This window comes from Gallinula chloropus (genome assembly GCF_964237585.1).
Source record: "Gallinula chloropus genome assembly, chromosome: 2".
NCBI classification, from domain to species: Eukaryota; Metazoa; Chordata; class Aves; order Gruiformes; family Rallidae; genus Gallinula; species Gallinula chloropus.
In genome coordinates this window covers 113,569,376-113,713,554 of record NC_140086.1, presented here as the reverse complement: position 1 = coordinate 113,713,554, position 144,179 = coordinate 113,569,376, and the positions used below count along the sequence as shown (strand labels likewise).

The 144,179-nt window shown below is 40.8% G+C and overlaps 1 protein-coding gene across 2 annotated transcripts; it reads left to right on the top strand.

The window, feature by feature from the left end:
• Nucleotides 1-39,039: 39,039 nt before the first annotated feature.
• Nucleotides 39,040-110,727, top strand: STAC (SH3 and cysteine rich domain; the record flags this gene model as incomplete). Of its 2 annotated transcripts, none has more annotated exons than XM_084280205.1 (11): nucleotides 39,040-39,156; nucleotides 63,345-63,621; nucleotides 84,365-84,465; nucleotides 87,317-87,398; nucleotides 89,125-89,240; nucleotides 93,217-93,298; nucleotides 96,976-97,040; nucleotides 97,913-98,001; nucleotides 101,745-101,796; nucleotides 101,929-102,066; nucleotides 110,629-110,727. In XM_084280205.1, 11 exons carry the CDS (start codon nucleotides 39,040-39,042, stop codon nucleotides 110,725-110,727), a joined length of 1,218 nt encoding a protein of 405 aa, XP_084136331.1. The 2 variants fall into 2 exon arrangements, with proteins under 2 accessions (XP_084136331.1, XP_084136330.1); XM_084280204.1 differs by having other exon boundaries at nucleotides 97,907-98,001.
• Nucleotides 110,728-144,179: the final 33,452 nt, after the last annotated feature.

Genomic DNA, 144,179 nt, shown 5'->3' with positions numbered 1-144,179 from the left:
GTAGAAATGTGGATGATAGTCTCTTCAGCCAAGTGACAGGAGATAGGACAAGGGGAAATGGCACAAAACTGCACCAGGGCAGGTTCAGATTGGATGTTAGGAAAAAATTTTTTACTGAAAGAGTTGTCAGGGCCTGGAACAGGCTGCCCAGGGAGATGGTTGAGTCACCATCCCTGGATGTGTTTAAAAAAAAGGGTAGATGAGGTACTTTAGGGATATAGTTTAGCATATGATGGGAACAGTTGGACTTGATAATCTTAAAGGTCTTTTCTAACCTTGTGATTCTGTGATTCTGATTTGGTAACACCTATTGTAGCGCATGAGCTTGTTCACACTAGATACAGTGGCACAATATGTGATGGGCTGCAACCACTGGGAAGTAAGGATGAGAATAAGGCCAAGGGTTGAAAAAAATACATGTATTTTACATAGACTGTCCTGATCTAGAACATCTTTTATGTGATTTGTGGGAGATCTAGATGAGAATTCAACTGTTCACTGGGAGGCTTTAGAATTGCTTAAATTGAAAATATAGCCTTAAAATTAATGTTAGTGTATGTGTCTCATAGTATTGGATTTTTATAAACTTCTAATCCCGTTGTTGAAATACTCTTTAAAATTTGGTAAAGAGTACATGCATAAGACCGAATATAGTATGGTACTAACTAATGATTTGATTCTTTGAACCCACTCATTGAATAGTGGATAGTCAAGAGTGAAGATTTTCTGTACTGAGAAAGGATTTTTTTCTTTAGTGAGAGAAAGGATTAAGAGCATATAGATGGATAAAATGTCTTCATTTGTATACAATATCAAGAAAGTCTATGCTGTTTCCCACTTATTCTATCTGATCCAGCATGATTGTGCTCTGTTGATAAAAAATTTCAGCACGCAAATGCAAACAGTGCAATGCATCCTGGTAGAGATCTGTCAGCCTCTTTCTAGTGATGAGATGTGAAGTATTACATGAAATTTTCTCTGTGTGTGAGCGCTGGGGGGGAGGGAATCATCTATCTACCCATCTTCCATGAAGAAACTAGAGGTGGTTTCAGGCTTTTGTTTCAATTAATGCGAGAAGAAAAACAAAATCCTCATTAAATCAGTGTTTTTCTGTGGTTCTTGATCTGTTTCTTTTCATAAATCCAAGGAATTTTGCAGAAAGAGGCTGGAATATCCCCTGCAGAAGGCATTAATTAAGGATAACGAACATGAATAATACTTGACACACAAAATGCTTATGTCTTCTACCACTCATTCCCTGTCTGCCAATTCAAATCACATCCTGTCTTTAGATCACTTGATTTCCTGCTGGTACTCAATGTATACAAACAATTAGCACTTTTGCAATGCCTTTTAGGCCTTTTTGTTACATGCTGAGTTAATTGTAGTTTGTTTTGATGGCCAACACACTGCTATCTTTAGATGAAGAAACATGGTTTATTTTTAAGCCAGAAGTGGGACCCTTCAAGGAAACTTGTCCAATTTTTTTATTTTTTAACCATATGTATAGTTAGAACATGTTGCCACCATTGATTCTGAAGCTGTAGCAACATTTAGTCTCAAGTACCAATACAGTAGAATCACAGAACGCGTTAGGTTGGAAGGGACCTTTATAGGCTGTCTAGTCCAATCCCCCACCCCCCCCCACCCCCCCGCCGCCACGCAGTAAGCAGGAACACCTTTAACTAGATCGTATTGCTCAGACCTTCACTGACCCTGACCTTGAATGTCTCCAGGGATGGGGCCTCCACCACCTTCTTGGGCAACCTGTTCCAGTGTCTCACCACCCTCGTAGTGAAGAACTTCTTCCTAATGCCTAATCTAAAGCTATCTGCTCTATTTTAAAACCATTGACCCCTCATCCTATCTTTACCTGCCCTTGCAAACAGTCCCTCTCCATCTTTCCCAGCTTAACCATAGGTACTGTAAGGCAGCTATAAGGTCTCTTCTGAGCCTTCTCTTCTCTAGGCTGAGCAGCCCCAATTCCCTCAGCCTGGCTTCACAGGAGACGTGCTCCAGCCCTCTGGTCATCCTCATGGCCTTCCTCTGGACTCACTCCAAGAGTCCGTGTCCTTCTTGTGTTGAGGACTCCATAGATGGACACAGTAGAGGATCCATAACTGATAATCATGTTGGTCTTTGCATAGCACCTAAGGACATCAAGATGAGATTTCTGGAATCATTTAAAGGCACATATTACATTGGGTATTCCTCTGGCCTGAGCAGCTCTGAAATCTCTTTCCTTCAAATCTATTCCAGGTGCACAAGAGGTGGTTCTTTCTCTTTCATCTCATCTTCTCTGGCATTTCCGCATGTTTGGATCCTTCCCACAGGACAGTGATAGTCCAGAAACCTTTGTGAGAAAAATCTTCTTGTAGCTGTGGTGAAAACATTAAGTCTTTAATTGTTGTTAGACATAAGCTGTGAAGATGGAGGTGAGTAAATATCTGGCCCTTTAAGTGCTCCTATATCTCCTTTCACTTATGGGAGCAAAGCTTCCAAATTGGCTCTTCTTAAAAGCAGAATTTTTTTAAAGTTCCTATTCATTTCATCAGTTTTAAGGAGACTTTCTAGCTCATAGAAATAATTTTATCTTTTTAGAGTGACTTCGTTACCCCTTTTGTAGTTGCTGGAAATGTTTGTTTTAAAGAAAATGTATGTTTCTCTACTTCACTGTGTCTTGTGCCTGATTCTTTAGTGATGCTGCAATAACGTTGTAGCATCTTTGTGGATAGTAACAACCATTTAGAAAGAACATCCTTTATGTCTCATCTGTGTATTTAGTGTTTTTTAACTATTCTGCTAGTATCCTTATTCTATATCCAGAGGAGCATAAGTCTGGGTAACCTGAAGTAGCCCTGTGCTACAGTCTTAGCTTTTGAGAACTTGCCAATGGGCTCATCTTAAATGAAAATAGTTGTAAATTCTCCACAGCAAGCTTTCAAAAAGAATAAAGCTTTTATTTAGGTCTGTAAATAAGGGCCGTGTTTTTAAATTCATTCAGTATCTACCTTGAGCTGTTCTGAAAAGTGTACCATCTTTTCTAGCAAGTAAATGAATGCTATATGCTTCAAGAAATTCATCCCGAGTTATATCTGCTAAAATCTTTGAGATTCAGATGATCACTTCAGCAAAGGATGATAAATAGTTAACCAAATCTACATACTTTCCACTTCAATATTGAAGTGAAAACAGGAAAACACTAAATGAGAGAAGGTGCATGGCTGTCTTTTGTTCGCAAACAGCATCTCCAAGAGGTGTCAACAAATTAATGTGAGGGTTAGGTGGAAACTGCCACCAAGAATCACTTTATTAATATAAACTCACACTTCTCTATGACTTTCAAATGCTTCAAGCACTGTGTAAATGAGGGTGTCATAGTTGTTGTTGGTATTTTAAGTGTAGGGAGATATTTAATTATAAAAGGATATTATAATTTATGTGTCTAGGATCTCAAGGTATGGTTTTGCCTTGCTTTATTATATATACTCTATAAACAGTTTGAAATACCTATTCTGTAGAGTTTAGGATAAAAACGCAAGGGAGATGAAGACAGATTTGAAGTTGCAAAGAAAATCTTGGATGAGAATGAAAGGATTTAGCACATCTGCAGCCTGATGTTCATGTTTAGTTGTGTATATGTAAGAGGAGAGGAATGGGCATTAAGTTGTGTATTTTGTAACCATTGAACTGAGAGTTTCAAGGAATTCAGTGGAAGTGGGTAAGAATGTTATACTGCAGATATGAAGTTGCGTTTTCCAGGCTTCAGATGTAGAATATGGGAAAGCACACAGCAAGATTATTCAGTGAATGGCATCAGTGTGGGCTGAGATGTTACATCCCTCCTTGCTTTGGATGACACTGAAGATTAAGGGTTGAGCAGGCATGAATTGGGAAGGAGCTGACTGAAAACAAGAGGAATAAACTTTCCCGTTGTTACAAGAACCAGCCATAAAGTTTGGAGTATTACAAGGACAGGGAAGGCAACATGCTAAAATAAATAGTCTAGAAGACAAACTTCCTTATTATTTTTAATCTTCACACTAGTAAAACATTAAGACTGTGGTTCTCTGGGAAAGGGATATAGCTATTTGAATTTCAGACTTCACCCTGGCAGCAGGAGTTTCATTTCCTAACAGCCTGTTGCTCAATGTGAGAAATAAAGGTGTAGTTGTACCCTGTAATAAAATTTTGGTTTCCATTTAATTTATTAGTTTCTAAAACCAGACTGTTTTGCTTATACACTAAATCTTCAGTTCAGCCTACTTATAAAAATTTCATGAAAACCAGGTAGCTGCTAGGTCATCTTGATAAGTCTCATCTCTCAGTAGACTTAGATCTTCAGCAAATTTTCATTAGTATGCAAAATGTCATTCATATTCCAGATTTCCACAGAAAGTATAATGACTGCCAGTATACAAATACAAATTCTGAGCTCAATCCTTGTAGTTTCTCCAGTGTATACAATGTGTTTAAACTGCAGTTTTGAAGAGTGCCACATACCGTGAGCAAAAAGAGCTTGAAAGATTATTAAAGTAGTTAAAGCACTATGTGTGACCCTGGGGAACAGGAGTATCTCAGGACCAACTTTGGGGAATGTATCAATTACATTAGGACAATTACATTACAATTACATTACAAATATATTAAAAATTACTATTTAGAGTCTTCTTATTGACTGCTATGGCTTATTCTAGATTTATGGAATGAGCCTGAAATATTTTTGCTTTTCTGTTGTTGTATGCCATTATTTAAGTAACCTCTGCAGCCTGAATTGTATTTCAGTGTGACAGCTTAATTATCTGATGCATAATACATGTTTAAAACTATAGACATGTTTAAATATTAAAACCAGTCTCCAGATACAACTTTCACCTTTTTTCTTTAGTTTCTTACCACCTCCACCCCCCCAATTTTTATTTTTTAAATTATTTGAGTCCATTTCTTTGGGATGACTCAAATCTCCTTTGTCAACAAAAATGAAAGCAATAGGGGAATTGCTGAAAGTGCTGTGAATCTCTGCTTGGCTGGAGACTGTGCCACAGAAAACGCCAATGTGCTGACTTCAAGTATTCTCTAAAACTGTGCAAAATTCATATTAAAAACATTTGATGGGGATGGATCAGGTCTTCCCACCACACCCATTTGTTCATGCTCAACATGTTCCAAGTCCAGACATGCAATAAATCAATCCTAAAGAACGTATAGAGTCAAACCAGCAAACCTTGGGAATACCAGGATGACTATTCTGATAATGCCTTGTTTAGTCACTCTTTTTATGAATACTTTACTTTTTGTTTTGTTTTGTTTCACATTTCTGGCTACGTTGCGTTTTTTCAACTTAAACTCTAAGGTATATTTGCAGTGACTAACCACAACTGTTACATTTGGGTCATGTCTTGGTTTAGTCATTAAGAGAAATTACACTACTTAATAATTTATTCATTAAAATTATATATTTGTTAATTACATATTAAGGAATATATACATCTTCATAACTTAAAGTAGATCTTGCAAGTGCTAGAATCTACACCTTTAACCCTTTTCAATTAAATATATCTGTTTCTGCTTTTTAAGTCAGTTTTTCAGTGAAAGACAACAACTTTATGACAGGCATTGCATGCTGTTCCTTCCTGTATTGATGTCAATGGAAGGAATAGTCCCATAGCAGAAGCCATGGTCTAGAAATCAGACATAAGCTAAACTTCACAGAAACTTTCTTTGAGACTTTGGACAAGTTGCCTAATGTTTTCTCACCTCCAGGTTAAAAAAAAAAAAAAAAAAAAAAAAAAAGAAAAAAAAAAAAGAAGTGATTTAATTACCTGCATCTTTCACTTATCTGAAGTCCAATTTTGAGGCAAGGGTGTATGAAAAGCAAGACTTCTGATGACTTGGCTGCCTAGCTGGAGAACATTGAGGGGAGTTGGTTTTGGAAAAGATGAATGATCAAGCTTATTAGAAAGTATTGCAGATTAAGTGTGTAAAATGTCTAATTTCTTGCTTTTATTCCCCAAGTTATATTGAGGTAGTTCGTGGAGGCTGTTGAGCAATTGCAGTGTTGTTATTTACATGCTTGGGCTGGCTTTATGCAGACTATTAGTGTTATATCCATGCTCATGTCTGGCTTGTATTGCCTTTAATAAAAGGACACATGTCCTCGGAATGTAGAAATGGAAACCCATATATTATGCCTAATACACATATTTTAGAGTCATTATGTTATATAATGAAATAGCATAGCATGAAAGACTGCATGCAGGGAAGTGATTTCCCAAGAGTACTGTTGAAAACAGCATCGGTTTAATGTGGGGTACAGAGGAGATATGATACCATATACAAGAAACTTTCTGTTCAGTATTTTACTTACAGTCCCCTAGCAATTCTAGCTTTGGGATCCTGTCCCCTAAATGCCCTATCTTAATTAGATTGTACTTTTGGTAATTAGTTTTCCTAATGCAATATAGTCAGTCCTCTCTGAAATTTTCTTTTGATGCCTAGGGACACATTATGTCAAAACCTCGTGAGTGCTATAAGCTGATATATGTAAAAAATTATATGTAGACAAGCTTATTCCTCAACACCAACATAGCGAAGAAAGGAAGGACTAGAACTAATTTATTTTTTTTTAACATTCTCAGCAGGAAACCCAGCTTCTTGTTCATTTGCCCACAGCCACTGAGCATGGCAAGGGTTTTCCATTTCCAGCTTTCATTTATTTTGATCATAATCAACACTGGTGCTCAGGACTGGGTGTATCAGCCATTGGTGCTGATCACCAAATAGCAGCTGGAGTAAAAAACAGCAATATAGGTTTTTCACACACAGAAACTGTATCTTTGACTTGACCTAATTCATTTTTCAAATGTGTTTATTTTTCTGAACTGCTTAGAAAAGCAAAAGGGGATTAGAATATTTTGTTTGATGCTTCTTTCAGTGACATTTTCCAAACTGATAATACCTTCTGTGTCTAAGTATATTTTGCTGTGAATAGCATGTTGAAAACAATCAACTTACTTCCATAAAACCAGGGGTTTGGGTTATTATTTTTTTTTCATATCTTTGCACACTAGGGAATTTCCTGTACCCCATAAAAGGTTGGGAGAAGTCTAATTACCCAAAGCAGAACTGAAGTGCTAAGTCCATCCCTTGAATATGTTAAATTGCTTTATCAAATTATTTCAGTTGCAACTTTCTTTACTCCTTGAGTTTTTATTTAACTTGAAAGCACTACATATTTAGAAATGTTTTAGCAGTTCCAACTAAAATTCTCCAAGATCGATTCCTTTGACATTACGCAATACTCTGAGGTAGCTTATTACAGTACATTTTCTCATAAACATGAATTTAGAAAAAAAGCCCAAAAGTTTAGAAATTCAGGTCCTTCTGGATCTCCATCCAGATGGAACGTCCATCCCATGGGAGGCATCTCCCATAATACTCCCATCCCTTAGGTATAGTGAATCAATAATTAGATGGATGGCTGCAGGGGGCATTATATAGGGACAGTCTGAGGGTATGCTGTGCTTGGGGCTAAAGGCAGACAGAGATGCTCTAGTGTTCAGCTGCTTTTTCCACAATCCTCTGCTGATGCAGATTAAAAATAGGCTTTCGAGTACAGTTGTCATAGTCTGAATCAGCCCAGTGATCCATCCAAGTTAGAGCACGATCTCCTGGCAGATGGCACGGGAGGCAGAGGACAGGAAAAGGCAAGAGCTGGAACATCTTATAATTTTTGTTATAGAAGGAAGAATACTGTGTATCCTTACCCTGAAAGAATTGCACTTTTAGGGAATGCAGCACATCGGAGAAAAAAATCAGACCCAGAACTAATTTTTCTGAAGTCTGTGCTGTGGATATGAGGGACATTTCAGTATAACATTTTGTCAAATGGGTACACGATTAAAGTTTTTGGATGAAATGGATAAAATGAAATATTCTGGGTTAAACAGGCATAAACCACAATAGTTTCTATTCTTCGTGCAAAATCAGGTTATTCTTATTAGAAAAAAAAAGGAAAAAGTAAGCAAAGCCCCCCACCCCCCAAAATCTACACTGTGTCAAGAAGTTTCAATTGAAAATTCCCCACTGGTTCTAATTGAGTAACCTAATTATAAAAAATAATAACAGACACATTAAATAAAATGTTTAATATTTGTGGAACCTTTGCCATATCCACAAATCCTGCACCATTTCAAGTGCAGATAAAGAACTATAGCCCCTAATACCCCTAAAATGGGAAAGAACTAAAATGAACTCATTACAGCATTGTTTATGGAAGGCTGAAAAAAACAAACCACAAGTATATCAGTCAAATTTTTTTGTCTTGTTAATTTAAAGCACGCTAAAGGGATGGAAGACAGGAAATGGTCATTTTCTAACCCAGAGTCAAAATGCCACCAGGTCGAGCTCTCAGCTCTGGGAAGTGACTCCTCCAGTTTACCTGCAAATTTCTAATCCCACAGAATCCCACAGAATCACAGAACTGTAGGGGTCTGCTACACAAAATCAGAGCAAACGTTTCACGTGGATGTACATTGAGGATTTTAAGGCAATCTTCCTCATCTTCAGGGCATACAACGCCATTGCTTGGGCTGTAAATGCTGTTCATGTGGGCATTTGAAGTGAGCGTTTTTATCAGGAGTAATGTTCTTCCATGTATTTTTCATTCATTGTTTTAGGAACATTTTCTCCTACAGATTTCAAAGGCAAGGAAGCCTGGGGATGGGAAATTTAGTCTGTGAAGCTGATGAGGGGACTAGTCTAATTTACTGCACTTAAGTAATCAATGCAGTTATTGAGCACAATTTTACTGCATTTAATGAGTGTTACACAACATGCAAGAAACTCCCTCCTATACTTTTCAACTTCATTCTGTAGGGAAAAAAAAATGAAATATGGGTTTGGCACATCTCCATTGCAACACCAGCTGATGCTTTTTTTCCCTTTGTACTGTTAGCACAGGGGTGACCATTTGGCGTTGCAAGAATTCTCCTCCCTTGCACCAAGACCAAACTTCAGTTCAGAAGTTTTCTACCTAAGCACAAGCCTGGGGAAGTTTCCTTGGGCAACCTTTTGATCCCTTAAGCAACAAACTAGTTCCCAGATTTTGGATAGCGCTAAAAGTACCAAAATCTAGCTCCATACCAAAGATTAAGCTCACAAAAGGATGCAGACTAGTTTTACTTAAACCCTTGACTGGCAATATGGATGGTCAATAGAACTAAAATTGATCGTTAACAAAGCTAATCAGATCTTTGACATTTACACTGTTTTTGGCATGGGGAAAGAAGGAGCCTTTCTTTTCTTTCCTAGCTTTTTCAGATTTGCTTAGAAACTCAGAAAAAATTATTATCAGCTAAGCCTCTGAAATTAATACAGGCTCTGAGAGGAACGCTTTGATGTAAACCAATTCAGCCCTCTCTCTACCAACGCTGATCTCTTTAATTACAGCCGCAGTATGTTTTATAAATATTTGTTTACAGCTTCCTGCATGAAAGCACAGGGAAAATATGGAAAGAAATTTATATAATTACAGTTTAATGATCTGCATTTTAATTGAGATTTTTACCAAATAATTATGTAGGAAGTTAGGAATGCTCCAATAATGCAGATGTATGGTTAGGCATTTGGGGGTTGAATTCTTCTTTGTTATATTAGCAACTGTAAGGGCACAAAGGGGCATTAAGCTACTTTTTAAATGTTAGGATTGTTTTCTCTCACTCATATTTGCCACATTCTAGAAAAATGCCATCTTTTCTTAGGTCTGGCTGCTTCTGATCAGTCAAACTGCATTCCACAGTGCTCTGAAGAAGGGCTTTAATTAAAGTTGATAGCGAGGTCTTACACATACTTGCAAAACATTTAGCTGTGCTGCTGTTACTCTCTGAGATGCCCTCTTCCTAATTATTCTTCTGTGAAGACAAAGCTACACTTTTTTCATTTTGAATTTGCCTGTCCTCCAGTTTCTGCCCTTTTTTCCCATCTAACATTTACTTGACAGATATTGTCACTTACCAAATAGAGAGTTAAGAATGAGGATGCTGCCAGAACTGCTCCTAAGATATCTTTTTGCATAATTTATGATAGCATGACAGTTGCCGTGTTGGCTAAGCAAGCAGGAATTGAACCAAGATCTCTAATGGCCTGTGATACTACTATTTCATCCTTATTTGGAGCTGTAACAGACTCTTCTCCCCTGTCACTTTCATCCAGAGGACAAAACCCTCGGTAATGCTTTCCCCATTAAATAGTGTCAGAAACCAATTTCCCAGAGCATTTTGCTGCATTTTGTAGGAGAAGAAAGTGTGGATGATGGCAAAGTCTGGCTACCAAACTCCTCCCCTTCACTTACCCTCATAACTTTGATACCATTAACAAATCGTAACTAAACTTGCGAGAAGCATGTAACAACTTTTTGTGACAACAAGCCAAGTGGGAGGAGGAGACCCAAACTCATTGCTTTGGGAGACTTAGTAGTTTTACTCTGTGTTAACCCCATCAATGCAGGTTCCCACACTTGAGATGGAAGTTAGGTGAGGAACTGACAAAGTAATTGCCAGTCCATGTTTTTCTGCTTTTATTATAACTGCTTTTTCTTTCTGTGTTCATATTTCACATCAAACACTGAGAAAAATACCAAATGAACACAGGTCACTATTTTCAAAGTGATCCTCTGCAGTAATTCTTGTTTTTCTACTGCTGTGTTCATGGGGACATGATTATCAACTTAAACTTACTTCTTTTCTTTGTGATTTTTCTTTGCTGCTAAATGCTAAGGGCCACTTAATTGCTAAAATCACATTTTGTGTTTTCTCAACTACTACAGGTGCTGGGATTCTTTAGAGTTTTATTTTTATTTTTTAGTATAACAGTAAATCAGAATGTTTCTGGCAAGTGTGCCAAATAAAAATGCAGCTCTTCCCACCTTCAAGGATAAAACTGTTTAAATATATTCCTGTGGATATGGTCTTTTTCCAGATGTGCAGAGGGTTTGCTATGCTTTTGTTCTTAAACTATTGAAACTGGGCACAAGACCCACCACCCATGGATTAAAAATTGTGGTTTGGTTTGGTTCTTGGGGAGATATTGCAATGTAACTTTCTGTGCACCACTTCTGGTTTTCCCAGAAATAGTTTCCTCTCCAGTGTCGCACCTCCACTGTCCAGCCTTGCCTTTTCTATTGTGAGCTCTCATCCATTTAAAATAGTAATCTCAGTTTATGGAGCCATAAACAGGAAATTAACAGTATTGTCTCTTCTGGGCACTGAGAATTGTAGTGTGTGAATATTCACTGTGCTCTACCAAACCTCTTTGGCATCACAGAAGATGCTTTGAGTGCAGACTTGAATTGCTAGCATGTATCTGTGTCACACAAAGTACATGATGAGCAGAAAGCTTCTCTGCAGCTACTTTTCCAGCTGTGTGTGCATGCAAAAATAGGTTATGTACTTAAATTATGCATAGAAATCATCTGTAAATAACCACCTCATTTGGCTAAGAAAGATTCCTCATGCAATGCACAAAACTCTTTCTTTTAGCTTTTGTAATCCACGTCTTGGATATTATCCCATACCTGATTTTTACTGGGTTAAATACCTTTTTTTGCTTCATTATCTTTCTCCATGCCTTACCTTTTCTGTAAGATTACTTTTCTCTCCCAAACGCACTGTATAGCTGCTTGAGGTAAATTGTAGCTGTGAGTCTCTGGCTTTCACTTCTTGTGATTACCGTTTTTTTCCCTGTCTTCAGATAATGCATTCTGTGCTTTGTCATATGCTAAGCAGCCAGTGTGATGAAAAACACACAATCACTAAATAAAATGGTACTTAAAAAGAGGAAAATCAATGTTACACCTAATTGTCTGTACTCTCATTTAACCCTATCAGATATTCTATTAGGTTTTGATCTGAGCTTCCAGTAAGTGTATGCACTCCACAAAACAATTAGTAAAGAGTAATACTGCATTCTTTTCCACAATGAAAATATAATCTCATTGTTGCAAGATAGTATTCCTTCCTATTGGTATTCCATCTCGGTTGTTAAAAAGAACATTCAGTTGTGTTAGACAAAATTCAGTATGATATGAAGGGTCTAAAGTCCAGTACCATAGAAAGACTTCTTGCAAAGGACAGGCTAGTCTGTAATATATAATTTTTCTCTTTACATCAGCCTACTGGTAGAAAAAAGATGATGGAGTAGATGGAATATCACTGTGATATCCTAAAAATAATTCATATCATATCAAATTTAGATATATCAAGTTGAATTGTGGGTTTTTTTCCTCTACTGAAATCAGCAGCAAAGTTTCCAATGGGAAAGCTGAGTTGATTACTGCAAGCCATAATTCTTAGTTAAAAAGACTGCTCAGACTATGACATTGCCCCGTGACTAAATACAGGGGGAAACTAAGCCTTTCTGTCTTGTTTGTACTATAGCGGAGTTGTGAAATTCTCAGAGGATGAAAGGACAGATCTGAGTGTGAAAGCGCGTGATGTTTTCTGAGCGAAGGATGTTAGTTTTACAAATCTAAATATAGAGGGTGGACAGACTGCATAACAGTCACAAACTCCTAAGCTCAGTGTGAGAGAATTATAATTACTAGGAGTGTAAAATTGCTATTTATGTAATGTCAAAAGAGTCCTGACCCATGCGAGAAAGAAAAGAACCAGCATTTTCAGTCTTGTTATTCACTTGTGGGAGCTCCTAATGTAGGCAGAAGGATGTGTCCTGTCTTGTGAGAATGGATTTTCTACACAGAAAGGCAGATATGTATAGAAAATGAGATGATGAAAATATGTGATGTTTTGAGGACTTGGGATTTGAAGGATTAGCTGCAAAAACTGAATGTCAACAAACACAACTCCTCACCACAGTTGTGTTGAATACAGAAAGCCAGATTGTATTCCAGAGCCTTTTAGGCTTTTCCTCTGACTTTCATCCTTGGCACGCATTTGCTGATACTGGGAAACAGAGCAAATTCATCTTATTTTTCTCTTCCTCTTCTTCAGAGCAAGTACAAGTATTAATCTTCACAAAGCTTTGTTCTTCTGTGCTGTCTCCTCCATCCCCTCGGATGTTACTGGTTTCACACTGAAGGTTGGTTGCTTGAGAGAGTTCTGTGGAGGCACTGGCATTTTGGCTGCAAAGACTGCACAGTAGCCTGTAAAGAAGGTAGATGTATTGTAACATTGCACAACAACTTACCTAGGGAAAGCTATACTAGTGGCCGTAAAATCAGAACTTGATGAGTGTGAGAAACTCCCTTTCACTATATGGGGCGGACAGTTGGTTCACACACTAGTGATCTTCTCTTTCATGCTGCCAACTGCTATTTCTCTTCTATTGACATGAGAAAGAAACCAGGACTGCTCCTACAATTATTCCTGTCCCCATTCATTTATTCATGCTGTGGGGAATCTGATGAGAAGCTCTTGTTCCTTCCCTTAAATGCAGAATGTCTCTGCCTGGGGCTGAGTGGGGGTGATGTTGCATTGAACATACCCCACTGCACTGATCCATTGCACATTGACAAAGGTGATGAATCACACACCTTTGAAATAAAAGTTTCATTCCTTCTCTACTGCTAGGGTTTGGGGTTTTTTTCTGACTCCAATAGCATGGATTGCTAGTAGGTTTGGTGCAAGTTGCCAGTTAGGGAACACTTAGAATTATTTACCTAGAGGAACCTCATTTAAAAATCCTTCCAAACTGAAAAGCTATGTCTGCTCTCTAGCCCTTTGTTTGTTTTGCTTTGGTCATAAAATACAAAAATAATGATGAATAGTTAAAGGAGAAATGTTGAGATAGCGAGGAAAAAAAAATTGATGGCCCTAATGAGTCATAGCTTTTCCAGTTTCTTATTAGCAGCTAAATGGACATACACACAGGAACATTTCCTCAAACAGGCTTACAGCAGAGCTGTAGGTTCAGCTGCTTTTGATCCCTCAGCCAGTCATCTCATCTGCCTTTGTATAAGTGACTCCTCAGAATGCTATTGCAACTGTTGGATATTTTGGCCATTTCCAAAAATAATCCGTTGTAAATGTCCCTGAGTTTTTAAATTAATCATTTCAGATTCTGAATCACTGAGAAGTGCTACCAGGCGAAAACAATAGCCCCAATCAGTCGTAGTTAAATTTATGACTAAAAAGCTATAAACCCAAGGCTTGTAGAAAGAGGATTCTAATTTGGTGAAATATTCCAAACCCAAGATGGAGAGTGAGGACAAGAGCTGCCTCTGAGCAGCTTCTTGTCAAGCTGCATAAGCTGTTGTCTGTGGTTCGGGGTGTTGAACTGCAAAGCTGTCCTGTTGCTGCTCTTAGGTGATGCAAGACACTAACTTCCTCTTCCACTTGCTGTTTAGCAGAGCAAAGATGGGACACTCACATCTCCTGATCTTGTTTAATTCCCAGTAGATGCAACCGGTAACAACACTGATAACCATGGCTTGGATGTGTATTTCAGGCATGGGATAACATGGCATCACCTGCTAGCATCGCCTGGTGTGGCTGCAGCATCTAATTTGCCCTAATGAAGGCAAACAGAAAATTGCATCTCCAAAAGAAGATTCATTTGCACAACCTCCATGAGTTGGTAACATCAGCCACAACTTCGTAGTGTCAGTTTTAATGAAATTGTTGACATCTTCAAATGGACAAATGTAATAAGATGGCTCTCTTGGCTACAGAAATTACTATGATCTATGCCAAAGAAGCTTAATAGGCCCCACGCACAGATGATTTGAATTTCTGCTACACACTACTGTTCTTCAGCTTCATCAGTTGCAGGTACATTGCAGGTAACGGAGTAATTGCAGGTAAGTGCAAGTAAAGGCAGGGAGTTTTCATCATTATTAATTACAATCTTGTATGTGTGTGTGTTTTTCTCAAGAGGAATGCATTATGCTGTACTTGCCATAGAGCCAGAATATAAAGGGGTTTGTAATCCTTTATAAGAAGATCACAAAAAAAAATATGCTTGCACTTTAATCTTCCTAATGCTTTATTTTATCTCCTCCCAGCCATAGTGGGACTACCTACTTGATTCCCAACTCTTATGAAACAGCTACATTTTTTCAAGTTGTTACATACAGGTTGCCTTGAGGCCTTTTCCAGTACTGTAATTCTGTACAAGTGGATTTTTTTCTGTGCCAATATTCTGTGGACTTTCTTAAAAATGCATGTCAGATGTGCCCCTAAATGGCATTTCCACATTTTTTAAAGTGCAAAGAATGTTAAGTGTGGGCATTTGCCTGTAAACGTATTTTATAAATACATTACTGTGTATGGAGGAATGCTGCTTCTTCCATAATTGCACATTTTTCATATGTGGTATGATATTCCAATCTGAGGACCTGAGGGCCCAGTGTGTTAATGCCTGTTAATGGGTGCTAGTAAACTCTTGGGAATGTGCAATCAGAAAAAAACAAAGCTTTTAATATGCTTCATACAGATGTGTGGTTACTGAAACACATGTGATTTAGTTGAGTGTGCAATTACTACTTGATTGAATGTCATATCTGATGATAGTCTTTCAGTAAATGTTAAGAAAACCCATGAAATGAGGTTAAGCTAGCTGAACTGGTTTTGATGAAATGTAATGTCAGATGTAGGCAAAAGTTTTCAGCCACATTGTTTATGAGCTGAAAAATCAATTTCTGCATGACCTAAACAATCTCTCAGTAGGGAACTAAGTTCAGAAGAAAATTTCTTTTGGGAAAATTGAGGACCTTATCATAACATCCCCTATTTCATGCAGAATTTTCAAAGTGAAAAGATTATTTCTTTTCAAATCCAAATTAATAAAATTAAAATTTAGGAAAGAGATAACCTGTGCCAACAAAACGGTGCAGCTTTAAATTCTAAAAAACTTGTGTTTTTTTCTTTAATCTAGTGAGATGTTGGAGGAGGAAATGCTACAGTTTGAAGCACCTCATCCAAATTAGGTTTTGTTTGTTGCTGGCTGGTTTATGGTCTCAGTTACTAACCCCAAATAATCAATTATTTCTGCAGTGACATCTTTCTAAGTGCCATGCTGAAAAATAGCTAAAAAGTTTTGAGACTTTCATTAATTATTCCTACAGCTATGGACTTTTGCCTTCATATAGAACTTGTTAAAATAGCAGGATAGTCTTGCTTTTATATCTGGGACTAGAAGGATGAGTCTAAGAAATTCATGAGATGACCTATTTTACTAGTTAGAGAGAACTTGTCAAAGTTGGCAAAAAATAAAAAAAAAAAAAGCAGCTATAAGACCTTGAGAGAAGTGTTCAAATGGCCTCATCCTGCTTTAAACGATTCCCGAGCTTCCCACCTTTTGAGATTCTGCCACATTTTGATAAACTTATTTCATTTAAGCAAAAATAACCTACCCCTCTCCACCCCTCACAAAAGAAATCAACTGTAGGGAAGAATATAAATTGGGAGTATTTATTTTCTTGGCCAGGAGTTGAAATTAATTCTTCCATGTATTTTATCATATTCCTCATGAAAAGAAAAGCCGTTTTAAAGAAGCGTTCTGGATTCTGAAGTGATATAAAATTTGCTATAATGGCAAGTCTGTTTCTATACCAATCTTTCTCTGGTTTTGTCCTAGCAAACACACTGTTTTGGCTACCTTAATAAAAGTAGGAAAGCAATCAATAACAGAAATTCATCATGAAATTTCCTTGTCAATCTAGTTTGAAATTAGCTGCAGCTTGGGGGGTGGGGGTAAAAAACCCAACATGCATTCATGCTAGAATAAAACCACTAGAAGAGCTTATCTGAAACCTTGCTGTTTATCCTTCTGGATGTGAATCTGTGGAAATGAAAAGCAATTTGACATTTCATGGTAGTGGCTATGTCTACATAGTCTTGTAAAGACATCCCCAGCAGCAAGTTCAAGGCCAAAAGTCTCAACTGTCATCTTGCTGTGAAATTCTGGGATCTGTCACACAAGCACATCACTCTGGGAGTCCACAGAGGATCTTTAGAGTGTACCTTGCTCCTGTTGTGCTGACAGTAGGAGCCAGTATGAACAGCACAGCTGATGGTCGCTCAGAGAGGTCACTACTCTTCCCTCCTGGGGCTGTGTGGAGCACTGTGCTGACCATGCCCCTTGCAAAACCTTGGGCCTTACCACGCTTTGTCTTACTGGGCAACCCACAGGACTGTGGCAACACTGGGCTTTCTGCTAGAGCCATGTGTTTTGCAGTCACCTTTCCTACTGCCATCACCACAGGAGAAATATGTTCCATCCACATATCTCACCTGAGCTTCTTTGCAGCTGCTGCCCATGGGAGATAAACTACCCTAAAGAGCTCACCACCTGCAAAGGCAGCTGGTACACTTCTGAAGGCCTTTTCTTCTACATGGGTTGCCTTTACACAGAGGCCAGGTTTGCTCAGGGATCAAAATCTCAGTGTGTGATCCCAGGGTAGCATTGGCCATCGTTCTGTGCCTTTTTGTAAATGTGCTTATGCACTTTATGTTATCTTGGGCCTATTCAGCTTCTTTGCACAGCCACGATTGCAGCCATCTAGGTCTTGCCTCTCTTTTCATCCTCATCAGTAGGTACCAATCCAGATATTCTTACTAGTTTTCAAATAGGTACTGATTTTGCTTCTGACAAAAAGCTATGGACCAAAATGGTCTTCCCCAACACACACCAGTCCTCCTTTTTCTAAACTGTCCCATGCTCATCTACTTCACTCCTGTAAGCTGCTACCAGTTTCTGCTGATAATCTTACAGCTAGCTCTGTCACCTTCCTCATAAACAGTTTCAGGAAAATCTCCTTCCACCTAGTGAGAATTGAACTCAAGTGATGCAGTTGAAACATACCTATAGATGCCCTCAAGAAGCAGAGAAACAGACTTCTCTTAGAAGGCCAGTGTACTACCCTACCTTTTGGTTTTCCTTTCTGGTTTTGGTTTAATGAAATATTAGTTTTGAAAGTGCTTGTATCTTTTGCCTGTTTTAATCAGTTTTTAGATCATTTGTCTTTGAGAATCTAATCTGATCAAAAGTTAGGTGGTTCTTAAATTCTGGGTCAAATTTTATAAACTGATTTAACTCACAGTAAGCCTTTAAGCACCAGGCTAAGAGGTCAGACTTTCAAATAAACTCAAGAAGTTGGATTGTGGAAATGCTTAAAATCCCACCACAAATGCTACAGAAGGAAGATTATGGGAGTTCTCTAGTTTTCAAAACAAGCACAGACACAAAAATAATGCTCTCTGTCTTGGTAAGGGAAAATATAATTGGAAAAATCATCCTTTATTTGCAGACACTAATTCCCGAAAATGGTACTGCAAATTCTCTTGGACTGATTGTCCAATATACTTGGTGAAAACACAGTTTTTCCTGTCACTGATAGAGAATTGCAAGAATCCTGTGTATTCTGGTGGCAGTGAAAGTTTTATATGCCTCTGTTGCCAATTTTTCTATGCTTTATTTTTCAGAATTCAAATCAAACTTGGTTTGCAATCCAAAAAAACTGGTCGGGTCAGTGCATTTCCACTTCTACTTTAATTGGAGAGCAGTTTATCTGGCTCCCTTTGTTTGCTGGGCTTTTCAACTCCTTGAGGTTACAGTGGTTTGTGATGTCTTTCACTTGTAAGTACATAGAGACAAAGCAAGCAAGAGCATGCAAGCTTTTATTCAGGCCTTGGTTATCCTAGCATAAAGCTATCATGGTGATAAAGGAGTCAGGCCTATTATAACGACCAATGATCAATACTGCTGTGTAGCAAAATCACTCTCTTCCTCTTCCTGTCTTTTTATTTTGTCTTCAAACTAGTCTTCTCTCCAAATATTCTCCTTGGGCTGAACAGTTGCTGGTGCTTAGTGCACACAAAAATAGTGAGGTTGGCCTGCAAGGTAGGACGGATGTCTAATTTGTCACTGGGAGGAGGACAAGGCTTTAGCATATGGGATCCCCAAGGTACAGGATTAGGTTTGCACTTTGGATCATGGGCCAGAAGGGTGCTGGCAGAGGGCTACAAGGTTAAAGGAAAACCTATGCAAGTGTTGATACTGGCTGGAAATGATGACTCACTTCTTTCCAAGTATGATGCACAACAGTCTAGCTTTGCTGTGGAGAATTTTCTGAGAGTTGAAAGTCCCCTCGATCTCAGATTTCCTTTATAGACTCAACTTACCCACTGCACATGCATCATTACAGGGGTATGATGCCAACCCTAAAACAAAAATTAACAGAGTGGCTCTTCAACACCACTTTTAGAAGAGGAAGATTTCAATTCTGTATTGAGGAAATATATTTTTCCACAAAGTGGGCAGCATTAGGAAAATCTGTCCACCAGGCTAATAAAATGTGCTGTATGCAGCTGGGAAGGAATGAGGTCTGGGGAAAGAGGAAATGGGGAAGAAGTGTAGAAAAGTGACTTAGACAATTATAAGGCCATAACTGTGCACCATTTTTGTTCTTTCTTGACAATTTAGAGAGACTTTTGAAATCCCTCGCTCCTTCCCCTTTCTGCCTTTCCCTCTTTCCCCTTAACAAGAATCAGTTTTTCTCACATGCCCCGTTAGAGACTTTGTTCTGTTTCTTTGTAGTCTCAGGCAGTTTCAGGATCCTTGCCTTCAGTTCTTGTAGCTGGGATTAACAGCCCTTTTTTCCAGGAAGCTTTCTGTGGAGACATCCTCACAGAAGCGCTGTAAGAAGTCTGCTGTTCAGAAGAGAATTATCAAGCAGCAAGAACAGCACAGCAGGCAAGCATTTCAAAATGGAGTCAATGCTGTAGTGAAACATTTCCCTCAAAATAAGCCAGGTAGACTAGAACTAAAGCAATCAAGTGGTGCGGACACATGCTGAGTAGATGTATCACTGCTATTTTATCATAAAATCTTCCACAGTTCATTGTGTAACGTAAAAAGGCATCAGCTGCTCAACACTATCATTCTTTACTCTCGTGGCAGATTAGCACCATGTACTGGCCCAGGGCTCCCCAGGTATCATTCAGGTACACATACCTATAAAATCACCCAATGCATGCTGGATTTATCAGACATACTGTTCATCTGGAACCTGATTCTACAGCAACACATCGGTGTTTCTGCCTGGGACTGTAATTTAGTCTGATAGACTTTCAGATTATTAACAGTTGTCCTGGGGCAAGTCTGTGCCACCCAAAGCATCCAGGCTCTGTAGATGTGTGACATACACATGGCTGATTCCTGTAGATGGGCTGTCTAGACATCTGGATTTTGGGTAGTCCATTCAGACTTCATATTCCAAGGGGAAGTCTGCCTATGTTGAAATCTTCGGGGAGTAGCTAAATGCCTTTTCTTCCTGAACAAAATGTTTGCGGGACAGAAGATCATGCCAGAAAAAATTCAAACTCATGGTAACTTCATCCTGGGATAAATTGGTTCATCATTTAATACACCCACATCCTTTATATTCACTGTCTTTCTGATTTCAGAAGGATTTGTACAGGGTATTATTATTAAGTTCTGCTGCCTTCATTCTCTCCCCTGTCTGTTTTTAACTAAAACTATTGCTGTAGGAATTTTGGCCAGAATGCCCAGCGGAGCAGTACAGGTCAAACATGCTGAGCTTTGACTGAAATTAATGAGGGCTTTCTATAGCAGCAGTGATCCTATCATGCCTCTGTGGCTCCACCTGCGAGCTGGATGGTGGCTTTTAGGACAGAACCCCAGTGTTTATCTCCTTGTAGGCGGTGGGAGTGCAATCTTTTTCTCTCTATTAGAAATGTTCTCTGTGTCCTGTGTGTGGACCTCTTGCACAGGTAGTGGAAAGGGGGGAAAGCCCTGTCACTTCTTCAGAGTTCTTTAAGCATCCCGCTTCCCTCTCACTCTTGTGAAGGAATATTTTCTGAATGAACTAAAATACAGGGATTGCTCTTGTTGGCTGACCCCTTCAACTGGCTGCTTGCAGAGAGGAAAAGTCTGCAACTGAGAGATGTCAGATGGGTAGCTGAATTTTATTTAGTTGGCAGTGTAGAAGAATAATAGCACTTGAGCATATATCTTTCTGGGTGATCTTGAAAAACATCATCACCAGTTAGCCCTGGAGAGAGACTTGTACCATTGTACTGTACACATACATTATTTCTTTAATGGTGCAGGAAAGGAGGAAGAAGTATGTATAAATACTTACTCTTACCGCCTTTAACCTTCCTCATTATATATAAGGAGATGCTAGCATCTGAGAGCAACTGAACTTGTTCTGGTCATATTCTAAATAGATGAGAGTAGTAGCCGTTTCTGAGATTCCCATTCTTAAATGTTACAACAGTACTCGTAATGACTCAAAGTTCAGCATAAATGTTATGTGCTGGCTGCTCTATGTTGATATTACTGAGGCGTACTTTCCAGTAGCAAAGTAAATAATTAGTACTTGGGAAGAGGCTATTTTGTTAATAAACAGCATCCAGTGCCAGTTCGTCCAATATAAACCTATTGCATCTGTCTGTCTAGACAGCACATATACTCCATAGGGCCATGGCCTCGTAAATTCCAGTAATCTGGCCAGGGTAAGGTTGGTTACTAAGTGGCTGGAAACCCAGAATGAAACAGGAAGAGATGATTCAATAGTTATGCTATCTCTCAAATTCAACGGTGATCCAAAGTAGCTGTAGGGGATACTCTGCCTCTGGATGTGCTGCCAGATTAATAACATTTAAAACAAAAGCCCTGATGAACAACAGGCATAACATGGTCTCATATGCCTTGCCATGAGAGTGGAGTTTCCTGTCCATCCTAGTGAAGATAATTGTATTAATGCCCATCTCAAGTTCTCATTCCAGTCAAACGGAACATGATGTAGTATAACTGCCTGAGTCAATTGGAGCCAACCTACTCACGTCATGCAGGAAAGGGCAAATTAATTCAGCAGAAGATGCAGTGCAGCACCCTTAGAAAAAGTTTCCTAGCGATCCCTGTATGTAGTACATGTGGCTTGTGCTTAACAGTTGATCTCTAATCCTCCTCCAAACTCCTTGACAAGAGGTGCCGATCTGGCTTTTCATACAGGTGTCATTACGATGAGCTGGATACTGGAGCCCCCCTGCCTGTCAGGCCACCAGGTGAGTTCACTCTGTGAGTGCAAGGAGGCGGACCAGATCATCAAGAGTAGGGTGATTAGTGTTTTAAAGCCAATTCACAGGGATCCATGCAACATTAACAGAGCTGTTTCAGCCCCTGAACTTCTTGTTACTTAAATGTTGAAAGGAACAAAAGCACCAGCAAATTTGGAGCGCATCCAGAGACCAGACACACAGAGGTATTTTAGTTGGCATTTGCCCAAATGTGAGAGACGAGGAGGGAGGTTGTAATGGCATGGCAGTGAGGTTCAAAAGAAATACACATGGCTCCTTTCCTAATGGGACCAGTTTCATTTTTCTTTAAGACTCAGCTTTCCAAAATCTGTGATGCTCTCTTAAGGCTGTGGCTTCTTGGGGCTGTTTCTTTTTCCTTCCATCTGTCATGCAGTCATCGGATGAAAGCCTAGTTGCCGCGAGCTTGAAAGTGAAGCTTCCCTTACCTTAAAAGTACTATTTCTTGTTCCCCCTTTGTCATGTTTTGAATCACTGTGACAAGCAAAACTGCTAACCTTAGCTCTCCTCCTCCTAATTAGGCAACAGCATTAAAACTCTTTATTAATGCCACCCCTCCTGGGTGGTTGCAGATACATATACTTTCACAGAGTAATTGCTTTCTGGCCCTCATTTTAATTGGAGTCAGTGGGGGGCCTGTGGAATTCCACCGCCTTCATCCCCCGCCGGCTCATTGTGCCTGTGACACAAATTTAGAAACAGGGAACTACTTTCCGGATCTGCATCTGAACGAATGTAAGTAAAGGGGATAAAACCCACAACATTGCTGAGAACTAAGAGGAAGGTCTTTCATTTTGATTCTTTTTTTCACTGGGATGGAAAAAAAAAAAAAGAAAGGGGGGAAAGAAAGAAAGAAGGAAAAAAAAAAAGAACAAATTGATGAAAAAGCTTTCCTGTATTTCTGTTTTCTGTTAGCTTTTGTCTAATGTGGCGCAGCTTGTAACTAGGTTAACCAGAAGGAGGTTAAAGACTGAATCTAAAGTGAAAAGTTAGTTAAGGTTACGCCTATTTTACAGAAATGACCCTTAGTTTTCTGGGTCCCCAGAGTCTCAAGCAAAGCTGGTAAGGAGAGATAAAATCATGGCACAAAGGTAATGCAATACACAATGTTTCAAACCCAAATATTACAGGAACCGCTTCTCCGGAGTCTGATTTTGTCTTCAGCAAATGTTTTATTCAACATTCATATTTGATTGGAAATGGACCCTTTTTGAGGAGCAGAAAAAACACTTTTGCCAGAAGAAAAAGAATTTTGTCAAAGAAACTCCAACAAACCAACGGGTTTGAAGGAGAATATCTGTTCATGCTTGATTATACAAAATAGTTGGGGTTTTTATGCTTAGAGATAAGTTCTATGTGCTTTAGCTAGATATTTCAAATTAAATGTGTAGTAGTGAAATGGTAACTATTGTTATTATCAGTCTTCAGAGTTAATATATGCTAACGTGGATGAAGTAATTAATATCCATCCAAGCTATTGTTTCAGACAGTGACTACAGACACTTCTGCTCTGCATAGTGTTCCAATTAATGTTTTCTAAATTATAGTCATAATCATAAGGACTAGAAACTATAATTATTCAAAAAAAAGTGCGCAGATACAACAGTGTGAAAAGAAAGTCTGTCTCACTTCAACATCTCGAAGTAAGAAGTTTTATTCGTTTCTTTTTGTATTAAAGCAGAAATAACTTCATAAAACCGCAGGAATATAATTACCTTCTTGGGAGCTTTTTTTTTTTTCTTTCTCCTCCTCTCCCGGCACTTCACAATTTTGATAGTTTTCAATTAATTCTGCTAGGGCTTTACCTCCATCCTTCATTCTAGTGATTTTTTTTTTTTCCTCTCTCCTTTGTTGGTAAGCCTGGCTGCTGAAGCACAGTTTGACCACCTAGAAGTTCCCTAGTGCTACAGACACAGGGGGCTCAGCACCGGAGTCCCCCTCGGTGGTAATTGGCAGCGCTAATGTTTTGCTTCCTGTCTCTGATAAAAGGCTGATTACTGTTGCCAGCTCTACGCGCGGTTGGGTGTTTCTAGAGGAGGACAGTCGTTCCTCATCACCTCTGTCTAATTAGGCTGATTGGTTCGCAGCACCCAGCCAACCTGATTGAGAGGTGCGCTTGCTTCAGCGTCCTTGTTTCCTAACTGCTTTTGCCTTGGGTTAAATGAACCTTTGCCGAGGCTCTTTGTAAACTGATCTTTTGGCTAGAAGCAAAAATGTGTGACCAGCCTAATGCCGAAGAAGTAAAGGCTGTCCTGCTGGCGGGCTGTGGGTAACACAGACACTGTTGTTTTAAGTTGTAGCTGCACCGAGAGAAAAACGAGCTGGGGGTGTTGCAGATTAAGGATTTAGAAGGTCCTTCACATAAGTGATCTGTACATGGAGATAAGTGCAGGTTGATTAATCTGGTTTTCTATTTCGAGGTAGTTTGGCCATCCCAGATTGCTGTAAACCTGCATTGTAGAAAGTGTAAACGAAAGACTCTGCTTGTTTCAAGGCTGCGACGCTACAGCTGATGTAGTTTTTGGCCCCGTTTTTTTGCAGCCCTTTCATAATTTAGTGTTCCCCATTCTCCTTCAGGGACTGAGACATTTGCTTCCCAGCACCGTTGACCTCAGAAATGCACTTCCAGTGTTGCCTAAGAAATAGATTGTGTATTAGCTGCAGCATCATGAAAACTTATGAGGAAGGTATGCTTGGTAAGTCACACTGGGGCAAGAAGAAGGATGTGAGGGTTGTATCTGGAGCAAGCTGTCTACCTTCTGGCTGCAAAATCAAGAGGGAAGTAGAGGAGAGAAGGAAGGCTGCGTGGTGTGAAGCGGAATTCAGATGTTTGTTTGTCTTTTAAATCCCAAACTTTGAGATGTTTATCTTCATGAGAATTAGCCCAGGAGCTAATTACCTGCTGGCTGTAATTCTTGTAATCAAAATAATTCGTATAGCACATCATGCCTATAAAAGCATTTGCAGCATACATACATACACACATATATATGTGTGTATTTTAAAAAAATGGATTTTGAACTCTCTCCTAAATGTGACATTGCCCTACTCCCAAAGAAGTGGTAGCTTTTACATTACAGCCTTTATATTACCCACTGGCTTTGCCAAGCAGTCATGGGAATTCTGTGGTAACATTTAATTTAATATGGGCAAATGTACTTTTTTTGTTGACCCTTGTAAGGAAATCACCTGTAAGGCTCTGAAAACCAAAACTATCAGATGCTCTACTGGGTTTAAGTTCCATTACAGTTAAGTCTCAGCTAAAGTCAAGTGCATCAAAATTTGCAGAAATCTCGTTCCTCTAAAACAGAAGAAGCACCTGACAGATTTACATCAAAATCACAGAGACATTTTGCAGCTTCATTTGATTGCATGTGAGGGTGTTTTATAATCTGATGTTCTGCTGTGCAAATTTAGAGTGCTGCCATTAGCTTTGATAGCACTGCAGTGAATTCCACCATCCATGTATCTAACCCAGCAAAACTAAATTCAAATCCCACGTTCCTTGTCAAGATTGGAGTTCTTAATATTCTGCTTTTTTATTTATTCTGAAGTGACTAAAAAAAATATCAAATCCTTCCATTTTGTAAGACAAGGAAGCTGATGCAGCTGCAGCACTGTGCAACATTTGATCCATTTTCCATTTCAAATATGCATCAGTATGTACAGCTGACTTCCAAGAAGAATTTTGCATTCAGAATTAAAAGCTCGTTTGAACACAGTATACCCAGCACATTCCCTCCTTTTATAGAAAGACCATTGCTCATGAGCAGTTGCCTAGGAAAAGGCTTACTTCAGACGCACAACAGATAAGAAAGCAAAGTGTTTCCACAAGCACGCTCCTTCCTCATTTCATGAGCTCACATGGCTTGATCAAGCTCCAGTGAGTCACAGATTTGAAAGGCTTTGTCCACGTCATAAATGCTAAACACTGGAGAAATTTGTCTGAAGGGATGAGTTAAATTGTGCAGAATTATTTCAAAGGCCAAGGTAGAAGTGTAGGTGGGAGAGAGTAGTTTGCACTGGTCTAAGAGTGAGGGAATTAGGACATGGGTTTGGTGGTTCATTAAACAGATATAGGTATTAGCCTTCAAGAATGTTTACCTATGTCTTCATGCCAACATGACCAAGGCATTACAACTGAAAAAGCTGGACTTAGGAAAGACTCACCAGTCATTAATACGATACTTTACATTGTTGATTTAGAATTTCAAGGAGTAAAAACATCAGCTATTCCTCTTCAGTTTGAATGACAGACTATCAATCCAAAACCATCAACAAGTCTACGGTAGATAGGTGTTCATTTCTAATAAAAAGGAAGTAGTTATTCCTCTCACCTCTGTCTAAGGAGACAGTTAATCATGACCAAACCTCACTTTCTCTTAAATGTGTTCTGAAACCTGCCTGTAGTCCATTCTGGAGTCTATGTGGTGTGAACACAGACACAGAAGTTTTGTGTAGACAAGTTACTACGTGCTCTTTCCTTCACCACCTGGGGAAGAAGAGAAGAACCTCTGGCCATGGCTCAGAGGCACGCTCGCATAGAGTCAGAACCTGCCCCCAAGAAGTTTTACCGTTGATGGCTCTGTCAGGCCTTCCATGAATCTTTAATAAAGGTCAAGACACCAGCAGTGCTCTCACCGAGCAGCAATTTGCCTCCTCCACATAGCGAAAACCTACCCAGCTAGTTACAATACTACCCAAACTGACAAATGTGCTTCTCTATATCTGCCAGAAAAATCCCAATAGAGATTACAGTGTCATGGTATTCTTGAAGTAAAAAGTAGCAAGTTAAATTTGTTGGAGACTCCTGACAAACTCTTTGTAAGATAAGGCCCTCAATATCAAAGCTAGCCTTATGGGGAATATATTAAACATTTACGTGCCCAGGACTGATAGTGGAATAGGAGTTGATAACTAAGGTGACTAATTAAAGCAGAAAATTCTTGTTTCTTAAACTAACATGTAACACTTGAATTAATAGGAATCCCTGAGACTGCAATAAGGACATGGCTTTTAAACTGTGCTGAAATGCACTGTAATAGCTACACTTCTTTGTGAGATGGACTATACAGAAAAATATAGAAAATAGGAACACGTGTGCTAAAAACAGGGATTGTCCTTTCTGAGTAGGAATGTCTGACAGCTAAGGCGAATGGGTTTGGCTTTGTCTTTTAAAATAGTAACTGATACGAGTTGTTCCCTCATGGGTAGACTTTTACAAAATGAGAGCAACGATTCCATTACTTTGTGTCTCTTCTGTAGTCCCAGGTGATGTAGTTAATATAGTTTCTGCAATGTCAACTTACTCATCTTTTTGGTGCATTCTATGAATTTGCCCTCAACTCATATTATAGCCTCTGGTAATAGAGAAGTTGGAGGCCGAGAATGGAGGCTTTAAGCCTGATCTAAAATAAATTACAAGAGCTATCAAAATAAAATTTCCATGTGTGTCCTCAGGTGCAACTTAAGTTGGGGTTCACTTGATTTTTGATGTTATTTCATGCTTCTAAAGCCATTTGTGTAAATTAACACAGCTCCCTAAATTCAGTTGAGTTATGGCTAAATACTAAACAGTATCGGATCAACCCAATACCTGGACATTTCACAGATTTTTTTCCCTCTTCTTCCATTCACCTTTATTTCAATATCCCTTTCCCTTTCTCTTTTTCATTCCTTCCTTTTCTTTTTTTTTGAGTGCTAAATTTCTAAAGGAAAACAATATGAAAAAGCACAGTCTCATAGAATCTTGACTCATGAAAACAAGGAGGTGTCTCAGCAGGGAACAAAGTTTTTGCTTCCCAAGAGGCCTTGAGAAATAGCTGATCCTCCGTGCAGGACACCTCTAGGCCAAAGATGAAAAAGGGAAACCTAGTAATACTGGTCATCAGAAGATCTCCAAACTCATCCATCTCATTTCTTCAATTAGGTGAAACATGCTGAACACCTATGCAGAGAGAACATGTTTTCAGGGAGGAATTTCACCTAAACTGTAATTTCTGTTTTATATATCCATTACAATTGATGAGTTAACAGAGCAGTTATTGATATTCTTTCTAGCTCTAGGAATTGCTGAGTGATCTTCTCAGAGGTGAAATGAATGCTGGTGTAAAAATATTTCACGAAATAATGTTGTATGTTTCCAGGGATGCTTCTTGCACAGTGACTGAAACAAAAAAATAGCCAGGGGAAATTATTTAGCCAGATGGTGTAAGAACCACTGGAAAGAAGTAAGCATTTGGAAGTAATATATGCTGCATTATTTTTTTTTTCCTTTTTTTGTGTTGCTTGGGAAAAAATAATAAAAATCACAGTTAAAATGTAGTCTGAATAGATGTTGATCTCCCAGGCTATCATTGTCAACTTCAGTAAAAAACTTGAGGAAAGTTTGGCTGTGGTCCATTTTTTCAGTTCTGTGCTCTTCTAGAAATTTTAATTTTTTCTTGGATAATTAGATCTCTGACATTAGACGCATATAATTAACGGGGAAAATAGTTTGCATGCTGACTATAATAGCACTGTCTGAGCTGTTTGCCAGTTAACTGCTAGGGCCTGTCTTTTTCAGAGTCTTTTTATTCCTACAGATAACAGCAGACATGCCTCTCTGGAACCACCTGGATTTATTTGCGGGGCTGAAATCCTGGGACCTCTTACTGATTTCACTGGTCTCAGGATTTTGCATGCATCCTTAAAATTTCCCTTTAAAGATAATCCTCTTTCAAAATATTTACTCTTTTGATAGTTGAATGTGAATGACTCCCCCTTGTCAACAGCATAATAGGGCTGAAACTTCATGTGCAGAACTCGGTTGCTCAGGGAAGATGTTTTTTAGACTTGACACAGAAGATTTTACTGTAATTTTCAAAATGTGTCGCTCTGGGTGGGAGGGAAATGTGTTTTCTTTAAGAACTAGCTTTAGCTCTGTATTTTGTTAACCAAAGTTCAGTACTCTGGTGTCATTCATATCTTTTGAAAAACTGTGTGCAAGTATTTTTTAGTGGATTATTTACCGGCAGCTAAGCAAGCAACACCTAACAATAACGAACTTGAAAAAAAATCAGTTGTAGCTGCTTGTTATCATGCATTTTATGTTACTTAGAAATAACCTTTTGCATTTAGATCAGATCAAGTTTTGGTACAGAAGAATATAGCTTTCAATCCTGACTTTTTAAGGAGTAAAATATGGACGTGAACTTAGCAAAGCAAGCACCAGATTATTTTTATTTTTGTTTCTGAGCATGGGTTCAAGGAGTACTTCTCAGCTGCCTAAAAATAATTTAAAAAAAAGGAAAATAGACCTAAAGTGTTTTGAATCAAAGTGGCGTTAGGATTTTCAGCTAAATCCTCAGTTAGGTTCCAACTTTTCTGTCCAGGTCAAAAGAAGGCAGCTTTCACATGTAAGGAAGAAGAGAAAGGTCCATGAAGCATTTTTGAGAAATCCCATGCTGATTTGACCACAGTGTATTCCAGTTCATGGAAAAATTTCTTTTAACACATATTGAAAACATCCTTATAACTCCACTGGGTGTAATGCAATTTAAAAATTATCCCAACAAAGTCAAAATCTTTACCAACTATCTCCAGTTACAGCATTATCATTCACAGCTCTGCATATTCTTTGCTTTTCTGTGTGGAAGATAAAAATAGATTTCCTTCACAAAGCTCTCATTATAGATCACAAAAATAAACAGCAGCCCTTTTATTTTTCTAAATCAGATTATTCTTTACATTCTCTACATTACTTCTTTTGACCTATGGAGTCCTTACTGCAGTGAGCTTTTCCCTCTCTACCCTGAGCTTTACTACCCATTATTGTTGCCATTCAACATGGCTACAATATATGAAGCCACTACTCTGCTAAGCAAGCAAGTACTTATGTGTATATATATATTCTACCTTTTAACTTCAATGTCTTTGTTTAAACTTTTGGTCTTTAAAATGCCATCATGAGGAGGGCTTTTTTTTAATTTTAAAAAATGTTTTATACTTTTTCTTTCAGTTTCTAATAGTCACTGCAGAAAAGCAGAGCTTGATTTATCTCATAACAGAATGGGGAGGGAAGGAGCAAGGGGAAAGCAAAGAGAAAAATTTGCTGATAAAATCTTTGAACACAGCCAAATATTGCATGTTAGATCCAGAGTGCTGCTTTGATTGAGTAGACACATATCCACTTTTTAAAATTATTTGTTTTACTGTAATACCCAAGACCAGACAGAAAGCAAAACTAGCTTCGAATTCTGTACAAACTCAAAATAAAACTACAGTACCTAGCTTGCAGAGCCTGCAGTTTATACATAAACTTTCTGTGTTTGCTGAAGTTAGTGTCTGAGGGCTTGTCACATCCCCTTGGAAAGACAATCTTCTCTGTTGTATTCCAGCTTGATTGTAATTTCCCCCCCCCCCGTACTCATCACTGGTGAGGCACCTTGAGTACTGGGTTCAGTTTTGGGCTGTTCACTACAAGAAAGACACTGAGGTGCTGGAGCATGTCCAGAAAAGGGGAATGAAGCTGGTAAAGGTTTTAGAGAAAAATTCTTATGAGTAGCAACTGAAGGAACTGGGGTTGTTTAACCTGGAGAAGGAGGCTGAGGGGAGACCTTCTTGGTCTCTACAACTACCTGAAAGGAGGTGGTAGTGTGATTTGCATTAGTCTGTTCTCCTAAGTAAACACACAAGAGGATGAGAGGAAATGGTCTCAAGTTTCATAAGGGAAGGTTCAGATTGGATATTAGGAAAAATTTCTTTGCTGAAAACAGTGGGCAGGCATTAGAACAGGTGGCCCAGAGAGGTGTTCAAAAAACCTGTAGACATGGCACTCCAGGACATGGTTTAGTTGATATGGTGGTATTGGACTATAGTTTGGACTTGGTGATCTTAGAGGTCTTTTACAACCTTAAAGATTCCTATTCTACTCTATTCATATTTTCCATATTCTATTGTGAATCAAAGTTGGTTTTTTTCTGTCTGAATTTGTATCTTCCTGATGGCTGCATCTTTTGAATGCACTGATTATGTGGGCTACCAGGTCTGCTGGTTTTTCTTTTATCTGGGACCCCAGAAGAATGCCCCAGTTTGAAACAGTCCTTGGCATTATGAGATGCTGGCTATCTCTTCTGCCGTAAACAGCTGCCTTCTTCAGCTTTTGGTGAGCTGAATGTATGTAAGTCCAACCACCTTCACTCAGTTCATTTAGTTCTGCTTTTCACTAAATTAAAGCACCCCAAACATTAGCCATCCATAGAAATTTGAAATAACTTGCTTTTCCTCCAGATTTCACCCTTTCTGCTCAGTTGTCTTTTCTTTCCTTATGGTACAGTAAAAGAGACTAAGAAGACACAGAATATTATGGACTACAAAATGTGAAAATAGGATTTTAAAATCATACAGAGATATATTGGTTAAACCATCATTCATGTAACTTTAAATGTCTCAGTCATCTAATACAAACCCAATTTGACCAATTATATGGAAAAGTCAACATACTTCAGTACCCTGCTTACTCAAAGTCTGAAATCATAGATCTTGGTTACTAGGCATTTGAGTTTGAGATAATCCATTCCATGGAAACAGCAGGAGAGGTCCAGCTCTTACTGGGTACAGTGTGCAATCCCTTTGTGCCTGAACACTCCAGACACTTTGAGGAAAGAGAATGAAAATTATAGAGTGGTATAGCTGCAGGTGTTATGACTAACAAACATAAGGAAACCTTAAGTGATTTTTTTTGCTTTTTTTTTTTTCCCCTTAAAGCCAATGAAGAATAGAAACAGTTATGAATGTGGAAGGTAAAGGCACTTGGAATTTGGACAATTTTCCCTCGTTTTTCTTTTATTTCTTTTCTGGCATTTATACTTTTAAAAATCTTGACTGTCTTTGCTAGGGAAATCATTTGCTCTTGCAGCTGAGCTTGACCCCCTTGAGTAATAGGAGACAGTGATATGTACTTATCAAAAGAAGCGCTTCCAGAATGCTCTGTGTTGAGATTTCAAATGGAATATGGGGGTCATATTCTATGTTATTGCTTTAAGCAAGAAAATGTAACAATTGTATACACTGGAGCACTTAAAATAATGGATTTTATTTCTATGAAGAAATCTGGTTGGAACTGTTCTCAACTACAAAACTTAGGGGGTTTCTTGGAGATGTAATAGTGATATTTTTTTTTCTATGTAAATTAAACTGAATCCTTTTAAAAAGGTATTAATTATGTTTGATTAGGCCCATAGGATAGTGATAGTCTTGCCTTTACCAAAAAGACAAACATCTTCCTATTATCATTGTTCACTAGAATCTTAAGACTTCTTATTGCTTTAAAATAATACAAAACATTACAGGATAACTTCTTGCAGTGTTTTTTAGGTTTACCTTCATTTTTTTGCTCAATTCAAATTTTACTTCCTATTTTTATTTTGAACTGGTAATTTTGTAGAGATATAACAAGCCAGCTACCATCAGTATCTGTCAAATTTTGCATCTTATCAAGATTCAAGGAACAAACCCAATATATCTGGGCTCTAAGATACTCACTTTCCCATCGGATTTATAACAGGCTGAACATTTATTTTCTTTATTCTCGTTTGAGAACTGCATCAGAGCATTAGAATAAGTTACATAATTGCGGGCAACCCTCATCATACACGCTCCTATTCCAGTTGACACATGCACTAATCTGATAGAGTGGAACGTTAATCTTGATAATGATCATTTCTGATATTTCAACAAAGCTTTTCATCTTATGGGGTCTGAAGGCATTTAAAAGATTTGCTGCCTGTAACAGTTCCACCACACCCTGTAGAAAAGCCTTGCTCTCCAGACAAAGGTCACTGGCACACTGAGAAATATTTTTTTCATTCTAAAGCAAAAAAATGGTCACACAGCTGTTGCAGGTTTGCAGATGACAGTGAGGTTCATTTTGCATTTAGCATGGATGTTTGTGCCTAAATATTACAGTGACAGGCACACTGTAACTACCTAAGACAGGAAATACTGTGCATGCACAGCCTTTTAGAAATTGGTGCATAGCCATAAAATATCTGTATGAAAAAAAAATTGCATATACATATCCTTGTGTTCACCACCAGCTATGTTGGGAATGCTTGCCAGATCTTATTTTGGATTCTATTTACAGTCTAAGCAAAACGTTGCTCTCAATGCATTTTCACTGACATGAGTTAAGAAATAGCTCATGATGACGGTATTCAATACCAGAGTGAATGGAAAAAGCAGGAACTTGAGACAAATCCAACAAAACCCTCTGAGCTGTAATAGCCAACTCATGCCTGGAAAGGCTGACCACTGGACAAAGGAATTTAAGGGACAATTTAGGTCAAGGAAGGTCTAGGAAAGAAAGAGAAAAATGAAAGCTCCCTCCTATCAAAAGTCTTTTTTTTTTTTAAAAAAAAAAAAAATCCCAAGATCCAGAGTGGTGACCCTCTGTTTCCTCCCACCACACCCTGGAAAAGGCTGAGGAAAAGAGCTGGGTGAGATGCTATGATTATATGAGACCCTTCTGAGTGGTACTGAGAGCCATCGGGAAGAGTTTTAATGACTATCTAAGGAAACAGAAGTGAGGTTAAAGCAGAGTCCAGAAAGAGTGAAGGAGATAATGTTAATTATCATATCTTTGTTATCTCTTTAAATATGTGGAACATGGATACCCTGAAAGGATTTAATCTGTGGCTAATCCACCACTGCAGCAACCCATTGAACTGGTTCAAGGCGTTCCTGCTGCAGTCACATTAGACCGAGTCAGTAAACGGCAGGAATTTCTAGGAGCATCTGTGAGATGCAGGAAATGGTGCTACTTCCACGGGCCTCTTCTTTTTATATCGCCTTCCTATAAAAAGTGAGAAGGAATCATATTGCCAGCAGAGATGTAAAATCAGGTCGGGACTGTCGCTGGTTATTTAAAGGTATTGCCATGCTTTTTGTAAGACTGAGCATATTACACGCTGTATCTTTGGCTAAATTCCATCTTCTCTAATTACATCCTCTTCTCCCCTTCTCAAACATTTCTCACTGTCACAAGAGGATGTAGCATTCTTCCTTTTCCTGGTCTAGGTGTCTGGGTAGAGGTGTTTAAATCTCACTGTGACCTCTCTGAAAGACAGATTCAAGTCGCCCAAGGTGCAGTATGATCTCCGCACCACTCCCTGTGGCATTGCTGTGGTTGGACAGAAAAAGGGGTTTGATATTAATACTAAGGCAGAGGTTCCATTTTTCTCCCCACTTAAGTACAAGCACAAATCTGTTGGTTTGGCTTCCTCCATCATTACTCCTTTGCTACAGTATAATCGCTCCCTGGAGCAGTGGGAGGCTTAATACTTCTAACTCTAAAAAGTACTTTGAAGTCATTTTAGTCAAAATGCAAGCCACCAGTATCCCATTAATACTGGGAATGCTTTCAGAGCATTGACCAGCTTGTGCTTCCAGCTTGACAAGCTGGTTATTGTAGCCCTTAGATGGCATTTTGATAAGCAGAATCCATAGTAATGTTAGCTGCTCAATGAACTGCCAAGATTGCATCAAAAGCAAACAAGGGCTGTATGACTCTAAAGAAAACAAAACAGAAAACAAACACAAAAAAAAAAAACCCAAACCAAAAACCCAACAAACCCCAGCCACCTGATACTATTTTAATATAATTTTCTCTGGGGGTACAGTGGTCACTGACAAGAAGTCCCCACAAGTGTGTGACTCGGAAGCACAGGCAGATACTCCACTAGAGCGACAGTCTGGTCTTTGCTGTCTAGTAGCCAGCTGTGGGTGATAGTGGATATTTGAGAGGAGAGCCATGTGAAGACATCCACCAGTACAGCTGCCCAAAGGCACCATGCTGTCACAAATGGCACTAGAGAGGTATCCTGTGGCCAGTTTCCATGAAGACAAAAGTGGACTAAGAAATGAAATTGCTGTTTCTCACCTGGAACACTTGAAAATTGTACTGAGGGATTTGGGGAGAGGCTGATCAAGTTTCATTGCAATTGCTAGTACTGCAAGCTTTTTTTCTGTGCCTAATAGTTTTCTATGGCACTCTGTCTGCATCCTCTTATAAATTGTATTCTCGGTAGACTTAAATCCTCTTTCCTTTGAGGGCCCTGCTCTGGTCACAACCAGCCTGATTACTCACTGCTTTGCATGTTTCCAGAGAGAGGTACACAGTGATTTAAACAACTTCAATTTATCAGTAGTATTGTCTCTATATGCTCCTTTATACACCCTCATTGCTTAGGAGTATGGGATAGTTTATGTACCAGGCAGTAAATACTAACACCTGTGTCTCCTTTGCACTTCTTATTTTTCTCTACTAAATACATGGGGGTCCAAGCAAGAATAACATATTTCAATAAGTACCAATTATTTTTTTAAAATCCAGGTCTACTCGTGTACATCCTTTGCAGAAAGGTGCTCAAATAATCAGAGGAAGAATGCAAAACAACATGATGTGGGCCAAAACCCTTATATCAGGTTAATCTTGCCACCATGGAGCTCTACAGCAGGTAGGACTTGGCAGTATAGCAGTGTTTTATATGTTCCTAATCTCAGGAGCCTCTGGGATGCTCTTACCATGCCAGCTGTAGCCAGAGTTTAGGAAGAACTGCTAGAGCCCCATCACAGAGGAGTGCTCTGCATCACACCCCGTCACCTTTATGTGGGCAGGAGGATGGATGAGGTGTAGCACCCACGCAGTCAGCCTCCCACCGCTCCACTTGGCGGCAACTCCAGGCAACGTTCAAGCGCCTTTACACCGTGCAACAACTTCAGCTGGGGACTGAGAATAGGATCTCATGTTTTATTCATCTAAATTGCCTTTCCCCACTCTCAGAAATCTACACTCATCTCTTCACTAAAGAATCTGTTCAATTTCCTCTTGTTTAGCACTGTGCTGCAGCGCTCACATTTCCGGTGAGTACCTTCTCTTAGAGACTGATCGGCAGTAATCCCCAGTCCAACTTCTCAGGAGTAAAGCGTGGGAGAGAGAGGGAGATGTAGGTTCACCTAATTCGATCAGTCTGTTTTATTATACCGAATATTTGGTTTGGTTTTTTTCAACAGCCGGCTTCTGTGGAAGGAAATCAAACTGCAAGAAATCCAGTGTCTTTTCCTTTTTTGCTTTTTTGGTAAGATTTTTGGGTTTGACTCATCCTTCCTAGGCTAATTGTCAAGAATCTGACAGATCAGTCGTGGTTGACAAGTGAGTAATTGGGAGAAGAGAGGGAGTGCAGCAGGTGTCAGTACTAATTTGGTAAAACAACAAGAAAAAAAAAGAGTAGAGTGTGTTATCATACTCACTTACAGAGTCATGACGTTACAAGCTTTTCATACAACATGTGTGCAGGATTTTACAATGCTTGGAGCATTAACTATTAACCAGCCACTCCAAGACCATTTCAAAGGTGACCTACAAGTTCACCAGAAGAAGATGGGTAGGTTGGATGGGGCTCTGGGCAACCTTGTGTCGATCCAGACCTGGAGGTTGGTGGCCCTGCCTGTGGCAGGAGGGTTGGAACTCTATGACCATTGGGGTCCCTTCCAACCCAGACCATTCTATGATAACAGGAAAGACTGGTTCACAATGCTGCTGGGGAACTGGACAAAAATCAGCATCGCGAATTCTCACCTCTCACATTGCTGGGCACACAGAACAGTCCTTGCAGGGGGGCAGACCCCATGTGTTGGCATGGCTGTGCTTGGCTGGAACAGAAGGGAAGGGTACTGCTGCCAGAGCTGAAGTATTCAATCACCATTGTCCTGCCCAGGTCTCCATTGTCCACAGCTGCCCTAATTCTCCCAAATAGTGATTCTGTGCGGTCCCCGCTCATTGCTAAAAGGCTGGTCTTACAGCAGACCCCAAATCTTACTTGCTGAGGGGAAGAGATGAGCTTCGCAACCAGAGAATTCCTCTGGCTATGAAGAGAACAGCCTGAGAAGATGGCATATTTTAGAAATCAAACCCTTGGAAATATATTCTTTTACTTACCTGCTAAATCTGCCCCTCTGAGCTCCGAATTTTCTAGCTTCAGCCTCAGCTGTCACTGACACTGCCTCAAGAGCAACCAGTGTTGGGGATTTTTTGATCTCTGTAATGGTGTTAGAGACTACAGGCCAAATAATAGGTTCTACTGGCAGACTCCTAAGACGTGCTTTTGCTCTGAAGTAGCTGTACAAATAGCATTGCAGCGTTTCAGATTTATTGTCTGCTGAAGATTTCAGTATCGTATATGCTCTATTTCAAAGAAATAAAGCTTTTTTCCCCATTTAACTGCCAGTCCTGAAAATTCACCATGGATTCAAAGAAAAGCTGATTTCTCTTTTTTTTTTCTCTCCTGGTTTCTGCATAGTTATTAAGAATACAGAGGCTTCAGGGCAATTTCTGCTCTGGCTTTCATCTGTATAACCCTTACTATCTTAGAAACTTGCCTTCACTTTCATGCATGGATTATTTGAGGTGGAAGGGGGGATGCAAGGCAGCTCCAGGTAGCAGCTGTGTTTCTAAGGGATGGGGCTGAAAGGAATCTGATACCCTGTCCCAGAGCTTCAAGGTACTTAAGCTCCTCTCTGACCCACACCTATACCTCCAAACCTCTGTACCTCCAGTATAGATAACTGTCAATTATATATATATATATATATAGTTCTTCTCACTTTCCAGTATATAAGTATTGTGTATTGGAAATGTGTTTGGGTTGCTTTTTCCTGTTTTCTTTAAATGAAGGAGTCATCTCCACCAGCCATGTGGAGTGGCTCCCTCCCTGCAAAGCTTATGGGGAGCACATGCATTCAACCTTTCGCCAAACGGCCCTTAATTCAAGAGGCAAGAGAGCCGACAGGCACCTTTGCAGCAGATTTAAATCAGAGGCAAACACTGGAGCATTATCAAGCAATCTGAGCCAGGCAGCAAAGTCACGCTGACCTTCTGCCGGTATTCCCGCAGCCCGAAGCGTGACTTCAGGTGCCGCATCCTCGGGAATGACGGCGCTGGGGATGGAGGGGAGGGGGAAGCCAGCAGGCCCTTCCCCACGGCTGCCTCTGCTCTGTCGCTGCCCGACGGAGTGTTATCACTATGACAACGTACAGGTATAGGATGTGAGCGGTAGCGGGAGCTTCCAGCTGACCCCGATTGCGTGTGCATGACTCAGAGATGGGCTTCCCTGGCCCGGAGGGCAGTGAGGAACACGTGGATCCACAGGTGATTCTCCCTGTCATTGCCTTTGGGATGCAAGGCAAGGTGGGAGCTATAGGGTAGCTATGATTTAAACCAATTTTTTTTTCTGGCATAGGGTAAGGGAAGACTCGGAAGGAAAAGACTTGGAAGAATATAGAGCTGCTCTTCAAACTCTGCCTTCTCCAGCCTGTTAAAAGGTAAAACGCTTCCATGCACACTGCCTGCCTGCCTGTCTCTCTGCCCGTGTGTGTGCATGCGCGCATTTACTTTCTCTCACTACTATGACAGCACATGCTCCTCCAAAGCTATTCCCAGCTTTAGAAATACAACTCCTCCCTCCGGTGCCCCGTGTGTGTGCGTGGCTCGGGCTCCCTGCTTCGGCTCACTCCCCTCTGATCACGGGGCTGATGGTCACGACTCTGCTCCGCACCTCCGGGCTTCACACGGAGAGGGGGAGGAGGAGGAGGAGGAGGATCGGGGGAAGCGCAGAAGCAAGCACACAACTGACCGACGGAGCCACCGATAACTTGCTCCCCTCGCAGCAGAACCGCCGAGGGGAGGGAGGAAGGAGGCAGAGGAGAGAGAGAGGGGGCGGAGGAGGAGAAGGGAAAAAAGGAAATCCAGAGAATTCTAGTCTTGCAAATGTAGTGAAACTGAGCGGTCGGAGTTCATTTGTTCTCGAGGAGCAGAGAAGAAAAAGGACGTTAAATGAAAAAAAGCGAGAAAGGTCTGTAGCTGCTTTGCCTTTTTTTTTTTTTCCTTTTTTTTCCCTGATAGTAGCAGTGTTTTAGAGGTACAATGATTCCTCCGAGCAGCACGACTGAAGTCAGCGTGGATAGTGTGGAGAAAGAGAATGAAGTGGAAAGCACGGAGCAGCCCCCCTCTCCAGCATCAACTACCAGCCAGGAATCAAAGGTACTCAGAGAATGAGATTTTTCAATTCTATTATTGTTATTACTATTTAATTCTTTGCTCTAAAAACAGATGTGTTGCTTTGATTTTGTTATTTGGAGCCCGGATCAGTGGTAGAGTGTGATGAGCCACCTCTGATTGCGGTGCCTGCTCTGACACTCCTACTTCTGAATTCTCCCTGTCACCTGGGTGGCTCGGGAGCCTGAGCTGGGAAGAGACTTGCCTTCTGACATGTTTGGGTCTGGGGGTTTTTTGCTTGTGTTTTTTCCTCCTTGTTACAGGGCCTGGGGTAGTGGTGGGGTTCAGGGAGGGAATACCAATAGGTATTGTTAGTTATTTTCACACCTAGGATCAGCTCATTTTGAGGGTTTTGTTCACGGTGGAAAGGATCAATTTTTCTCACAGGTTCAGAGAAGAGAAATTTGGGGGCTTGGGGTGTTTCACCTGCTTTACCTTCTCTGGCTGACCCACCAGTGAACTTTCATTGTTTAAAGAGCCAGCACTTGAACCAGGATATAAGTGATAGTTTTTGGTACAATAGTCCTTATATACGTCACTCAGAAAAGGATTTTTTTCCCACAACTTTGTATTTATTTATTATTTTTTAAGATGTGGCTCAATTTACCTTACTGAAAACCAACTTCCAGCTCAGATGATGTACCCTCTGAATTGTAATTGACTTGCATATGAAAAGTTTTCCATCCTGACAGTGTTACTTGGAAGATGGAGAGGTAAAGGGAGAAAAGTAGTAAGCTTACATAATGAAAGTTCTTTGCCCCCTTACCGGGATAATGTGTTTTTCCTGATCCTCTATTACTTACTTAACAATTGATATCATCATAGCACCTGACAGATCTTCCTATGAACTTCACAGTGCTGCTATGCGTTGTGTAAACATGTAAAAATTGGGGGCGGTCCTTGACACTAGGAGCTTATAGCTGGGCAGAGCCTTAGGAGGTATCTTGTGAGCAGAACACTACTTGCCTGGGAGGGTTTGGGAGGTTTCATGGCAGTGGATGCCTGGGTCTATGGTAGGAAGGCTGCTACATTATTGCACAGTTAAAGCTTGGTTTCTGGAGACTGAGTCAAAATTATCTGTCTGTGTGGGTAGAGTTCTGACGTGGGCTTTGGGAATTTTTAAATTTTTTTTTTATTAGATGCTGTACTCCAAGGAGGAGAGCTAAGGTATTCCCTATGTAAAACAGCCTCTTTTTAAAGGAGAAGAGTTCTCCCGGCAGCAATAGCACACACTATTTGCTGTACACATTCAGCACTACTGGGACACTGCTGCAATCTTCCTGGTCAATGGGAAATGAAAAGTGAACGGGTTATTGGCTTAACCCCAGGCTGATCCAGTTAATCAGTACATAAATCCACTCCCCTGGTGACCACTTCTCTGGAACTACTGAATTGTTATTTGGCCGGTGGGAAGCTCAGATGTCCCAGAAGTAACTGGAGCCTTCACTGCCCTGCCAGCACTAGCTCCTCATGCATGCTGAGCTGTGCACAGCACGTGGTGGATCATGTGCTCCCAGCCATGGTCCTCAGTGCCGAGCAAGTGGTTATGGAGCTTGAGTTGCTGCTCACATGCTCAGGCACTTCATTACAATGGTGCTTAAGGACTTTCCCACTGAGTCTTGCAGCGCTGTGCCCAAGATGAAGTGACTGGTGTGAATCCTAAGCTGAGAGAAAGTGAAGTTCGGTGTGTAGGGTTTCTTCCTGTTGTTTGTGCATCCATGAGCTTGCAAGGATGACAATAAGAATTAGCACATCTGGACAGAGAACAAATAGGCTACAAGCCAGTTTATAATCAAACGTTATCATCATAAATTTTTCCAGTTCTGCGAGCATTTCAAGTGATGCACTGGAGTAGACAAAAGCTATGACTGTCCAGTTGATGCCATTACGTGCATAGAGATATTTTTAGTAAATCTGTAATCTGCCTGTTTACATTTTAGAGTTGCAAATACATTCAGAAGGCTTGATGTATTGTCATTTCATTAGATAGAGTCAAAAGAGCCTTCTGATCACTGGGGTAATGAGAGAAGCTTTCTTTTTTTGGGTCTTAGTAAATAGCAAGATGGGAAAAAATCGCAGTGATTTCATAAAGATGTTCTTTGTGCTTGTTTATTGTTTCTTTTCCAAGAGATTCAGTGTATTTCAGAAGCTAAAGACTTTGACAAAGGTGTAAGTCAGTGTGTGCCAAGGGCCTGTGTGCATGCTTTTATCCCATGGTGTCCAATGCTGAGGGAGCTATCCCGTCTTTCACAGAGGGCTCCACTTTTTTCAGGTAGTCTTTGTTGCGTAGGTTAACAAGTTCATATCTGCTGCAGTTACCGCAGAACAATTTGTGCAGTATCTAATTACTCCACAATGACTTGTTTCTGTGGCAAAACACTATTATGACTCCAAATATAGGAACAGAAACAACATGGATAATTGCAACCTTCAAAATGCATTTGAAAACATTTCAGCAGAAAAAGAAACCCCAACATTTTTGAAAAATTGATGTAGAAATAACGTAGCAAGCTTGCTTCTAGTCCTGTGTAATCATAGACAACTATGGCACATAGCCCCTTGTAGTACCTAAGTCCAGAAAAAGAGTTTTACTCAGCACACTCTAGACTGTACTCAGAAGGTGACGCGGAGGAGCGCGAGTTTCAGAGGCAGAACTTCAGGCTGCTACCAAGTAGTTGAAATTTGGAAGAATGACTCTAGTGTTAAGTCAAAAGTCCCTGTTAACAGCAAAGCAGTTCACTCTTCAATAAAGCGCTAAAGCTTCCCACTACTTTTCCCTATGGATTGTGTGCATATTTACAGGCAGACACACTTTGATGCTGAAAGACTAGACTCTCATACACGCCCACCTCATCATGAGCACCTTAATGCTTGGACTTCTGTGCGACTGCTCAGAATGAGGAAATTCAAATATACCACTTTTCCCGGGCCCTACACACAAAACCATTTACATGTAGTAAGTACACATTTGTCTTTTGGCACAGTATATATATTGCTGTATAAAGTGACTGTGTCTTTTGGATTGTGTGTCCTCAAGAACTTTACACGTAGTATCTCCAGTAACTTGTAACTTCAAATAGATGTCCAAATCGTAGCAAACATGCTGTAACTGAGCCATTCAGTAGCAGCATATATACTGCTGTTGTGTTAAAACCCCTACAGCTTTAATGGTTAATAATGTTGCAAAATTAATAATTAATTTATTAAATCAGCTTAATAGCTCTTGAAAACATTTACTTCACACCTAAGTATGACTTGAGTGGATACTTAAAGTTTACTAGGAGGATAACTTTATGAGGGTACCATACAAATACACGTAATTACTGATTTTATTACATTCATATGTTTGCAGTTATGGTTCCCACCTGTTTGGGTCCTTCACATCTGTCTTCCAAGAAGGCAAATTACCAGTTTGCCAAAGACACTTGTAGATTTACAACTCGGAGACAGAGGAAGTTATTAGCTAATGAATCCTAAGGGAAAATTTCCTGCTGGTGGTAGCGATTAAAGACACACTGCGCACTTACACAATCACTAAGTTAGCAATATAAGCAGAAATCTAGTGGCAGCAATCAGAGATCATGTTTCTGATGCCTCTTATGTAAAGTTACCTTGGAAATTAGTAAAGAAACCTAAGTTTTGAAGGCATATGAGTCTAAGGAAAAGATTCCTATGCCAGACAGTATTTCTTTGTGTTTTGCGTAGTTGGCACATAACTCTGTTAGCTTTATCCTTCTTATGTTTAACTGACATTTCTATATGAAGAGGAAAGAGCCCATCTGCTGTTTTCTTTAGGTGTGAGTCAAGTCATTATTACTGTATTGTGAATAATGGCTGGAAGTGCTCATAGACAACAGAATAGATCTCAGGAAATTCCCTTACAATTCTTAAGTTTTAGGGGGTCCTGAGCATCTGTGTTTGAGCTAGTTCCAGCAGGGTAGGTCAGCACTGCTGAAGGTCTGTCAGGTGCTCTCTTACACCCTAGAAGGTGAATCAAGCCCTGCCCCTGCCATTGCAAGCAGTCCATCATGTAAACGCTACTTATTTGTAGGTATCAGTGGATAGTTGTGAAGACCAAATCTTCTCTTTCACAGCTTCACCTATTTCTATGAAGTCCAGCTATAATTGGGATCTTTGGTGTGATAATTTAAAAATTTTCCTCTGAACCACAAATTCATTGCCCCAACATTGTATTTGACAGAATAAACTAATCTGTCTCAATCTGACACGTTCATACACCAGCCATTCAGTGACCAGTGTTCAGAGAAATGCAGGCCATTATCTTCAAATTTAGGTGTGGCAGTTCAGGAGATGCAGCACAACTGTTCAAATGGTGAAGTGATGTGTAGTACACAAAATGAAAGTTGATGAAAAATAGCAAGCCCAGAAAAGGACTACAGCGTTGAAGCTTGAGATGTATATCGCTATATCAGCCAGCAAGGTTGAATTTACCTTCCCATGTCCTGCTGATCCAATAGAGTAATATTCCTTACATGAGGTTTCAAAACCAGGTGTTGCTATTAGATGCTGAACTAAACACAAACAGCTTGAAACTCTTTGGATTTTAATAGGATTGCATGGGATTTAAATCATGTAGGATTTGTGCTATGCTGTTAAGCAGAGATCTTCGCCACTTAAAGAGTTAATACTTTATGAGGCTCCATAGTTGCTAACTCATCAATTAATATTTTAAAAGGGCAGGGAGTGTGGTGTACAGTTAGTGTTTCACCCTCCACACCACTTATAAATAACCAGTATGTACGCTACTGCTGTAGTCTTCAAAGGAATACCAAACAGCTTAAAAAAATCCTGTGAAAGAGAAAGGAAAGGTTTCTCCTTAATCTCACCTCCATGCCTCTGTGTAAAACGGTGAGTATCTATCACAAATCTAAGACTAAGTGAAATAAATGAGCTTAAGTATTTTTCTGTGTTTTGATGAAGTGTTAGAACAAATTATGTACAGGAAGATTTCGTTAAGAGCAGGAAAGCAATGCTCTACCCCATCAATAATTTCTTGAGCAGACTTGTTCTTGTATTTACATTTATTTTGACTTTTCTCCCTTTTTACTCTTTTTCTGATTAAAACACTCTGGTATTGTTTTCGCTTTGATATATGTGTCAGATCAGTTTCTAGGCACATTGAGGTATCTAAGGCAAAATAGAAATTTGATCAGTTCATTCCCTTCTATCCATACTTTAGACGTTGTGAAATAATGAAAATGTCTCTTACCTATCAAAAACTGAAGATGACTTGACTGAAATCTGGTGTGGCAAAAAAAAAGTGGATTTCCTAAAAAGTGCAAATTTTCACTGAAACAAAACAAGTTATTTTGAAAGCTGGAAGAGAGTCTAGTCCTGCTATCTCAGTCTGTTATGCTGTATTCTTTTTCATAAACTAATCCTGTTGAATTCAGGTTTTACCACTACTTTGAAAAGGCTCTCCCAACACCTGGATGCTATAAATGGCTAAGGGATGCCCTCTGCCCCTTGTCACCTTTTAATTCCCATCTAAGTTTATTTCTGGCCACCTTGTGTGGCATTGTAATTCTGATAAGGTTTCTTTAGCTTAAACATCTCTTGTATTCTTGGTGCAGGTTTCCATCATGTAACAATAGATTTTTGTATTTCTTTCCAGGATTTTATTTTTTATTATAAGCAAGCTAGACTGACATAAGAAACTGTCCATTTAATTTAAATCTAGTAGCAGATCCATGCACCTGTTTCAGTTTTGAATAATCTTTCTTGAAAAAGGGTGAGTGAATTTATGCATGGTATTCCACATCAGATCTTGTACAGTGTCACTAATGCTTCACTAACTTTCCCAGAAACTATGATTCTGAAGTTTGTGTCTGCTAATGACACCCTTGGGCAACCAGAGGTCACCATTCCATTCCTCTGTAATTTCCAGGAGATCTAAGATACATTTGTTTGTTCTCTATGAGTGGTTTAGGTGAGATCTCAGATGCCCAAACTTGCATTTCCACAGCTGAACTTCATCACATTTCCTTGACTTCATCCTTCAAGCCCCAGGCATCCCTGTTTTTGACAGTGCTTCCAAACTCATGCCAGAGGTAAATGGCCTTATGACATACCTAAGCTTTGCATCAAATTCAGTAATAAAAATAGAGAGTAAGATTGACTTTAAGACTAGGCCAGTGCTGTTCTTTGAAGAAGTCCACAAATCACTATCCTTCAGCCTAGTACTTCTTTCAACAGTAACTATCTCACATTGAACTTTCCTTAAAACTTCACTACTTCCCTTCTTTCTAATCTCGGCTAATAGATTCCCTTTTGGTAGCATACTCAATACTTTTAATGAAATTCAAATAGAATCTCTCTTCAACGTAAAATGTTTCCTTTGTCTAGAAAATTATCCAAAATCTTATCCAAAAAACTGGTCTAGGAGGAGGTTGCCAAAGTAAAGTTTTGAAATGAAGATCAGCTGGTTTCTTTTTCTCCCTTTCACCTCAGCAGACACATTGAACTGCTTTTTTAACGTCATACCATCCATTTCTGCAACCCCTTTTCTATTACTCCTGTTATTTTTGCCCCAGGATCATTGTTCTGGGAAGAAAGCAAGATGAAGTGTTTGTTGAAGTTCTGATCCAGCCTTTTATTCCATCCTTACTGTACCACAGCCAGTTTCTTCTGCCCACAACCTCACACACACACAGAGTCTTAGTCAGTCCACTTGTATTTCCTTAAATACATTTTGCAAGGACTCACTCAGCTTTTCTTGACAATCAACATAAGCAGACCTAAGAAGCTCTGCTTGAAAGCTCCTGTTTTATTTGCATGCTATTTTTTTTTCTCTCTTTCTTTCTGTTGTTCCCCTCCCCACCATTCTTTGTGGACTCTTTGCTTATTCCTAGTTTCCTTTCTGAGATAAGTATTTTCATGCAGTTTGCCAGAAGCACACATTCACCCATCTTTATTTATATTTGTTTCATATTCCAAGTAGCATGAACAGATTTGCTTTGAAGAAATCCTATGTCTTGCGCATCCAAGCATATCCAAGTATCTGACCATTTCTGATCAGTCATCTTTATCAATGAAGCATGTCTCTAGCCTGATACCTTGAGGCTAGCAAAGGTCAAGGCTGTTCCACAACCTGTTGGTTATCTGGATTCATTAGTACTTAATGCTTGCTGAGAGCCATCACTTATTAGTAGATGCAGCAACCTGCTTACAGAACTGCACTGCTTTCCAGACCTTCGTACCTTCAGACAGACACTAGTTTGGGTCATTCTGTGTCAGACTCCAAAGCATGATGTGGTCTAGAATATATCCTTAGGGAGCTGAGAGTGCCGAAGGCTTGGAATTTATTCAAGGGGAATGTAGCACATCAAAGGCTATCCTCATGATATCTAAAACATGGCTTAAAGGTTCATTTTTCCCTTACACTTTATTTAATTTAAGTGGAAGTAAATCATAACCACCTGATAGAAAACTCTAATTCCTTGGATGACAAGCATTCCTCCTATTGCCTATATGAGTCATTGCTGTATATTGTTGATAGGTAGAAGACTGTATATTTGATAAATTTGTGCTCGTGTTTGTCAGAGGACTAATCTTTCAGGTGTGGGCATGTGTTGAATATTGTTAACACAGTATCCAGTCCTGTACAGCTTCCCTTAACATAGGCAAATGGTTATTCAACCTTAAATGAGCACTGCCTTTTCCAGGCAGGTCAATGTCTATATTCTAGCTGAAGCATAAGCAAACTTTTCGTGTTCATTAGCAAAAAGGACCAGCTGTGAAAATGAGAAAAATCTATGTGTGAGTGACTGAAATAACTTGACCTTGTTTTCCTTTGACATATGCCTCTGCTCAAGGAAACTTCCTTGGTTCAGTAGACCAACTGACACCATGTATGCTTCTTGTCAGAGAATTCAACTCAGGAACCATGCAAAACATATTTTTAATGGATGTCTGAAAAGCAGACTACTTATGTCTCTGGCATCAGTCATTAAATATGACAAATGGCTTGCACATCATATTTATTTTTTAAAAATTGAGTCTCATGTCTGTAGTCTCACATGAATGTGCCATGCACTCAAAGAACCTTTCACGTTAACGGGTCCCTGTTTCTTAGATGACCTGTTTATAACTAATGAGAGTAGTTTGCTAAGCAGCATCAAATGGAAGAGTTACAGTTTAGAGGCTGCAGTGGTGAAACTTAAAAATACCATAGCATGAATAATTGTGAGAGGTGTTTCCTAGCCGCAGGAGGCTGCAAGTTCAATACTGAATTGCAGACAGAGCCCTTTAAGCGAGTAACAGTAACAACTTGAATGCTTTTCTTTTCTGTAGACATAATATACTCCGTTTTTGAGTGCCATTTAAAAGCTTTATTAAAATGCCACACATGCTCTGCTTTATTAATAAATATCACTTTAGCAGTCTAGTGTTCTAAACAGAAAAGCAAAATGCTGCTGACCTATAGTAACTTATGATTAGGTTTAATTCAGAAAGGAGCAAAATACTATAAACTGGTGTTCACAAAGCTATTAAAATCAGCATTTAGAATGTTATGTCTTTTGCTTAGCTTATTGATCAGAGTAAGACAAAGAAATGTACGCTACAGAAGCATGGTTCAGGTGAGAGAGCAAAATCAACCTGACAGGTTGTTATAGCAAATACTGTCAAATGCGATCTTAGAGACAGACTTGTATCTCCATTTCCCAAATATTTGACTTCATTTGGCTTCAACAAAAATTGCTCATGTACAGTGAAGGGAGGCATCAGTTTTTGTTGGTCAAGAGTCAGATTTCTGGCATGATGCTTACAAGTCACCTCCTCAAATATCACGTATATAGGGGTACTATTTGTTATTGATTTGCCCACTTTTTCCCTACCAGTTTAAGAGCTGTGGTAGTGATTCTTAAAACCAAAATGCCTTAGGATTGAACTGAGGCACTGAAAACCTTGACAGAGCTTTACTTGCCTTTGTGCATACACAGGGTGCGAAATGGCCCTGGACTGTCCATCTTTGTCCTCACGAGGAAACAAAATACACCAGGCAAGATTTAACATGGTAAACTTGACAGAGTGCTACTGACCTTCTGTGCAGTTAAATTGAGGATCCAGTTGTTGAGATGTTCAAGTCCATTTTAAAATGCATCGCATGTTATCAGTATCAATCAGCTCAAGGATCCTGCATATACAGTTCTTGGTGTACCTTTTAGTGTACTTATTTATGTCATTTATAACTGCGTGTAGCTCATTTCTCACTTTCACACATCCTCTTTTAATTCAAATGATCTAATTAAGAAATTATTTACAAATAAGCATAAGGTGGCTTGGAATGGTCAGACAGGCATTTGTGGTATTGAACATCCCAGTGAAACGTGTGCTTATGAAGTGAATTTTGTTTTTCAAAGTCAAAACCTCAGGTTTTGAGGAAATTTTCAGTTTTCTTGATTGTGTAAACTTCTGTCAGGAAGCTTTTCCTGGTTGTAGGTGAAATTTCCAGTCAAGAGAGGAGAATAATGCATCCTAGCATAAATCATACAGCCTCAACTGTAATTAGTGGCCAACTTTAGGCAGTCAAGTTAGTAGTTCAGTCTCCCAATGTTATAAATGGAACACAGACTGAAATTATTTTATCAAAGGTGACTTAGAGAAAAAGCGTGCTTTATACGCTCTAAATTAGCCTCTCTGAGGGGAAATCTTTTTAAATTGACCATAGTAGGCAGCTACAGCTGAGTTAAAAGCTTGAATTTAAGTAGGGTGAAATCCACTGTGAATCTGTCAGAGCAAGGTCTTGAACCTTGCCTACAAAAACTGGTCAGTTCTCTGATCTCTTGGCAGGTTAGTCTGTCTGACTTCCCCCTCTTCTGCCCACAGCGCTCTCAAAGGCATTTTGAAAGGCTGCAGTTGTGGGGTTTTTTTTATGTCAACATGGAACAAAATCATTCAAACTTTGAAAATCTTTTGCTAAGCGGAACTGCTGTTTTCCAGCCAGGCCTATAATGGAAAGTTATGCACCTATGACAAAAAGAGAGAAAAATGTGAGCCTATCCAGGCTTCAAAATGTGAAGTGCTGCTATTACACTGTAGACACAAGATGAATCATGCACCAGTTTCATGAAGTATGTGCACACAGGAGCCTTTGGCAGGTTCACAGCAGTTAGATCTATCTGCTGTAGTTAGTCGCGATGACAAATGGACTTCATCCTCCTGGCTGTTAAAGAAGCAGACGAACAGTTAACTTCTTTTGCTAGCTCACACACTCACTGCCTTTCAATATTGTTCTCTTTCTTTCGTCTCTGTTCCTATTCTCCCCCAAATGCTTTAATCCAGCACTGGGCGCTCTGATAGAATGAGACAATGCAAGGTCTGTCTTCACAGGAAAAAAAGTCCAGGTTTCCAAGCTTAGCCAAGTTGAAAGACTCCTGTTAGGAAAATAGATGCTGGTTCTTCTGTTGGGGGGAGGGAGCTTTTATAAACACTGTGTGGATGCTGGCACTCATGCCATAAGTACACTTGGAAAAAAGCAAGCCCTACAGTTTGCACTTTTGCCTAGGCCCAAGCCATGTTTACTGTATTTACAAAGACATGCCTGAAGCTGCATTTTAGTTTCCTTACATTGTCTGGTGTTACATGGGCTGTTCCTTGCACGTAGATGCCCATTTATCTCTTGATATAACCTCACATTTTCTTTACATGCAGGAAACTATCCATGAATTTAAAGCCTAAGGCCATGAGGTAATAGAAAACGTTCCTTATACAAAAGAAAAGATGTCTTCCTCTTAGTCTCTCCTGTCTTAGTCTCTTTCTTTCTGAGTAGGTGGTTGAAGACCAGCACAACTCAGGAGAACCCTTTCCAACTGCACTGCCAGTGGTAAGCTTTTTTCTTCTGCCTCCCCAGCAGCCTAGGTTCCCACAGACTTCCCTGGGATGCAGTTCTGCACTTCAATAGCACTGGCTTTTTTAGCAGTTCTTGCCCGCTATCCAAGATAAATGCTTTGGAGGAATGATTCCTTAGAGATTATCAAAGCTAAAATGAATCCCAGCAGCTGTAATAGACCTACTTGAATCCTGCTAGAATGTAGATGAATTAAAACCATTTTACAAAGGTTCGAAAAATGACAGCCAGGTCCTAAAACAAAAACCTTAACAGTGTGATTTGCCTCTAAGGAAAAACTCTGCTATGATTAGATGCTGGCTGTAAGAAGTAGTCTCTCAGTCTGGTCAAGAAAAGTCAAATCTTTTTTCAAACAAGATGGGAAAGCTAACCTATTTTTTAATGTCACTACAGGAAACACACTGCAGTAAGTACAATATTCTTGAAGTAGCAATAGAAGTAATGTCATTTGTTCTTTATTACCAGCTGCTGAATTCCAGGAAAAAAAAAAATCTCCTTTCCATAAATTATCTTCCCTCCAGTACAGCTGTAGCCACTACTGAATGTTACAAAAAAGGAAGAAGACAGGAGATAATGGATATATATCTCAGAAGTTAGTACTGTGTTTGGTCTTCAGCTCAGCAATGGTCAGTCGCTCTGATATCTCTGTGAAAGGTCACACTCCTTTTAAGTCAGTACTATGCTGCTGATACGAAGAATTGTACCTCCTCTGACAGTAGAATAGACAAAACAAAGAGAAGCACTTCATGGAAGTTCCCCCTCTTACAGAGGATTCATATTCTTTAAAACTCTCTCTGTCCTAACTTGACTTTCCATTCCTCTTCCTTCTCCTACTCCTGGGATCTTCTGCCTGCCTGAATCCCTCATGCAGCCCAGTGCAGTACACCCTTCCCCATGAAGGCACTGATACTGTTTGTCAGACAAGGCTTCACAGTTTTACTGGTTCAGAGTCCTTTCCAATTGAATAAGTAACTCTTGTTAAATCTTTTGGTATTTGATATCAATACCAACACCTCTTTTCTCTTTGAACACCACAAATAGGAAGTTTGGATGTTCTTCATTCTTTAGCTGAGCACAATCTTATGATGGTGTTACAAGGTTGGGTTTGCTTTGGGTTTTTTGTTGATTAGATGTTTGTGTGTAGGCTTTCATTAGCAACAATTTAACAGACTTAAAAAATAATCTCTTTTAACATTCAGGAAAAAAAGGTAGATCTTCAGAAAGGGTTACAGTGTGAAGTTCTCTACTTTTCCATTTGTGGTATTCTGTATGTAACTATCTTTTTACATGAAGATAGCCAGATCAGTATAAAAACATATTTTTGCACTTCAGACAGTCATTTTAATCTTGAAACTTTGATAGAGGTAATTTGAGGAGGAAAGTTGTGCAGCTGCTGAGGATAAAAATAAAATGTTTTTGTTTTGCAGGGTTGATCTTGAAACAATAGCTGGCTGAAGATGTTCAGCAGCTTGGAGGTTTAGGAAAATTAAAGAAATTGATTAGCCTGAGGCAAAAGAAGTCAGAGATGTATGATAAATCTCATACATAACAAGGCTTGCCAATTAACATCTGTAAATATGTGTATTTACATTGTCGGTTTCTTGAAGCAGTGTTTAGGCTTTCAAACATCTCCGTGAATTGCTGAGTAACTGTGTCATATGTATGGCAATGTCATCATCAAGTTAAATAGATTCTTCATGTTGAGAGTCGGCATATTCCTTTTTTTAGGACACTGAATGCATTTTTTGCTGGGCATGACTAATGCGCAATAACAAGAATACAAAAGGCAGACTGAGATGGAAACTTTCTGTACTAGTAACAGGTTCCTTGGAAACTGGTACTAGAGGCACAATTTTCCCCAAACTTATTTGGAAGTGCTTTTTGAAAATTAGAAAACAACAAGAGTAGATGTGTTGAAAGGGATAAATGCTGTACTGAGAAGAGCTTTAAAAAAAAAAAAGTGCTGTATCTGGACTGGATCTGGAAACAGCCATGGTGGACTGTAACGGTGCAAAATGATGTTATTGAGGCAGGACAAACATTTAATTGGCACAGCATTTGTTATGTATCTGGTAGGTGCTGTATGACTTCAGAACTGTAAGGAAAGTCAGTAGGTATCCAGGTGAAACACGGAGAAGTCCAGAGGAATTAACTGCCTTTGCTCAACTTGTGCTTTCAGCTCTTCCCCCAGATCCAGGACTTCAAGTCAGAGTGGTGCCAGGGCCACAGCATGTCTCTGCACCAGGACCGTATGGGTCCTGTTGGACTTGTGGTGTCAGAAGAGGCAGTGCCAAGGTGGCCACACACCCTGCCCTCCAGAGTGGCTGGCAATGGTATTCAGAGGATGGGACAGTGTCAGTCTTTGGGAGGGGTAAAAAGTTCCTACCCCATTAGTCATGCCCTACCCCATCTTCCACTGACAATAGTTTGAAATAGAAAGATGGAAGCAAATATTAAAATTTGGATCTGAATCTGTTCGTGAACAGGGAGCGAATAAGAAAGTGCAGAAACCTGTGGAATCAAATCAACCAAAACATCTACGTTTGGGGGCTTCTTTTTAAGCCAATAGGCCTTATAGCACCCAAATTCTGACTCTTTCTTTGATCAGAAAATGAGGTAACATCATCTCAGAGTTAAAGCTATACAGGAAGTTTGCATAGAGTTAATTCACACCAAGTATGAATTTGAAACAAGTGTCTAGAAAAAACAGCAAGAAGCATAGGTGTGACCCTGGAGCTATCTGTATTTAGTTGTGAAGGAGCAGAGATTGACAGAGGTGTTTTAAAAAAAAGAGGAGGGAATTGAGAAGGGTTGAATAAATAATCAGCCAGGTAACGGGATGCCAAACATGGCCAGTGTTTTTTCATGCTGCATGCAGGAAGCCTTTATTTTTAATGCACAGTGTAAAACAGTAAAAAAACCCAACACTTCATTTCAAAACAAAAAACCTCACAACCCAGCCAAACCCCAAGCCTTTACTCAGGAAATATGATCGTTGAAGTCAGCGGGAGTTAGCAGTAAGCAAAGACCTTAGGATTTGGCCCAGTGACAATAACTTTGTTGTAGAGCTGAGCACTTACATGTTTTCATTGTGAAGCAATTTTAACAGCTTAAGTTTTGAACCCCAGAAGTAGGAGTGGAAACACTGACAGAACATTATCTATAATGACTCCCCGTAGATCTCAGTCTTCCTTTTTGTTTTAAAACAGTACAAATGTGATTATACGGTATGTGGAATCTGGTGCTGATGTTAATTTGCCCTGGGTTAGTATCAACCGCCCTGCCAGATGTATTTCCATATTTGCTTCAAGAGACATACTACCATTTAAAGTAGTATAAACCATCTCTGTTAAGAAAAAACAAAACAAAACTAAAGAAAAATAAGAAAAGATAAAAAAAGGAAAACAAATGGGTAAAATAAACTAGAGGACGCTATTACTATAGGTGGACCAGCACTTTTTAGCAGAACACTGCTTAGTTTTTTTTAAGGTCCAATGGGATCATATTAAGCTTTAATTTTTCATAAGATCAGTAGTGGAAAATAATGATGCACACTTCATAGATGGACAGACAAGAGATACAATCAAGGATGATTAATCTTAGATTTGCAATCACATTCACTGCAGATTATTCATGAGAAGGAAAAGAAGCGAAACTTGGGGCTTATTATTATTATTATTATTATTGAAGAGTCTCAGCAGGTAGATACCAGTGCAGCTTCCTTTACCTCAGCAGGGCTGTCTAGATTTACATTGCTCTGAAATCCAGCCTTTTAATCTCCAAATTTCATTGTGCCGCTTCCACTGCAGCAAAGATTAGTAAATTACTAAATCAGGAGTTACCAAAGGGAAATCACTGTTCCATTTAGAAGCTGAAATGGAAAAGAGATACCCAAACAGGGCAGCGAAATGTGGGATTCTCATAAGGGACTTCAGAGATAACAGCCCAAATTCCTTCTATGTCAAGAGGTGAGAGATAACCACGTTGTGCCTCATCCTAATGGGGACGAAGTATGGAGATGACCGGCTGCTTAGCAACCAGATGCCTGAGGAGAAACCCAAAGTACAAAACAAGATGTTGTAAACACGTACCTGTCTTGAAACTGAGAGTACAGGAGAACTAAAAAAGAAAAAAGAAAAACAGAAGGACTATTCCTAACCACCTCTTGTTTTCTTCATGAGCTTTCCTGTTGGTTTCAGGAGGAAAGCACCGAGACAATTCAATTGCCAGACCATGAAAGAGAGACAGGAGTAACATAGAGGTTTGCAGCTGGTTAATTCCACCAGATATCTTTCATAACCCGAATTATAAAAGATCTTCTATAGTGGGTGCCACCCATGCTGGAACAGCTGTTTAGCAGCAGGGAGAATATAATCCTGGATATAAATATGGGATCTGTAGTCTTTCCCTCTGCGCCTGAGAGGAGCAGCTCTTTTGCTAGGTAAGACAGGAAAGGAGATCAAAGGGGGAAAAACATTTTCCCACCCCGATTTAAAACAAGCAACAGGGTTTGGTAATGGCTGAAGTGTCACTTAGTTCGATTTGTAGCATGTTTTGATTGATGCACATGTTCACAAAAGGAAGAGGAACTGACGATCATTGATCTCAACACAATGAACTCAGCAGATCTTACTTTGGGACAGATAATCTGATCTTCATGAATCAGATGATAAACTTTGGAAAGCTACAGTAAAGCTGAAAGAATTTGTGAGTTGTTAACTTGAAGCACCATAAATTTGAGAAATACTCGCTGCTTCTCTGCTAGAACCAGGCTGAACACAAGTCACGGTAGAGTGACATTACAACCAGTTTCCCCAAAATTAACTCAAATCAAACCTGTTCGGAGACTTGAAGAAAGGCTAATAAAGACTAGAACTCTGAGGAGGAAAAAAAAGGTATCATGCTGAATTTTGATGATATACAAAGAAATTCGAGCACAAGGTAGAGTTCACACTTTTTTTTCTTTCTAGATTATTCTTTTTTAATATGGCTTGATCAAAAGGAAACAAATACACCAAAATAGGGCTGTTTCAAAATACAACAGCAAACATGCTGTTAAATATAAAATTTGAGAGTTTTGGCTAAATAAACAAATTCATTAAATATGTCAGAGGAGGTGGATTTTACTTAGTTTTTGATAAAAAAAGCTTTAACATTTTGTGGATTTGACATGCACACAAGTATCATTACGTTTATTTTGCATATGTTTCCTCCTTTTTGCAAGCTGTTTTAAACTGTTTAAATGACTGTGAGTCTTTTGAAGTTAATATGATAATATATTTGGCAGGGAAGGTAATATGAGCTCAGAATAAGTAACAATTGCAGAATGTCTAAACCAGCTTACACTTTTTGTGCCTTTAGACTAAGTAGACAGTTCTAAATGTAATAGAGACCAAAAAAAAAGATTTCCCTGAGATTTGATGGCAACTTTTATGGTTAATAGGGTTTTTTTCCTCAAGTCTATCATTCCTTGGACCACCTTGCTTTGTCTTGTCACATCTTATACTGAATTTTGAAAATATATAAAGGAATTTGGAGCACAAAGGGGACTTATTTCATATTTTCAGGCCTTAAAACTTCCAGCACGTTATTTCACTTATGTCTCATATTTGTTAATGCTGGTTCCTTGCAATACTATAAGAAGATGTACCTAAAAACTGTAAGGTAGTTTCAAACCGACTGCAGGAGCAACTGTTGAAACAAGATTAATTTTTCAGCTCGGTTTAAGCTATATCAGGGACTCATGGGCAATGCACAGGTCTGCCAAGCAAACTCTCTGTTTGGCTACACGTGCAGACCGTACCTCTTGATAATTTAGAGGTCTGCCAATTAGAGATGCAGATGCACAGCTGCCAAGGATGTAGTACATCAGGAGAGGGCTGAGAATGTGTGATTCACAGTGACAGTTGTGGGACCGGTGACAACCAAGCATCCCATCAGATTTCATGCTTTCAAACCCTGAGGCTCTTCCAGGGATTTTTGCTGTTACGCCCTGGCATGCCAATCGGAGCGTTTCATTGTAGTTAGGACTCTGCGCGTGAAACAAAAATCACAGAGAGTGAGCCCTGCCTAGGAAGGTTTATACTCTAAATAGGTTTGAGAATCAGTGAGTGGGTTTCAGAAACAGAATAGGGCAGGGAGGAGAGTCTGAGCGTGACGATCAGAGCAGCGAGAGCCAACCGGAGTAGTTGGAGGTACTCAGTAAATAACTAATGTTGTTATTGTTAGGTGTTATGGAAAATGCCTCCCCTTTGACTAGTCCAATATGGTATTCAAGCAGACAGTTGGATTTTTTAATATTTTTTTTTCTTTTACAACAGTAACAAACACATTTGTTCTAATGCCAGCCACGCAATTTGTTCAGGGAAAATACACAAATATAATACGTAGCAGATTCTGCAACAATGAACACTCCCTCTTTGTCTGTAGTGAATAAAAGGATACAGCTTCCAACAAAGCTGGCTAGGACAGGCACAAATACGTGATACGGCCAGATTCTCAGACTTTATAAATCAGTTACAACTGAAGGCAGTTTAGCTAATTCAGTTTGTGATAGTAGATTATTTGTACTATTTATTATTTAGAATAAGAAGCTAGAAAAGGAATCAGCTTTGCTCTAATTTTATCACAGATGCTTTACCAATAAACAATACCAATCCATGTTAAGTGTCTGAAATAACCTTTTATCTTGTTTAAGATAAAAGTACTTCTCACATCAGCCGGCAAACACACATATTATTTATGAAATTACATACTGGCTTTGGGCATATCATAATCTTATTTTTGCTCATTAAAATTCCAAGGCAGTGCAATTTCAGATCATATCCAGAAAAAAATCCACCCTTGTCTGGGCTAAAAAATCACTTACTTTTGTGTCCCTCAGTTTAAAGAAGAAAATCATTAGCCTTTACACTCACAGTAAGTAAGCACTTCTGTTTGAGCAGGTTCCTTGTTTGCTCTTAATCAGGGTAGCTAGCTGAAACCCAGCAATGCTGCCAGCCTGGTTTACACCCCGGTAACATCCAGCCCTTCCACAAATCTAGTTAATATCTGAAGTATGTTCTGAGTGCTGCCAACAAATTGAATGCTCCTTCACCCAGAAAATGGGCTGTGCTCACTAGTATAGATGCCATTCATCAAGATTTTTGTTATTTACCTGATTTGAAAAGCTTTTGATATGAGACCCTTTTGGTAATATCCCATGTACCTGACATGCTCTTTAGGGAATCTACATGACATCATCTGTGCCCTATACATTAAATTCCTTTTATAACAATGTGAGTCAAATAATTTGGAAACTTGCTCTGAGAGCTGAAAGAAAGAGGAAAGGGTTCCTTATGGATGGTGGATGTTTATCTCACAGCAGGGTGAAATTTGCTGACAGAGCATTTTTGATCTGCATAGCCAAACAAAATAGCTACACTTTGTAAGAATTGCAGGAATCAAACTGGCTTGATGGCTCATTCCAGCTCTGTTAATACTTGTAATCCATCTAATGATATTGTTAACACTGGTGTAAAGAAAGGGAGAAGAGCAATCAGTATCTTTTTCTTTTACTATTTTTTTTTTTTACTGCTAGCACAGTAGCAATACAGCCAGAAGCTGATGTCTGAAAACGAGGGCTTAGTTATATGGTCTGTCAGAAAGGTACAGTTGATAAGCCTGGTTCATTTGTTCATCTCTCCTGGTAGGTAGTTAAGTGTGGAAATGTATAAAAATAATCTCTCTGTTGGCCCTGTGCTGTACAGGAGCCTCTGCTGCTGGCAAGGATGTTTAGCAGGGGCTGAGGAGGGAACAGTAAGACCAAGCATGCTGGAAATTAGGCTGATGTGGGCAGACTCCATGAGGGTTGCTCTGAATGCCAAAGCCAATGGCCCAAGAAAAAAACAACCATAACATAACACAACATAACTTAGCTGCACCAGGGCAGGCTCAGATTAGATGTTAGAAAATAATTTTTCACTGAAAGAGTTGTCAGGGCCTGGAACAGGCTGCTCAGGGAGGTGATTGAATCACCAGTCCTGGATGTGTTTAAAAAAAGGGTAGATGAGGTACTTAGGGATATGGTTTAGCATAGGACCGGAGTGGTTGGACTTGATGATCTTAAAGGTCTTTTCCAACCTTGTGATTCTGTGATAACATAACATAACTTATAATTGGTGTGATTGATGTGACGTGATACAATTGATATAAGTCCTCCTAGTAACTATCATTCACACTGAGATCACTAAGGAGGGAGCTTCAGAAAGGGGAATGAAGCATTTGTATGTAAGCTGCACCTCAAATACCATGTTCAGTTTTGGGCCCATCACAGGAAGAAAGACATTGCCCTGAAGCATGTCCAGAGAAGGGCGAGGCCGGTGAACAGTCTGGAACACAAGTTTTATTAGGAGTGGCTGAGGGAACTGGGACTGTTGCAGTCTACAGCTACCTCAAAGGAGGTTGTGATAAGATAAGGATCAGCCTTTTCTCACAGATAAGCAGCAATAGGACAAGAAGGAATGGTTGCAAGTTGTGCCAGGGGAGGTTCAGGTTAGAGATCAGGAGAAATTTCTTCTCAGGCAGAGTGGTTAGGCATTGGAACAGGTTGCCCAGGGCGGTGGTGGAGTCACCATTCCTCTGGGTGTTCAAGGAAAGGTTGGATAAGGTATTTAGGGACATGGTTCAGTAAGTATAGGTGGTAAGGGGATGGTTGGACTAGATGATCTTGGAAGTCTTTTTCAACCTTAATGATTCTATGCGGAGGGAACAAGGCTTTCCCTGAGCATTGAATGGTGAGAAGATGTGATGAAGTAGTGCTAAAGAAATGGTGATGGCATATCTTAGCATTTTAGTTTGGTTTGGGAGCCCAGTTTCAAAGCAAATCTCCCAGTTGTTGCTGCTCGCCCCTCCTTGGTCCTTCTTGTGGTGCAGAGAGCCCAGGCTGCATCACTTAGTGCACACCCAGAGCAGAAACAAATGACTGAATGAACAGACTGGTCTGGTTCAGAGTACCCCGTGCCCTGAAATTCATATGGTGTGTATGCTGGGTCTTCAACAGCCTGCTTCAGTCTCCAGAACCCCTCCTACTGAGCCATGCTGACTGCTAATGTAGACAAGCTGAAGAGGCAAGGGAAAAAGAGTTTCTCGGTATCAGGGAGCAGTTGGGATATAAATTACTCTTTGCAGGGTGGACGATGATCTGTTGTAATTGCAAAGCTGGGCATTATGAAACACCTCAAGTCCCTGATATCTTTCCATGGAAGTTCATACACCAAAATTGTAGAAAAGATTTGTGTGCTTCCAGTGCACAGGTCAAATGAAGTCTTAGTGAGGGCAGGTGCAATTCCCATTCACTTCAAATGCACTGGCAGCTAGTTAACACTAGGAATGAATTGCAATAGCTGTCCTTTTGCTGTCTTCTGTTTTCTGGTTATAGCAGCTAAAAAGTTGTAGTATAGGGGAATTAGGAACAGAGGAGGTGCAGATAAGCCGTGGTTCATCAGAGCTTTCTGATCCCTTGAAGCCTGAATGTTCAGTAACTCAGAGGAAGATGGAGATTGTGCTGGAAGATAGGGAAGAAAAAAAGGTTAATCAAGCTCTGAGGTTGAGCTATTGCACTTATCTCTACCTTGCCTCCGGAGTTAGTATGTGCAGTCACTGAGAGCCTGTGTGACTGATAAAATGCTGTTAACAAGAGACAAACTTTTTCCCCAAACTGTTTTTAGACTGCAGGAACATGCTGGATTTGATATCAAGGGTTTATGTTTCTGAAGTGTCAATGTTGTGAAGTCTCATGATGTTATCACAAGTCTGGAAATACTCCTGTGCTTGTGGGAATTTTATTTAAATGAAAGCTAATTTGTATCTCTCCATTCAGAGAAGAAAATGTGAAAGGCTTAAGAGACTTATCTCAAATATGTTTCTTTAATCCTTTTTTTGCCCTTTGTTTAGGGGTTCTTTTTCAATCCCAGTACATGATTTTTCACTGAAGTGTTGAAGCAGTGAGGACAGAACAACCTCAGATGCAGATTTTTCCTAAGTTTTATAGCATTTCTTCCTAAGATTTAACTCTGGACTCATTCACTCTGCAGAAGGAAATTACAAACAGTAAAATGTGCGTGCTTTACCTTCTGTTGAAAGAACCGATTCCTGCCTCAGCTGAGTGCTACAGCAGCTTTATTAGGAGCCAGTGGCATCACAAGTGCATTAAATCAAGCATATATTACAAGCCTGTATTTAATGCATTTGAAATCTTCCAATAACAGCACAGGGCTTGGGCCATAGCAAACTGCGAAATGAGGAGAGGGTGATAATTTATTTAAGTAAGGGAGGTGATGCACACTTGAATGCAGCATGAAAATCTCTTAAGCTTTTATGGTTTTACGATTTATACTATCTGTACAACAACCCTTGCCCTCGCTTGAGCCAGCTTTTCCTGAGTAAACAATCACATACCAGTACCCTATTTCAAATTCTCTCATGGGCCTAATATGAGAAAGGAAAGTTGGATCAAATTTTAAAGCCCGATGCCAATCTTCTAGTGCCCTGTATACTCTCGCTGAAAACACTCTGATCTGAGAAGTGCTTTTTAACAGTACTGAGCAAAGCGTACAAGTAGCTGTGCAAAACACTAAACATTTCCTGCGTTCTGCGTTTTTGCACAGTCGCTTCTGTACACGTATAACCTAGTTGGGATGTAACAGTGTCAGACTTTCACTGGTGTTTTGCATTTGCAATGCAAGCAAAACACCTAAGCATCTTCCAGCCTGAATGCAAATGGGCACGGAATCCTCATTTGGGAAACAACAAGCGTGTTCACCTTGTCCGAAAGTTATTTAACCACATTAATGCAGGACAGTGCTCAGGGAACCCAGGAGAGGACTATCAGTTTGTGCAGAGATGCCTGCCAAATCTGTGGCAGCAACTTGGTCAACTCCTTCTTGAATATGTGCCCTGCTCTGAGCATTTTGGTTGGAAATGCACAGGGTACACACAGTTTGTATCCTTACTTTAGGTTTGGGTGGAATGCTGGACTGCCCTTTGGAAAACTGCTGACTTTTCTGCCTGGGGGGAGGAAAGGCTGTTGGTACATCCCTTGACTAGCAAATGACTGTGCACTGGAGAATGGGATGAGGATAATAAATACAGAGCTCCTTAAAATATACTGTATACATTGTTCAAACTAGCAGGACAGTTGTTTTGTGATAAAACAAATACGGTGTTGCACAGCTTAGTCGTCTTTCTGTGGCAGAAGCAGCGTTTTGAAATTTAATTAACTTCAGTTGGCACTGTAGAAATGGATGGCAAATCAATAATGAATGCCATTTCAGTCACCTTGTGGTGTTGTAATTCTCTGTGTTTTGCTACACTAATTAGGTCTGACTTCAGTGAGAAGCATTTCAGGAGCAAAGGGGAGAATTATTGCCGACTTCCTGCCTGTCACTGGGGAGATGAAGTAATTTCAGTACTGACTAACCTCAATGATTTCAGCAGCCAGTGACTGAACATTCAAGCAGAAAAGGAAGATCATGTGTTTTGTGGGTGCAGTTGTACAGTGAGCTTTGGGCTCAGCTAGTCCATGACTTAGGCTTCAGCTGAAAGAACTTCAGAAACGAGACTGCTCTTACCTAGTAGTTGGCATTTAATGACTTAATTGCTCTTATTTATTCATTTCCCCAGAGACTGAGGTTTTTTGCAAACAAGTGACTATTTCCTTCCTTTGAACCTAGGGCTCATCCCACCAACCCAGGTAGAGTCATGGGTGAGAGTGGTGTATGTGGGATGGGTCCCTGGATCTGATTCCTCTGTAACCCCAAACTCCCTGTGGAGAAACAGTTCAGGGAGCAGAAAGCGGTTTGCTTCTGTGTAGAAAACACTGTTATCTGGAGCCAATGGCAGGTCTTTGCCTGCTTATTGGACTTGACGAGTTTCTGTGAAATGTGGGGAAGAGAGATGGAGCGTCTCCTTTCTCCAAAAACCAGCTGCTCATGTCTGAAGGTGGAAGAGAGGCTTGCCCCCAGAATGCCTTGAGGCTCCTCTCCAACGTTTTCATCTGCATCATAAAGAAAATGTCCAGATTGGGAATATGATCTAAGGAGACCAAGTGCTCTGAGGCCACTAAGTCAGTGTGACAGGCCAGTGCCATGCTTTTTTGGGAAAGTATGTGAACTCCTTCCCTTTATATTCATGTGAATTATGATTCCCAATGATCGTTCCTTCTAACATAAACAGTTTGTAATATAAACCATTCCTGCTGGTTACCACAGACAGCCTGAGGGGCATGGAAAATTTCAGTTGTTACATCACATTTACCCAGAGAATTGCATCAGCAATGGAAATGGTTTTTGTAGTGGTTGGTATAATGCTGAGTGAAAGGTGACACGGAGGTATTACACTTCAGAGACAGCAAACATGAAGTGGATGCAGAGCTAGCTTTCCTTTTAAGCTAGGCTCTACCTGTGGGCTGCTGGAGCTGACAGATCTGCAGAATTATGTAGGTGATACCCTGATAGCTTCTGTGCCTTGCCTAGCGCCTTTCCCAGCCTTATAAAACATTTCAGAGTGGGGAAAGATGAGAGGAAGTCTGATAAGGTACAAGGCAGTTTACAGGTAAGGAGTTTGAGCTAATAAATATAAATTAATAATGCCTTGTTGTCTTGCTTAATAGTCTGACAATCAATTCAGAATAAAATATGCAAGAATGTGTGAGAATGTATGTTAATTAGTATTAATGCATTAATTATCAATCGGCTAGTTAATTATACCGATACTGCCTCTTAGCCTTCTTTCCTTTAAAAACCAAAAGAAAACAAGACTTTCTCAGTTAAAATTGCATATAATGTCTTCATCTACCAACTTCAAGAAATATTTTTACGGAATTCACTCCTTGTGCTGCCAATTAACAGCTGCTCCTGAAATGGCTTTACAGGCTGCTTGAGGACCACACAAGGATGAATAATACTCTTAAGTTCTCTCATGCTTGAATACAAAGGATATATTCTCCAATGCATATTTTCTGCAGTACCTCTTTGCTGTCATACCAGAAAGAAAAGACCAATAGAAGCATTTATTAGGGCTATCAAGTTTATTTTCTATCAGAAAGCATATATAGAGTAGTTTTTATTCCGATTGAGTGGGATCTGTTATTTTTTTCGCTCTAGGATTACTGGTTAAATTCTAAAGTGAGTTTTATTGTTCAGGTGGTTCAAGGTCTGCCAGTGGCTCCCAGGTTTGCTTGTCAACAGCACACCCCGAAACCAGGAGCCTTGCCTTGCTGTTGAAGAAGACAAGACAGTAATTGTAACTGGTTTATTTGTTGCAGCTGCAGAAACTGAAACGATCGCTCTCCTTCAAGACCAAAAGCTTGCGGAGTAAAAGCGCAGACAATTTCTTCCAGAGGACTAATAGCGATGTGAAACTGCAAGTAGACTTGATGCCCGAGGTGAGCACAAGCACTGGGCAGCTCCCCAGCTCAGAGAGCCAGGCATCCTCCCCCACCAGAGCCCAGCAGCTGCCAGACAACAACAAGGCTCACATCTTCCAGGAGCACATCTTCAAAAAACCCACCTTCTGCGATGTCTGCAACCACATGATTGTTGGTAAGAAATGTTTGGGTTTTTTTTTTTTAAATCTGTGTGGGCGTTCACACTAGAATTTGCAGGATAACCTTTCCATAACTTATGTGAGCCCAAATGTCTGCTTGAGAATATTCATGCAGAAAAGATCTGGACCTATGTCACATCTGCAGCAGGCTGATACAGGTTCTACACTTGCTGACAGATCTCTTGCCTTGTAGATATGTACTGTTACTGTAAATTACAGGTGACATTTCAGCTAGAGATGAATTCCCCTCTCATTCAGGTTGTACGGAGCACTAAGCACAATCTAGAAGCAGCAGAAGTGCACCTTGCAAATCTGTGTCTGCTACAGCAATTCTACCTCTCTTGCTCCTTGCGACTGTCCCCATGCTCTGGTAGTGCCCCCAGTTCCCTTTCACGGTGATGACCATGCCCACCTCCTCCACTTGCCTCACATCTCTCCTAAGCAATGACCAGGCAAGCAGTAGCACATGCTGGGTGGTAGGCTCTGAGCTTGCTTGTGTGCATGTTGGTTGTCGAGGGCACACATTTTGGGAGACCACATCAGCAGAACAAATAGCAGCTGAGTTCACGCTGCAGACTTTCTTGGGATTCCTGATACCTTGGGATTCTTGCTACTCACAAAACCTCACACAAACTTTGTACCTTTGAAAGATTACCCTGTCTTCTCTCTGATACTGCCAGGGTCTAACTGACAGACAAACATAGAGGATAGAGATAATTTATTGTTCTCTTTGGTGTGCAGAGAATGTCTCCGTAGTGAGCTCTGCCTGTAAGATAATTTTCAGTGCAGTATGGAGGCCTGAACAGTCAGCCTTCACGCTGCAGATTATCTATGGGGCTGTGCAAGAAGAGGTCAGAAACGAAGTGGTGTCAGGTAGCTGGAGGTGCAGAGCATGCATGGTCACCATTGTGGGAAACTGCAGGAGATGCTATTCAGAATGCTATGCTGGTCCTAGAAATTCACATCACGAGCTAGTTTGTTGTGCATCTGATTTGGTCTTCTTGCTACTTGATGTCCCAGCACAGCAGAGCGGGAATAAATTCAGCAACAGTGTATTGGTATGAAAGTGAGACAATTTCTAAGCTTTTAAGCAAGACAAGGAGTTAAACACTGTTTTAGCTTTATGTAGAAGTAGTTCAGGTCTTCTAGTGCAAACTATTGTCTGTAATTTGTCTAGCTTACTGTAAGAAACTCATGGCTCTTGCATGGAAGTCACTGCCTTTCAGGTAACAGTACGGTAATTTCTTACAAGATGCCGATAGGATTGTTCAACCTTTTCCAGAGAATGGTACTTCCTTTTCCACATAAGGGTTCTCAGTGTCATTCCCTCACATCCCCCCCACCTCCACCCCATGTGGGGAACTCATGTTCTTTGGTAATGGCAGCTGTCTGCACAACGTTAAATCTGATGCAAGACAATACTTCTTCCATAAATTAAAGAATTAAACATGACACTTGATTTCATCTTCTCTGCACCACAGCTCTACTGAATTCAGGGAAACAGAGGAGCTTTGATGCTGCATTTTTTTGGTGTTGTTTTCTAGTCTTGTAAGGTTTTTTCCTGCTTTAAGTGGTAGAACAAGTCAAGGGGAGAAGGAGTGAAGCATGAATACTGGGGAAGTTCGTAGTGCAGAGATTGAAAGGAAGTCTGGAAGACAAGCAGTTAGTTGAAATAACGTTATGTGTGGAAACAGGCCCAGAACTTGTCCTCATGTAATGTGGATGGACGTTCTATCAAAGTGTAGTTTCACAAATATATACTGCAGATATAAGTCCTCCACATTTCTGGCTGCTTCTCATGAAGTTGTAGGGAGATTAGTATCATCACAAATCTGCACAACTCAGCAATACTGTTTCAAAACACTGCTGCTTAAGATGGATTATTACTGGCAGAAAACTCTGCAGGGAGTAACTGTAGTTCATAAACACCCGTGCCCTTCTCCTTTGCTGGGCAATCTGTGTCCTGCCTGGGATAGGAAAGTCCTGAAGTATTAGCTACAAATTTCAAAACATCAGCTTTAACCCCACCTGCTTTCTGAACTTACTCTGTTCTTTTCTATCCTCTGAGGGCTTCCCTTTTCTATTCTGTATCTTAGCTACTTCATTAGAGAAAGAAGCCTTTCATAATTGCTGAAGAAGCTAATGCGACCTATTTTGTCTGGCAGCAGGCTGAGTTGGGTGAATTGCTCTGACCTCCTCCAGCTCATCTTTGCTTGGAGGTATGGCAGAAAAGATGTTACAAGTTTTACCTTATAATACCTTAGAGTCTAGATGCCCTGATTCTCATAGGCAGATGTCTACTCTCTTCCTGTAATCCTCTCTCTTTGATCCTTACTGCAGTCATGCCTGGTTTCGCTGTATTGTATTCTAAGCAGCATGGGAGTTCTTTGCAGCTCAATTAAACCATGGAAGTTGTGCAGCTGTTGGTTGTGGGGATGGTGAAGCAAAACAGGCAGCTTTTCAGGAAATCATGTCAATCCTGCTCGCGAAGGCAGGCTGAAAAAACTTCACTTCTGTGCAGGGACTCTGAATTTGCATTTGCAACACGAGGCCTAGTTGTTCTCTCTATTTGCATGTTTCAAGGACGGTGACATTTGAGAGTAATAACTCTATGGCTTTAAATTCCTTATTGATGAGAATAAAGGCAAAGACAAATACGTGTTTTGAAGACTGGGGGAAAGAGTCCAGGAAAATTGCGGCTTGACTTTAGATGGTTTCAATTTTGCCACCAAGAATGATTCCAGGTTCACCTTAAATGGCTTTCTGATCTATGAACTAAGCAGCTCTGTTTGGTACAGGGCGGCACGATGAGCTGTTCAGTACACACTTCAGTCTCAATAGCGCGGCAGCATCGGTCTGTAGCTCCCGAGTAAGCAGGACACTTGGAGCAGAGACAGCAGGCTCCTTGGGCTGCTCTTTTCATAGCAAAATTAAAGCAAAGGAACGTGAAACAGTATCTTCCTACAGAAAATATGTGCATTATGTCTCCTTGATTGTTAGGCACGAAAAGCCAAATGTTGCCTTTGGGATGCAGCACGTGTTTCTGTTTGTTCATTTGACAGAAGTATAGTCATAGGAAAAAGGCCAAATGCATGTAGCTGGTTTCAGCATTGAGGAGGATGTTTACTAGCATCAGTATAATGCAGACTTATTCAAATGCCTTTTGTGGATCCCAGAGTGCAATACGATGTACTCAAAAGACACTCTGATTATTAGATTGATTACAAAAAAAAAAGAACAGTATTAACGTTGTGCTTCATAGATCGCATTAAAGACAAGAGTCAAAGTCTTCCTCCTAACAGTACTAGACCGGGGCTAAAGTTCTACCTCAGTAAACAGAAGGAAATTTGATACTGAAGAGGCAGTTTTCCGCCAAATGCAATACTGGACAAAATTTCAGATTCAAGAGAGCTCTGAGGAGCGTGTTGAGGATCCATTTTACATTAATGGGGTTCTTGTGCATCATCAAATACTCCGATACAGTTGTCGGTTCTCGTACTGAAGTCAACAGTAATAATTCATGTAACTTCGGACTAAATCAATACTATGCTGGAGCAGACTCTGGACTCCTTCCTGCTGCTCACTGTTCTGCTGCTGTGACCTCCAAGCCTTGGTTAGTTTAGAACTGAGGTTTCAGCTTCGTGGTGGGTTACATGTTTCCCTAAATATATCCACCCATTAATATCCTCTCACAAATCTGCTGATTTGTTGTTTGTACTAGTAGTATTACTGTTCTAATATATAACCCCAGCAAGGGAGAATTTTGAAAATCAAAGTACCTCGTGGAATGTATCACTAGATCATTATTTAGAAGACACTGTTTTGTTTATTTTCATCACTGTGAGGTAAGATCAGGTCAGAACATCTCTGAGTTTGCTTTGTGTTGTCTACTGTTTTCTGTGTTTACCAAGAATGGGGTAAGCTTTGGCAATGTCCAATAAGGGGAGGTAAAATGGCCTGGCTCATCTTCAGTCTGTGATGTCTCATCAGTCATCTCTCTGATACTTTACTCTTGAAGAAAACATGATGTCAGTACTCTACTCTTGAAAAACATTGTGTATTTTTAAAAAAACTCCATCTGTAGACTTCTCACCATTTTACTCATTTGCAGTTCATTTCCTGTGCTGACTCACATGGAAAAAATTTTATTTTCCACACATTCCAAGCATATTACAGGCAATTAATGCATTCCCATCTAAGTCAAATATAAGTAGTGTAGCAAAAAAGTAAGCCACTTTGCTTTTAAAAATAGCTGACTTCAAAATTTAAATTCTTTTAAAGAAATAGCTGCTCATTTCTGACAAGTCTGGTGTATGTTTCTTTGTGGTTCAAAAGTGTAGTCGTTTCATTCCATGCTTAACCTTAACTCTGATCCAGAATTTTGACCAACTGCCTGTTTTATTGACATACCTGTTGGGATATCTTTACTTGGAAAGAGATGCTGGAGTGCCACAAACTTTCAGAAAGACCAAAAAACTATGGTCTGCAATGTCAAATAGCAGTCAAAGACCCATCTTCCTGGATCATGTCATTGCTGGCTTAGGTACCTGGGATATATGCGTTTGTAATTGGTCTCAGGGCAACTGCATTTCTGGTTTAGGTACAGACTCTCCAGTCCATTGCAGCTCTGGAGGTAAATAACTCAGTACCTGCCTTCTCAGGGAAATAACAGGTTCCAGTCAGAGAAACCTGTAGAAAACACACAAGTAAGCAAAAAAAAATATCAAAACAAGAATAAACCCCTATCAGAGTTTATTTCCAGTCTACTAATCAACAGTGCTTAAGCAGTTAAATTGTGCTGTCCTTTTGATATTGACTCTTACCACCTCTTGTTGGGTTTTAGCCAGTCATTCTGGGGTATCAAACAGCCAACAAGATGGCAAGAATAATTTGTTCAGGCCACGTTTTTAAAAGCAGCCCGTATTTCTTTATTTCATTTTGCTGCTGTGGCTACTGGAACTTTAAATCACTTTTATCCCCAAAGCTGTTACGTAACATCCTTCATAACGCTAGACTCAAGTTAATAAATCAGCCCAGCTTTACAAATGCAGGAATGAAGGAAACAAAGAGATCTGGATGGGACCTATGATCCCCCCGTTTTTGTTAGTCACTGTATCTGAGTCTCTCTTCCTGGACTATCAGCAATTGCAACTGGTAAGTAATGGAAAAACTCCACAGTTTGAAGAAGTGTTTATATAACTGTAATTTATGTGGATGTTTATTAAATATAGCAAAATTTCACAGGAACTATGACACAGAGCTTTCTGCTTCCAGTCTGATCAGCTCCCTCATAAAGAATACTCTTGTCTTCTTTTTTTTTTTAAGCTTGCTGCCTCACTCCATTAAGTGGGCATTCTGGTTTGATCCAAGCCTGCCTTTATTCAGCATTATCCAGGTAGTCAAGGATGTGATAAACACCCACAGATTGATTGTCACCACTGAGCAGCTAGACAAAGTAGAAGTACTCCTAGGAAGCATGACTGTAACTAAAGCTGTGTGTTTCAAGGCTGTGGTGGTTTGGAGGACTTCTCCAGAGCTCTTAAAAAAAGTAAATTAAAAATATGCATTTTTATTTACTGAAAATGAAAACGTTTTGATTTTCAAGACACATCTGAAAAAAAAAATTGCAACATTATAATTATCTATTAGCTTCAAAATGAATCTGGCTTCTCCTTTGATTTCTTTCTCAAGTTAATAGCTCTCCATAGACTGGCTGGGTGGCCGGGCCCAAAGGGTGGTGGTGAATGGAACAAAATCCAGCTGGAGGCCGGTCACGAATAGCGTCCCCCAAGGCTGAGTCCTGGGTCCAGTCTTGTTCAACATCTTTATCAATGACCTTGATGAAGGGATTGAATGCTCCCTCAGTAAGTCTGCAGATGACACTAAGCTGGGAAGACTTGTTGATCTGCCTGAGGGTAGGGAGGCTCTTCAGAGAGATCTGAACAGACTGGACCGATGGGCTGAGACCCATGGGATAAAGTTTAACAAGGCCAAGTGTAGAGTGCTGCACATGGGACATAACAACCCCATGCAGTGCTACAGGCATGGGGGAGATTGGCTGGAGAGCTGTCAGGCAGAGAAGGGCCTGGGGTAGTTGGTTGACTGCAGGCTGAACATGAGCCAGCAGTGTGTCCAGGTGGCCAAGAAGGCCAATGGCATCTTGGCTTGTATCAAGAACAGTGTGGCCAGTAGGTCTAGGGAGGTGATTGTGCCCCTATACTCAGCATTGGTGAGGCTACACCTGGAGTACTGTGTGCAGTTCTGGGCTCCCCACCATAAGAAGGACATTGAGGTCCTTGAGCAAGTGCAGAGAAGAGCAAAACGGCTGGTGAAGGGGCTGGAGGGCAAATCGTATGAGGAGCAGCTGAAGGAGCTGGGGCTGTTTAGCTTGGAGAAGAGGAGGCTGAGAGGAGACCTTATCACCACCTACAGCTACCTGAAGGGAGGTTGTAGAGAGGTGGGCGATGGTCTCTTCACCTGAGTAACAGGAGATAGGACAAGGGGAAATGGCATGAAGCTGTGCCAGGGCAGGTTTAGATTGGACATTAGAAAAAAATTTTTATTGAAAGAGTTCTCAGGGCATGGAACAGGCTGCCCAGGGAGGTGGTTGAGTCACCTTCCCTGCATGTGTTCAAAAAAAGGGGTAGATGAGGTACTTAAGGACATGGTTTGGCTTACGATGGGAATGGTTGGACTCGATGATCTTCAAAGGTCTTTTCCAACCTTGTGATTCTGTGAGATCTTCCTACTTTTGAGATGAGCCCTGCATGAAAAGCTAGACAAAAGTCTTCTGAAAACATGAAGTACTACATTAATCATGCTGAAGTGTATGCAGTTATCTGTTACTGATAGTCTAGTTGGATATTGATAATGTTAAATATCATCTGGACTCTGCAAAATTTTCAGAAAGTAGAATTTTTTCTATTAAAATACATAAAGTGGGGATGAACAGATAGAAAGAGGTGGAATCACGTGTGGGAGGTGAAGTAGAGGAGCTCTCCATTTGTATGTGTCTTATTAGTAATAAGCATGGCAAAAATGTATCTTAATTCACACAGCCCCACATTTGTAGAGTAACTACAGGAGGCTACATATTATCCTTCAGTTAAATTAACAGTTTGCTTTGGTAATAAAGAGTTAAACATACTTTAAAGCAAATATTGAAAAGCAAATATTTAGTCTGTTTATCCTCTGGGAGGGCTTCCTCCTCTGAGATGAGGCAAGAATGTTCTCAGTAATTTGGATAATCAGGAACTGCTTAGCTGAGAAAAGAGGGTGGAAATATATTTTAAATTCTAATTTGTCCTTGAACAGCACCAAGCATGTTTCACATTTGTTACTAGATAATTTTCAAGCTCGTTGTAATTTTGGGGAAATTGCTATTAATATGAAACAGCACTTAATCGTCAGTGAAAAGAGAATTTGCAGATGTTGACCAGCATTTGCTGCCTAATTAGATGGAAAACAATAAAAATTTCCATCACATCTACAATCATTATTTTAATATGTTGTTAGCTGAGATGATTTTTGACCAGAAACTGCATTGAAAAACATCACCCTACTCAGTAGTGGCCATTGCTCCTGAGATCACCCTTAGCAAAGAACATAATGGTAAGCTTAAAGACCCAGGGATGAAGCGGAATGCAGGATTTCTTTTTTTTTATGTCCTGCTATGTACTTTTCCTGAGCTCATATGGGACATCAAGTGTTTTCAGATAAGCAAATTAAATGCATCTTCTTTGAAGCTGACCTTCTAGTAAAAACATTCTTTTTCTACATAGAGTCTTTGTCTACCAGAGTATCACTGTTATGTGGGTAATTACATTGCCACATGGCTGACAAAAGCCACATCTAGAAGGGAAATTATTAGGAGCTTCACCTTACTAGGAGCTGCAGAAGCCATAAAATGAGGCAATTAGCAGAAATGCTTTTGTGAGGAAATAAAGCATTGCCATCATGTAGAGTAAAATGCCTACCTACTGTTGCTTGTTGATGTCCTTGATATAGAAGTATGTGTCAGAGAGAAATGATCCTTGTGGCTCACATGGAGCATCGTATGCTCTTTCTGCTTTGGTATTATGGATACAAGTAAATGCAACTACAGCAATTATCTTCTCTAAGCCTCCCATATTTTAGTTTTCCAGGTATACACAATCTATAACTATTTTTCTCTTTGACATAAGCTTTTCTTACCTACTGAAGGATGCTGCACACACGTGGATCCCCTCTTTGACTTCTAATTCTGAAGATACCCTGCAGTTGAAAATTTTGATTACACTGTACTTTCCTTTATAACATGCAGGCAGTGATCTTGGAAATCTTGACATACTTTGTTTTGATGACTGGATTATTTCCTACTTAATACAAGGGATGGAAGCAAGCAAGTAAGAAAGGAAGGGGAAAAAAAGTGGTTTTGTCTTCCCTCTCCCAGCAACAATTCCACTTTTCCAAGCAAGAAAGGAAATGGTGTATGGCTGGTGGATTCCCTGAGCCAGTGTGAACTACAGTGTTATAGTTGGTATGTTCCTTGGCAATCCTCAAATAAAGCCTATGGACATAACACACACGAGGATCTTTCGAAATGAGGGCTGGGTGTCTTGATGAGGGAACTTGTGTTTGTGTGCTAATATTGCCTGGTTTATTCAGCTGCACCTCTTTCATATCACAAGATCTGTGGCACATGAAACTTTCCAGACAGAGTTTGTGCTGCCCCAAGTGGTTTTTTTTCTGAGGCATGAGGATGAATTTTTAATATTGCTGGTTGTTTACAGAGCTCCATCATCAATGGGCTCGAAATGAGAGGCTGCTATGTGAAGTCTCATTTTGTTCCACCACTTTGTGTTTCTCTGTAAGCCCAGGCACAGCATATGGACATCATCAGGGGTTCATCTGCATCCCTGTTTAAAGCTGTTGTCTGTCTTGCAGTGTTTGTTACACCTAGCAAATATGGTGAGGTTACACCAAGGTGCTTGGTCTGTTTGACCAGACCTAGTCTCTTAACACAGATGAGCATGGAAGTACATTGTCCCTTAAAAGCCTCTGGATGGGTGTCATGGTTTAACCCCAGCTGGCAATGAAGCACCACACAGCTGCTCACTCGCTCCGCCTCAGCAGGTTGGGGGGAGAGGGTAAAAGTGAGAAAACAGTTTAGTAATTGACAATAATAATAATAATAATAGAAACGAAAAGGAAAATAACAGAGAGAAATAAAACTCAAGAAAGACACAATATGCAAAAAACAATTGCTCACCACAAACTGACAGATGCACGGGGGTTTCCCAAGCATCAGTGCGCCCTGTCAACCTTCCTCCTTGTTCTGTTGCTGAGTATGATGCCATATGGTGTGGAATATCTCTTTGGTCAGGTGGGGCCAGCTGTTCCAGCTGTGTCCCCTCCAAATTCTTGTACACCCCCAGCCTACTCACTGTTGTGTTGGTGTGAGGAGTGGGGCAGGTCTTGGCTCTGTGTAAGCACTGCTTAACGATATCTAAAACATCCCTGTGTTGTCAACACTGTTTTCAGTCCAAAACATAGTCCTTTACCAGGTATGAAGAAAATTATCTCTATCCCAGCCAAAGCCAGCACAATGGGAGAGACTTTAACGGGTCTCATGCCACCAGAAGCAAGGACACAGCATGGTTTTTCTTGGAGAGCAGCAGATGAGCAGTAGCCTCTGATGGGCACTTGTTTTTTGTAACAAGATGATGGCATGCTCTGGCAGACTGAACTGCTAAGTGGTGTTCTCCAAGGGCAACAAACTCTTTGTTTGCTGAAACCAGGATTTTTCTGAAGAGCAACAGAAAATTCATCACCTAAGATATTAGTGGGGTTCGGGTGCATCCCTCACAGATGCTGTTTCAAAATCACCTATCTGGAAATTTAGGCTGTCTCTTAACCAAAGAAGCAAAAATAATGTTGAGCTCTGTCACGGATAAGACCACATAAATGGCAACGTAGAGAGGATCTGGATAGAAGGCTTATTGAAGAATCTGTGACATTACAGCTTTTACCCTGCTTGTTCTTTCTCACACTCCCTTCCTCCCTCTCTCCCTGCCAGCATTTCAATCTGTATGTCTCCCCTTCACCACAGGGAACTGCTGGCCTGGGAAGGTTGGTCAGAAAGTTGTGTTGGTTCCTGCTGTGATGCTGTTTGCAGTTAGCCATCTCAGATGCTGAAGGCAAGGTCCCTGGGCATTGATGTCCATGGCTTCCTCATCTCTGGGATCTTCCCCCATTTCCCAGACCTCTCCTCAGGCCTGTATCTTCACTTTCTTTTTTCTAGGCCCCCTTATTCCTGAAACCACTTCTTCCTTTCAGGGACCCACCTCTTGGCACCAGATATTTCTGGAAACCAAGCTCACAGTTCCTCCAGTCTAAGTAGTGCATGTGCGTAAGCACAGCACACGATCAGCCTCTTAACTAGTGCACTGGTGTCCTCTTTTGATTTGTGATGGATCGCTTTTGTTTAATCAAAATGTTTTCCAAATTTCCAACCACCCCATACTGGTTGTATCTTGCAAGTAGCAGGCTCCTGTCTGAGAGTTCAGGAGTTGGGTTTCACATATTCGCCCATGTACTTACACACAGTTTACTGCTGCCTGTTTGCATTCACAATCTCAGCTATTTTTTTTGCCTATGACAGCCCCTAAATCAATGTGTATTGACCTAGCTCTCTATTAGTGAGATCCAGCTATGTTCCAGTGTCTTATGACACACTGATCTGCTTTTGTTTTTTCCTCCTTCCCTCCCTCCCAACCGTGCCTTCAGTGGCTTCCCACTACAACTCCACTTGCAGTAGAAATATTTTTGCTAAAAATAAGGTTAGAATTTTGTTGTAGGTCATATCATTGTACAGTCCAGACAGTTGCTGCTACCAAGCCTGTTGTTACCCCATGTGGGTTTCCTTATCTCTAATAGCAGTAACACAATTATGATCTACATTAATTAAGGCTTCTGGACAAGCAACCACATAGTCATGCTAGTGCAAAACACATGTGTAGATGAGAAAAGGTATGACTGGAGTTGGCTTGGTTCCTGCTTGAACCGAGGGTGAATTCAGATAATGCAAATACTTTCTAACAGTGGACAGTTTGTGAGTGATGCATTGAATTATTCCTGTCGATAGACAAAAATATCTGAAAGCAGATTTTTGGTTTAATGATTTAAATATTTAGAAATGAAGTAAAATTTCAGTTTAATGTCCATATTTTTTTTTCCTCCCCAGGTTAACCCCCAGGCAGGTAATACTCTTTTTTTCTGGATGAGCTGCAGAAACTTATCTACAATTATTTGACATTGGGGTTTTTTTATTTATTTAAACAGTAAGTGATACCATGTGAAAGTGTGCTTGTAGGTGTGCTTTAGGCCAGCACTGCTATGTGTCAAGGACTAAAGTCTTTCAGATTGTAACAGTGAAGGCTGAAATCACCTCTTAGAATGGATGACAGTAATAAATAGAAATTTTTTACTGCCCAACTTGTGGGATTTCACTGAAATCAGTATCTATTTTCTGGAAAAAAAAAAAAAAAGAAATTTGAAGTCTTCCACTCAGGTTGAAGGGTTTCATTTGAATGTTTTTCCACATTTTGGGTTTTCTTTTTAAAACTGCTGTGGAAAAGAAACTGAAACACTTTGTTATAAAATGGGATTGTAAAATTCTGTAAAGTAAAGCATTGTGACTAATTGTAAAAATAACTTCCCTGAAAACTGACCTACCAAACTGGTATAACTGCCCAGTTACTTAGAGTGGTGCCCTGAATTGTCTCTAGTCTGAACAAATGATGCTGTTGCTTACACCTGTAGCTTCTGATGAAGTTCTCCTCAGCTATGCATGATCCAAGGTAAGAAACAGCTTTGGAGCAGAAGCCTCTGTGTAGCCAGATCCTGACCACACACTAGATTGCATGTGGAGACTCGTGCAGTTGCCATCTGTCGCTCCACTCTCCAGCCCCATCACTAGCTACTGTGGAACGGGCAAAAGAGGGAGGGAGAGGGATCGTGGTGGTGGTGGTGAAGTCATGCGTTAGCATTTCATATTTTGAGGCCCATTGTCACAGGCGTTGCCAGTCACTCTGTGCTAACAAAGACCAGGAGCAACACCCAGAAGTTGCACTGATGAGGGATCATTTTTTCTAGAGGAGGAAAGAACCAAACACCCCATTACATTACAAACAGCAGAAGGCCAGAGAGTAACTGGCTATTTACATATCAGGAGGGTTTTTTTTAACTAAACCTTTTATAGTCCTAATTGATTGTCCTAATCTCCTGGCACATAGCAGCCTCTCATTTCAAGCCTATTGATGATGTAGCTCTGTAAGCAATAGGCAATGTTAAAAATCCATTAGCAGACAAGAGAGGATAGCAAATCCCCTTGGTGAGGGCAGACTGTTCTTTTGTTCTTTAACTCTATTCCCACATTTTCAGCAAGCCTAAAGCCTTGCTCTTCATTTTGCAGCATAGTTTTTTGTTCAGATATTGTTTTTTCTGTTTTCAAACTCCTCTATAGAAAGATCAAGGTTTCAGCATATATAAGTGGCCCTACAAATTCAACTGCCTTTTCAAAGCATCTCATAACACAGACACAAAAGAGGCTGCAACTGGATGACTTTTCATTTCAACGCGTGTAAGAATGCAGGTACAAATAATCTGAGCCTACCAACATGGAGATCTTCTCTGAAATCTGACTTTCATTGTCTTCATCTCAAGAAGGGTTACTTAACACACTATTTTTACTAGGATTACTGAAAGCAAGATCAACCATTGATCTCTGCTCACCCACCTTTGGGACACCAGACTAGGTTTAATCTCTCCATGTTCCCTTGTCCTGGTTCCATCACCATCTCTTGAGGAGTTCAGCATCACCTCCCAAAGGCAAGTTTATGCCTATCTTCTTTGAGCTATTTCCCTTCTCAGCAAAGCAACCCAGTGCAAAGATCGACAAGCACATGCTCAGCAGTCTAGAAAATCGTCTAGAAATTTGCCTAGGAAGGTAGGTATTAAGATATTAGTGTCAGGTTTTTTAGAGCAAAGAACATTAGATATGATTTATTGCGTTTGGTTTATGGAGGACTAGGACATTTTCTTTTGATAATAGTTAGCTGTTAGTTTATTTATCATTGCACTCCAGCATCTTAATTAACATTTAGACGATTGAAAACCTGAGATGGTATTTTAAGAAGTACGGAGGAGGTGGATATTCCCTTTCAGGGACAGACATTTATAGCAAAGCTGCTGAGTATGTGAAAAGTGCATTGCAAAAAAACCCCCCAAATCTCCTGCGGCCAAATTTTTCAACACAGGGCAGTGAGCTTCATCCTCTTCTGATCAGGAGACACCAAGAATGAGAATCATTTTTTGCACCAAAAGACAGGAAAGGCCTACTTGCATTTTAAGTAAATCTCATTGTTCCTGAACCACAGACTGAAAGGTCTGGAAGCTTTGGAAGTTCTTTGTCAAGGAGTTACAGAGTTGATTTGCAAGAAAAATAAAGGTATATCCTCTTGCTGATATGTATGATTTAAAGCCACAAAGTTAGAAAGGACTTTATTTTAACAGGTATATTTTTCTTCTCTGTAACAGCCTTGAAGAAAAACCTGCCTATTACTGCCTCAGTTTTTTCTCAGCATGTCGTTTCTAAAGAAAACCATGTCACTAGGAAGTCAGCTCTAATTTTATGCACTGTTTTGTAGCCTGCCTACATGCAAGGCAGCTTTTCTTGCTATTTAAACATTGGTCATTGTTATGAGGAAATTGGGCGGGGTAGGCACTCAAACAGACCCACACTTCTCAGTGACATATAGTCTAAAATGTATTCATTTTGCAGGACAAGAACCATGGTTGGATATCAAGTCCTATTCTACAGAATGTAAATATATATATCCCAGCTTATCCCCACACCCCATTTCATTTGGACTGGCACAAGATAGACTCAGGGGACTGAGACAGTCCAACCAGTCAGTGTGATGTCCTGATCCCAAATGGAAGGGTTCCTCCTCTAGGTCCCCCATGTTGCTGGATGTTTCTGTACACTGTACCCCATACCAAGGAGCTAGTGATTTAACCTACCTATAGCTCTGCATATTTTGAACTGGCAGATTCAACTATTAAAAAAAAAAATCTACAGAAAAAGACCCACCCTTGATAAAGAGTAAAAGCTTTGAAGTCAATCCCATGCTGCCGGTATTCATGAAACATTGCCTACCTAAGATTTTTTGCCTAGCCTTCTCTGTGTGCTTTGAACCTTTCCATCCTACATTTCTGTTATTCATTCATAGAGTGCCTTTGCCACAATGTTCAAAGGAGTGTAGACTGTCTAGTCAGGTCAAAAGAGAAGGGTATCCATAAAGTCCAATTTCATCTCCTTAAAAAAAGAAAATTGATCCTTTTGAATCTTCAAAATTACAATGCCAAGAGTTGCCATAATACATTTAACTCTGGGACAGTTAGGAACAATACACAGCAGACCACAGAATTATGATGTCCCTTATTTATTGCTTTTTTGAACAATCCATTCAGTCTTATATTCAGCAGTGGAAAGGGCTGTGGGAGGATTACTAATAGCACTGGTGATTTTATGCGAGGTGAATATTTGTGTATCAGTCAGTGCACCTGGCAATGAGGCATCCATCAACTTGAATCATCAGTCAGGCATAAAACGGCAATGACTTCCAGTGGTTGGCCATCTAGGGTGGCTGGGGCAGGTGATGGTGTCTGAGCATCAGTAAAAAGAAGCAGGAAGGTGCCAGGTATTAGAGCAGAGAAAGTAGGCAATTCCCAAGGAGGCGGGAGGCACCTGAAGAGGCTGAAGTCAGTGTGGGCAAAGGTCTGTCCAACTCATCCTTACAAACCTTACGATTTGGGGGAAGTAGGCTCAAGACTTTTAACTTTAAAGGTGTATATGCCCTGCATAGAAAATGCCGTTCTCTGATCTACCCACAGCTCTAGACTGAGGCAGAGCAACGGAAGGAGGAGGGTGAGTGCTTGTCCGGCAGCAGCCAGCTGTGAGGGCAGGCAGTAGCCATAGAGGAATTTTTAAAAATAGTCTCCCTTTCAGCATCAGAGCTTTTACGCAAAAACAATTAATTACAAATGAAGAGGTGGGAGAGGAGATTGCGCAAAGCCTTGGAAATAACTGTAGGGGCACGAGTGCCATTTCAGGAACTTTTCTTTCTCCTTCTAAGGTGACATCCTAAACCCTTCGCTGCTACAGTACTGGCCCAGGTTGCTTAAAATTCCCCATTTCCCATGAATTCTGGCATGGATACAGCTTTCTGGTGACAATTGCAAATGCGCTTGGGGAGAAAGGGGCAAGGCACTCATTATTTTTATCTGCCTCCCACAGCAGAAGTTGAAGTTCTATGGAAAATATGTCATTTTAAATGTATTTATTTAAGAAAGTTTAAAATCAAAACTGGAATGATAAAAAATAGTGGTTGGGTCATAGCTGGGTTAGCTGGAGGTGACATTTTCTCTGTGGCTTTTTCCCTTCTTCTTTCTTTCTTTCTTTGGTAGAACTGAACCTTTTTATACTCCTTTTTTTCCCCTCTACTTTTGCGTAAGTGCCTAATATAGTTATCTTTATGCAGTCACCATAACGTCATATTGTTACCAACATGTCCAGTTTCTTTTCAGATTTCTCCAGGCTCTAGGGCTTGTTCTCCCTCCCCAGCTATTAATCTTATGTTGGCTCTTGAAACGTCAGGCAGAAATCACCAGCCAACAGTGCTGCAGCCATAGGTCTGCTGGCCAAGGGGATGATAAAGGTTCTCTTCTCATGTGACAAACATAATTCTCATTTATGTTCCTTAGGATAAATGTCACTTTCCTGAAATGCACAGAGGATACTGAATTACTTTTGTAGGAGAGACAGACAAAAAGACTTGGAATCAAATTCTGCCCTGTCTCCTCTGTCTGCCTCCAGATCTTTTCATTCACCTGTATCAAGGTGTTCTGTTTAAATTTAGGCTTCCTCCTGAAAAGGCATAGTTTGTAAAGTGTGTCCTTTTGGTAATATTTAAGGAAAGATTATGAGAAAAGTTTAAGATTCAATTTTCCGTGGCTGTTCTGGAAAACCTAGCCAGTGGTTTAGGTATTCAAATGGGAGCTGACCTAGTCATAGAGTATTTCTAGCAAGGCGTTATTAAACATGACCTGCTTCTCAAAACAATACGTCCTTCCAGTGCTGTGTGTCTGGATGCATTAGCAGGAATCTGAAGAAAATGACTCTGGCAGAACCTCATTTGTAAGTTTATTTAAGAGCTACTCAGGTATCCTGACGTGAAAGTTCTTAATTTTCTTCCAGTGAAATGCTGTTTCTTCTGTCAGTTTTAGCTTTTTCATTTGCAAAAGGAATACCAATCTCTACAAACTATGAAATAATTAATAGGTACGTTAATATATAGGACACAGAGGACATGTGCAAATGTATGTGTGAGTGGTTTTCTTCCTATAAGGATTTCATGCCTACATTGACAGTTATGTTTACGGGTACTGTGAATCAGCTAAACACGTCCAGTACTTTCCATTCAAACCCCCAGTTTTAGCAGCTCACAATTTTTACAATGTAGACACCAGCATCTGGGCCAAATAGTGCCATATTTAGCGATACCTCTGAGAGTTCTTCCTGTTAGTCACTCAAGTGGGAGCCAAAGGAGACAAAGACAGTGGGCCCATAGGAAATTCCACGATGCTATTAATCACCTTGACTTTGTCATCAGGTTAATACTGTACTCTAGAGATGACGCTTAGGGACATACACTGACTGATGAAAGTGGAAAAGAAGTATTGAATAGAACTGCCCATTCATTGAACACTGTCCACCCTGTTCAATGAATAAAGTAGTGTGTCTTGAATAAAAATAGTCACAATCCCATCCCTAGATTGCAATCAAAAAGTGACTGAACAGAACCTTGGTTCTGGCATGCTCAGCATTTAACAATTTGATGAAGTAATCTTAGTAAGGGTCTTTGGACAAGAAGGTGGGAGGGATGTTTACTTTTTGAAGGTCCGTCAGAAAGTCCATCAAAGCTGTTAGTCTACTCCCCCTTTGAAAGAAAACCAGAAGCAAAAATGTGGTTAAGGTATTTCAAGTTTGGTTTAACTAAGCCTTTAGTTCCTCTATGCCACCACAAGTTGAAATAATTCCAGGTGGGCTGAGATATTTCAGTGAGTACTTCATGCCAGTAGCTTCCAGCTGTGCTTTAAGGTTGGCATAGGGGAATGACTGCTAATGGGAATAAACGGTAGGTTGCAATCAGGCTGTCAGCTGTTTAGGGAGCAGGAAGCAAGCAGGAGAGTGGGGATCAGGCTTGCAGGCCATCAGAGTACATTTGGTAGAAGTCCCTGAGGAGAGCGTTTTAGTATCCCAGAACACTGCCCTTTCTAGACTCTGCTGTGGCCATCTCAGATGTGAAATCTCTCCTTACTCTTCTGCTCCCCCATGCTTCACTCTACAGAAAGATTAACCCAGTGGGAATAAGGGCATCACAGAGAGGCTTTTGAGGTCAAAAAAGCCCTGGTACCCCATGGCAAATATGTGAAATGGTACAAATTCCTCTCGGGTAGCCTGTCCCTTCGTGGTGGTGGTGGTGTTGTTGTTATTGTAATAATTTTTTACTTTTAATCATTAATACCACTTACTCTCTACATGTTCAGACCAAATTTCCAGCTTTCTCCTTCTCTCTGGGGAATTTATTGGCAAATAATGTTTCAGTACGGTACTGTAGCCTGTGCCACCACTTTAGGCATTATGAAATACTTCTCTTGTTATAAGGGCGTGACTGTAGAAGTCTCACTATACTCACTCAGCTTTACATAACTTGTTTGCAAGTTCCATGTTCTGCCTGCTTTTTCTCCATTTCAAACTAACAGGATGTCTTCCAAAACCAGTGCTGTGCAGGCAACTGCATAGTCAACAAGCTTGCTAACATGGGAAGCCAAAACCTGATGCAATGGGTCAAACCCTGGTCTCATTTACACTTCTACCAAATGTGGGTCTGTGCTTTTCCATGATGTGAGCTGTGGCTGTGCTTCAGTTCTGAATTTCAGGAACTTTTGGATCAGATACATTGCCAATATGTAGTTTTATAATCTTGGGCACACAGTTTTGAAATAGCTTAGCGATGATTCCCTGAGGACATTTGATTTAGTGTGATGGAGATCAGAAACTGAAGAAGAACTAGTTATCCTGGGGGGAAAAACAAAATGTATTTTGTAGAAATGTCATTTTCAGAGCTTGAGATGTGGTAGTTAAGTGTAAATACAGAATAAATGTTTCTTCTTTATTTATTCCCCAGTTGGAGGTGGGGAGATACATGCAAATTATTACCAAGCTGCCTAGACCTACAGTAAACCAAGCAGTTAGAAATGGCAATGAATTAAAGATTGGAGCTTTTGCTAGTTGTAGGGAATTTCATTTGGATTTTCAAAGACTTCTTGTAGACTCAGGTGCGTGTGACTGAAATACTTTTCCTCTCCTTGAAGCCATGACTTACGTAGCCACAGGTAGCAAATGGCATCCAGCAATAGAAATATAGTGTTGTTCTTTATTTATTATCTTGCTCCTTTTTGCGTGACCACAGATTTCTGTCCTGAAGAAGTTTGGGTTTGACTTTTGTAAGTAGCACAGGTACTTTGCATTCATTTTGCACATCATTTGAGTGTGCAGTTACAGTGATAGACGTGCATCTTCTGTGATCACATGGTTATAACACATGAGGACCAGTATCCACCTTGTAATGTTAACATTTAAAATGGCTGGAAGAGCGTAACACAGCCAGCAGAAATGACTATGAGACTTACTGCCTTTTCAGCTGAATCTCAGGAGTAATTTGGTAAAGCCAGTAAGACTTATGCCAGTACAGACCAGAGTGAGAGGAGAATTAGACCATGTAAGCACTGACACTAAATACAAGTTGTATAGAGAAAGTATGAAGTCATGTTCCTTTTTTTCATTCCCGCCTATAAATATAATAAAAACATGTGGAGGAAGCCCTGTTTTCTCACTGTGTCAGTTGCTGACCACCAGGAAAGGTGATTCAGGATTTCATCATCAGTAATAAAATCACAAAGCCACAGAAATCAATATTGGTTTGAGCGTGTGTTATTGAAAGGAAACTGTAACTGAAAATATCCTCACAGCACGGTAATCCAAGTGCAGCCATGCAGAAAAAAGACCCAAAAACATACTACCAAAAAAACCCAGGGATGTGTTCTTTTAGTAAATCCTGTGTTTGCTGGGATAAAGGACCCCTGGAATGAGTTAGACCTCTGCCCATACCCAAGCCGTGAGGCACCGTGCATCAGTACAACTGAGGGGGACCAGGCAGGAAGCAAGTGTGGAGCAGGATCTGTCCCCACTCCATGGGAGTCCCCAGGGTGCTCCTCACACTTAACCCCATTCACTCTTCACCTCTCCAGCAGTCTCAGTAGGAAGGCGGGCAGGATGTCTCTTCCCTGTCCTCCAAGAAGGGCACAGGTGAAACGTCTGACCTCTGTTTGCTGCAGTTTCCCCTCTGCTATTCCAGCCTGCCTCCATCTGGCTGGCAAGTGGCCACTTCAGGGACCCCTTCCCTCTGAAAACGGTCCTGTCAAGGCTCAGGTTTTGTCACCAACTTGACGAGTCCTTGCCTGAAGTGCTTCTTTCAGACATAGCGTTTCACTGAATGAAGTCAGCGGCACGTACGTGGCATTGACTACTCAAATAACTGAGCTACACGAGTACTTTCAGATGCAGGCTGCTTCTGACTAATATTCCTATCATGTCTGACTAATGAGGGCCAGTTAAAATGTCAAGAGTTTTTGGTTGTTTTTTTTTTTTTTACTACCTTGTTTCTTACTCACTCTCACAGTAGATGATAATGAACTGACATGTTGTTTACTTGTTCCATTTACTCGGTCCTGTGGGGATAAAAGAGTTGCTGCAGCTTAACTGCTTCTGCGTTGTTTAGGAAGTCTTACAAGTGTATGAATAAGAGTGACTGTTTCTGCCTGGAAGCAAACAGACTTGGCTCTGTCATTTAAGAGTAGGTCCACACTGAAGATAATGCAGAGCTACTGTTGCCTAAGTGGGAGAAGTCTGCTTCTGTAAGGCAAAATTTCTCCTGGAGCTCCCCTACCTGCTGCACTGAAATTTTTTCATTGCCAGTGAAGGAGAGCAAGGTCAGAGAGGGATGTGCAAGGAGCCCTTTCTGTACCCTCCCTCTGAGTGTTGGCCCAGGGAGGTGAACAGCAGTCCCCACTGCATGGGTGGGCAGTGGTAAGAGTGCTGGCTTAGCCTTCTCACACACCCCTGGAGCTACCTCTCACCCACGAAACATGGCCCTCCTCTGATGGCCTGGCTCCCCAGGTCAGCTCCAGAGCCTGGGTGCTCCTCCTGTGGCTTCCCCAGCCATACATGGCTCTCATGCCAGCCCTTTTCAAAATACAAATGAGATTTTGCTTGATGTTCATGAGCCAGAGACATCACTGATAAGACTATCATAAACCAGAGCATAATCTAATATATATCTAAAGGCAGTGATAGCCTAGGAAAGAGACTGGGGGAGAAATGCCCAAAATGGAGAGGCTGTAAAGAAACTGCGTGTGTAAATGCATCTAAAAAAAAACGTAGGCAAGGCGAAGAATGCTGTCAGTATTTACTCTACTGCATCTGACCTCCCCATCAGTTCTTTCAGGTCACTCGTTAAATGCATGGAAACTATTGATTTTTGTCTAATTAAATCATTTCTGTGCATTTCACAGGGACAAACGCTAAGCACGGGCTGCGCTGCAAGGCTTGTAAGATGAGCATCCACCACAAGTGTGCAGACAGTATTGGACAACAGCGTTGCATGGGCAAGCTGGTAAGTGAACAGCTCAGGGCAGCAAGTGAAGCTGGAGGCCCCACATGGCACTGGAGGCATGTTGTGTGCCTGAACCCCCCCGGCTGGCATTTAGCTGGTGCATTAACAGGACTGACACCAGGTCACTTTGCCAAGGTGGGAAAAGTGAGACCAGGTTGTGCCCTGTTATAAATTTGGGGCATTGCTACTATTCAAAAACCTGAACAAAAGTGAAAGAGAAATTGGATCTGCTTTGAGGATGTGTAGATACAGTTGCATAATTCCCTTGATTGGAACTGTACTTGCTGTAGTGTAAATCTCTCAAGGAATGCTATAAATTAATCAAAATATTTCAATGGAGTTTAACAAATGAAAAAATCCTTCAAATTATGTTTTATTGGATTTTTTTCCACTGTCAGGGCTTGAAGAAAAAACATAATTAATCTTAAAAAGAAACCCAAAGGCTATTCCACAGTGAGACATAACAGAGTTTGAAGCAATCTCTCAGTAGGAGAGGCTGCTCCTCTGTGGACTCACCACCTTAGTGCCTAAGTCATCTTCTGAGTAGCAAATTCTCACTATCAGCAAAGGCAGGAGGACACTGTGTTTGAGACTCTAACCCAACTTGATGACTTTTATGGGACTATTATTCTTTCGGTTACTTTTTGGAAAAGAACTCGTAAAATCAACTGTTTGGAGTATGAAAAGAGAATACATATTCATGTTTCAGATGTTTTCTGTTGCAATCTGAAGACACCTGAGAGAAATATGAGCAAAAACCAAGCAGTTTCACTCTGTTAAATGGTGAAAACACTGCAAGCATTGACTTCAAAAGGGCTAGAAAACCCACCTTTCACCGATGAGATACTTTCTCAACAATGCGCTAACAATGCACGCTCACAGCCCAGCATGCCATATGGTATGGTTATCCTGGGCTGCATCAAAAGTAGCATAGTCAGCAGGTTGAGGAAGGTGCCCTCTACTTCACCCCTCCACTCGGCTCTCTTAACACTGTGTCCAGTTCTGGAGTCCTCAACATAAGAAGGACATGGAACTGTTGGAATGGGTCCAGAGGAGTGCCACAAAGATGATTAGAGGGCTGAAGCACCTCTCCTACGAAGACAGGCTGAGAGAGTTGGGGTTATTCAGCCTGGAGAAGGCTCTGGGAAGACCTTATAGTGGCTTCTCAGTACCTGAAGGGGCCTACAGGAAAGCTGGGAAGAGACTTTTTAGAAGGGCGTGTAGTGATAGGATGAGGGGAAATGGTTTTAAATTGGAAGGGGGTAGATTTAGATTGGATATTAGGAAAAAATTCTTCACTGTGAGCATGGTGATGCACTGGCACAGGTTTCCCAGGGAAGTGATGGATGTTCCATCCCTAGAGACATTCAAGGCCAGGCTAGATGAGGTTTTGAGCAGCCTGATCTAGTGAGAGGTGTCCCTGCCCATGGCAGAGGGGTTGGGACTTGATGATCTTTATGGTCCCTTCCCACCCTAACCATTCTGTGATTCTCTCCAAGAGTATTCAATGAAAGCTACTATTGTTTATACACCTGAGACAAATCTTTATGTATTCAAACCCTAATGGTGACCCTAGTGTGAGCCCTTCTGGTATAGAAAGTTGGTCTGTGAAGAGTTAAATGACCTCATTGAAAAACCCTGGACAAGTGAAATACTAAATGACATGCATTGTTTTGTGTATTTCTTGGTTCCAGCCTTAGCTCTTGTGGTCACTGTTTTAGAAAACCAGAAGAGCAAAGGCTAAATTTACAGTAGGAAACGATCCAGCGAAGTCACAGGAGTTTTATGAGCTCATGTTGTGTCTGATTCTAGTTTGGGGGCAAACCAAGGCTAGAGAATCTGGAATTTATTTCTGTAAGGAACCAAATTTATCAGTCTCCTAATTCCTTCTCAATCTATACTGCAGTTCATTAGCAGAAGAACTAGTTGTCTATCAGTTTTGATGTATATTGAATATAGGATCTGGAAAATACGCACATCTCCATGAGGCTTTTTCCACTTCTCACTATGACTGGAAGAGACTCACAGGTTAGAAATTTGAGAGACCATTTGTGAATCTCTAGTACCTTGAAGGGCATTTCCAAAGACCTAGATGTTAGCACCTTAATTTTGGGTACTCAACCTTTGCCTGAGTTATTTGCTAGTTAAAATAGGAAATAGATAACAGGAAATGTTTAACCATATGAGAATGAGGTTTAGAGTTCCAAAGAGCACCATTACTGGCCATATGGTGATATCCTTTTATGGTACAGATATGGTATGTTGCAGTGCATTCTCTACAAATGAACATCGAGGGGCCATTTGGTGACAACATGGAGAGTGTTTTGACAAAAAAAGCAGTGGAAGTAGCAGTCATTCAGCAGCAAACCTTAGGAACAAAAAACCACAGAAAGGCTCTAAATTCCTTGGGTTTCACAAGTGAATCTATGGGAACACAAGGATTTGGAGTTAGGGTAGGAATAGTCACATGTTTAGCAAATGCAAAACAATGTAAATTCACATTACCTTTGTAAATTCACATTATAGGAGAAAGGGAGAGGGAAACTTCCCAGAGTTTCCAATGATTCAGCAATTGTGCTGCAATTAAATAGTGCTGCTTTGGTGTAAGACCAAAAAAAAGTTAGGAGGGAAAATGAGCCCCTCCTTCCACATAAATACAGGATTTATAATTTTTTTTTCCAGGAGAAAAATCAAATAAATCCTTGATCACCCCACCAGTGACTCAACAACAGGAGGCAAATTTCCAGCCTCTCCACAGTGTTACGCCATTAGCTGGGGAGCTGAGGTTATTTCTACTACTCCAACCATGGCAGCAATGCACTTCACTTGTTTTTGCTTTCTCTCCCTCCAGCCAAAGGGATTTCGACGGTACTACAGCTCACCACTACTCATTCATGAACAGTTTGGCTGCATCAAAGAAGTGATGCCTATTGGTAGGTTTTGATTGCTTTTCCATTCAGTCTCCCTTTGGCAGTGCTCTGCAACAGCAGCGGCAGACTTCCATCCGTGGTATTTACCCTCAGCAGCCTTCCAGCTCCTTTCGGTGACTGGGTGCCCTTCTGCCATCTCAGGAAAGGACCACTTCAAAGATACAAAGCTGGAAGAGGAGAGGGTGTGTTTATTGTGTGTTTCACTCAACCCCCCATATATATAACCTCTTAGCAATTATCCTGTTTATAACAAATGCCTGAGATCAAGGTAGGAACTTGAAAGGGAAGAAACACTGGTGAAGGTCTGACCTGGGAAGAGCCAGATAAAAAGCAGAGGAATCAAAACAGTGGGAGGCATTTAAAACACTGCTCTGGCTTTTGAGGGACGTGGCTAGGTTCCTGTCCTTTTTCACACACATTTTTGACATTCCTCATATTTTTTTTATTGTTGACCATTTCTACACATTATCCAAGTATTTAAGAGACCAGATTCTGCTTACTGTAATACCAAATTCCTGAAAAAAAACATTTTGAAGTGCAGAAGTTGAGTTGATTCTGGAAAAGTGTTCTCCCCACAAGTACTCTGACCAGGCAAGCATGACATTACAAAAACTGAAAGCCAAAACTCAGCAATCATTTTAAACTGGCTTGTCTGAGGACATTTACTTTGTTGTTTTCAGCAGTAAAAAAAAAAAGGGGGGGAATGACATGGATTTCATCTAAATTTCACTTTCTAAAATACTTGTGTCATTTTTGTCAGAAGTAATAGAAACGTTTTGATCAAACTCAGGCTAAAAAATGAGATGTGCTTAGCTCTCATCAAAATTCAAAGACCCATATATTTTCTCCATACTTTGGCCAAAATTTCCCTCCTGCACAGTCCTATAAATGTGCTGTATTCCGTGTGTCTGCTGTCTTGTACTGCAAGGGAGGCTGAGGTCTAATAATGCAGTATGTAGAAGAGGATTTGAACTGAAATCACTCATACCAATTGAAGATATCAATTTCTCTGCCATGGGAGATGACTTTCGGTGCCCCTTATCAGGGAGAGTGGGAATGAGAACTGAACAGACATCTGCCAGTGGGGGTGGTGGCCTTTCTGGCCACCCCTAGACAGAGTTGAGAAACCTGGAGTCATTCCCAACAGCAGGTGCTTACTCATGCTTGCTTTCGGACCCCATATGGTCCTACAGTGGGGATGTCAGTACCTTTCAAGGAAGATCCATGCCATCCCTCTTGTCCATATTAGCCAAGTAGGAGCACTGTGAGGGTAGACGGATAAAGGTGATGGCCACCCGTACCACAAAGATGCTCAGGCACAGTGCAAGTGTTTACTGTTGAGAGCAATCCAAGAGGTCAGTGGTGGGAACCGTCAGCAAACACAGATTAAAGCCTCCTGGTACTTCGTCTTCCTTACCTCAGTGTAGGCACCATCAGTGGTGATTAAAGGAGGATGGCAGGTGAAGAGAGCCAAAGCAAGGCCAGGGACTCAAAGAGCCTGTATGAGGAGAGAATGATCTCTATGGGAGCAGAGAGGCAGCAGAAAATCACCAGAAAATGCCAGTTCCACTAAGTTCATCAAACTCTTTTTATCGGTATAGTCTCTCGACTTGTATCTAAGCATACATACCAACAAGTTGGTAGAGGCAGGTGTTTCTCCAAGTGCAGCAGCAACATGACCAGAAATATCTCCAAGGGATTGATGCATGATTTGCTCCTTCTGTTGCAGCCTGTGGAAATAAGGTTGACCCTGTGTACGAAACACTTCGGTTTGGGACTTCCTTAGCCCAGAAAACCAAAAAGGGAAGTTCTGGAAGCGGATCAGACTCTCCCAACAGGAACTCCGTAAGTATCCCACATCTTTCTTCCATTTTCTTTGTGGAGGAGCCACAGGCTTTGATTCAAAGGAGTTTGTATCAGAGTTCACAAAACTTGTATTTCAAACTGTAAAAAAAACTGATTTCACCCTCAGCTTCCAAAATGGGACCAGAAAACCACTTTTAAGCATTTTTTAGATGAGTCGTCAAGAAGAGAAAAATGCAAATTAAGTTAATAATATTTTATTGGATTGGAAAAAAGAAATTATTTTGATTCTGTATATCTGTGTAAAAGTGGAACAGAGAAATTCAAGTGTCATGCTGGAGTAGATGGTGTTGCTGATGGTGGGCACTTAGCCTCCATACAAAGGAAGCAATGAATCCATACATGGTTCAACAGTAACAGTTACAGTTTTGTTCATTGTAGAAATGGTTATTTCAAGAGTATTAGGACTCATGAGATCAGAAGCTCATTCATGGTGTTGTAAGAATGTTTCATACTCTCTAACCTCTTATAAACAGGCACTTAAGACTATGCTTGAGACTTTTTTTTTTATTTCCTGTGACATTCTCCTCACTCCCCACCCCTGGCAAAAAACCCCAAATAATAAATCTGAATACACTGGAGCCTAAAGCTGTTGGCTATGTCACAAAATCAGACCTACATTATCTGACAATCTCTCTTGCACTCACCTCAGACTAAGAATCACCAGGCATGAGACATAATGAGACTTGGTCTCCAGGCCTCAGAGCAAATACTTACATGTTTAATTTAACACTGTGCTAATATCATTTGATGTTTGGTACAACATTTCCCTGGCACTTAAATGTATGCTCACTCACAGGGTGGAACTGTAACCTCAGGTAGTATAGGTGGCTTCTAAATAGACGTGTCAGATGAGAAAAATGACAGAAAAAATTAAGCAAGAACAACTGAAATCTGCAAGGGAATTATTAAAGGACATGTCCTCTATCTACCCTTGTTTGTACCTTAAATGAATTTGGTAATTTCCATTCTCTCTTTTAAAACCCAAAGTGACTCTACCACCTGTTGCATTGTGATTACAGTTCTTTCTTTCTAATTATTTAATTTACTTAGAAACAGAAGTTCTACAAATGTAATTATTGCTTTCTAAATCAATAAAGCATTATGTTGAATTATGAATGACAACTCAAGCGTAGAAATCACTAATGCTGTGTCAGCTTGCCCTAGGGAGCTGATCATAACTAGGTGGGGTGTGGGTGTAGAATGAGGAACACGAGTTCATTATGGGAATTTCTCCAGGGTATTGAGGCTGAGAGAGAATATAACACACGTCAGCGTACAGAAAATAGAAAACATTAGAGAACTGAAAAAACCAGACATGTGAAGCCGTAACTTCTGTCAGTGCAAGTCTGTGGATTGGGACAAGGATAAAAACCAGGGGCAGACACAACCCTGATACAAATGATGGGGTGATGGAGCTTCACAACTCTGATGTATGATCCCCGAGCAGACACTGACCAGAGAGCAGAGCAGGGGTGCATCGCACAGTCCAGGTAGAGTTGCACCAGAGCATGAAAGCTAGCAGTACAAGTGCAGTTAATAGCATGCAGGGACTAAGATCTTTCCCCAGTGGTCCTCAGCTATGAGGCCAGTAGCAGCACAGGGGCTTTGCAGCCAGGATGTGCCCCAGTCCTGGGAGTTGGGGAGTGCTTCAAGGTTCTGCCCTGTCACCAAATCAGGTACTCCAGAGACATGGTGAGACCTGGCATCCTACGTCACCTCTCAGGTGGTGCTTAAGCTGACAAAGAGCTACTTCTGGGTCAGAGCAGCATAGCTGGTCCTGGTGAAGGCAGTTAAAAGCAAAGGTGACTAGCTTAGAAGTTGTGCCTTGCCTCTACAGCCATGAAGTTTCCAGAACTATGGTTCGTGTCTCTGCACAGAGGAGAGATAACTGTCTTGCTCTGAACTAGCCAAGGTATTTTTAACATGACTGAGCAGTGTGGACAACACCCGCTGTGATTTTTCAGCCCAGATTCTACATTTCCCATAAAAGAAAGTGTCCATATGCTACAGATTTACTACCTACTGCTGCCTTCAAAAATGTGCTTCCACAACCCACATTTATCCAGAAAGTCACTTGAGGTGATGCAAACGTGATTCCAGTTCTTGTTAGTATTTTGTGGATCAGCTCCTCCCAAAAGCACCTTTGTAGCTCTGTCATTTCTATTAGACCATTTGTCATATAGCTCTTGAATGAAAAATCATTAAAAGTAACTGAGGTTACATCAGGAACTTTTGGATAAGATACATACTGAAAAGACAGTTACTACATCCCATATGCAGTAGTACCCAAAGGAATATGAAGCTAATCAGCAATTATGAAGCTGCTCCATGAAGACTGAGGAACATGCTGTAGCAATGAGCTGGAAAATAGCTGGTGTTCACTATTTCAACAAAGCCAGTCTTTCCCTTCTCCACTCAGCAGCTAGAAATCCCCAGATATGCTCTAAACTGACTTTGTGCTAGCATTGCTACAGCAGTGTCTTCTCATCCAGAGGTGACCCATTTGTGCAAGATGCAAGACAAGCATGACCTGTTGCAAAAGGCTGGGTCTAAAAACAAGGCATAACGGATCAGTAAAGTAGAAGACACTTAAAATAGCAAAGGAAACAAGATAACCACTGATGACATAAATCTACCTTTAACCTCTTTGTTCATTAGTATCCCCTGGATGGAGAAGTAGCTAGGAAAGAACTAGATAGAGGAAATAAAATTGTAAAAGTCAAAGTCAACTTTCTAAAAAAGGCTTTGTTGTCAATACTAGTGAAAGGAAGAAGAAAAAAAAAAAACCCACCTAAAAATAAAAAGCTATAATTCAGATTTTGTGCTCCCTGAACTAGAGCAGTGAATGTTCCTCGTTTGGCTTTTCTTCCCACAACACAAGCAAAGGTCTGCAAAACAAAAGGCAGAGCTATGTGTATAGTACAATTGTAAAGTATCATTGAATAATGAAGTTAAATCCTTCCATGTGTCTCAAAATCCTGTTCACAAGAAATAAATAAAGCTTAGGGGCATGTAAGGATTTCAAATTTTTTTTCAGATTAGAGAGAACACCTGACTTAAATTCAATATTTATCACTATCCCAAAAGAAGTCAAGTGTGGAGAGTTCAGAAACTGGAGTTCCATAAGGTCAGATTTGGACAGAGCTGTTTGGAGCAGCTCCTGATTCCTGTTGGGCTATACTTGGAGAAGCTGACTACCCAACCAAGGAATCTGGTGCCTGTAGAGTATACTTCTGAGGCTTGAGATTATGTCATCCCACATTTTCCTACACCCTAGAACAATGGGTCCCTAATCACGATTGACATTAATATGGCACAAATAAGAAATCATAGTAATCCTAACAACAACATTTGGGTTTCATTTTTCCTTGACCATACCAGCTAGATGACTGTTTGAAAAGAAAGTGAGGGCTGATATTTAAAGACTGACTTCAGAAACTCCATCGCGGTCCAGCTGCTCCTTTCACAGAATGATAACACAATTAAAAGCACCCTTACATTACAGTTATTTTTCCTGAAAAACTGTATTCAGGTTTAATAAATTAATAGTCAATAGTTCCAATCCACATTGTCCTCTTGGTAGATCACTTTTTAGTATACATGCAGGACTGAAAAATCCCCCAAACCCTCTCTGTTTTAGACAGAGAACCTCATTGTTTACCATAATTCTTTGTTCATTAATTTTCACTTCACTTTACACTGCGGAAATCTTTTGTACTCCGGACTGTAAATTTGATCTGGACTTCTTTTTGGGCTTTCACTGCTCCCAGCGAGGTAGGTATTTGTTGTGCATCACTAGGTACAATGTTTTCTGCAACAGGATTAGGCTGACTCGCTCTGTGCTGATATCACCCGGGTACCGCGTTCCCCAAAGGCTCTTGTGTGGTCTTATTTCACCTCATCACTCACTTTTTTCTGGCTTATCCCATCTCATTTACTTTTTCTGTCCCTGCAGACAGCTGACCTGGCAGAAGTTCCTGAGGAAGGCGATAGCTCTGCAGGCACACTTGACATAAGCAGGAAACGCAGCAACAGCGGTGAGTGCTGCCAGGCCAAGATGGCATCTTCAGATGTATAGTCCTGGGTTCAGTTTGTTTCAGATGGGGGTTTTATGGCATGGCCTGGTCTTAGCAGCATTCTGGTTTTCAAAGCAGGAGGTGAGTGGGGCATGTAGGTGCAAGAACTTGGGGAATGCTTTTTGCCATTCAGATTAAATCCAAGCCACCGGTTTTCTGAATTCATTGTGTCCAGACCTGATGCTGGATAAAATTCAGGTCTATTCCCTATCTCCTATGCTTCATGAACAGATTAGTAGACTAATCACCTGACATGTTTCAGTTCCACACTGGCAAAGCAGAACAAAAATAAGACTTCATTTCTTTTCCATGTTTTGACTTGCCTGTATGTCTCTGTATACCATAACCTCTTTAGGACACAAAATGAATCATATAATATCTGTATGTCTGTAACATACCCAACACAATGAATCCTGATTATAATTGCAGCTACTCAGTACAACTAGAGTATGTGCCCAGTAATATTAATAGCCCAGTTCTTTTGCCTGCTTTGCAGTACAACAGTATTGTTTTTTCAGCATTGTTATGATGGGATTTCAAGACCTTCATACCAATCGAGAGCTTAGCAGTGAAATCTCAGCCACTGAGGGATGGTGTTTGTGACCCTGTTCTTGAATTCAGTTATGGTAAGGGTTTGGAGTGCGAAACAAAACTTCAGGCCCAAACCATCAGAGCAACTTCTCTCATTGCACCTGAAGGCTGCTTTGATGAATTTCACTTCAGAAACAAATCACAGTGAGCACAGCTTTCTTCATAGCACCCTCAGTGCTCCTTACATACTGCTAGCTATTCACATAGGTGAAATACCAGCTTCAGCTGTCCATTCCCATTTTATGCTACCTCCTTATTCCTTTCCTTCCCTCCTGGTCCTCACTGTGTTCAGTCACTTCCTCTCATTTTGTGAACATCCCATCTACGTTATCTGCTTTCTCCTAACATTTTTTTTAAGGCTTTCTGTCTTGAAAAGGTAGGTTGACCCGGCCTGGTTAAAGATAAAGAATTCAGTCTGCTTTACTGGCCCTGTCTAGGGTTTCAGATAACTTCTTATTCCACCACAGATCACTGGTTTAATTTCTGAAACCCAAAGAAACTTTTTTTCTCTGAGATCTGTATTCACTGAATGTACTGAGAGGCATTCAAGGAACTTACTCAAAGAGATTAGTTTAAAAACTCAGCATGTGTCAAACCTCTAAATAACTTCCGCGGCACATTAATGATTCCTTTGATCAGCACTGGCTTTTTTACAATCCGTCCTTCAGAGGCTCAGGGTATAAATTATGCATCAGTCACTCAAAAAATTTCCCCTTGGTAGATTTTTAATAAAATGCCCACACTGTTTGCACAAGCTATGGAAACGGTAAAACCCTTTTCAGACTGTAAAAATCCCTGCGCTTTTTTTTGCCTTTTTTTTTTCTTTGTCTGCAGCTGCTAGGGCAAACAAATATGAAAACAGATGGATTTCTGTTGTGTGGAGACATGAACTCCATACCTCTGTGGCCTTCAGATTCAAGTGTCTCCTAGTAATATCCAGAGACCATGAGCTAAACAGAGATTAAAAATTTAACGACGTAAATTCAAAATGTTATTACAGGGTGATTCACCACTCCTTTATCCTCAGTTGCCCACTGCCTCTTTAGCAGGCAGTTCCACGTTTATGCCTTGATGAATCAGGTCCATGCCAGTTTTGGGGTTTTTTTTCCTTTCCCATTAAAAGAAATGAATTAAAATAAGATTTTAGGAAAATGCATATCTGAAACTCTCTCTGCTTAAAGGGAAACAGTGTAGACAGTCTGCAGAAGGGTGAAAGGACCCGGTACGTATGTGGCCATGTAATCAGTCCTGTAGACTCATCTGACAATAGCTTCAAGGGAAAATTCATTCATTCAGGCCCTGGCACACATACTATGAAGCAAAGCCTCATAGTTTACAACTGTAAGATGCCATACCTAATTTCCAGCCCCTCAGCCTCCTCTAAGCCAGTGAAACTCTTTCACTGATGTGTATTGGCATCCATAACAGGAATCCCCACAAGCTAAAATGCAGTTTAAGTGCCATCTATGAGCCTGTTATCAACTAGGACTTGAGCACTTTCCCCTTGAGTCAAATACAGAATGTCCTCCCTTCAAGACCAGGTTTGGTGAGCACTTCGCAGCAAATACAGGAATTGAGTCCAGCTCCCTCCCCACCTGCTGGATCAGCTCCACAACTCAGGAGGCTGTACATTAGTAAATCAGCTTTATTTTCTGTCACCAAACAGGAATTACTCCAAGCGTGATGTTGAAACACTTCCATTTCATCTGGTGGAAGACTTTCTGCAAGTCCACAGTGTTCCTGGTTACCCAACTCATTATTCACCAGAACTTTTTCTGTTTGCCTCCCTAACTTCCTTTTGTCTGGACACAGAAAGAAATAAAGCATAGTAATTTGAATAGGACTTAAAGCAGCACGCCAGATTTACACATTATAGAAATGTGAGATATACATATACCCCCTGTAGTAGAAGGTACAGGAAATTAATTTTATTTTTAAGGTTTCCCCTCTGGTACTCATGACAGTTTGCAGGGTCAAAGTCCCGCTACAGCAGGACTTGGTGAGGAGCACAGGGAGGCCCCCAGACCAGGTGCAGTCAGACCAACTCAACAGAAATGGGGGCATTTTCAGGTTAAATGCTTCAGCTATCAACTCACATGTTGTCTTCCCATTCACACATTGAACTTTATGACTGCAGTATTATCTTCCATTTTATCAGAGAACATGTGCTTCTGTGAGCTCATGGATGTGTGTCACTGTACAAAACCTTTTTCTTTAATGATGCGGCTGCTGGTTTAGCTACTTTTCCTCTGTTACACTACATTTTTTCAATGCTAAAGTAAAACTCTCTTCTATCAAGAAACCTTACTATTTCAGTGATAAAACTTCTTCCAAGACTCTTTGGTTGGTTGTCATTTACAATGTGGAATAGCCACAGAAGTATGTGTTAATGGAAGGAAGGGCAAGGAAATGAAAGACCAGAGGTGGAAATAAATCACCAGTTTGGTTGGTGTTCTCTGGCACCTTCTTTCCCTTTAACACATGTAAGTGTATCACAGTGAAACAAACAGAAAATGCATTCAGTCAGCCTGATACTTAGTACCATTTTGGTTATTTCCAAATTATTAGAGACTACAAAATCCAGCTTCTGCTCAAAACACTGGCAAGAAGTAAATGGTGGGTGAAGATGCTGATGATTCTAGCTGCTCCAAGACTCCATCTATTAAAATTATATCCAGAAGCAAAGAGCACCATACAATACTTAAAATGCAAAGGGGGAAGCCGGTCAATGTGATAAAGCCACTGCTTTTTCTGGGGAACAGAGGGCAGTAGTGTAGTGAGGGGACCTAGGCTCTATTCCCAGCGCATATTCACCTGATCAAAATGGTTATTTGTTACAATTGGAACTTCTTCAGGATGGGGATTGTTTTCTGACATGTTCAGTGGTATACACAGTTTTGTTGGGGGTGTAGAAGGGTTCAGAGGTGAGCACAAGCAATCAAAGAAAGTAAAGGGGAACGGGAAGAGATCAACAAAACCATGGTGATCCTGTTGAGGTGAAGAGTCTTAAACTACTCCTAAAATGTCATGTGTTTGCTTTGTTTCAGTGTTTACATACTCTGAAAATGGCACAGAACACTTTGGAGAAGAACCAAAAAGTATACATTCCCCGGTATGGGCATGATTTTTATCAGAATGCAATGGGAATGGGAAGTCATATAAAATGCTGTTTTTATGGATAACTGAAGACCTTGAGTCGATAACTCAAGAAGCATTGATATCTGACTGTCATGTTCTTATACCATTTCTGGGCCCCTTGCCACAGTTGGAAGCAATACACAGGGCTGGATGGTTCTTTGTTTTGCCCATTATGGTCACTTTTATGTTCTTCTGTTTATTGCAAATGAATATTGTGAAGACCCAGAGTGGAGACCATGTCATTCCTATAGAGCTTCTGTAATGTAAAAATCACAGATTTGAAGTGGAAAACTATTTGGGGATTGGTTTAGGTGCTTTTTTTCTTCTAGATTACCAGTGGAGAAAGGGAGGAGAAAGAGTAGCCAGTCTTCTCTGTGAGAATCCCAGTGCAAGCAGCTTTCTGTTTAAGAAAGTGATTTTCCCACCCTTTCTTTTGGACCTGTGCACTGTATTGAGGGCTGTATAATAGACACCTTTTATAATGCCACTCATACACTTACTGGACTCATCAGAGTCACACATCAACAAGAAAGAAAAAGGCATACTCATTTTTAAGATCTCGCCTGAGAGATGAACTTGTGCAGATTTCTGCCTGTGTTCTTTGGAAGCCTGGAATTTGATCTTGGGGTTCAAAGAACCTTATTTCCAAATGAAGACAGCTGCCACCACAGAGATTTGCAATATATCTGGCCCATACTCCTCTGAGGTGTAAAAGCAATGGGATTAGTCCAGCTCATTTCTTGGAAGATCAGGCCCTGAATTCTTATTCTTTAACAAAGTGAATAAAATTCCTGCACAGGACAGATATTTACATTTTTCTTTTTTTCTTTATCTTTTTTCTTAAAGGGACCATTTTATAAAAGCACGTTACAAATGAACACCTATGTTGCCTTGTACAAATTTGTACCACAAGAAAATGAAGACTTGGAGATGAGGTAAAGTCCCAAAATATTTGTTAGCTGATTCCACGCACATGAACTGAGGTCATATGAAGTCATATGAAGGCAGCCATATGAAGTCATATGGCTGCACATGACTTCAGGGGAGTGAACATTCTGACATTTGTAGTCAAGAGTTTGTATTGAAATATCCACTTGAAGATACAAAGATATTCTTATAGATTAAAAGATGGTGAGCAACTCATTTGGCAAGGATACAATAGATAAAATGTTTCAAAACCACTTATGTCACTGGAAGACCAAGATGGTTTTCCACTAGAAAATATTCAATTTTCAGTTGCTTTATTTTTTCAGCAAGAAGCTTTCGACTAGGAATTTCTCACCAACTCTCATGCTAATGCTGAGTATTTTACCAGCCCTGTTTTATTTTCCCTCACTAGCAGGTTATGTTTGAGAAAAGAGAACAATGTCCAGCTGCTGGATGGCAGTATTTTCACATGAGAAAGATGCATTCTAACCTTTGAAAAACAGCCTTGTTAATTATAATTTTTAACACTTCCTTCCTCAGTTCTGCATCAGTTGCTTGCATGGCAAGGTCTAATCCAAGCCCACTGAAATGAAAGAACATTTTTTCTTTTAGTGCAATTAGTTTGACTCGTGCTACTCACATTTTGCATGGTCTTGCTAGAGTTCTTGTTGTGAAATGTGTCAGCTCTCTTCAAGGCATCCCCTATATCAAAAAAGTCAATCACATGCCACAGAAATTAGGGAATTGTCACGGAAATGTCCCTCTTGTCAGCATCTCCTTCGCTGAAAGCCTTTTTTCTGTTCTCACCAGTGCCTTCTCATTGCTCTGGAACTAATGGGTGGAATGTAAGGCAGACATTACAAGCTTCTCAATCATTCTCTTTCCTGGATTTTCCTGATAATTTTTTAAAGAATGTCAGCCCTTTGGGAAATAACCACAGGGTATGGTGACTTATGGAGCAACTTGCCACCTATTCTAATGCGGGATTCCACTTTGCAACCTGCTCCTTTAGGGATGTATTCCAGCTTGCACCCTTGTTCCATGAAGAGGAACATCACTCAGATAAGCCTTCACTAAGTTTCCATCCTCATCAAGAAACAGCGATCCAGAAAACAGATCATTCTCTAAAATTGTCCTGTCCCTCATATTAGGGGGAAAACAACCTGGACTGTCATAACTAACAGGCTCTTTCCAGAAACAGCAACCAGGTTTTAGGCTAGGGTTACTCAGCTACAGCAGCATTATTTGCCCCATGGCCAGAAATTCAGTAATACACAGATTAGCAGTGTTTCATAAGGGGTGCTGAATAGCTAGTAATGTTGTTTGGTCACTGCAGAACCAGGCATCATTCAGCTCAGTTGCACAATATGGTTTAGTTGACATGATGTTATTGGACAGATGGTTGGACTTGTTGATCTTAGTGGTCTTTTCCAACCTTAAAGCCTCTCATGTTTCTGTGATTCTATGAATTCTCATTTAACATAGCTGAGTTGCTGCGCATGGGTTCAGCAAGCAATGTCATCAAGACTGTCCTGGGAGCCCAAGACAGGGACCAGACAGGTAGTGATCCACCCTAATATGATGAAATCAAGCAGAAGGGAAAGGAGTTAGTGAAGATTTTGGGATATCTCAGCTCACCTCTGAGGGTCTGCAATGCTGCAATTGCAATTCAGCAGCAATTAGTACTTTCCACCACACTGATTTCTTCCTCAACAGCAGGAGCAGCCAGTCAGGTTTTCCAAGCTCTGGCATAAGTAATATATGTAATATGCTTATTCTAAGATGTGGATCTGTTTTACAATATGTAAAGGGTCCTGGAGACAGGGAACCCCAGGTTTCAGACACTGCAGGGAATGGAATAGAATGGAACAGAATATTTGGAAGGGGCCAGAGGCTTCCTGGACACTTTAAGGCTGATGAGTGCCTATCTTGCCCCCTCCTGAAACCTTGGCTGAATCTGATATAGAGCAGGCAACTTAACCAGGGTTGTGGTTTACAGAAGCAAAAGATTGGACCTGAGAGTGATTTCAGCCACTAGTAAAACACGGAGTAAGATGCCCTCCTCCAGAGATTAGCAGCCTAAGTCAAGGAAGCAAGCATAACATCAGTCTATCTGGGATTTCTATTTTGAATCCTCACTGGAGATGAGAGACACCTATGTTAGCCCTGTGCTAAAAAATATCAGTCTTGCACCAAAAAATCTCAGTGCTAATACCACTGACATACAGAGAATTTAGGCTCATTTACTATCTTTCTCTTGGCACCAAAATAAATTTATATTTTCTAAGTTATTTTAATAACAACCAGGTGTTTGTGGGATGGGCCTTTCTGAATCCTTCTTATTGAAAATGTTCATCCTTTCAGTGCAAGGGCTCCAATGCTGTTACAGCCTGTTCGCTTTGATGTGGCAAGATGGCCTCCCTCAAAAACTCTTTAAGTGTTTTATATTAATCATTAACTTTAGTAAGGGACTGAGGTGTGCTTCTGCCTATGGCAGAAGTCTTTTGCCACTGGGATAGAAAGTTGTCCCTTTTCTTTAGCTTCCTTTCTCATCTCAGCAGCATTTCATTATTCCAAACACACTGGAACAGCTTCCTGAGGAGGGATTGGGGAACATCCAGCCCTGCTGCCGTATTGATAGCACCTTTCTTTGAAAGCTGGAAATTTCTTGTGCAGATTGCACAGGGTTAGGAGACCAGAGGCCTGTTTCTCCAGTTGTCACCAGCAATGATAACCACTGGGCAAGTGGAACAAAGAGGTCCAGCACCACCTGTGCCCTAGACAGCTGTGTCCTAGGCAGGTCCACATCTTCTACGTGTGCTCTGACACAGGCCACTAAATTTAACCCATTATCCATCACATGCTCTAGGTGCGTTTACAAGCTCTTGCACTGATACTTCAGTGATACAGTAAGCCTAACAGGGTATGCAAGGAAAACTGAATAATTAGGGGTCAACCATTAATTTTATTAAGATCAAATAAATGTCTCTTATCAAGCAGACAAAGCCTTCTGAGGTTAATCTGTTTGGAAACAGGCTGCCACTTCCTTTCCACAATGCAGCACTATTATAATTACATAATAATGCTGATGAAGTGCCACCACTGTAGGGGGGAGGAGGTCACATAGCTGTTCAACTACCTGCACAAAATCAGCTCAGCATATTTTGCCATTAGCATTTCCAGCCAAATTATTCTCCTAGTTCTGCTTTGGAACTAGTCAGCTGGATGCTGATACTTAGCAATTACAACCCTGCACCACACATTATAAAGGTAAATATGTCCCACTCAAATGAAAAAGACATTCCTGGGCAGAATTATATCCCTGCTGACTAATTGCCTTTGTCAGTTAAATAGAACTATTTTCCTGCTGCCTTCCTTCTGCAAACACAGCTTGAAAACCCAGATGATAAAGTGGTGTGTCCCAACAATGTGAAACGTCTTTAAGTAACAAGATAATGCCTGTAACAAATAGGGACTGTATTTTAAACAGTTTCTTATTAAACAGGAAGCAAAAAAATCCAGTTCACAGACATTGTCTCAAAATAAAGATCTAGCCCCAATAGGGACTCTCTTTGTACATTACCATGTGTGATTAAAGAAAACCTTGCTGCCTCATTGAGTCTACCAGCAGTGAATGCTCAGATAAAATGACCAAGAAAGGACCAGTTTTCCATTAGAAGGTAATTGTAGATGCTGCTGCAGCATAACATTTAAGGATCATCTTAATTTACTTCTCCTCTTCTAATTACAGGCCAGGGGATATGATCACTCTTCTGGAAGACTCCAATGAAGACTGGTGGAAGGTGTGTGTGCTAGTTATTTCATATCTATCTGTTTTCTCTCCAAAGGGAAAAATATGTTATTTTCCATAGTGAACTTGTATTAAATCTACCAGTGTTAATGAAGTTCTTGTAATTAGTATGTTTTCTTCACAGGGTAAAATTGATGACAGAACTGGATTTTTTCCTGCTAACTTTGTTCAAAGAGTGCAACATGATGAGAAGATTTACAGGTGTATCAGGACATTCATTGGCTGCAAGGAACAGGGACAGATAACTCTCAAAGAGAACCAGGTATGCTCCCCTGTGCCAGATCCCCAACAGACTTGAGTATGCAGCAGTCTGACTAATGACTGGACAGAAAGTTGTGCTAGGTGCTCACAGGCAGTTGCCATTCACTGAAATTTTGCTACAAGATTTAATATTTGTATGGTAACAGGGTCTGGTAATTCGTTAAGAACAGTGTTGGCCTTGTACAAGCACATTATTCCTGCCCAACATAGCCTAAATCTTCAGTCTTACAGACATTCATAAAGATACTTCACACATTATGGACTGTCTTAATTACTCTCTACTGAGAGACAGCTTGCAGAACACACAGGCTTAGAAATAGGCTTTATCTGCATGAAAAGTGTTCTGTTTGAATCCACACTGTTAGAGCTAATCTAATAAAAGACAGTTCCTCCCTCCCCCAACCTTTCCTTGACTAAAGATCTAAACACAGCTCGTTGTTTTGGCTTCATCAAGAGCCAAGTTAAGACAGCACCAAGCAAACTCATAGATCTTAAATTTAACTATTATTCACTAGTTGCAAAGTATCTTTATTTATTAATTCGTTTATTGTTTGTGCCACCATTTACACACCCTCTCTTCTACTAGTTTATTCTAAACTAAAACTGCTGCTGTGAGTTAAAGTACACCACATGCAGTGAGCACTTGCAGAGTCTGTTCACCCTGGCATACTTTCAGCAGCCTCTTCTACTTTTTGCCATTCAGGTGGGTTCACAAAGTGAAAGCAGTGACCACCATTACAGGTTGTGTCTTTGATCTGATTTTTAATATGATTTTAAATTTTTACCTGGCAAGTTTGGTGATTCTGGGCTATAAATCCCTGCTGAGGTGAAGTACAAGAAGGATAGAGCTCAAAATCTGCAGTAAGGGACAGTCAGGTTTGTGGCATAAGCTCATCTAAATGGGAGGATGGCTGACTAAGGATGATGCACAGTCTGGGTTTTCTGACACCTGGATGAAATAGAAGGCTAAATTTTTCTTACTGTATCTTGTGAACCCAATGTTCTTTCACCTCATCAAGTTGGCAGTTGATATCACCAGGAACTCTTTGCCTTACAGTGCTGGGAAAGCCACTGATTGTAATAAAGTAGAGCAGAAGTCAGCATCAGGGTGGACTTCACGGACACAGATTTTTTTTTTCTGTGCAGGGCTTTTGTAATAACTCATTCCACTGGTGGATAAGGTTAACTTGTTCCGCTGCTGCTGCTGCCTTGGAGCATAGCAAAACATAGAAGTGCTAACAATCCCTGAACATACACAGCTTTTTAAGGAAGGCAGAGCAATACAGTAACATGAATAGCACAGAGCACGTTGGGGAGCCCTGAAGTTGCTAGAAAGAAAGTGCTTACATTTTTTTTTGTCCTAGCACATCATTTGATTGTTTATGTATACATGTACAGAGGGGAAAAACATTACCAAAGAAAAATAATGAGAGGGTTTTGGACCCTTGGTGCTCTAGTGTAAGCAATGCACAAAGGCAAAGCTTGGGGAAACAGTAATGTGGGAAACTGGTGTGGCACCATGATGGAATGGTGAGGATCTGACTCCCTTCTTGTCAGTGGGTGTACCAGAGCCTCTCTGTTAGAGTGGCTGCCACTGCAAACAGTGAGGGCACAGTTTCCTGCCTCATTTCTCACAAAACCACAGTTTCCAAGTGGGCAGGTCTGGCAGCTTCATCTAAACACAAGGATTTCCTATTGTCCCTATTTCATAATGGGCTCACAAGGGAGCTTGCCATCAGGAGCCTGTCATCATCTCTGGTAGGGCAGGAGAAAAAGAAAGGGATGAATGCGTCCTGTCTGCCTATTACTTCCTCTTTTTTTGCAAACTTATTCAGCCCTGTCTTAAACACACGCAGATGCTGAGGTTGAATGTGAATGTTGTTGGGTCCTCACTCCACATGGGAAAGGCTTCAGTGGAAGAAACAAACAAATAAATAAATAGGTGTAAAATGTGAAACAGAGATCAGACTGCAGAAACACATGAATACAGAGACAGGAGAGGGAATGAGTAAAGCCAACAGATCCCACCCTACCTTTGCCCAAATTATGCAAACAGGCAACATTCAAGTAGCTTAAAGGACATTTTGAGTAATTTCCACGTGGGACAGTCACAGTGATGCCATAGAACTCATCTGCTTCTTGCTGTCCCTCTGTGCAGGGTTTGGGCCCTCCATAATAGCCCCCGTTGAGAAATGGGAGCCAGCACAGGGCCAACCCGTAGCAGCAGCATGTGGACAGGAGCACAGAGACTCCTGAACCCAGACTGTGGCACTTGTGCCTGCTCTGGAGGACCTTCTGTCCTTTATTTCCCTGTTGTTTTCCATGCAAAAGAGAGAGGGGTGCAATAGGAAAGGCATAGAAATTTAAAAAAAACCCATACCTGAATGGGACTTTTGAGAAAAAATTGCCAGAATTCCTTTTTCACTTTTTTCCCCATCTTTTTTCTTTCAATTTTAGGATTTCTGTGGGATATAACCAGCCATTTTAGCTGGTTATATCCCCGCTCTGGGCACAGTGTCCAGAGTGCTGTGAGCACGATATATGTACTACTTGTAAAGCACTGTCTTGTTCCAGATTAGCAAGAAGGGGAGATTATTCATTGCTACCAGTTCCTGTCAAGTTTCACTTTAGCTAAAAAAACTCATTAACTGGTCTAATAAATTCCTGTGACTATAGTCACAGGCGAATTGCCTTCATTTTTTACTGTTCATTCACTGGGTCAAATTCTGTAGGGCCTAAGAAGAGTCCAGAACCACTCTGAAAACAAAGGCAAAAATGATATGCCAACAGAAAAAAAAATATCCAGTGACTTTTTCAGTATAGATAGAATTTTCAGTACATTCCTTGATACCATCTGTGGCTTCTGCTGCAGGTCTCTATCTCCTTGGTGCCTTGTATTCAAGTTTCCTGGTAAAAAGTCTCTTCTTGTAAGGCAAAAGGCAATATATTCATGTCAACAAAGCTACAGGAGTACCTTAAGAAAAGCCATTTCAGGCAAACAGCAATACTTTAAAAGTTTGAAGCATGGTGGATAAGAACTTTCTCCAGAGTCACTTGCCAGTTTCATGCCCTGGGAATAACAGTTTGAGTTTCAGCTTCATGCAAACCTTCCTGGTGAAGTTAGTACTCAAGGAGAAGGCTGAGGGAAAAACAATGCAATTTGCTCACCCATCTTGAGCAATATGCACAACCTAGTTTTCACAAAGGATCCCTTGAAAATTTCACTATGAAATATGAATCACAGTCTGGGGGAGAAAAAGTTTACTGCTTCAGAGACATCAACATCCTGGACTTTAGGGTTCACTGACAGATTTGTGGGCCCTGAAACAAATTCAGGAGACAACTGGGCACCACAAGGCTCAATCAGTAGTCTGCGGGACAGAGGCAGACTTAGACCCTGACATCAGTAAAGCAAGATTATTAACAAGGAAACCAAAACCAGACTATTTCTGTGGCTTTCCACTCTTTTAATCTGTCTCACACACAAGACAGGCTGCATAATTTCCAACTCTGATTGTACTCACTTGGATCTATAAAGTTTTCTTCAGCCTGTAACTTCTGCCCAAGCCTACCCATACACTACACAAATGCTTCTCTGCATAACTACAGGCTCTGATTTGACTTCTTTTCACAAAAGAAAAAAATCAGCATTTTAAAAAGATGTATCTAACTTATCATCAATGTTTGGAAAACTGTCTCTTAAAAATGCCTCTACCGTTTTAGGTCATCCTTATTTTTAAAGCCATAATAATCTATTGTTTGAATGTTTTTATTCCTCTTAAAATATCCTACTTCAATAAAGTAAATAACCTCCTTTTTTTAAAAAAAAAACAACAAACCTACTCACACCCTTTACTGGCAGCCTTTCTGATGTCTGCCATCACACTAACACAAACCACTTTAGAGTTGGGCTTTTTGTGATTAAATAACAAGATTGATTTTAAATTGCACAAGTGGTCTTGTGCAATAGAAATGACCCCAAACCACGACATTTGTAACAAGATTGGCAATCAGAAACTGTCTGCCTGATCCAAATGAGGACTGTAAGTTTACATAAAGGTCAGTGCTACAGATCCATTTTGCGATGGATGTGTTTTATAAATGTCACTGATGTAAACTTGCCCTCTCACAGGAAGCATCTCCTAGCCAGCTTCTGCAGTGACTGCGGATAGACAGCTGCTGTGTGATGGGCACAACCTCCAAACCAGAGCTGTCAGCTTTGCTGTCCACTTGGCACAGGGGACAAACTTCCTTCCTACCCCAACAGCCAGTTACACAGATTTCAAGGAGAGAGACTTTTAGGCACATGTACATTAGCAGTTATGTGCAGGTCTGATCCACCTGACTGCCTAGGAATTACTTTATCTACCCACAGTTTTCATTCTGGGATACTCTAAAAGCAGTTAAACTTTTAAGAGCATGAGTCAGCTGCCTTCAAAAACCAGTTACATCATGGTGCCTTACGCATTTGGACTGAATCATTTGGAAAACAAATTCAGTGCAGAAAGTGACGTACCAGTTCTTCATGTGCCCCCTCCCCCAGCAATAAATGCAGCATTTCACAGCTAGATTTAACGGGGGAAATCATCTTTTCCCAGCTATCTCTCATTGTCATTGATGTCAGTTTTTCTGAGCCAGGAGGGGTGTCCCCATTCATTCAGAGGTAGAGTAGGACACAAATTTTTCAAGAGTCCAAAACATGGGCACAGCCCACTATGCATCCAGTTTCATCCAAGTCATCTTTAAAACCCTAAATAAGTGCCATACGCAAAACAAACTTGTGTTGTCAGTCCAAAAGCTAGTGAAACAGCTGATATAAAACCTGTCATCATCATTTGCACACAAATGGGTGTGAAAGCCTAAATCCTTATCATTTCTATCCACAAAGTTCATGTAGGCAAGAACTATAGTGCACAGGTGGCCGGACCTGAGGCAAAGAGGATTAGAAAGGTGTGGCATATTGTGGCAGAGCTCACTTTGCCCTCAACACATTCCCGTCCTTCAGGAGGAGTGGTAAAAACTCCACCAGGCAGGGGCTGGCACATGCAAGGCTTAGTGCATTAGTGCGAGAGGGCTTCAGCAGGAACTGGGGGAATTCTGATCACTGTATTAGTATGCAGAGTCAGAGAAGTTCTTACAGAAAGGACTTGTAATCCTTATGCCTGGGGAAGATCTAAAACTATTGTTGTAGCAGAGCACTCCCACTGATATCAAGGAGCACTCAAACAAGCAGCAGAACCAAAAACACCTATTAAATAAACAAAAAAAAAAGAGCCCAAATCTGCCATCCTTTTTCATTCCAAAGAAAACCTGTGTTGAGAAAGTTTAGTATTTTTCTTTTGTCCACATATAATTCTACAGACAGTACAATATGTGAGGAAAAAAGCACTCTGTTCTCACACTATGTTCTGCACAGCACCACAGGTTAAGCAAGAAACAAAGTGTGCCTACTGAGCAGTGCAGACCTGCTAGATGTCCTTTCTGGAGATTTAACTAATTTTGATGTTTCGCTGGCCCATGCAAAATGCTAGAGGTCTTGAAGACGTATTTAGTTAGGAGGAAAGCACAACAATGGAGTCAAGCATTCCTTTTAACAAGCCAGGTCTAGTTATGAAGAAGCAGCAAATGTTCATTTTCCCACACAGCAGCGGCCTCTTTCAACCAAGATGCTCTTTCCCTCTCTTGGCTACTTTGCCATGCTCAGCTGTCCTTAGTTTGGTGCTTCTTTGTAGGCTTTTTCTCTCATTATTAAAGTTTTAATAGGCTTTCTCAGAGATACAGACCAAAATCCAGCAGTAATCAGAAACACCTTTCTGTGTACACCTGCTTTACACCTCTCTGCTTCGAATGGTGATGTGACTGTAGAGGGAGCAGCTACTGTGCTAGGTATTCATGACAAAACATGAGCTTGGGTTTTTTGCAATAGTACCTAAACTAAACAGCATCGATTGCTTACTTTGCCCATGTTTTTCCTGTGATTTAGCCCCCCAGAAATGTACTTTTTTTCCCCTCTTTTTAAGTGCATCTCAGCTCTGGTGGTGTGCTCAGTCATTCTGCCCCAGGAATGCAATTCAGTTAGTGTTACGTAGACAGAATCATAGAATCATAGGGGTTGGAAGGGACCTCGAGAGCTCATCGGGTCCAACCCCCCTGCCAAAGCAGCTCCCTAGCTCATATCACTCAGATAGGCATCCAGACGGGTCTTGAATATCTCCAGTGAAGGAGACACCACCACATCCCTGGGCAGCCTGTCCCAGGGCTCTGTCACCCTCACTGTGAAAAAGTTCTTCCGCATGTTGGTGCAGAACTTCCTAGGCTCCAACCTGCAGCCATTGCCCCTTGTCCTGTCTCCACAGACCACTGAAAAGGGGCTAGCTATTTGCCCCTGCATCCCATACTTATTTATAAACATTAATAAGGACCCCCCTTAGTCTTCTTTTCTCTAGTCTGAACAGTCCCAGCTCACTCATCCTTTCCTCATAGGGAAGATGCTCCAGGCTCTTAATCGTCTTTGTAGCCCTTCTCTGAACTGTCTCCAGGAAATCCCTGTCTTTTTTATACCAGGGAGCCCAGAACTGGACACAATACTCCAGGTGGGGCCTGACCAGGGCAGAGTAGAGGGGGAGGATCACCTCCTTCGACCTACTGGCCACACTCCTCCTGATGCAACCCAGGATCCCATTGGCTCTCTTAGCCACCAGGGCACACTGCTGGCTCATGGCCAACCTGTCATCAACCAGGGCCCCCAGGTCCTTCTCCACAAGAGCTCTTCTCCAGCAGGTCATCCCCCAGCCTGTACTGATACAAGTGGTTATTCCTTCCCAGGTGCAAGACTCTACACTTGCTTTTGTTGAATCTCATCTGGTTTCTCCCTGTCCAGCTCTCCAGCCTGTCCAGGTCTCGCTGAATGGTAGTGCAGTAGCTTAAGTAAGAAAATTAATGAGTCCATTTGATCTCCAAGCCTTTGTTTACAGGTACAGAGATGCACCTGACAAAATACTGGAGGTGGCAAATATGAAGCAGCTTCAACTCCTTTTTTATGATCTTCCATTTTGCTCTGGCAGCATCCATGTTTCAAGTAAATTTTATACATATAACAATAGAAGGCCAAGTTGGCCCAGAATTCAGAGGTGGTATTTAAGCGTCACCATACAATCCGTAACAGTCATGCTGAAATGCCAGGAACATGTTTGAGCCATTTTTGTTCATTTCATACCCTCTGAATAGTTGTAATTAAACACTATAAATACTTACCAGACAGAGCCTTTTTGACTGTTAATCCAGACAGAGGGCTTTAAAGGCCTGGCACTGACTTAATGAGAAATCAGGAGGTTGGTCTCAATGGGACCATCAGTTTTATGGCTATTTTTCAACCTTGTCTGATTTGTAAGAAATACGTAGCTCCTTGGCACAAATGTTTGAAAACAGTTCTTAATTTTGCTCTCGTACCCAGTCTAATGTACCTGTGCCACTAGGCCTTCAAATGGCTCAGCCAGTACCAAAGGCATCTCCAGATAGGCCCTAAAATGGAAGTACATGAGACCACAGAGGTCTTCAGGAAATGCAAACCTTTACTATGATGTCATACTTGTACTATTGTAAAGACCGTATGACTTCACCATAATTACTTCCATTGGGAGCAGGTGTTATGCAAACACACTGACACAGCTGGGTTCAGATCACAAGCTTCAGTATCCACAAGAGGCACCAGTGGGTACAAGAGCTGAGTAAATAACATAAACCACTGCCCGTCTGAGACATACTAGAACTCCTTAAACATGCAAAAGACAATATGCTGGCATTCAGTTAAGCTGCTGGAAGTGACCCACCTTGGCATCATGATCACTTTGACCACTGTGCTGGTTCAGCCCCAAGCAGTGGCTCACTCACTCCTGGAGGAAAAACAGACAGAGCCTCTATGGGTTGGGATAAGGACAGTTTACTGAGAAAATCACCATGAAAGGGCAACAGTAACAGCCTACAGCAAATTACACTCAAACCTGGTGACATCACAGAGTACTGTACCAACACAAGGAGTGATCTGACACCTCAGCCACACTTAGACTGCCCTGGAAGCACCCAGGAGCACCCCTCCCTGACCAGCCCCTCTTATGGGGGAGTGATGTCAGGTGGTGTGGAAAACAGCCTGGGCTAACTCGGCTTACCTGGCCTGGCCAGAACCAGGACAACCACCAACTGTTGAGGAAGCCAGCTAGCCTGAGATCTGAAATACCAAATCATCTCATACACAGATGACTAAGTCACAATTGTTACAGTAAGCTGAAGTCATAAGTCAAGTTTCAAAATCTTTGATCCACCACAAAGTTCTTCATAATTTTTATGTGTGTCATGTATGTGGCATTTCAGGGAGGTAAAGGAAAAGGTAACTGTCTAAAAATATGATTTTGTGTTTCTTATCAAAGCAATGAGAGCCTAAAAGGGATTGTTCTACTTACAGAAGTAGCTAGCAGGATGTCTAATCCACCTGATAAATAGCCTGGAATAATTTGTTGCCTGATGATGGCAAAGAGTTTATTATTTTTCATACTTTCTTTGCATTCAGATTTGCGTGACTGCTGAAAAGGAACACGATGGCTTTATCAAAGTATACAGCGGGAAGAAGAAAGGCTTTGTCCCCATAGACGTCTTAGAAAACATCTGATTTCAACAGCCCGCTTGCTGCAGTAGGAGCCCTTTGTTGGCAATGCCTGTCTGCCTCATCTCACACTGTGTCAACCCAGATGGGCTGTTTTGCAGATGTTCAGGGGAATAGTGAGAAAACTGCAACTACAAGAAGAAAAAGACATTTATACTGCCACAGCAACACTATGAAATAAGAAAAAAGTGGAATGTTTGGAAGAAAATACAGTCAGAACCCACTAGGGAAATGAGGGGCCCTTGCATACTAACAAGAATAAGGTAAGGGGAGGAAAAAGGTCTGGGCTGATTTCTGGTGCAAGATGGCTGTTACGGCCCTGATAGAGACAGACAGCTTGTTCTGAAGGACTAAACTCATGTCCTGTTCTTGTGTCTTAGAAAACTGTTGGACTGCTTTCTTGTTTGAAGTGTGTATTTGGGGGGGGTGGGCGGGAGGGGGGGGAAATACCATTCAAACTGTTCTCATACTACAGTCCAAGGCTTGTAGTAAAGTGTGGCTGTGGTTCTACAGTTCTGTCCCCAGTATCAATCAATCAGTTTAAGCGTTTAATCCTGGTGTGTAGTCTCATAACAAAGCAGTTTGGAGAGACCACATGAACGTCAGTCCAAGAAATGCACTGTGCCCTGGAAGTCGGCAGCTTTCTCTTTCTGTGCAATCTTCCCATACGAAAGAGTAGCAAACCTGTGTGTCCTTTGTTTTCTCTGTATATGAACAAAAGCTCTCAGCGTATGTCAGGTGTGATGGCTGCTCTCATAGCTCACAAAAATAGCTGGTCCTCCGATTCACAAGCCTGCTTGGAAATGTCCCTCTGTGTTTCCTGCACCTTTATCTGGTGATACAGAAAATAGACGAAATGCTGGGAGAGAGGCACAGGCTTGAAACATTTTATATTTTTCTGTGTTTATTGCACTTAAAAGATTTTATATATTATACCTATTTATAAAAAAATAAAACAGTTAACTAACTCCCTGGAAGACAGAAAATGCTAAGAAAGGACAGGCCATGCACAGGAGTAAAGTCTGTAATTATCAAAATCCAGGACTCTTGACAGAAAGGCACTGAGTGTCTAAGCATTGTGTTCACACACCAAAGGTATCGTCATCATTTGCTAACTAGACGTTTTGTAGATTCAGCAGTAAATAAACCACCGTGAGCATCCCATTAATTTTCTCCATACCAGGGAGACTGTGAGAACAGGTCTGGTTTGTCCATGTAAGCTTCCATCTTCAAATACACTTTGGGCATATAAACCCTTTGGTACCTGGAGAGCAGTCTGTGGGACCAAGTTATACAAACCAACCAGTGCCAATCCTGTTGTAGAGCAGGGGCCTTATGATAGTGAAAGACAGGGAACCTATTTTCCAAGTATTTAATTGGATGTAATAGCACCAAATACACTTAAACAGCTTAGCATGTATTATGACGTAGAGATTAAGTCCTATCCCAAAGCTCCCTGCTGAATTCATGCCTTATTTGACCAGCTTCAGATTGAATACCAGTCTTTACTGCAATTAACCCCAAATTGATGTCCTAAATCCTGAAAGAAGACATTCACATGCTGCCAGGCTAGTATAGCAAAGTCGAGTCTATTTCTGAAAACAAGCTGCCAGTCCTGCTTCCATATACTGTGGCAGTTTGTGTGGCACAGCCCAGGTCTCAGTAGTTGGGTTACCCTAGTTCAATAGCTGATCTTACTCAAAGCCTTATGAAATCCAATGCAACTTTACACATGACCAGAAGTTCACAGAGCAGATCAGTCTTCAACCTCCAAGAGACACATTTTGCAGCTCTGTCACTTATGAGAGAGGAGGAAGTTAGTTGTAGTGATGTCAACTGCTGAAACTTGGTCCTCCAGAACATAAGTGGTCTATACCAATTATTACTGTCATCCTGGCTGATCAAAAGTATCTGATTTCATATCGTCTGTGGGAATATCAGCAATGTATAATATTTTATTTTTTCAGTTCAAGCAAAGAACATTTGCTCAGCTCATTTTCCTAAGTAACCAATAAACTCAGTGGCAGGACAGAGGACTCTGATAAGCCTTAAAGATCAAGAGGAAAAGCAGTACAGACATATTAATACACTCTGCTTTATAAGATAATTTTTTTATATATTCACCCTTTCAAAGGAAAAACTCAAGCATTTGTTAGAAGTAAAATATTTGCTACTTTTGATCAGGCCTGTCAAGTGGACAAAGGAAATCTGCAGTAATCTACACATACGTGCTGTTGTTTACATGATTGCGTCATACTGTGATTCCCTTCTATTTCAGTCCTCTATGATTTCAATTTATCCCTACAATGTGCATCATACTATTCAAAGAATTATATGAATATTACCTACAACTCACAATGGCCTTTAATCTATGTCAGTTTGATTCCTTTTGATACTGAGCAATAAATAATAAAGTGACTGAGTAAAAATAAAACAGACCTTATGTGGACTGTATTACATTTGAGAAAGCATTGCTTCTGAACCAAAGCTTTAATGGTTTTCTTTGTTTTGTCTTTTTACTGGGGTTTTGCTGCCATTTGATATATAGACATAATTTATGCCTAATTTAGCAAGAAGCACATACGTGAGTCTTACTTTAAGCGTGTGATTCATTGGCTATTTGCATGCTTAAAGCTGAAGCACTTTGCTGAATTAAGGTCATTTTCCTCAAATTTATTTTGTATGCCTTACTCTGAATCCAGATGAGTATCCCTTTTTTTTTTCCTAGCATATGCAATTCACAATAGATACTGCATTAGCAAGCAGTTAGAAGTCAGGCAGAAGAAGGAATGGACTTTAACTGACGTATGCTCAGAAAAATTGAATTTTAGGAGATAAATGCTGTTGAGATTTAATTTAATATTCTGCTTAATAAAGACTATGTGATGGTTGGAAGGAGAATAGAAGTGTATGTTTCTTGGCTTCTTTGCATCAGACCGTGTCATTTTCAGTTATCCGCCTTCAAGAACATTCACTAAATCCATCAGCAACAGATGTTACTGAGCATTTCCGTTTAAAATCTACAGCACTTGCATTTGCCACATATAGCAAACCATTTCTCAAGTAGTTCTTCTGAAATATATGTGGCAGAGTGACGTCTTCTGGTGGGGCCTTCCTGAACATTTGTTTCTGGCAGATTGGTATGTATTTTAAACCATTCAACATCTCATCACAGCACAAAACTGGCTACAGAATATTTTCCTAAGTGCTAGGAACAGTTGATCAACATGAGTTGAGGACGAGCTGCCTGAATCATGATCTCCTCCCATCCATAAATAACACAGCATCTCAGTTTATCACCATCTTTCCCTACACTTTGGCCATTTTGACTCAGTGACTTCCTTTGGAGACAGATGCTGCAGTGCACTGGCAGTTGTGGCCTCGTTGTCCCAGGGGAAATAAGACACTTATTCCTACAAACATCGTGTAGCTTTAGCATTGCTTACAGGCCTTGTTTTGTAATTAGTTGTTGAGATCCAACTGACTAAATACAGCACCCAGCACCACCATAGGCATTGGCCTAGGGCCAGAAGGCAGTGATATTGGAGCTTGAGAAGAGCCTTGACCTTCTAAAGAAGCCACATAGAGATCACATAGGTTGACTAAAATGGCACTAGACAGATGTCTCTGGAAAATGAACCCAACTCATTTATTTTAAATACGTGCAGACAAGTCTGATTTATTGAGCTCTCAAATTACATCTTTCTTTCCCTAAAAGACATTGAATAAGTACAGAAAGCCATATCAATCTTCTCCCATTTAAATTCATGGAAAAAAGAATCCTTGAATGCCACAAAGTTCAGCTGTTAGAAAAAGGCTAGTCAGTGTTACCATACCCTCCCCCAAAATCTGCAATGTAATTTTTCTGATCTAACTGTAAATGTCTACAACTAAGCTAGTACATCAACTTGCTTTCCCCCTTCTCAGAAGAGGGTAACATGGACTTCAGAACTATGATTCAACTAACCAGCTGGAGACTTCTCTTTTGCATGAACTAGAATGTGCCTGTTTTTGCCAGACAACCAAGGGAGAACTGAATAGTTGGGTCAGATGTAGACCTCTGCAGACATAATATCTATATCCTGATATTTCTAGGTGTGTAGGTGTAACAGATGTATCTCTATACCAGATACACCTGAATACCATGTTTTTACTTTTTTCAGTGACTCTGAAGTTACTAGACATGGTTATTCCAAGAGAAACAGTAACAGCACACATTTACCATACAACTAGGAAGATAGATTTGTGCGTCATTCATATTCTACTAACATTTCACAGTGTTTCTTCTGGACAACATTCTGAGCCGTTAAGAACCACCAGAGCATTAGCCTGGGCAATCAGACCAGGGTGAGTGGTGATATGCTCATTCATACCTAACCAAAGGCAAAATATAGTGCTCATATAGTAATGAAAATAAGCACAAAAGAAAGTGAACAAGTACCAAGTACATCAGGTTCTGTTTGTTTAAAATATAAGGAGGGAGGAATGTGAATGATATTCCCATGCATATTCCTTCTGTATTTTCCTCTAGTACAAATAGCATCAGACCAACAGAAGTGTTTAATTTCATATTTGAGACATTTCATGAAAAATGTACTCCCAAATTATCATCCAGATTATGTGCACTACATCATTTTGTAAAGGAAGAAAAATAAATGTTTTTCCCCAGTGGGAATATATGTCATCACAATGTCGACTTTTCCATGGCTAAAAAGAACATCTCAGTCTAAGAGGTACATGAGAGTTATTTATAAAAGCACTCTTTATATAGAAAATTGTTACATGCCGGGGGAATGAAAAATTGGCAGAGTCTCCAAAAAAGAGGTCCAGACAAAACTGTAGTGGGTCTGCCTCAGGTAAGCATGTGTGTCCCTCTCCTGGCTGGCTCTACGAACTCTATACAACACCTACCTAAATCAATATGTCATTTGTTCAATCGAATGAGCTTGAGTCAATTTCATCTTTTATTTTTGTACATACAGGCAACACAAACATACATAGATAGGTATCTATACCTATACTCATTAGCATCAACTCAATGGCTAGAGGACATGCCCTTAAAAATCTGTCCTCTTTGATTTTATTTTTTTCTTCTTTTAATGAAGGAAACAACCTAATTAGAATGGTATTTAGTCCCTGATAGCTACTGAGACAGACAGCTACATAGACAGATATATAACATATAACCCCAGTTACAGACAGTTGAACTGCAAATACACAATACTTATAGCATAGTCGAGGTACACACTGCTCTGAAATGTGTGTCATTCATCAGCCACAGTTAGGATCGTGTGCTGCATACAAATTGGCAGCCTGAAAAGATTGTCAGAACTACATGTAAATCATACCTCTTTGACCTGGCTGCCTCGCAGTAACAAGATATTGAAAATAAAGAGTAACTTCTCCTTGGAGACCTAAAGGAGAGGAAGCCAGGAGGCATTACCATGGGCTTAAAACAAAATTTTTAGAAGTCCTAGCCAGTTCCACATGCACACCATGAGAAGGGCACATAAATTTACCTTCATTAGAATGAAGTAAGCCAACATCTGAGTAATTACTATGCTACCAGTGGTTTGCCAGCTGGTAGGGTCAGAGGCTGACAACATAATACTGAAAGACTGTGAGACTTGTTTCAGCTTTGCATCACAAACGGAGGGGGCAGGGCGGGGGGAAGAGAAAGAGAAGTAGCTGTGGGTAAACTCCAATTTTTAAAAGAAACAGTGCAGTAATAGTACTGAAGCAAACCTTTCAATGCGACTTATCTTTTCCATGCAGCCCCCTTTCCCTAGAGGGGATGGTCCAGGCAGCATCTCCCACCCCATGCACTGCAGGTGCATGGCACAATTGCAGAGCAGACCTCTGGGCTGTTCCCAGCATGCCCAGCCCATGCCAGCAGAGTCACTTTCCAGCTGCTCTTCCTTCCAAGGATCACGCCAGTTTTGTTGCTGGCTGGCCACTCCTTGCCCTCGTGTCTGGCAGGAGAAAAATAACCAAAATTATCCTAAGCAAACAGAAGCCAGACAAAGCAGCCAATGTGGCAGCAGGCCTCAAAACCTTGGAATGCGGCCTTCCTGGACAGCCTTGTGATGTTGCAAACTGCATGGCAGAAAATGGTCATTCATCATGCCTCACTGCAAGATGTTAGTCCCCTCCCCTGCTTCTGGTCCTTCTCTGTCTGAGCAGGATGCAGCACCTTTTTCACCAACACACTAGCCATCCTCATTTTACACCCACTGACTCTCACTCTTGGTCCTGCCAGGAAAACCCTTTCAGGACCATCCAGTCCTCCTGCTCTGTTAAATGCTTGCTAGTTGACCCAAAAAAGATAAGGCTGGCATTGCCCCTGGTTCAGCATCCTTCCCACATGGGCATCTATGAGCTGGTTAGAAACGCTCATTCAAAGGGATGTGGGGCTGCTGAGAGACACATCCCCACTGGCGCTGAGGATGGAGAGGGTCCACTCTCACATGATCACAGACAGAAGGGGAAAAACAGATGCCACCTTATTTCGACCCTTTGGAAGAAGTCTGGGTCTCTAAGTCCCAAGTATTATGTGAGTGATATCAAACATGGGAGAACAGCTTCTTTCTTCAGCCCATTCACAATATTTATCATGCTGCATCTACACATTTTGGCTCAAGGAATGCAAAGTGAATGCAAATCTCCTCCTGCTCTCTCTTTCATTCACTCCACATCCTAGTCAGCTGCTGCCTTGTGTCTTTGTGCTTAGTCTTGCAACGGTCTCCCCTCCCTGGTTTTTTTCCTCCTGCTAAAGGAGATGATGCTTTCTATGGATATTATCCAAGGTACAGTGAGAAATTCCCCCCCCTGCAGCACAGTGGGGCCAGACTTTTTGATGTTGACAGTATCCACAGGTCAATATCCTTGCAGACACCATTGTTCATGTCATGGATGCCACCACCCAAGCAGAAGGAAAGGAGTAAGGGCTATGATCTTCATTAGTGGTTTTGCTCAGGGCCTCATGTGACTTGAATGTAAAACACTCGATCTCCAGCCAGACAGCATCCAGCACCATTGATGTTCCTATACCCATATCAGGTCTGAAGACCTGGCACAACAATCTGGTTTGTACTTCATGCCTGCTGCAAAGTATAAGAACATGTTAGAAGCTCATACATGGCAGGAATGAGGTATCAGCTGCACAGGGAAGAAGTAAGCCCAGGCTATTACAGTGGAAAGAGAAGGTTACCCCATAAAAATAGCACCTAGATCCCATGTGTTCAGTTTCTTGCTTAACCCTGGACAAGGTAATTCATCTAATGGTGCTGAGGCTAAAATGAAAGGTATTGCTGGGATGGGACAGTCCAGGAAAGCACACTGGAACAGATGTTCTTTTCAGTATTTATATAGCTTGCAGCATTTTACCACGTAAATAAAAAAGTAAATAAACAAAAATAGCCCAATATAAAATTATTAGCTTACTCCTACCCATCATTTTATACATGCAGCTTTTAAACCATCTGCTGTATTTTTTTTCTGTAGAGATGCATATAGTCTTCTGGTCTCTAGATAATACAAATTATTAGTACAAATGGCAGGCAAATCTGCTTTACTGACATACTGAAACTAACTCACAGGTGCTTTATGGAAGGAACAGAAAATCAGTTTAACTCCTGCACATAAATCTTCATTGGATAGTAAGACATTTCATAAAGTCTTCCTTAGAAGGGCAAAAAGTTCCACGTGCCTGGGCTGGAAATGACAGGTTTCTTCTTGAAGGCTGCAGCACTAAGACCACTGCTATCCTTCATATTGCTTGTAAGGCTCTGTGCTTTTCAGACATCAGAGACACCACTAAGACCCTGTGCTGGCCTTTCATCCCAATACCAGGGGTGCAATGGGACATACAAGCCTGTGTCCTATGTTAACTGGGACAATCTTTGTATCCTGAGCACTTACATGCATTTTGTGGAGAAAAAGAAAGAAAAAAAGAAAGGGTGGCTTGCTGGGCATATCTGTTATCTATACCATGCACCGTTGCAGACATAATGAAGTCTTGGTTAGGGACCAGGTCTCAGCAGCTCTGCAGCACTTTTGATGCAGGGGGACTGCTAACTGTGCAGAAAGCACCACTTCCCAGTCTGTGCCCAAGCAGTGTCTGCCCAGTGCTGACCATATTATTTACACAGGTCACAATGCTCTAGCTTGGTTCCTCCAAAATCCCAATAGCTTTTCTGTTGGCTTGTGTGACATTAGCAATGGTTGCTCAAGCAGTTTGCTCCTCTGCATAATGCATACCTCCCAACATGCAAACCCAATTAACATAACACATCAGCTAAGAGATCAGATGCTGGAGCAGACACATGGTTCTTCATCTGACAGCACTCTACTCACCCCTTAGACTTCAATTACACAAAAAACTGAGAAGGAAGCTCCATAATCTCTTGAGTTTTAAGACCAAGACCTCTTTAAAAAGTCTTCTTGCTTCAGTGCCCCATTTAACCCCCATCATAGACCAAGCACGCTAGTCACATTTAATGCTAGCAATTAATGAAACAATTGTCATCAGACCAGAGGCATTAAATAGCTTCTTGCCTGCCGTGCCCTCTCTGTGAGTGAACACTTCTACCTGCCAGATCAGCGCAGCTGTGGGTGGTAGAGGGAACAGGAATAGTCATTTTTGTTCCCATTCCTGTTAGGTGGCTCCACCTCCAGATTAATCCAGGTCATCCTCAGCCACAAAGAGCAATTTTCACAGGCAGGCATTGCCAGGAAGTGGTCTTTGCATGTTTTAACTTAATATCCAGGGAGATACCCCTTGGCCCTTCGGAGTAATATCAATTTCATACCCACCTTTCAAAGATGTTGCCCTCTTGTAAGGTTTCACACTCTTTCAGAAGTAGCACTGTGACTTTAGTCTCACACCAGTCAAGGAAAGATCTGACAAGTATATAGAGTAGGATCTAATGTCAAGTTGTAGCCTCTGAGTCAGTCCACAAAAGATGAAAATTCGGCACCTGTTTAGTGGAAATCCAAACACAGATGGGGTAAGTACCTTCCTCTCCACCCCCTCCCTGCCTTGGGAGCAAGGGAAGGAAGAGCTGTCAGTGCTAATGTGATATAGAGCAGGTGATGGAATTATCATCTGAGAGCCTGAGTAGGATGAGACAGATGTTGCTTTCAGGGTTCATTGCTTTATTTGCAACACCTGCTAACCAGCTTACATGATACCCCCTCAAGCCACACCAGATACAGTCTAATATAAAATTAATGGTTTTGAGTGAAACCAAAACACTCTAGGTGATACCAAAGCCATACTCAAGGCTGCCCTTAAACAGTGGTAGTTCTAACAAGAATTGAAAACAGAGCCATAAATATTCCATTCTTGCTTCCTGAGAATCTGCCTCCACATTATCCTAAGTCCCTTCTTCCCAAAACGGGATCATTGCTTTTGACAGAGCTGCAGAAGAATAGTGACTCTCTACTCATTTGCAGGCTGATAAATAAGCTAGATAACCACAACTTTGAGGTTATTATAAGAAGGAGGCCCAGCTGATATTCACTTGCTCAGATTCAAGTGGTGGTGCTGAGGAATGGAGGCAGCTCCCGCCATGGTGGGAATGGTACAGGGAGAGTTGGGGTACATAGAAACCACAGTTGCATGTCAACTTGCAGTTAAGTACTTGTCATAAGACCCGACGTAACAGATCACTACTCAAATAGGCAGGTTTTGTTTGGGAACTTGGTTGTTCCCTAGGGAAGATGAAAGGAAGCAGGAAGACCTTAGAGATCAATTCAAATCCATGTGGTCTGCACACAGTGGCATAATGACAGCTGTATGCCATGGATCCATGCTCACCCTCACTACTAAGGGCTGAGAACAAGTGGACACAGGAGATGATAAAAATCCATTAAGCATAAGACAAGGTAAGTGAATTAAGACCATATAGTGCTTTGAGAATCTTGTACCACTAGAGCCCAAAGTGTTACCACGACACAGATGTCTGGCAGCAACTGGTGCTCTGTAAAGCACTGTAGGCTGAATCACATCAGCTGCAAGGGAACACATGGACAGGAATAAAAGCACACTCGTGAAATGTGTTGCTCTTGCTCTTAGGTTTGTCTGGATTGTGGGGGGCAACATGTTACTCAAAGGGAGAGGGTGGTAACCGAGTAAGCAGGAACAGGAGAAATCTATTTTTTGCCAGCAGACCAACTTGACACAAGGAAAGGACTTTTTCTTTTCAAGTTATGTTCACTCATTTAAATACTTTTCCAGGTAATTAACACCATGCAGAAACAGAGCTGATGTTCCTTGAAGAAGAGTGAAACATTTATTACCCTTTTCATCTTCCTTCCCGAAATGATTGAGGTGAAAGAAAGGTTAGAAGGAGAGTCTTTTCTGGGTTGTCTTATTTCTCTTTTGTCTTTCACATTGGTTCCAGGAATGAAAAATCATTAATCACCTATCAAGATGGCAGATAAGAGTTGCCTTGGGGTTAGAAAAGATTGGAAAAGATCATTTAGGCATGGTAATTAATTGAAATGAGTAAAATGGGGACAGACTCTTTATTCAAAAGTAAGTAGCAGGTGATAAGCAACAGATTTTGACTGGTATTAAGAAAAATCTTACCTGACAAAGATGAAAAGTAGAAAATTAGTTATAAGGTAAAAAGTGGTAAACAAATGGAGGAAAAAAGTTTGTAGTGATAATCCCAGTTTATTTATTGGTTTAAATCATTCAGCTGGAAATCTCTGACTCTACCTTTCTCCTAATTATGTTAGTCATGTCAGTACTACACAAAGGAATGGGAGCCAAACATCAGCCACCCTTGATGCTCCAGTAGAAGGATGCTACAGAAAGCGATTGCATTATGCATCAGTGACAAAGTTTTCTCTCCCAGTTAGACTCCTGAGGCACTGCAGATATATATCCTGGAATGTTGCAGGTGCAGAGTTTCATGGGCTCTCATTATAGCTTTTGCTGGCTTTATGCATCCTGTGCTTTTGGCACAGCCACCACCAATTCCACCATCCTCCTCACATAAGCTTTCCTGTGTTTGAAGGACTCCCTGGGAAGCTTCCACTGACCACTCACCTCCCCTAGATTTGTGCAGTGTTGTTTTACAGGGGCAGGCAATACGACCAAACACCTCCTGCTTTTATCTCGTTTCTGAAGGAGGTGCCAAAAGGCGATGAAATAACATGCTTTGAAGACACAACACAACACAATAAAACCTGTTCACAATCTAAAAATGATACCTAAAAGATTCAGGAGGCTTTTCCTTTGAAAAGTCCTATGGACAGAACAACTGGTGATGAAACCCTTTTTACTGTGTTCTTTCTGCACTAAAAAGCCTGCATCTATTAAAGTCTCTGGGACCTATGATTTGACCAATGTACAATCTTTTATCCACAATCAGTTTCCACATGGCTTACTTCTACATCTTTGTTAAGCTCAATACATTCTCTACTAAAGAAATTTGTTATCCCACACCCATGCAAAAAAATTTCCCAACGCCATGTTCAGAGTTGGAATATCATCAAGCTGAGAAAAATTGTAAATCAAATGTTTTGGTTTTTACAAATTGACGTTTCTATAAGAAAAGGGTATTAGAAAAATTTTAATGTGTCAATGGGTGCTACTTCTTCTATGCTTAGGTGTTGTAAAGATACAGTAGGGCTACATGGTCCTGTGGGGCCTACTGGCAGGGTCTACCCTGCTTCACTGTTCAGCTCATTTAGATTTTCAGACAAGGTCCAGTGCAACATGGTGAAAACATGAGTAGACAGACTGAGAGTTTGCCATTGGTGCAGCTTTGATCTCAAGAAAACTTTGATCTCAGAGAAAAACCTGAGGAAGGAAGGGAAAAGTTTCCAGGAGGAAAAATTAATCAAATTCACTGATTGCATCAGATGGCTACAAATTGTTACTCTCTGGAAGTAAAGAGGGAACAGAACTGAAATTGCCTTTCAAAGTTCTATGTTCAGAAGTCAAAGTTTCTCTCCTGGCTGTTACTGAACAGCTGATAGTCTTTAAATCAGGGCAGAGGCAAACAGGACTAAGTTTTCAGCTTCTATGTGTCCCAATTTTCCATTTCCTAGTGAATCTTGACATCCTGTGGGCAAATGTCAGGACTTTTCAGGAGTTACTGCTTGGAGCAGGCTTTTGTCCACCACTCCACTTAGCAGCCTCTCCATCATAACTCTCCCTTTCACCTTGCTACAAAAAAAAAGGGGGGCTTTGAAAGGGTACTGTTTGCATTGTGATAGCTGGCAAAGTAAAAAACCATTCACCTCCTGGAGCTGAAAACTGACCCCTGTGTCACATGTTATGATGTTTTTATTCCTGCTGAATAAAACACCAATTTTAATAAATCTTTGATGCTTTCTAATCAAAGTTCAATATTTGGTGCAATAATTTTATTTTTGCATAAATATCCTGCTCAGTTGCTAGCTGGAGCACGCAGAGCCAGGTTGATCTAAAGCATCAATCTTGAGGAAATTGGAGAAGTTCATAATAAGCTCTCAGTCATATTTGCAAAGCAAGATTAACACCATTTCTGCACGACTTGCCTCAGTTTGAGTCCTGAAAGACCAATAACACCCAGAGCAGCTGTGATTAAAGTTCACACACTGGGTTGTCATTTAGTGGACATTATACTAATTACAGTCCTGCTGGCTTCAGAGAATAATTGTTCAGCTGTCTCTTAAGATACCAAGGCTGTTATAATCACATGTATTCAAAATAAATCTCAAAAAAAACCCAAAAGAGAATAAATCTCAAAAAAATTAAGTTTTGGGTAGCAACTTCATTAAGACTGGGAACCTGAAAGTAGTTCGGTTACAACAGGGCAGATTTAACTTTCCAAAAGTGATGTTTTCTTCAGATAGGCTGGCTGGTACAATTCTCTTTGCATGCACTATTACTGCTCAGTATATGGGGCATGACTCATGATACATCACAACACAGAGTGATAGCTAGAGAAAATTGAGCTTCTGAAAACTGAGATTAAAGGGGAAAAGCCACAGGAATAAATAATACAATAGATAGGTATGTCCAGAGCATACAAATGAGATATCTCAGAATAAGTTTTGGCCTGTTGTCTACATCCTTGTTGTGGACTGTGGAGCCACTTTATCATCCTAGCATCCTAAGGGTAGTGTGAGATAGTTACATGAAGCATGAAGTCTTTAGCTACCAAATCCAGGTATGCTGGTTCTTGAGGTTCAGAGACTTGTGTGTTTTCCAGAATCCCCTTATTTTCAGTCCTCTGATAAACATCACCCAAGCCACCAGCCAGCTCTGCCCACCTGCAGCCAACAAGGATGGACACCTACAGCAACTCCCTTGCAACTCTGGTCTCAGCACATCACCCCATTCCCACCCAATAAACCCCCCACTTAGTTCCTGCAACTCTGCCCTGTGTTGCAGTGGGTCCAAGAACCATACACCTTCCTGTGGGAGAAAAGCCGCAGTTTGGCCTTGCCCCAGAAGTAGAGACATTTGTGGTACAAGTGTAAGTACTGCACTCCTACCAACTTATTTATTTTATTTCACTTAAGAGTCTGACTTGAAAATTTGTCTTGCAGTTCCTCCGACGAATTTTATGTTTGTCAGGTGGCACCACATTATTTCAAGTGCTGCTTGCAACTAATAAAACTCTTCACAAACTTTGCTTTGGTTTGAGGAAAAAAAAAGCAACCCAAACATGTTGCTTCCAGTATTTCATACTCCTCCAGTCCTACAAATTCATGTGCAGAGCAGTGTGCAAGCTGAGCAGAGTACACTTTACCACCTCTGCTACTTCCTTTTGGGAAAAGAGATGGCAGGTCTGGAAACTGGAAAACAAAACAAAGAGAGGACGGGGAGATATCAGAGAGCAGAGACAGAACGGTCCTCTAAAATCCCTTGCTGCTGTTCTGGCTCTGCAGATGAACACATGTATATAAGTTAATTATTGGGCCTTTTTTTCTTTAAAATTACTGTCTCTCAGTAGTAAGATGCAGAGGCTGATGCTATAAAAGGATGGATGGATTTAAATTAAATTAAAAGAAGACAATAACTTCATAATGGCTTTTACAGAACATAGGCATCTTTCCAGCAAAAAATAATCTGATGTTATTGTGAGCCATTAAGCTTTCACACCCAAATTGCCACAGCATTACAAACTAAATCCATGCAACTCATGGTACTGTTTGTTATTCTTAGCCTTGCTAGCCTTGCACCACGCACGCCACCTGCCCTTTTGTTCACCCTTGCTTTCCACAGTCAGAGGTGGGCTGCTGAAACACTTCTGGGAAATGCTGGGATTATACATGCCTAGGAAAGTCATCTTGTGTTGGCACACCCACACACCCTCCCACCTTTCAGACATCTTTTGTGAAATCAGTAGTCGTGTCTGTCTGTGTGCAAGTGCATGCAGCACTGCAGCATTCGTCATACTTGACACAACTGGGAGCAAGGTATCACCAGCAACAGCCTCTGTTTTCCTGAAGAAAATGGTGGAATCACAGAGGAATAAATGAAATAGCTCCTCTCCAACCTTGATTTTACATGGTGGCCTTCATCCCCAGTGAGTCCAGCTCCAGTGGTGCCGCAAAGGTTTTAAATGGGCAAAAATGTTTAACCACCAAGAGCTTGTGGTGGGACGGAGGGCAGAGTAAACAGGTCCTAATCCCCTTTCAGCTGAAAAAGTCAGCTGAAAGACTCCCATGGAGAATATGATCCTAACTCTCACTGGCCATGTTTTAGCATTGAAAAGAATTACAGAGCAGGTTAAACAAGATGGATTAAGTAGAATTCATTTTAAAAAGATATGTGAGGGAAGAGGGGTAGACAGACACAGATGCATTTGAAGGAAAACCTAAAATTTCAATACAACTAGAGATACATGAATGAAACACAGTCATTAGCAATTAGAAGCTTTAAGCTGAATGCCTACAGGTGTACTCCTTGAAGAAAAAAATACTGTATCCAGTGAAGTACATCTATGCCCACCTAAGGACACTACAGCCAGGGTGAGAGTGATGCCATACAGACTGACCGTAAAGGAGAAGGAGTTTCTGAGTCACCGGTGTGTGAGGTGATACATGCTGGAGAAAAGGATGCTAGTTCATTATCAGATTCCTGTCTGTCTATGAGGAGTCCAGTGCAACAATACCAAAACAATACTTCATTAAATTCTCTTCCCAGTTCTCTGATAAAGGATGCAATTGCTGATACTAAAAACAAGAAGGAAAAGAAGAAACCAATAGAAATTGATATGGAACAAGTTACAAGGCATTTTTAAAAATTATATATTATTCATTCATGTCTTTAATATTTCTTTTTTATTTTCTAGACATTAAAACTTAAAGTTTGTGCTGAAGATGCCAGGAAAGCTCTAGGACTCTTAGGACTGGAAGAGAGGAATTTTCAGGGCATGTTCAGCACAATAAAAACTGTATTAAGAACTGTCAGTGTTGACGCTGAAGCACTAGACAAATACAGATATAAGCCTTACAGAAAGTTATGGCAAAAGGTACTCATAAGGAGGTGAGACACTCATAAACTGACCTATTCAAACATGCTGTGCACTGACACCCACAGATGCAAATTCTCTCCAAGATAGATGAAGAGTGACTTTATTTTTTCTCTAAGACTGAGAAACCATAGTGTTTCAGATTAGGACAGTCACATCCTGAAACTCACTAAAAAGGATTTAAGCTATACAGGTTTCCTACCCAGCACAAAAGAAGTTTCAGCAGGATGCTGTAGGCACTTAAAAAAAATAAATCCTAGAATACATTAAAAAAAAGAGAAAGAAATATGTGACCTACTGTACAGGACATTGTGTTACCTATGCTGGCAACACAGATAAGATGAACACCAGCTACAGAACTAGTTGCAATTTAGGTACTGAAAAATGTCATGCTGGAAAAGGCATAAAAAATGATACCAGGTACTTCAGAAATTACTTCCAGTCAGGTAGTTATTCAGAAACTCATCAAAAGGATGGTTTCTGAGTAATTTGTTCACCTGGTGTTATTACTTTCAGAGAGCAAGGCCAAGGCCAGCGACAAGTTCTTGGACTAAAGAAAGATATGGAAAAAAAAAAAAAACACCAAGGACTCAAGGATGAATGAGATAATTTCAGACCAGAAATAAAGTCCATGTTTTGAGGAGCAAGGGTAACTGATCAAGTAGCCAAAATACTAGAAGAATGTCAGATTTGGGGTCTGAGAAAAAGATGGTTTAGAAAATAATCTTCACCCAGCACTGAAGCTATGCTGGCCTCAAGACAGTGGTAACCCTGTGAGATCAGGAATAATACAGGAAATGTGGGAGATGGTGTAAGGGTGGCATCTGAATTCAACCTTTCCAATCCATTGTTGAATAACGTAGTTATTAACCAGAAATATAAAATGGGAATGAATCACTGAAAATCTTTGAGAGGCCTTTCATTATAAGTATCCTTGCACTAAGTTATTGAGTGCACTTCAAAGAAACAAAAAGGAGCAATTGTGCTATCCAGGAACAAGGAGTGGAAAATATTTTAAGCCTTAAAAATGGCACTTACTTTTTTAGGAATTGTTGCCCAAGTGTTTGCAGCATTAGCAAGAGTTTTCAATTGTCTGATCACAGTTAATCTCAACCTCATAACTGATTATTATTCAGTCAGCAACTGGGAAGGGGAGGGAAGAAGGGGAAGGTTTGGTTGTCACACACCTATGAAGGCAAAGCAACCCTAATGAAGCCAGAGGAATCATAGTGATGTAAAACACGTATGTAATATAAAACCCACATATTCTGACTCTGCATATCGCACCATTGCAACATGACCAAGAAGCAAGTAGATGCCTACTCAGCCAGGCCTGTAATTTGTGAAGACCTTCCCTAAAACCCACTCTCCTAAAAGGTGAGCAGCTGCAAGTACTTTGAAAAGTAGTGGAGAAATGTAGTACTAGAAACTAATCCAGTAGCCACTTCTGCTTTCCTGCCACCTGATGACCCAGTTTTACGGAGGAAAAGATGTTGGCCTTAGGCAGGTTCCCTTGGTGGCCAGCCCTGGAGATGTAGCCACCATTTCAGAGATCTAGCTGCTGACCTGGGTAGACATGGACCTGCAGCAGCAGAGAACCAGGGTAATAGCAGTCAGGGTGGGTCAAGTGTATGGACATGTTTCTGCCACTGCTACTATGTGTGCCCTGAATAACTCAGGTGTGAGGCTAACGCTTGGACAGTTCCAGTGTGTTAATTTTACAATTGCATTTTGCAACTCCCAGATATTGATGACCACACAGAAAAGTTGATCTGTGCTAATGGAGTTCCCACTGAATTAATCTTTTCGCTTAAGGAGACAGGCACAAAGAAGAATGACTGTAATTCTTCCAGAGGTGAATTAGCCATCTGCGGGGTCAGGGTTGGAAACAAGTAATTTTGAAGAACCAGGCCTTGAAGGCCCATCCATTTCTTAAAGGTGGATAGACCTGGCTGTAGTGATGAGCCGTATGAGTTTATATGTCCCTGGTGTAAGCAGAAGACATGCTGGTGTGTCTCTGCTGGAAATGGAACAGAACATTACTGATCAGTGCTTTGAAAGCAGCTTTTCCCCTCCTCTACATAACAACGCAATCTTTTAACATGATCCTGGGAATTATGCTTTTTCCAGCACCCCATTTGACTTTGTTGTTGATGTCATGGAAAAAAAGCAGTCAGTTGTTTACCAGAGCATTCGATTTCTTATCAGCAGATCTGGCTATGAATAATTATACCACATATTAATACCATAGTAAGCCAGCTAATGGGCTGCAGACGCCTAACAAATAACAGGATGAGAGAAGAAAGGGCAGATTGGCAGGAGGTTGTTTGCCTTTGTGAGGGTTGAATTATAGAATTGGCCGGGCTTCAAAACTATGAATCATTAAGAACATGCACACAGCAGTTTTACATCAGTGAGCTCTATTGACTGTAGAGGAGCTAATATTGATCTACGAAACATATGGGGAGTAGGGAAGCAGGTCCCACATAGTTAAAAACGGTGTGTTTTAATGTCTGTCCTTTGAATTGTGTTGGTTCCCTGAAACTCCCACACATTTCTGACATCATGACCAGACCCTTCTCCAAAGCCTTTGAAATGATAGCTGTTTCTTTTCAGGTTCACAGTGACAGAAATCTTTGAAACTTGAAATCTTTGACTGTGAGTTACCGTGCTTATCATATCTTGCATCTCCCCTATCATGTTAACTCAGTTTGCGATACCTATACTGGTATCTATATTCATGGAGATGTTCCTAAAAATATATTAAAAAAACCCAAACAACCAATGCAACAAAAAAAAACCCCAACCAAACAGGCATATTGTACTATGCTACATTGCACACCACAACCTGAGCAGCAAGGAGCCACTGCTACAGCATTTTATTCTTCTCTCCTGTGCAGAAGGAGGAATGACCATTGCAGACCATGAAGCCAGGCTGACCCCAGGAAAGGGAGTTCAGATTTGATTGCTTTTCAACCCATAAATACACCTAATTGTACATTATAGGAGATAGCACAATTAGACCATCAATTATTAGAAGCTGTTTCATGAGACAACAACAAAAAAACTTAAGCAGAAGTAAAACTTAGCCTGTTTTATTCACAGGACTCAGAGGCCCTGGACTAGCATAAACAGACCATAACCATATGGGTTTTCGCTGGGGTGTTCCATCATATGTTTGCATACAAATAACAAATAAGCATTTTCCATGCTGGCATGTGAATTCAACTGAATTTAGGATCTTAACCGCAACATATGATTTTTTCTTTATGTATTCAGTTAATACCTCAGGTCGTACATAGAACTTTAATAAATATTTGCATCTCTAATTCAGTTGTAACATTTTCTTGAATTTGATCTTAGCATCATGGTTTCCCATTCCCTGTGACCTATTGCTAACAACATTTGACTTTATTTTTCCAAATATCACAGTCACTTCCCTGTCATAGTGAACCATAACACTGGGCTAAAAAAAAAATCGAAGCTGAAAACAGACCTCTTCTTTCATTCTGACAAGCAGTTGCACATCCACAAACACTTAACTGTCTTGGAAGCCTCCTGTAATGATAACCATACCTGGAGCCTGTCGAAATGCAGAGAAGAATCTCTCTGTGGGGTAGGGTTACGTGAAACACAAGATGTTCTTCAGACAATGATTTTCCATCTCTCTACTGTGAAGAAGTAGAGAGCTTGTGATACGCATCTGTCTCAAGGAAAACTCTGATTGCAACGCAACCTCTGCACATTGTGGCCTGTGCCCTGGTAAACAAATTAGGCATGATGGAAATCTGTCATTTCAGGTTTGGTTATTGAAAACCAAGAATATGTGTAATTTAATTTTCAGCTGTTTACAAAGAAGATGAACCAGGCACAGAGGTCTTTCATTGCTCCTGTTAATCCAACCCGCCTCAAGTAAAACCTGAGCTGTGGACCTTTGTGACCCTTTTCCTTTGCTTTTACATAAGAGGAAGAGAGGGAGACCAGAGGAAATTAAAAAAAAAAAAAAAAAAAAAAAGCAGGGGAGATAAAATGGTGTCTCAAATGACCAAGACATTGAAAAAAATTCAAAACCAGCAACTCACCTTGAAGTTTCCAAGTCTCTGGTTCCCCAGACACTTTCAGGGAGCCAAACTTCATACCTTGCTGTGGGGCACAACATTATCAGCCTCTTCTCCTTCTGAGAAAGCACATGTGATTTAAATGAGGGACAAATAAATATTTGCTCAAAAATTATTCTTGACATTCAAGATCTCTGGTAAGGACCAATTTAGGGCTGATTGGCTGCCTCCCTTGCACAAACATTTGGTAATTTAAGATTTGATCACTGTAAGTCACTTAATCACAACCAAACTCTAGGTCAAATTGTGTCATTTTCCATAAAGTGCCTTTGGAAACAAATGAAAATATAAATTAGCATGGAATATATTAGATATTTACAATATATGTGTGGTCAATAAATTATTTCACTATAGAGAGGAGAGTGTAAGTTAATGCAAACAGATTGGGAATGGCAGAAGCTTTCATTTGATAACAAGTGTATTTAATATAACTATTTTATTACGCACTTCTGAATGAAACCCAGTCTTTCCAACTGCGATTGACCTGCATCTGTAAAAATAAGATAATATGGCTTACAGGCAAAGCAATAAAAAATAAAAATAAAAAAGCGCCCTTATTTCCCTAAAATAAGCTGTAAATACTTGAATCTTGAGGAAACTTGGCAGCTTCCAATAACTGAAAGATATTTATTGGTACTTACACAATTATCAGATTCACATTTTTTGCTTTATGATACATCTTTGACCATTGTTATTCAATACCACTTTGATTAAAAAGCAATCTTCAGTACAGTATGAATTCATTTCTTTTTCATGGGTCTTGTAATGATTCTAATTATTACTGTAATAATCCTAGTACCTATTAACTGTCCTCCCCTTCAATTGCTTCAGCTTAGATAAAATCCTGGTAAAGCTTTCACACTGACTCTACTCAAGCATCAGGGCTGTTGGGTTTAAAGCACTGCATGCTGTTGTACATCCTCAGTTTATCAGGGCTTGCACCTGCTGAACCTTGGGCAAACTCTGTAGAGGAAGCCAAGCAAGTCCAATAGGAAAAGAAAACTTCCTCTGCCTAGGGCTGGGAGTTTCATTCTGCCACACTGCAGTCACTTGTCTTGCTGGAAGGGAAGAAATGACATTCAGGAATGGTGGGCAGAAACCAGAAGAGAGTAGACCTTCCCACTTTTGCAGCACAAGGCAATGCAGTCCTTTAATAGCCACAGGGTTGGAGAAGGCTGAGTTTAAAAGGGATACCAGAATTTCACCTTAAAGAAGAAACAGGTATCTAAGTGGTCATGAATATGTGAAAGAAAACAAGACACTTGCTCTACTCCATCTGAGCTCTGGATACCATTAGGCTGCCCCATTTTACGTTTTGTATTTCTCACCATCCGTCAATTTATAGAATGCAGTTGGAAGTAATGCAGTCCAGTGAAATAATCTATCCCCACCGCTCTTTTTCATGTTGATCCTGCACTCCACTTAGAGCTTGGATTTCAAAGTTTCGTACTTGTTCCCTGCCCATAGAGCTAATTATCTTGGCTAGATGACAGACCACATTACTTGCAGAATGACACTGGCAAAGACGGTGAGTTAAGTGAGGATCACATAACTTCATAATCCCAGTTTTAATGAGATGTTAAAGTGAAAACTCTTTACAGAGATGTCACTCACTGGCCCACCTCCACCTTCCAAAAAAATTCTTCTCAAGAAGGGAGCTGCAAAATGGAGATTGCTATCAATAAAATCAAATTTGCAGAGAAAGGGCTATACAGTGAGCTTCCAAATGGGAAGCTTCAGTTACCTACACTGTTCGTTTGGTTCTTTAAATAGCAATAAATATGTGAAATTGGAATAGAGATCTGATCATAGAAACTGAACTGAAAATAAGAGCCCATACAGTAAGTATTCATGTGGTGTTATCCATAATAGAAGCAGAGATACTGCTGCTATTTGAATTAATGACCAAGAAAACCTGAAGCTGATCCCCCAAGGAAAAGGACGTACAGTGCTCTTTTTCCCTGGCCTCATTTTAAGACTCAAACTGGTTCAAACTGTTGATGAGATAAATATTCAGCATTTTTCTTTCCTCTACCATCTACTTCTTTTTTTTTACATTGGTAGGCATCACTATCATAATATAGGCTCAATGTATTGTGCATTGGACCCAATTTTGAATGCTTAATAAGAAAACCTCCCTTGTTCATGTACCACTGTTGAACCCAATGGGAGTGTTTGTGGGGTGATTATTTACATAATTAAGGATTGTGCTACAAGATGTGGAGCTGACTTAGCAACATGCTCTGTGTATTTAATAACTTATATTAACATATTTATTAAACAAGTCAATATGTAAAGGCATATCATAACTGTTCCTATTACACTGTCTTACAACAAACAAGAGAGGCAGAAGGGAGGGGGGAGAGAATGCCATGTGTACAACCACCACTAGGCAGGTCTCAGAGACATGGAAGGGGGAAAAGGAAAGAGGACACCAGAAAAATGAGACAGTGAGGAGAGTAGATATAAGGAAATATTAGAAAGTTGTATGGTTGATGGCGAGAGAGCAATTATGTTATCCAACAGCCTTTTGCAAAGCATGCGGGCTGCCCAGAGCAGTGGTGGATGCCCCGTCCCTGGAAGTGTTCAAGACCAGGTTGGATGGGGGCCTGGGCAACCTTGTGTAGATTCAGGCCTGGAGGTTGGTGGCCCTGCCTGTGGCAGGAGGGTTGGAGCTCTGTGACCCTTGGGGTCCCTTCCAAACCAGACTGTTCTAGGATTCTAATACCATGTCATAAAATCTTACTTCAAAGTTAGTTCAAATTGCTTTGGATCTGATCACCGTCAGTCGGACAGAAGCTTGATCAACCAGTTATGAATCCAGGGTGATGACAACAAGGAGCAACATGAAGATTAGAGATGAAGCGTATGGTCAGAGGCTTGGATACAATAGCAAGGTGCCACAGAAGTTAATTTAGAAGACTGATTGAAAAATTGAACAGCCCCTTTAGAAGAAGGGGAAAAAGGCCAATAAATATAGAGAGAAAATACTACTTACTTGGAATTACGCACACTGGTCAGGATGGAAGCACAAAAACTGTTCACCATGCACAATTACAGAAGGCATAAAGTTAGAATGGCCATTTTGGGGCCTGAGAGTCCATTGAGCCTAATGACTCATTTCCACCATGCGTGAGGACCGATGAGAGCAGCAGTCAGTGGCTGGTCCTTGAGGAAGGCAGGAAGCTCAAGGCATGCAAAGAATTGTCCTTGCCCTGACTTCAGCTCCACTGAATTCGAACCTCTGAGTCACCCCTGGGTAGTGCAGTCCCGCTTCTTACACATTCCCAGAAAGGAGAGGATTTACAGTCTACATCCCCTATGTGTGGCTGAGAAGAAGTTGCATAACATTTTCCAATATACTAAGAGGACAAACATCTCTGGTACCTCTTGGCCTTCCCTCAGGCAGAGCTACCCCCTGCAGCAGTGACTCTGCTCAGTAGAAGAAGGTTTCTCTCATCCTCCTGAATTTGCCCCATTGTCTGATTCAAGTCTTAGGTTTGCCTTCCTGGCTGCCATTGTGCTTCTTGGGACCTGAGCCTCAGTGTTCACAGCACAATTTACATCTGACGTGACCATACTGAAATCATCCCAGATTCTTGTCTGATGGTGGGAGTCAGAGCAACTTCAGGCCCATTGCGACCAGGTGTTGAAACCACACATTGGGCTCCTGCACGTACAAGCAGACCCAGCTCTGGAGACCCAATTCAATTCATCTACATTTGCTCTGTGGTAGCTCTAATTAGGCTGAAACTCAAGAAACAACAGCAGCTGTCTCTTGAAAGTCACCGCTCCTGGGCACAGTATACTCCATTCACGAACATCTGGTGCAGGATTTAGACCTGTTGCTGTATGCTTATTGGTGGGTAATTTAGCTCTTCTAGTATGACAGCATTACATTTTATTTCGTTCCATAATTAGAAAAATCATGTGCAATAAATTATTTTAGTACAAACTTAACTAAAAAATAACCTTTGGAAAGGGTAAATGTTCTGACTTCAAGAATGGCAAGGAAATGGGTTGGCCAGGTTGCCTAATTATCTTCCCATAGACTCACAGGGAGCCACCCCAAACCCAAAAACTGTCAGTCCCCACACTGGTGGCACAGCATGTGGCTGTAAACTCATGTCTACCTCACTGGGGCACCTCTCCGCTGCCCAGGTCAGCCTCACACCTTCCTGCTGTTCCTCAAGGGCATGTTTCTTGATGTCTCTGTCACACCTTCCCACTTCATCACCACAGGTCATCAGGACTGGATCAGCATGGGAAGGTTTGTCCCCTCCTCCTCCCCCCAGGAGATGCTGGCTGTGGAACAGGGAACGGGATGTCTTGATGAGAGCAGGCATGCAGGTATATGCCACTTTTTCAGCTCAGTGACTTCCCATTGCAGTGGAAGAACCACTCCTGGCTGGCTTCTTCCACATTTCCCCACTGGAAGGGCAAGGAAAAGAAACAGAGAGAAAGCATAAATTAACATCAGCTTGACTTCAGTGCACTCACTAAGAGTGCTCCCTGCCTGCCAAATAAAAGCACCATGGTAACAGCAACAAGCGAATTAATGAATTAGGAAACACTGATCTTTGCAAATTGTAGCTGTAGCCACAAAGCCCCATACAAGGCAAAAGCCATACACATTCTGAGGCACGCGACACGGATCTAATACAACTGCACAGCTCCTCCGCTCAGCCAGAGAAAGGTGCCAAACCACAGCCATATACAGGGACCTGAAGGACTGATTTCAGATGGGAGAGTGGCGTTTGGTCCACTCTAATTTTTGCCTTTGTTGTCATTACACTCCTGCCTTTTGTGGGGAGACTTTAATGTGTTGTTATTCTAACAGTATGTGAACTTACAGTGCAAAATCAGGGGACTGTTCTCCATTCTAAGTCACACTGCTTTTGTAAGTGCCAGCTTCTTGCTCAAATAGCAATGCAAGCAAATTTCAGAAAAAGTCTAAACAGTCTAAACCTCAGTTTAGGAAACCAAGCCCAAGTAAAAAGTCTTGATTTTTTTTAGGTATTCATGAGGTGATTGCTTTTTTTTAATTTTTTTTAGGGTTTTTTGGCCTCCCAGCAAATAAGGGGTGCATTGAAGGATTCAACAAATAAACCACTTTTTTTTTGTTGATGCTGAAGGAGTATCTCCTAAATGTGAAGAAGTAAGGACTAGACAGAAGCCCCAAAGCATTTGAAACAATATAAGCAATGGACAAGCTACTGAAAAGCAGAGCTGTCCAAAAAAAAGGAAGAGCTTGTTGATTAAGGCTTGTGATGAAGGATGAACCGATGAGTTTTAGGTTTCTTGAACTGGAGCTGGAGATGGCACATCAAAAGGAGATTTCATTTGGACACAAGCAGATGAGTCTGGAACAGAGAGATTGATTTGTGGTTTGTACATATGAAGACAGCAATTAACTTTGTGTTTACAAATGAGTCAGGTACAAGAGAAAAGAGAATGAAACCACAAGCAGACTTCTCTATAAGACCCAAAATATGAGCTAATATTTTCCTTCCCTGTTTCCAAGCCCACGCTATAACACGTGCACTTTCATGTCACTTGCCTCAGCGATTCCTTATTTTAACACCGAAGTCTGATTTTCTTCACACCTAAGCCTTCAGAAGCATCCTGCAATACAAAAATATAGGATTGACAGCAGCACACGTTTTCAGAAAAACAAGATGTATTTCAGTTTTGGGAATCTAAAGGGTTACTGTCATATGTGCAAACAACAGTGAGTTATGTATTAAATATGGGTCCTGAGTAAGAAACATTTCATATGACACTTTCAGAAGAGAAAAATTAAATCTCGCTGGTGTACCTTAGTGACAGACCTGGAGACCAAAGCTACCAACCTTCCTTTTTACTGACCAGATCTGCAGTACGACTTGAACGTTGTCTCTAGAGCCTTCAAAGAGGGCATTAGGCTTATTTAGATGATAGAAGTAATTTCTTTCAACACAGGACTTGTGTATGGGACTTGTGTAAGGTTCTTTGGCTGCTCCAGACACTCAAATGCTGCATCCATCACAAGACTGGATAGGTCTTGTGATCAGCTCGTTTTCACAAAGACATGGCTGCTTCAGTGTAGTTCCTAACAGGACATGAAAGATGTGAAATGACCCTTCACACATTTAGTAAGACACCTTGACTGCTACATGAGCCAAGACAAACAATCTGTTCAGTGATGTTTCAACACCCCACATCTCACTCACTGGTCAAAATTGCTGCTGCAGAAGCCCGGCCTGAACAGCTCAGAGACTGACTGTCTTTATGTTGGTGCTTGGAAATGCAATCCAGTCACAACACCTCTAAAAATCTGCCCTCTGCCAGAAAGAGGCCCATCCATACTGACTCTCATCATTTCATTGTAAACTTCTGGCTGCTTCATGCTTGGACCAAAGACCCAACATCCAACAACACATAGCAACCTTCAGCTGATTTTGTCAGATGCAGTTCCTTGGAGCCACCCAGTAGTCAACACCCAACAAATACTACCATTGCTCTTACCCTTCTGCCCAACCTCTTTGGTGCTTCTCCCACTTGCAACATCTTCAGGTAAAGTCAGCACTGGCGTGTGGGCTTTGTGTCCAGACCCCTGTGCAAACCTGCATAGCACCCAGGCACTGGCTGTTATCCAGGCAGTACGGTGACAGACCTAATGGCTAAAGAGATATACAGTTGTATGATGGATGAGGGTATAGGTGTATGGGTGCACTAGTATAGACAGCTTCAAAGGGAGATTCTATTGCCTGTGAATTTTTCAGTGCAGGGTTGTATCTTCTGAATAATCCTCAATATTACCAGATCCAAATTAAGCATAAACTGCTGAGTTTGCCATTAAGCACTTTTTGTAATAATCTTTATTGTGATAAGAAACATTATTAGAGCTCTGTTAGCTGAATGTAGCTATTTTCACTAAAGTACCACAATTTTCTTCAGCTTCTTTGTCTCCTCTTTTCTCTTCAGATTATTTGATGATTGACAGTTCAATGTACTGCAAGAACATTGGAGGGCCAGAGATTACTGTGTGCTGCAGTCTGAAGGTCCATGCTGCATAAAAAATCTATTCATTAATACTCATTTGACAAAGATTTAAGAGGGTTTTGCAGCTGAGGGCCACATGTAAAAAGACTATAGATCACTCCCGAAAGACAAATCGCAAGAGAGATACTCACCTACATTAAGGAGTTGATGAAAGCATCTCTTTAGGCTGTACCACTGGTGCACACCACATCATGGGAAGGAAATTAGAAATGGCAGGCAGCAGCGCAGCTGGCTGAAAATTTTAGGAGTTACATATGTGTGTGGTTCTTCACTGGAAATGGGAGTTCTGTTGAACTAGGAAACAATAAAAATCACATGTTTGCTTCTCTGTTCATTTTATTGTTTAGCAAAAGGAAACTCATAGGTTGTGTCTGCAACTGCGTGAAAAGGGAAATCTGCTGCTTCTGAGATGCTACAGAGCACTGCTGGAGTTGTAATTCCTTACCCCATTGCTCTTACTGTCCCTGTGGGTCTGGAACCCCAGCTGAATCAGACTTCCCTGGCACCACATCAGCTTTCCCAGATACCTCACTGATGCAGTACCCACTGCACCGCATATCCCCAATGAGGCAAGACAGAAAACATGGCGCATCTCCCACTGGTGCCATGAGTGAAACACAGCCTCCCCCACTGCTCTCCTCTTCTTTCCTCACCTTCATACCTTGATGCTGGGGCTGAGTTCTTGTAATTTATGGTAGTCACGATCCTGTACAGCACAGCCTTAGAACCAGGGCTTGGCCAGAGAGCAGGGGAACAGCAGGGAGGAGGTCCAGGGAGCTGCAAATCCCATGAGGGTAGTTCAGGCAGATGGAGAAACTAATGACAGCTCATAATGTGCAAAACACTCAGAGAGAAAGCCAGCTTTACATTCTTGCATGCTGATCCTGATTATGGGAACCCACATTAATCTCTTAATTCATGATGCCTCTGTAGCACCAGCTTTCAGGAGCCTCATACATCACTTGGCTCACCTATATAATCGAAAGATACTCGTAGTGATCTTTGATGACCTGAAAGATTGCAGAGATGTTATCACACACAGTTGTAAATCACTTTGTAATTTACAGAAAATTAGCTGATTGGTGTATGGTCAGATAACAGAGGCAAGAACATACTGCCAACAAGCTTTTGAATTCAAGCTGATCCCAGCAATACACACATCTTAGTCCATGGGCTCCTTAGGAGAGTATTCCTGTGTCTAGCTAAGGGACACCAAACATAGCTGAATGCGAGGGCTTTGTTACTTTACCCCATGCTTGATTTGCTTTTAATGTTTGGCTTTGAATGACACTGAAAACGTGTGCTTTCATCTTTGCCACTTTGCAGCACCAAAACAAAAGTAACTACTATAATCAGTATTATGAATAATTGCAGAAGAAAATAAGCATGTGTCCTGGTTTCAGCTGGGATAGAGTTAATTTACATCCTAGTAGCGGGTACAATGCTGTGGTTTGGATTTAGGATGAGAATATAATGCACTGACAATTTGTTTCTTCCTAGGCAATGTTTACTGTAAGTCAAGGACTTTTCAACTTCTCATACTACTCTGCTATCAAGGAGGCTGGGGGCACACAAGAAGCTGGGAGGCGTCACAACCGGGACAGCTGACCCAAACTGGCCAAAGGGATAATCCATACTATGACATCACACTCAGTATAAAACTTGGGGGAAGATGGTTCAAGGCATAACCACAGCTCAGGAGCTAGCAAGACATCAGTGGTCTGTGGGTGATGAGCAACTGTGCTGTGCATGACTTGTTTTGTATATTATTTTAGTATTATTAATATTATTATTATCTTTCTTTGCTTCCCTCCCTTGTTTTAATGGAAAAGATTGCCCTCTAAAAGTAATTCCCACGAACAGTGTTTCCAGCATCTCTCCCTTAATGACTCTTTGATGCCTGTGTAGCGCAAATTTACACATCATCTCTGTGGATGTACAGCTATCCTGCATCCAGACACTCTCTTTCACAAACCCTGTAGGAAATTTTGATCTTTGAGACAGATACCACATTAATGAACAGGTAGTGGGACACATATCATCTGAGACTGATCACAGCCTTATTTCCACAGGGAACCAAACTGAAGAGGGCAAACCCTGAGGATGGGAGGCACTTGCAGCCTACCTGAAGGACACCTACAAAATATGTCATAACGGGGCAGGAAAATGCTGATAAAGCAAAATGAGCAATGATTCAGTTTGCTTTGGCACATGTTGGGAAATTGACAAGCTCTCCTTGCTTACAGCATGCCCAGTGCCTGCACCAATGGCAATTTTTCCTCCTAGACCTTAGCTAACACAACCCACAGCAGAAAAAGGACAGGTAGAGTCACTACCTGATTCCACACATGCAGCTGAGTGACCAGACCCTGTACAGAAGAGGGACAGTGGAGAGCTCTTAGAGATGCGACCACTTCTCTCCCTCCCTGCTTTGCCATGCCAATGACCTTTCCCAACCCCAGCTAACAACTGGAAAGGGAACATCTGCCGGGGGACTGGTGGTGAATGCACAACCAGTGCAGCGCAGCTGCCAGGCCACTGAACAGCAGGAAGGACCCACATGACATGCAAGATGGTCTGTCAGAGGGCAGCTGAGCAGCTGGTACAGCCACTGGCAGCCCAGGAGTCATGCATCTAGCAGTCATCTTGTACATACATTTGTGCAGGGCTTTGACTTGTCTAGGACCTTGTGCTGTTTTTCTGTTCATTTCTGACTGTACAAAGGGAAAGCACATCAAGAAAGAAAGGTGGAGGGAAAGAAAAACATCCCTAGTGCAAAGCAGTTACTTGCACTAGGAATGTAACTTGGACATCCTCATCTTAAGACACCCAGTTCAACTCCCCCCCAAGTCACAGAAAAAGCTCTCCTTCTCTGATCCCCTTCTCCCTTGTTTAGAAAGCCACAGCTCTACAGCCTGGTTCCAAGTATTTCCATTTTACACAGTTCTTAGAAACTTCTCTCTCTCTTGAAGTCATGTGAGGAAGGGACAGATGATTCAGACCTTCTAAAAGTGTCATCCCACAACTCCGTGGCCTTAGGACAGGCAAATGTCTACAGGATCTGCGAAGCAGGATTCCATCTCAAGTTTTCTGTTTATTTCTGCCTAAAAATGCAATTCTGTCCTGCCCTTTCCCCCTCCCAAAGAGCTGCATGTAAACAAAAATGGAATTTTTGTTTTCTTGGCAGGAGAGAAAGCACATGCTTTCTGTGAGCCACCAAAACAAATGAAGTTGTCTAAAAAAATCCCAGCAACTCTAAATTTATAGTAAGTGTCAGAGCACAGCATAAGCAGTTGATGGATGGGATGCTGACAGCAGACCAAACCTCAGTGCCAATCTGAATACCATCTGCTGAAAAAACTACTCGTACCACCAGCATCAGTGGCCAGATGCGTTAATGACAGTGCCTTGCCTTGCTTAAATCAGGGTCAAGCTGTAGTTAAGTAGGGGCAAGAAGAGAGATGACAGCCTGAAGGTGCTACAGCTTGGAGCTAGAGCCCAAAACAATGGCCTTACAATGCAGTGAAACAGTGTTCAGTATATCACGGTTCTAAATTAAAGTTATGCGATCCTAAGCTAATCTTGACAGGCAAAAGTTTGCACTAATGCAGCTACACTTTGCTCCAGGATTGGAGAATGTAAGAAGTGCTATTTAGAAACAACCTTGTCCTAAACAGGCTTCAGTATTCTATCACTGCAACAGAAGGAAATTCGGAGTTTTCTCTGCACCCATGTTACTCTTTCTTCTTTTGTCTTAACTCAGAATTTGGAAGCAAAAAGTAGAAAGATATTGAGTTAGATCCAGTAAAAGAAATACTGAGATTTACCAGTCTTAAATCATTCCTTCTCCTCTGTTTTTTCTGGATTTTGGTTCCATGGAATGCTGTGGACACAATGGCCTAACGGTTCCTCTGGATGACTAAATTCCTCGTTCACTGTTCAAATTAGTCCCGCAGATTGGTACCCCGGGTTTTTCAGATGCTTTGCAAAAGATAAATGCACCTGACTTTAGGCCTCTGGTAGAAATAAGTGAAATATAAATGTTATGTAAGACCGTGCAGACAGGCTACAAGGGTGAAATCAAAGTTCAGCCATTGTTAGAGCAACAACCAATGTTCTACAGCCCAGTCATCCAAGGGATTTTTGCTATCATTACAAAACAAAGGGAAATCACGTAAAACGTTAGTCTTTGGCAGAGAATAGGAATAAAATCAACTGGTGTTGAAGAAGTCCTACTGACAACCTCAACAGAGGGTGGACAGCAGGAATTGAAATCAGCCAAGCAGTGAGTGAGGATGAATTGTTGAGAAAGCATAGGTGGTTCACATTACTGCTGACAATGCCAAAATAGTCCTAGCACCTGCTTAACCAAAAATCCCTGGCCAGGGCTTCCCAGAACCACTCCATTCACATATCAAAAAGAGTGAAGAGATGGAATAAGACAAGTTGAGCACCAGAAGATTCACTTGGGAGAAGAGTGAAAAATACAAGCATTACCTCAGCAGTGCTCTCCATTGCCTAGATGTCAGAAAATAGATCCTTAGTAAGGGAAGCGAAGATTTAAAATTTTGTCAGGGAGTGTGAGTGTCATATTCTGTTTGTTAAAAGTCTTCAAGTCCCATCGGGAAACAGCTCATTAGAAATTCTTCTGCAGCTAGTAGAAAATGTATGCTATGAATGACTCAAACCTCCTTTAACCTTACTAATAAGCTCAGATATAAGCATGGTGTGCCTCGAGTTGCAGTGGCAGACGTTATGATAGCTATTCCGGCACATGTATGAGCTGCTGTATGACAGGTATTGTAATGTTAGTAATTAACCAGAGAGCTACTAGTGATGCAGTTCAGAAAATGAGGCAGGACTTCAGTACTTCTAAAAGAGCAATTTTGCCTGCTTCTTAATGGACATCTTGGACACCACCATCAAAACAATATGCCAGCTAAAAGCACCACTATATGCTAAGTCATGGTTATTTTTAACTTTCTTTTTCCTGATACCAGTATTAGATTCTCCAGTCAGGCTGATTATCTCACTTGAGTCTTTGACAGTGCCAACCAGATCCTTGCATCCAGAGGAAGGATGTGGAGAGGGGCTAGTAGCCAGTTAAATAGTCCACATTCCCAGACACAGAGGTGTCAGCTGCATACGCTGTACACCAGCAAATTTGCTTTGCTAGCTTATCCTTTCATCTTCTTTCCTTTCAGCTGTGATGGGCAACCCAAGTCTCACTAACTAACGTCCTGATACCTATCTCCACAAAGCAGCTTTACTCCCTTCTTTAGCTCTGCTGACATCTGCCAGATGCCTCTGCTTCATCACTGGTAAGTGATGTCCAGGTCTGCGACTGGCATAATGGTGAACTTGTGCATCTTTGACCTTCCTGTATAGTGCAGAAGAAAAATACTCTATTTCTGGTTTGTCCTTGGGCAATAAAAGTAGTGAGGAATAACCTTCATGGAATGGCATTGATTTAATATTTCTCCTGATTAACTTCAGCCTTATCACGTTTTTGAGGGTTTTTTTTCAGTAAAATGCAGAACAAGGACTCCCACACAGATGTCTTCATGCATCAAAGCTTACAAAAATCAGATCACATTGTCATTCATTTTATTTTTCCTTTTCAAAAGGAAAAAACACAAGCAATGACTTGATATAGTTAAGGGTTGAATAGATTGCTATTGCTTGGAAAAAACCACATTTTACACCAGATTCATGCTTCGGTCTGGTGCAATTTTATTAAGATTAGAAAATACCTGTGTTTCCAATTGAGAATCATCTCGTCAGCCACCAGAAAATGAAAAGCATGCTTATTGCTCAAAGATACGGGTCATAGAGTCAAACATCTCCTTTGCTCTACCTAGTCATCGCCTGACAATCAGGAGCTGTAGCATCAAATTTGAGGCTAACAATTTTCACATACCTGGAACACCCGATGCTTATTTCCTCTCTGCAGACAGGTCACGAGACAGCAGCAACATCACAACCTGAGCAGCTTTCATGTGTTACCAGTCTCCATGCCCCAGAGATCAATGGGCTCTGCAACAGTCTGACACCCACTTTTATTTCTTTTTTGAAGTGTATTGGTTATCTATTTCAAATTATCTCCCACATATGAAGATGGCATATTTTACTTTCATCACTCATCACTAGCTGATTAGATTAATAGAACAGGGGTACATCAACCACCATTCCTGTAACCTCCACAGAGACTGCTGGATAAGTTTTGCTCCTAGATGTAAGAATTACCACACCCAACACTGGAAAATCGAGGAAATAAAACAAAACTATGAACAGCAGCTACATGACAACTATTTAGACCAAGACATGCAGAGGAAATTGGATACAGATGAAGCTCCAGGGGACGTTAAATATGGATGAGGTACCTTGAAAGAAAAAAGCAAGACGATGTGTCAGAGTCTTAAAAAATGCACTGGGTTGAAAGATTCACTGCTACAAAAGAGGGCATAGTCCAGTACAATCAGAGACCTGCTGCATTACATTATGAAACATAGCTCGACAGTCCTTTGACAGATTTCAGGCAAGACCTATTCATTCTGAAAGGGTGAGGCCAGAAAACGGAGAAAAAATAAAGGAAAAATCCCCCCAAAAACCCAACCCAACAACCTGGGGAGCTTTTCTTAGTTCTTACCATTTCAGAATGGTGACAGCTAGTTATAGCAACTGCTCTTGTTATGGGTGACCTCTGCTCACAGTGAGTATTACCTTGTTACTGGAGCAAATCAGGAAAATTAATTGAATCATTCAGCATAAGTCCTCGCCCCTTTGAAAGGTAGCAGAATCTGCGCCCCAG